Genomic DNA, 144179 nt, shown 5'->3' with positions numbered 1-144179 from the left:
TCATTGAACAGGTGTTGTTATTTCCTGAGCTGTACTTCAGTGTTTCACCTCCACGCTTATCATGGAGCCTGGTGGTGTAGCCAAGGATGCTAGGGGGTGTGGGTATGTGTGTGAGGTAGAGAGAAATAGTAATACCATCTCTTTCTTTCTCTCTCTCTCTCCTTCTCTCTCTGTCTCCTTCTCTCTCTCTCTGCCTCTTTCTCTCTCTCTCTCTCTCTCTGCCTCTGTCTCCCTCTCTCTCTCTCCTTCTCTCTCTGTCTCCTTCTCTCTCTCTCTGCCTCACTCTCCTGCCTCTCTCTCGTCTCTCTCTCTGCCTCTCTCTCTCTGCCTTTCTCTCTCTCTCTCTCTCTCTCTCTGTCTCCTTCTCTCTCTCTCTCTCTCTCTCTCTGCCTCGCTCTCTCTCTGCCTCTCTCTCTCTCCGCTCTCTCCTCTCTATCTCTCTGCCTCTCTCCACTCTCTCTCCTCTCTCTCTCTGCCTCTCTCTCATCTCTCTCTCTGCCTCTCTCTCTCTCTCTGCCTCTGTCTCTCTCCTCTCTCTCCTCTCTCTTTGCCTCTGTCTCTCCTCTCTCTCCTTCTTTCTCTCCTTCTCTCCTCTCTCTCTGCCTCTGCCTCTCTCCTCTCTCTCCTTCTCTCTCTCTTCTCTCCCTCCTCTCTCTCCTTCTCTCTCCTCCTCTCACTCCACTCTCTCCTCTCTCTCATCTCTCTCCTATCTCTCTCTCTCCTCCTATCTCTCCGTCTCTCTCCTCCTCTCTCTCCTTCTCTCCTCTCTCTCCTTCTCTCTCTCCTCCTCTCTCTCCTTCTCTCCTCTCTTTCCTTCTCTCCTCCTATCTCCTCCTCTCTCCTCCTCTCTCCTCTCTCTCATTCTCTCTTCTCCTCTCTCTCCTTCTCTATCCAACTCTCTCCTCCTCTCTCGCCTCTCTCTCATTCTCTCTCTCCTACTCTCCTCCTCTCTCTCCTCTCTCTCCTTCTCGCTCTCTCCTTCTCTCCTCCTATCTCCTCCTCTCTCCTCCTCTCCTCTCTCTCATTCTCTCTCCTCCTCTCTCCTTCTCTATCCAACTCTCTCCTCCTCTCTCTCCTCTCTCATTCTCTCTCTCCTCTCTCTCCTTCTCTCTCTCTCCTCTCTCTCCTTCTCTCCTCCTCTCTCTCCTCTCTCTCCTTCTCTCTCCTCCTCTCTCTCCTCTCTCATTCTCTCTCTCCTCTCTCTCCTCCTCTCTCTCCTCTCTCTCCTCTCTCTCCTCTCTCTCTCTCTCTCCTTCTCTCTCTCCTCTCTCTCCTCCTCTCTCTCCTTCTTTACTCCTCTCTCCTCCTCTCTCTCCTCTCTCTCATTCTCTCTCCTCTATCCAACTATCTCCTCCTCTCTCCTTCTCTCTCTCTCCTTCTCTCTCTCCTCTCTCTCCTCTCTCTCCTCTCTCTCCTTCTCTCTCCTTCTCTCCTCCTCTCTCTCCTCATCTCTCTCCTTCTCCTCCTCTCTCTCCTTCTCTCTCTCCTCTCTCTCCTTCTCTCTCTCCTCTCTCTCCTCTCTCTCCTCCTCTCTCTCCTTCTTTCTCTCCTCTCTCTCCTTCTCTCCTCCTCTCTCTCCCTCTCTCTGTCTTCTCACTCCTTCTCTCCTTCGCTCTCTCCTTCTCTCTCATTTTCTCTCCCCTCTCTCCTCCTCTCTCTCCTCCTCTCTCGCCTCATCTCTCTCCTCATCTCTCTCCTTCTCTCTCTCCTCTCTCTCCTCTCTCCTCCTCTCTCTCCTTCTCTCGCTCCCCTCTCCCCTCTCTCTCCCTTTCTCTCTCCTCTCTCTCCTTCTCTCTCCTCCTCTCCAGCCCCACTATGATGTTGTTGTCCTGCTCACTATAGTCCTTGCTATTCTGGCCATCGTTTCAATCTTTGCTTTCCGGTACCGAAGCAAGTCCAACAGAACCTGGGTGAGTCAGTCAACAACACAAGTCTCAATACTGAAGCCTTTATCTCTGCAAAATACAGCCATCTTAAAGTGTTTTAGCGCAAGGCCTGTCCTCAAACTGTAGACCAAAACACAAAAAATAGTGGCCACTGAAACATACACCAGAAAACCCTCGAAAATCTCCCCGGAATTTGAACTTTGACACATCTCAGTCCATTCTGAGGTTCAGTTCTCTAACCTCCGTCCCACACGGCCTCATCCTCTATGACCACAGGACTCAGTCCACCAGCAGACGATGCGAGCCATCAGTCGTCTAGAGACGCGGACATACAGCTCTCAGGGCTGCGGGGGTTCACAGCGCCACCGTGGGGGCCGGGGGTCAAATAGCAGCTCCAACTCCAACCCCGTTTGTGCCATCTGTCTGGAGGAGTTCCTGGAGGGACAGGACCTGAGGATCGTCTCGTGTGCTCATGAGTTCCATAAGGAGTGTGTGGACCCCTGGCTGCTGCAACACCGTACCTGTCCCCTCTGCATGCACAACATCATGGGTAAGGACATGACATGACCACTACAGGAGCTCTACAATGGGCCTCAGAGGGGAAGCACACAAAAAAAAACACTCCTTTACCCACTCTTCTGCACAAGTGAATTATCCGGTAAAAATCCAGTTTTACACACTGTGTCTGTGAGTGTGTTGCCTGTCTGTCTCTGTGTGTGATTGTGTAGCACAGGAGGTTGGTGGCACCTTAATTTGGGAGGAGGGGCTCGTGGTAATGACTGGAGCGGAATGAGATCAAGTACAACAAACACATGGTTTGATGCCATTCCATCTGCTCCGTTCCAGACATTATTGTGAGCTGTCCTCCCCTCAGCAGCCTCCACTGATGTGTAGCCTGTCTGCCTGACTGTATTGTGTTCCAATGCTCCACAGGTTCAGAGCTGTCTCGTCAGCCACGGAGGAGCAGACTGCAGCAGACCCCCGAGCACAGCCAGGGTTTTCTGCACCCCCACCCCTACCCCCACGCCTTCCCACAGCACCAAATCCCCTTCTCCATGAGGCCTCACTACCCCCACGGCCCCTCCGGTCCCTACCCCTCCTTGGGCCACTATAGCGGCTCCCCGCCTCTGGACCCCCAGACCCTCCGCTTCCTCCCTAGCCGGCCCCTGGGCTCTGGCTGCGGATACCTCCACCCTGCAGAGGGCCCCGGAAGGCCCCACAGAGCCGGGGGCAGCTGCAGGACAGCAGGCCACCCTATGGGGTCCCACTACGGCCCCGGGCCCCGCCGCTCCTGCCACACCTACCGCTCCGGCTGCCCCGCCCAGCGCAGCGCCTCCAGTTCCAGGCTCCACCCCTCCTCTGATCCCCAGGCCCGCGCCTCCGCAGGTGGGGTCCACAGCCGGGGGGACGAGGGGGGCAGCTGCTCTGGGGGGAGCTACCGGACAGAGCGCAGTGGCTACCTGGCTGACGGGCCGGCCAGTGACTCCAGCTCTGGGCCCTGTCACGGCTCCTCCAGTGACTCGGTGCTCAACTGTACCGACGTGTCCCTGCAGGGTGTCTACGGCAGCTGGTCCACGTTCCGCAGCTCCCTGAGCAGTGACTATGACCCGTTAGTGTACTACGGGCCGGGGCCGGGGCCGGGGCGGACAGGCCACAGGGACAGCATGGAGGCAGGGGTCCAGAGACCCAAGTCCCTGGACTCAGTGATGAACAGAGACAGAGGAGGAAGAGGAGGAGGAGGGTGCTCTGAGGAGCAACAGCAGGCTGTGTTTAGCCACGTCCACTACCACCGCCACCGCCACCACCACTACCGAGAGGATGGGGAGCGGGAGCATGCCCAGGGACAGGGCCAGGGGCCAGGCATGGGGTCAGACGAGGAGCTGGGGGCTGCTGCTGCTGCTATTGGCCCTGTGTCAGGTTCTCCCCCGGCTCTGGACAAAGATTACCCAGTGTGCCCTCTGAAAGACAGCCCCTGTCAGTGTCCTAAGGCAGACCACACAGACTGTAGAGGGGCCCATGGCCACGGGACCGAGGGTCAGGACCATGAGTTCAGTCCCCCCTCAGGCCCCCCTCCCGTCCTGGTACCTCCAGCCCCCTTACCACCCCCACCCCCCTGCTGCCACCAGGGCCAGAGCCACGGAGGCCACCCCCACCAGAGGGCAGGCCGGCTGGGCGGCTGCGTGCTCGACGGCCCCTCAGTGCGTTTCCACCAGAGCCTGGACCTGCAGGACGACTGTAGCATTCACATCCACTACGGCCAGGGCTACTGCTGCCCCCCGCCCGACCTGCCCCCCGGTCTGCTCCCCATGCCTGTGCCCCTCATCCTGGACTCTGGAGGAATGGGGCCCCTGGGGGGCTTAGAGGACTGGCCCTGCTGTGGAGGGCCCCACCATGTGGTGTGGCAGAAGCGGGTGCAGCAGGCCCACTCTGAGCCCCAGCTGCTGGGGCCCGGGCTGGGGGCCCCTATGGACAGAACACCGCCCCCATGCAGCAGGCGTCACCACGGTCACCAAAGCCCAGCGCACGACCGCAACACAGACTTTTGTTTATACTGTCAAACATTACACAACAATCAGGGTGGGTGTTCAATCCTTAACTTTTCTTATAGCTACATGTGATGTGAACAACTGCTCTCTTGTTCATAGTTTCCCCATAGGCATGGTATTCTCTAAGGTAAATATTTTATGGCTCTAGCGCAATTGGTCTTTCCATGCTTCTTCGCATCCTATCTCCTCACCTCAATTCACCTCAATCTAATTTGTAGGGAAGTTGAATGAATTGCATTTTGGGAAAGAAGGCGAGGCGAGACGAATTGAGAAAGAGCCCCATGGTTGTGTCATGTCTGTCGGTGTGTTGGAGGTAAATAAACCTGTCGTCTTTTTCTCCACATCCAGGATCAGAGGAGGAGTCCGGCGTGTGAGGACTCGCTTAGGCGCATCCCCAACGTCACGCTGCTACGTACACAGGAGCCGGAACGGACAAATCGGCGGCCATCTTTCTCAAGTCTTCCAAATAATTCCACATGAAATAGCTGCATTCAGACTACGTTTCCCAGAATCCCCCAGTCAGTGCTCAGAGTTCCGTCTGTCCAAAAAATATAAAAATGAGTCTATGAGATTATGATTGTTTTGAACATTTATTTATTTTGACCATCAATTCAAACAATAAGCACAAGTCATGTATGGACCTCAAATTGCTCTAATTCATTGTTGAATTCCAGTATGTCAATGTGTTTGATTTGGAGTTTTGTTGTTGCCAAGTGGTTATGTGTTTCAAGATGGAGACTGACTGGGAATGTTTTTATTTAGTTTTTCGTCTAGTTTTTTTATTTTGTTTTGTAAATTACAGGAAGAACTCAATACCAACAAGTTGCCTTAGTGACCACAAGGAATGATCACTGCTCAGGGCTTGAGTCTCGATTCACATCACGAAACTCTCCTACTGTCTCCCTCAGTAGAAATCACATGCACATATTGGATATCTAATTCCCTTGAGTGGTTGATTGAGTACTTAATCGATTATACTATGAGGTACTACTCAGTAATACTTGATTTTCCCCTCACATCCTTAATGTCCTTAAACTCCTTCATTTGTGTAGATACAATATGTAGACAACCATTGGATCATGTATTACCCCCATACATGCTCAGTTGGAGGTTTCTTGCTCTTTCCAGCCTAACTCAAATCAGATTCAGAAATGTTTCCCGTCGGCGTGGGTTTCGCAAAGGTACTCAGAGTTACAGAAAAGAGCCAAGAAGCTTATCATTGAAGGAAAACAGTTATTTTCTTAGCTGGCCCTACAAGCAGTGAGCATCCTGAGAGGTCATCCTGAGAGGTCATTAGGGGCTAGCATGGGGACTTGTGTTGGTTTATTCAATAACGGCAGCTGTTTTCATCACATTTTGTTTGTTTTGTGGTTCGGTAAAAAAAGAACATCTGTAATTTTGTTTTTCATCGTTAAAAGACTGTACGATGTTATTATTACAAGCTATTTTAGTTTTACTCATGTAATTTCTCATGTTGCCAGTGGTTACGTAGTATGTTTGACCTGATTGCTGATTTGGTGGCCAGTGAAGGGGGGAGGGGCCCTCCAGACAGACCTGGGTTCAAACTGTATTTGACATATTTCAAATACTGAAGCTGTGCTTGATTCAGCTTGCCTGGCTCCAATGTAATAGTCCCAAAAGAAAAACCCTGCCCATCAGGCTAAAGTATGCAAATGCTCAAAAGTATGTGAAATATTTACAGTTATATTTGAACCCATGTAGGTCTGCCTCCAGAACAGCAGTGTGAGTGGAGCTTCGCTCGGCTCAGCAAGGACATGTGCCATGTCGTCTGCTCTTCACCCCTGACCCCTGACCTTTAACCCCATGACCTATTACACAACCCTATCAATGTTCACCAGCAAGGATATTCTCTCCTTTCCATTTCTCATCTATCAGCTGCTGTAGCTCACCAAGGGTGCCCTTATCTTGACCATTGTAGCAAAATATTATATACATAATTACTATGTAATAACTGGAGGAAAGCCATGATAATTCATAATTCATTCAACTTTGGGAACATACATTTTTCACAACCAAACATTGACCAAACAAACCTGTGGCCTTAAATAGAAGCCTGGTGTCGCTCGGTCAGTCAAGCCCTTTCCCTGAATGTCTCACTGGGATCCAACATCCCAGGAGATTAGAAACACCAGAGCAAAGAAAAATCATATTAAATGTGCGTAGTTAAATATATCCCCCAATATATATTTAGTGCTTACTGTATATGGAGGCTCAGTGGACATGTGAAAGGAGACTGCATTGCATCCGAGACAGACGGTAAACATTGAATTGAATAAACCTATTGATCCCCAGAGTATTTTCTAAATAGTTGGAAGCACTTAAAACAACCTTTAAATGTCCTGTGGCTGATCTACGGTAGTAACACTCTGAACCAGTTATGAAATGATTCATTCTCTACCTCCTATTGATCGGTTGAACTTTATTATTATCTGAGATCATCAAATAACCGAATACATTAAAGCTTGTGTTATTTTACCAAAGAAACCCCTTTTGGATGCCTTCTATTTCACCTCCATCAATCTAAACCCAATTAGCTGTGTTTTGCCTAACAAGAAAAATACGAAAAATGGTATCGCATGCAGCCAAAATCCCGGACAATCATAGATTACAGCCCCAATATTTACCGATACCTCATTTTCTAATGTTTTTTGCAGACAGCTTCTCTAGCTAATACTTCAGGTTGTGTCTGTTATATATTTGTGTAGAGAACGGTCCCCTATAGCCTGGTTAAACCAGACCAAACACTGCTCCCACAAATGTTTCCCTTTAAAACAACAGTAAAACATTGTGAAATCTTTCTGCATTCCTGGCTACAGTCCCCTAGTCTGAGCTGAAAATGACTCAATCACAACCAACCAGCACTTTGGCTTCTAAACTATTTAAAAAAAAAATAGATTTAACAGGAAAAACTCAATGAAAAGTAAACAAAGCATTATAACTACGCCAATGACCAGTACAAGGAAATATAACACTTAAAAATCTATGAAACATCCCTGAAACATTTTGGGGGCGATTTTATTAGCCATTTCAGGGTCATTTTCTCTTCGTGTTCATTGTTTTGTTTTTCGAATGCATAATGAGCTGAAACTGCCTTTTTTCTAGTAGAACACAATCCCTATAGAAACGGAAGGGATCTATCAGTATATTTTGGATACTTTGAGTATAAAAAGAGAAAGACAAAAACAGAAATGAAATAAAGTGTTGTATTTTATATATAATAGAACATTTCAATATGGTGATATGTCACTAATATATTTATTTACTAATATATTTATCCATTTTTGTCCAGGTTTTGAAAAATAAGACATGCTTTCTGTATAGAAACGATATCTATATGAAACTATGTGCCACAACAGATGTATCAACCTGGCTTCATTCCAATTATATGCAAATAAATTATTTTGAAATAAAAACCTCTGGTGCTGTATATGCTCTAAATTGTATTTTAAATTAACCTTTTTTTTTTTTTTTTGTATTTATCTGACAAATCCCATTGTAAAACTAGGTCATTCAATTAATGTACATTTTCAGTCAAATATCATTTGTATCAGAATTATCATCATGTTGTCACTGGCGAGACATATGCTGGCTCTTACCTTACAAAGGTAAAAGATGGAAAGCTGGTGCATGTTATCGCAGTGATCGTAGAACAGGGAAATTTCACAGATTTGTTTTGTAATTGCTTTCAACATCTTGTCCCATACATTTATCAAAATAGGTGCTAAATCTCCGTTCTAAATATCTTTAAGCAAAGCCATACAACATTGAACATTTCAGTACAACACATTAACTTGGCTTCATTGGTGCAGCCATACAACAATGGTGTGATATTAGTTATAAACGGTGAGGTTGCCCCTGGCATCCTGGTCCTTCTCAATGGCCTCGAACAGAGACTTGAAGTTTCCTGCCCCGAAGCCCTGTGGTGAGATAAAAAAGCAGGGGTCCATCTCAGTCAATCAATCAAATGTATTTATTAAAGCTCTGTTTTTTTACATTAGCTCGGAGATCTTATTCCCGCCTCATTCTGTGTTATTTGTAATGGCTGAAGGGATGAACTCACTGACAGCTTTTGGTTATTGTAAAGGATGAAGGTCTGTGATTCGGCTTTAATGTCTTTGGTGTTGACTTCCTGAGACCGAGGCTAAACACTTAAACACCGCCCCCCCAGAGATTTATGTTCAAACGCCAGCTCGTCTCAGAACGGTACATTTAATTTATGATCTCCAAGAAAATCATGTCGATATCTTTAAAGTGTAATAAAAAAGACAAAGACGGTAAAGACCAAGAAAGTGTTGGTGGTTTCTCCCACAGTTCCTTTGGTGGTAGTGTAGCTAAATGTTTTGAGTTTCAGGCATAACCAATCCTGTCCACATCACTAGACTGTGAAACGCCAACGCCTTGATGGAGCCTGTTCTAACAGGTAGTGAGTCGGGGGGGCTTGGTTAGAAACCAAACAAAGTGCCACAGGGTGAAACCCAATCCACAACTCTAGCTCAGTTCCAGCTCTCTCTCTGCTACAGTTGGTCTTTAATCTGCATCTGTGATAGATTGACTGATCCTTTATAGCTGTGTTGTGTTTGTGCCCTGGGTGGGAGCCGTAAACAGGTGTTAAAACGCGCGCACATGTACACACGTGTTGCCGGTTTTATAGACTTACAATCCCCCTATAAAGGGCTAGTATTAGATACGTATACAAGTGAAACCGGGCCACTTTTATAGGTAGTTTTAAATCTGGCATCTGTGGTTTTTTAAATGAAAAGTATTTGGGGATCCCTCATAATCAGAGGAAAAGCTAATTGACCTCTGGTCTCCAAATATCTGATATACTTACAAAGTGGTTGTGACGCTGAATGACTTCCAGAAAAAGGGTTGGTCGGTCCTGCACAGGTTTGGTGAAGATTTGAAGCAGGTAGCCCTTGTCATCGAAGTCGACTAAGATTTTCAGTTCCTTGACTCAGCCAAGACAGACAGAGATAATTAATAAGGAGATCAGGACACTGAGCAAAAAAGTATCAGCTCTGATTTAGATCACACACGGGCTCTTCCTCAAGTTGTCTGTCCTCGATACCTTGCGGCCTGCTTCTTAAAACGAGGAGAAGGTCAGAGGGGTAGGAACCAAGGACTTTTGAGAAGGAAGCGAGAAGAGAGGATGTGAGGAATCGAATGAAAAGACGAATTGAGAAAGAGCCCCCCAGTACGTGATTAAAGACATGACGCTCTATTCACCTGTAGCCTCTTGAGGTCCTCCTTCACCTTGATCTTGGATGTCTTGAGGTTCTTCCTCAGGCTCTCATAGTAAGCGTCAGGGGCCGCCAGGAAGTCCATCCCCCGGGCTCGGAGGTTCACGATCTGTTTAAAGACGGGGTTCAATTATCTTAAGCCTGTCACTACATGCTTAGCTCAAGAGAAGACGAAATGGATGAAGCTGATGGGTTCTGCAGTATTTCCAATGCCTTGCCTTTCCCTGAGACATAGCTGTATGGAGTATACAGCCTTGCCTGTGCTTACTTAGAATGTCTCCGTTAAAGCAATGGATCTGTATGGATTGTAAATATTCAACTGATATACAGGGCCTTTAGAAAGTATTCACACCCCTTGACTTTTTCCACATTGTGTTGTGTTACAGCCTGCATTTAAAATTGATTATATTGAGATTGTTGGGTAACACACAATAACCCATAATGTCAAAGTGGAATTATTTTTTAAAAATGTTTACAAATTAATACAAAATAAAAAGTTGAAATGTCTTGAGTCAATAAGTATTCAACCCCTTTATGGCAAGCCTAAATAAGTTCAGGAGTAAACATGTGTTTAACAAGTCACATAATAAGTTGCATGTAACAACAAAATGTGGAATAAGGGGTATGAATACTTTCTGAAGGCACAGTAACATTGTATTTCTTTCCTCTTCAGAAAATATGTGATTGACTTACGGCTTGAATGATGTCTGATGTGTTCAGGGCGATGTGCTGGACACCAGGCCCTCCATTGTAGTCGCAATACTCCTGTTGAAATCAAGTTAAATCAAGTTAAAATACTCACACACACTCATACACCACAGGCGGAGAGTTAGAGCTGGTGCACAAAATCTAATATAAAGGAAGTCTCGAGGATTTGCTCGCCTGAGGTAGAATATCTCATGATAAGCTGTAGACCACACTATTTACCAAGAGAGGTTTCATCTATATTTTTCGTAGCCGTCTATTTACCACCACAAACTGATGCTGGCACTAAGACTCAACACCATAGCGTCATTCAAGCTCATCACTAAACTAAGGACCCTGGGATTAAACAGCTCCCTCTGCAACTGGATCCTAGATTTACTGTCAGGCCGCCCCCAGGTGGTAAGGGTAGGCAACAACACATTTGACCCTCAACACCGTGGGGCCCCTCAGGGGTGTGTGCTTAGTCCCCTCCTGTACTCCCTGTTCACCCACGACTGCGTGGCCAAGCACGACTCCAACACCATCATTACGTTTGCCGACGACAACGGTGGTAGGTCTGATCACCGACGATGATGAGACAGCCTATAAGGAGGAGGTCAGAGACCTGGCAGTGTGGTACCAGGACAACAACCTCTCCCTCAGCATCAGCAAGACAAAGGAGCTGATCGTGGACAACAGGAAATGGAGGGCCGAGCACGCCCCCATCCACATTGACAGGGCTGAAGTGGAGCAGGTCGAGAGCTTCAAGTTCCTCTGTGTCCACATCACTAATGAATGATCATGGTCCACACACACCAACACAGTCGTGAAGAGGGCACGACAACGCCTCTTCCCCCCCAGGAGGCTGAAAAGATTCAGCATGGGCCCTCAGATCCTCAAAACGTTATACAGCTGCACCATTGAGAGCATCTTGACTGACTGCATCCCCTGCTTAGTATGGCAACTGCTTGGCATCCGACCGCAAGGCGCTACAGGGGGTGCTGCGGACAGCCCAGTACATCACTGGGGCCGAGCTCCCTGCCATCCAGGACCTCTATACCAGGCGGTGTCAGAGGAATGTCTGAAAAATTGCCAAAGACTCCAGCCACCCAAGTCATAGACTGTTCCAAAAGGTACCGGAGCGTCCGCCTCAAACCTCAAGCCACCAGACTGCTAAATAGTCAATTAATGGTACCCAAACTATCTGCACTGACTCTATCTTGGACTGACCCTACACACACACTCACTAGACTATATATACTGTACACACATTACACTGACACTCCCCACACAAAACCAACACACAATCACATACGCTTCATACGCCCAAACACACGTAACACACACAAGCAGACCAACACAACACAAACACACCTACATATACATCACACACACACACACACACACACACACACACACACACACACACACACACACACACACACACACACACACACACACACACACACTTTTACACTCATCATATGCTGCTGCTACTCTGTTCTTCATTTCACTCTTATTATTATCTATCCTGATGCCTAGTCACTTTACCCTGCCTTCATGTACATATATCTACCTCAAATACCTTATTATTATCTATCCTGATGCCTAGTCACTTTACCCTGCCTTCATGTACATATCTACCTCAAATACCTTATTATTATCTATCCTGATGCCTAGTCACTTTACCCTGCCTTCATGTACATATCTACCTCAAATACCTCATATCTTTGCACATTGATTTGGTGGTACTCCCTGTATATAGCTGCACATTGATCTGGTACTGGTACTCCCTGTATATAGCTCCACATTGATCTGGTACTGGTACTCCCTGTATATAGCTCCATATTGATCTGGTACTGGTACTTCCTGTATATAGCTCCATATTGATCTGGTACTGGTACTCCCTGTATATAGCTCCACATTGATCTGGTACTGGTACTTCCTGTATATAGCTCCATATTGATCTGGTACTGGTACTTCCTGTATATAGCTCCACATTGGTCTGGTACTGGTACTTCCTGTATATAGCTCCATATTGATCTGGTACTGGTACTTCCTGTATATAGCTCCATATTGATCTGGTACTGGTACTCCCTGTATATAGCTCCACATTGATCTGGTACTGGTACTTCCTGTATATAGCTCCACATTGATCTGGTACTGGACTTCCTGTATATAGCTCCACATTGATCTGGTACTGGTACTTCCTGTATATAGCTCCACATTGATCCTGGTACTTCCTGTATATAGCTCCACATTGATCTGGACTGGTACTTCCTGTATATAGCTCCACATTGATCTGGTACTGGTACTTCCTGTATATAGCTCCACATTGATCTGGTACTTCCTGTATATAGCTCCACATTGATCTGGTACTGGTACTTCCTGTATATAGCTCCACATTGATCTGGTACTTCCTGTATATAGCTCCACATTGATCTGGTACTTCCTGTATATAGCTCCACATTGATCTGGTACTGGTACTTCCTGTATATAGCTCCACATTGATCTGGTACTTCCTGTATATAGCTCCACATTGATCGGCTGGTACTTCCTGTATATAGCTCCACATTGATGGCTGGTACTTCCTGTATATAGCTCCACATTGATCTGGTACTTCCTGTATATAGCTCCACATTGATCTGGTACTGGTACTTCCTGTATATAGCTCCACATTGATCTGGTACTTCCTGTATATAGCTCCACATTGATCTGGTACTTCCTGTATATAGCTCCACATTGATCTGGTACTGGTACTCCCTGTATATAGCTCCACATTGATCTGGTACTTCCTGTATATAGCTCCACATTGATCTGGTACTGGTACTTCCTGTATATAGCTCCACATTGATCTGGTACTGGTACTTCCTGTATATAGCTCCATATTGATCTGGTACTGGTACTTCCTGTATATAGCTCCACATTGATTTGGACTCCCTCTATATAGCTGCATTCTTGTGTATTTTATAATTAAAAATCCATTACACTAACTTATACCCTAGCTTCTCACCCGCACGTCCAGTTCCTTATATAATTCAGTGTTCCCATATCACACTAAATTTCCCTTTCCTCTCCTGTAATTTCGCTATCATTGATTCATAAGATGCGGTCTCCACCATGAGTTTGTTGATTTCGGACTATCTGCGCTCTCTTCCAGTTACGTAGTATGAGTCTAGCCGCAGTAAGAAAACCCACTGAGGCAAGACCACACTCTTCTTTGCTAATACCTGGTGGTAAAATAGATATATCCCCTAATAAGCAGAGCAGTGGGGACTCTGGGATAGGCTGTCCCACCCATTCTTCAAGCTTATTAAGAACCTCCTTCCAGAAAGGGAGCACCATGTGACATTCCCATATAGCATGCAAAAAGGTACCTACTTCACCCTTGCATTTCCAGCATAAATTATTTAGCAATAAACCCATTTTATGTAATCTAGTTGGGGTGCAGTAATATCTATGAACAATCTTATAATGTGTAGATTTACCCCTTGTTTCCCTGGTACACCTCCCTACATTGGAAACAATATTTTTCCATACATCCACAATGTCACAATTAAGATCCCTCTGCCAAATCAACCTTAAATTCTCACAGTTTCCATATTGTGCATATGAGACTCTTTTATAAAAACACTGAAGGGGAGTGTGATATTTCTGGTAACATGAAATATTGTTGTAACAAGTTTTCATCTCTCTGGAGGTTAATACTCATAAGAGACCCCATGCAGCTCCTTAGTTGTAAGTATTTCCAGAGATCTCCCTTATCTGGATAATTAAATGTCTCCTTCAGGTCCTGATAGGACATAAGCACTCCTTTCTCATATAGATCCCCTAGTGCATGCAGGCCTTGTCGAAGCCATACCTCCCAGATAAATGAATGTTTTCCTACGTAAACTGATGGGTTGTGCCATATGGAAGAATATTTTTGTTTATACTGGGAAATTCCAAGTATTTTATGAATCTTAACCAATACCTCTCGGGAATGTTGTAGGATTGGGTTAGCCTCTTCAGTTGGCGGTCTCTGAATATAATTTTTTGTGATAAGGCCTCAATAAGCTTAAACGGGGCCGTGATCGACCTCTCAATCTGAGTCCATCCCAAATGGGAATCATAATTGCCCAAGTGTCTGGCCAATTTGGCTACTTCAAATGTTATGTTGTATAGTTCTACATTGGGTACTGCTAGTCCTCCTCTATCCCTTGGAGCATATAACTTGTTCACATTTATTCTGGGGGTTTTCCCATCCCAAAAATAATCCTTAATCATTTGATTGTACTGCTTAAATAGTAAGGGAGAAATGGTCACAGGGAGCATCATGGACACAATTTAAATGTGGTGCCACAACCATTTTAACAGTATTTATTTTGACCCATAAAGTAAGATAAAGCAACCTATATTTATCAAGATTATTCTTTTTTTTGTAGTAGTAGTGGCATCATATTCATTTGCATGATATTCTGTAGTTCGTTACTCAGTCTTATACCCAGGTATATCATCCCTGATGGCACCCATTTTAACTGTAATGAAGTAATTGCAACAGGAGGACAGGCCTCTGACTTCTGCCAATTAATCTTATAACCAGATATCTGTGAGAACATGTCAATTGTGTTAAAAACCAACGGGATTGATGTGACCTGTTCCCTAATAAGTAACAATATGTCGTCAGCGTATAAAAACAGCTTATGCTCTCTGGCACCTCCCATCACTCCTTTGATTCCTGAATCAGCTCTGGTTGCTGCTGCCAAGGGCTCCATAAATAGAGTAAAGAGGAGAGGTGAGAGAGGACTTCCCTGCTGGGTTCAACCTCGACAAATTAAAAAAGGAAGAGATCATACCATTTGTGAGGATTGCTGCTCTTGGATTGGAGTATAATACCTTAACTCACTTGATAAATCCAGGGGCCAAAGCCAAACTTTTCAAGGGTATATGTCAAAAAAGAACCCCACTCCAACCTATCGAATGCCTTCTCCGCTTCTAGGGAAAGGGGCTGCCACTTCAGTACGTCTTCTATGAACCCATTTCAAATCAGATCAATTAAAATAAATACAGTACTTTTAATTTATTAATCTATTAACATTCAACCTTATGTTACCTTCCTATTTTCCTTTCAGGCCGTTGGTTCCATCTACTTAATTAACCGCAATCTTTGCTTAGGGGTCGTTTTTTGACCAGGCAACTGAGTAGCCAACCGGCTAAACCTCCAGTGACAAAAATAGCATTGTAGCTATACAGTCTGAAATAGTGGTACTGTAGCTATTAGTCTGCCGAATTGTCTTTGAGATAGTGTGCCACATAAACACTGTCCCATATAGGACTCACCCGCCAATATGACTTCGCCATCCATGCCCTGATTTCTGGTCCTCTTGAGTTTTTCTTGAGGAATTCCATCGCCTTGCGATAGTCATTGGCGCTCTGTCTCTCCCCCTTCCATGTAAAGCGTAGCACAGCTGGGTAGGCGAGTGTGAAACGTACATCCAACTCATGCAGCCTCTTCCTTGTTGCGGTAAAAAAGCCTCCTTTTATCCACCAGCTCCTTGGTCATATCGGGAAAGAACGATATCTTGCAGCCTGTGAAAATCCTCATACAGTTTGGCATTCTCGGCTTTCTTGATCAGTTGGTTGTCCTCCAGTGTTGATATCCGACCCGCTGTCTCATCTAGCCTCTGTAATATGACTGATACATCTTCTTGCATATCCATCTGAGATTTCTTGACCTGAGAGACATCCGATTCAAGAGATTCAAGAATGGTGCTGACTCTACCCATTTCTTCCATGGCCTTCTGTAGGGATGATTGCAAGGCCGACAACGAGCTGGGTTCTATGTTCTGCCGTTTCAACGTCACGCTTGCTGAAGCGCTAGCAACAGAGCTAGCCCTGTTAGCCGCTGCGCTAGCGATCGTGCTACGTGTATGCGTTGAAGCTGAATTCAACGCATACATTGTTGAAAAACTTTGATAAAACAAATAAAAGTAAATTACCCCTCAAAAAACAATTATACTAAATTCTATCGAACTTTGTGGAAATTTGGGAGCGTTTTATGGCTCCTTTCAGACAACCACCCTCCTTCGCAGCATCACGACTCCTACTTTTCTATTATTTATATTTTTTCTCTCTGAATTGTTGGGAAGGGCCGTAAGTAAGCTGTTGGTCTACACCTGTTGTTTACTAAGCATGTGACAAATAAAATTGGATTTGATTTGATTTAGTTGAGACCTAATCAAGGGACAGGCTCATAGTAATTGCTGGAACAGAATCAATGGAATGGTATGAAACACTTAAAACACGTGGTTTCCATGGTTTCCATGGTGTTTGATACCACTCCATTTACTCCATTCCAGCCATTATTATGAGCCGTCCTCCCCTCAGCAGCCTCCTGTGACACACACACACGCACACACACACACACACACAGAGGTTAAAGGTCAGGGGTCAGACCTGGATTTGCGACTTCTTCTTGCCAGGGGCAGGTTCGTTGATTGGCATCTTGATGGTCTCCTCATAGTTGGTCACTACGATGGACCTCAGGGCGCTGTACTGCGTGTGGATCTGTTTGTCATCTATCGACCAGAACCGGTGGAACATCAAGCAGTTCTGATACCTGGAGACAGTGGATGGTGAGTGTGGTTCATTAACTATCAGTGTATCTCTCAACCTATGGGTCTCAATAGCCTTAACACACAGGATAGGGTTAGGGTCATCGTGTTCGCGAGAGTCTCATCTTTCCACAGAGTGGTTATATGAGTTTTTTTTAGGCCAAGCCATTTGGACGCTACAGATGTTTTCGTGAGAAGACCGATTTTCGGGATGTCTCATGGTCTGACAAACACCGCTGTGGCTCGGCCACCTTCCATCGCAGATGCGGAGGGGCTGATGCCGTGAATTGAGACGCAGCCCAGGCAAAAAACAGATATCTCTAGCTTAAACTGACAGATTTTGATGGGGATTTAAAAAAATATGTTTCTTACATTGACGCACGGGTGCGTCATAGACTCTTAAGGATTTAAATGTCTTCCTCTTCCTTATCTTGACTGCTTTTATTTTCTCACATAAGAGTAAACCTAACCCCAGTGCTTCCTGTGCTGGATTTCTGTGAACCTGCAGCGTGTTTATGAAAGGCACAGCGGCCCTAGACGTTTCTCTTCCCCCTTTCTCCTCTGTCTCGATGCGCTGCCAGCTGTGTATGTGCGAGCACAGCGGCCCTAGACGTTTCTCTTCCCCCTTTCTCCTCTGTCTCGATGCGCTGCCAGCTGTGTATGTGCGAGCACAGCGGCCCTAGACGTTTCTCTTCCCCCGTTCTCCTCTGTCTCGATGCGCTGCCAGCTGTGTATGTGCGAGCACAGCGGCCCTAGACGTTTCTCTTCCCCCGTTCTCCTCTGTCTCGATGCGCTGCCAGCTGTGTATGTGCGACCTGTAGGGAACCTCACCAGTCTGACACGGGCACCATTGCATCGTCTGGCTGGTTTCCCACAATGTGATCGATGAAGTTCAGAAGCCCTGGCGGCCTGGAGAGAGATAGTTGGGGTGAGTATGTCTTACTGTGACTGTTGCGTACGAGATCTGGCTGAGCTGTCAAAAGCATACAAAAAACAACCAGTGACTTGAGGCTATACAACTGTTACCGGTTTGTGTTGAATTATGATGAGAGAAAATTGAAACACTGCTTTTAGAAATCATCATGTGTGATTGAAACTCACAGTGTGGGTAGCAGGCAGTCCTTTACCATAGGTGTGTTGTATCCGGGCAGAAACAAACCTTTGTAGGGTCCCATGTACTCAATGAGAGTGTGTGTTGTATCCCCATACTAGGGGAAGATGGGTAAGGCAAGCTGTTCATTATGAATTACAGTACCTCAACTGCATCAGGTCAAACGTATTTACAGTATGTGACAGAGAGAGACTAGGTTGAAGAGAGAGAGAGAGAGAGAGAGAGAGAGAGAGAGAGAGAGAGAGAGAGAGAGAGAGAGAGAGAGAGAGAGAGAGAGAGAGAGAGAGAGAGAGAGAGAGAGAGAGAGAGAGAGAGAGAGAGAGAGAGAGAGAGAGAGAGAGAGAGAGAGAGAGAGAACTCACCGTCTGAATGACAGCGTACTTGACTTTGCCGTGGCTATCTTGGTCAATCCAAGGCTCCTTGACCACCACCGCCCCTCGCTCTTTAGCTTTCTGCAAACAGTTCAGAACTCAGTTACAGGACAAATACCCAGGACACGTTACCAAGAAAGCACCTAACTTGTTATCACTCCACCACACAGATCCAGACACTTTGACTAGACACACTGCAGCTGCTTTCCCCTTTTGGTTATAGGTAGAAATACCTCTTTGTTAAATTATCAGCTTTCCCTTGGGGAATTGGACCCAGAGCAGAGTTCATTCAAACCCTCTGTTTAACCTAGAAGAGGGACAGACAGGGTACCAGGTTCATCTGTGGCATTCAGTCCTGCCCAGCGGTTAAAAGCGTTGGGCCAGTAACCGAAAGGTCACCCTTCACCCTCTACCCTCTACCCTCCACCCTCCACCCTCCACCCTCCACCCTCCACCCTTCACCCTCCACCCTCCACCCTCCACCCTCCACCCTCTACCCTCCACCCTCTACCCTCCACCCTCCACCCTCCACCCTCCACCCTCCACCCTCCACCCTCCACCTCCACCCTCTACCCACCACCCTCCACCCTCTACCCACCACCCACCACCCTCCACCCTCTACCCTCCACCCTCCACCCTCCACCCTCTACCCTCCACCCTCCACCCTCCACCCTCCACCCTCCACCCTCCACCCTCCACCCTCCACCCTCTACCCTCCACCCTCCACCCTCCACCCTCCACCCTCTACCCTCCACCCTCCACCCTCCACCCTCCACCCTCCACCCTCCACCCTCCACCCTCCACCTCCACCCTCTACCCACCACCCTCTACCCACCACCCTCCACCCTCCACCCTCCACCCTCCACCCTCCACCCTCCACCCTCCACCCTCCACCCTCCACCCTCCACCCTCCACCCTCCACCCTCTACCCACCACCCTCCACCCTCCACCCTCTACCCACCACCCTCTACCCTCCACCCTCCACCCTCCACCCTCCACCCTCTACCCACCACCCTCCACCCTCCACCCTCCACCCCTACACCACCACCCTCCACCCTCTACCCACCACCCTCTACCCTCTACCCTACTACCCTCCACCCACCACCCTCCACCCTCTACCCTCCACCCTCCACCCTCTACCCTCCACCCTCTACCCTCTACCCTCTACCCTCTACCCTCCACCCACCACCCACCACCCTCCACCCACCACCCTCTACCTCACCCTCTACCCCACCACCCTCTACCCTCCACCCTCACCCCACCACCCACCACCCCTAACCCCACCACCTCACCCTCCACCCTCCACCCTCTACCCCACCACCCTCCACCCACCACCCTCTACCCTCTACCCCACCACCCCACCTCCACCCTCCATCCACCCTCTACCCCACCACCCACCACCCTCACCCCACCCTCTACCCCACCACCCTCCACCCTCCACCCACCACCCTCCACCCACCACCCTCTACCCTCCACCCTCTACCCACCACCCTCCACTCTACCCACCATTTTTTTACATTTCCATTTTAGTCATTTAGCAGACGCTCTTATCCAGAGCGACTTACAGTTAGTGAGTGCATACATATTTCATACTTACTTACTTATACATTTAATGAAAAGAATGGGATGAACTCCATGGCAAGTAGATTATAACCAGGACTGGTTTCATTTTCTTTGAGTTATATTAGAATAGTGTGTTGTTTACTTTGTTTTTGAGGACTGAGATTAGCCTCTACCCACCACCCTTGAAACTAACAGATAAAAGGTTGAATAAGGTTACTTTAGGTCTTCAAGTACTTTTTTACTTACCTTGATTAAGAATTCAAGGTCCTCCACTTGGAAAGCAATGTCTTTGACCCCATCCCCATGCTTCATCAAGTGTTCTCCCATTTCTGAGAGAAAATAAAACTATTTTGAAACATAAACTTATATGACTGACTGGTGGTCTCTATATCAGAAATGTAGCCTTTTAAAGATGTCGACTTTGAGAAGAAAACCTGCCTTCATTTCCTGGATTCAGAGCAGATTCGAAGACAAAAAATATCTGTGTGAGGAATAAAGAACAACCTGGTCAATACTTCATCTGATGAAGGTGTTAAAGTCAGTCAAGGTTGGAGTGTTAAAAGCTCGAGACCAACCATGGGCCAGTTTCCCAGACACAGCCTTGCCTAGTCATGGACTAAGAAGACTTTCAATGGATATTTATTTTTAGTCTAGGATTAGGCTTAATATGGGTCAGAGAAACCGGCTCTATGTGTCCAGAAGTGGGTATGAGATGGCGTGTGCTACCTTATCCTGTTTGATGACATGAGACACCACCTCTCGGCTGCCGGTCTCCAGACCCTTGTAGGCCACTGGCTCAAAGCCCATCTTGTCACAGTAGAACACAGCCGCCTGCACAGAGAATACATAAGGATTTCATAACACATTAATAACCCATACATAACACATTCATAACCCATACATAACACATTAATAACCCATACATAACACATTCATAACCCATACATAACACATTCATAACCCATACATAACACATTCATAACCCATAGATAACACATTCATAACCCATACATAACACATTCATAACCCATACATAACACATTCATAACCCATAGATAACACATTCATAACCCATACATAACACATTCATAACCCATAGATAACACATTCATAACCCATACATAACACATTCATAACCCATAGATAACACATTCATAACCCATACATAACACATTCATAACCCATACATAACACATTCATAACCCATAGATAACACATTCATAACACATACATAACACATTCATAACCCATACATAACACATTCATAACCCATACACAACACATTAATAGCCCATACACAACACATTCATAAACAGAAAATATGTGTTATGAAGTTCTTATGTAGGTACCCATCAAATAAAGTTTTACGAACATTTGGAAAATTGACTTACACAAGATGTTGACCCTGGGATTACACTGTGCGTGATTGCTCAACCCTGTGCGTAGCATGTGACCCGTATGCTTTCGTAGTATGGTTGAATGAACTTTTACATTAACTTTTAAGCCTTTGAAGTTGCCAACTTTTGTTTAACCAGTAAACACCCTCCTGTTGCCTCTCTGGGTCCGCAAAGATTAAGTCAACTATTACAGATATGATACATGGTTGTCAACAGGGTTGGGGTCAGTTCTAATTGAAGTCAGTCAATTCAGGAAAAAAAACTGAAATTCCCATTCAATCATTGGAAAAAATGTCATATATTTTCAATAACTTCTCAAAAACCGAAAAGGAGAAGCAGTTTTTTTTTTTTTTTAATCAATTTTTGAATTTTAAATTCAAATCACTTCCTGTATTGACTGATTTAAATTATAAATGACCCAACCCTGGTTGTTACTACAGTAGTCCATTTGTCAGTTCAGTATATGGCTGTAAAAGGCTTGTAAGTTCAGGAACATGTTTTCAGTTCTGGACCGTTACCTCAGTTAGTTTCACAGAGAAAGGCCAATGTCAACTAGCATAAGAGCAATGACCTAAATGTGAGTCTCCCTTTAGAAAGCAAGGTCCATTCAGGACAACATGTTATCCTGCTGTGCATGTTGTCGAGCTCTCATACGTGCTTCAGTATCGCTCATTGTGAGGCTGAGAATGTGATATTACCTCTAATAAGTTGTCATGCCATGTCAAAAGCATACAGCATATGATGAGATATTGTGGATGTGATCAGATATGATGGATAACTTGACAAGTCTCCGTTTAGCTTCGGGGAGGACCTGTGTTTAAAGACTCACCTGTTTGGCATTGCCCACCCAGAAGGTAACATGGTGGAACTTTACAAATTTTCCCTTCTCGGGCTAAAGGTGAAAAGGATAAACAAATATTGTATCAAAAATAGTATATTCGCAAAATCCCCTCCATATGGAGGGTTAGTCATTTTGTTGTTCATTTCTCATTAAAACAGAAGTTGTAACCCAAGGAGCCAGAGAACGTCCTATTTCTCCCCATTTCATCATCAACTCAAGATCCTTTTACATTTTGTTTCCTTTCAAAACGACTAAAGTGTTTTGTAGAAATGATGATGATGATGGACTTACCTTCTCCCCTTTATCTGTGTAGGTAGTCTGCAGATAAATATGAAAATAAATCATCTTTGACGCATGTGAACATGTTTCCCCCTCAATATCAGAAACCTTTGATTGTGATATTCCTTACTACATTTGTGGCCCATGTTACATGTGAGGTGTACAACAGCAAATCCCCAACAGGCCCACACAGCTACAGTATATAATTCCAAATCAGAGTTCACACAATACAATACAATACAATACAATACAATACAATACAATACAATACAATACAATACACGTATGAATTAATAAACCCGTATACAATCATGACACAACACCTCTGGAACCACATGATACTTACCTATTGCTGGTGGGTAGTATACTCCCCTCACAATTCTGTCAATTATTTCACCCCTGTACAGTTGTAAAATGACTCATCGTCTCTGAAACCCCATATACACCCATCATGGGAGGCAGCGGACTCACTCACCATGGTCTGGTTCTGGGCAGGCAGCGATGACTGATCAACAGGAGAGAAGAGAGAAGTTTACGGGCTAGAGCGCTGGCTGCCCCCCAGGCCTGCAGATAAGTACTAGCCAGAGGGCCCGTTGTGATTGGTTTCTCTGGGGTCAACACCCCCCCTGGGGTCTGCCTCCAACCGGCCTTGCCTCCCTCACCTGACGAGCACAAGGACCCAGAGGCTGTGGCGCTGGCTGTCCCAATCCTTCAGTGTTTGCCAGGTGTTGTCATCATGTCTCCAGTACAATATCGATCTCCTTCTGGAAGCCTCTTCTGCCTTGTTAGGGAGGACAGTGTTCAGTCCTCGTAGGCTGCATTCTCGTGCACCATGAACCAGGCTACTTCCCCAAGATTGGAAGCTGTGTGCAGTAGCCTGGGGACGAGGTTACACATGACTGGGATACAGTTCACATGACTGGGATACAGTTCACATGACTGGGGATACAGTTCACATGACTGGGAATACAGATATGCATCTGATGGTCACAGATACCTTAAAAAAAAAAAAGGGTCACTGTATTTCTGTGCATTCAAATTGCCATCGATAAAATTAAATTGTGTATGTTGTCCATACCTTATGCCTGACCATACCATAACCCCACCGCCACCATGGGGCACTCTGTTCACAACGTTGACATCAGCAAACCGCTCACCCACACAAAGCCATACACGTGGTCTGCGGTTACGAGGCCAGTTGGACGTACTGACAAATTCTCTATAACGACGTTGAAGGGGGCTTATGGTAGAAAAATTTACATTAAATTCTCTGGCAACAGCTCTAATGGACATTCCTGCAGTTAGCATGCCAATTGCATGGTCCCTCAAAACTTGAGACATTTGTGGCATTGTGTTGTGTGACAAAACTGCAAATTTTAGAGTGGCCTTTTATTGTCCCCAGCACAAGGTGCACCTGTGTAATGATCATGCTGTTTAATCAGCTTCTTGATATGCCACACCTGTCAGGTGGATTGATTATCTTGGCAAAGGAGAAATGCTCACTAACAGGGATTTAAACACATTTCAGCTCATGAAACATGGGACCAACACTTTACATGTTGCGTTTATATTTTTGTTCAGTGTAAATAAATAAATAGTGATTGGAGCGTATTGATCAGATCAACAAACTTGCATGTTAGCGCAAGGTGTAAACAAGGCTTGTTGTTCATCATCTGATAGATGAACCCTTGCTTGGGTGAGGTTTCATCTGAGAAGCTTCCTTGTATGACCCATCTCACCTCTAGATGGCGCTGTAGTCCAATCTTCACGCTCACATCTGAGTGAACACAGAGAACCTTCTAGTCCTTTACAAATATTCTATGAAGAAATCTTAAACGTATCTTTGATTTCATAACTGCCTGTGACACTAAGAACATTTGTATAGGCTTTCATTGTCACTTTCTCTCAAACACTGAGTGAAAGGTTGCTTCAAAACAGGCCAGAGTGATATTGTCTTACCATTTTTATGGGACGCACTTCACTTTTAACACTCAATGAAGATGAATAGATCTCACTTAAAATGCTCAGTAAACGGCCTTCTACCCCTGCTGGAACAATGAAACAGAAAGACAAAAGTATGTGGACACCTGCTCGTCGAACATCTCATTCCAAAATCATTGGCATTAATATGCAGTTGGTCCCCCCTTTGCTGCTATAACAGCCCCCACTCTTCTGGGAAGGCTTTCCACTAGATGTTGGAACATTGCTGCTGAGACTTGCGTCCATTCAGCCACAAGAGCATTAGTGAGATCTCAACAAACCATTTCTGTATGGACCTCGCTTTGTGCACGGGTGCATTGTTATGCTAAAACAGGAAAGGACCTTCCCCAAACTGTTGCCACAAAGTTGGAAGAACAGAATCGTCTAGACTGTCCGTTTGGTTTATTTAAATAAGAATCAGAGGGTAAAGTCCCTAACATACAGGTGACATATGACATGATTGTGTGTGATCGTGTGCATGTGTGTGTGTGTGTGTGTGTGTGTTTTTCCTCTTATATTAAAAGGTCCAATTCAGCTGTTTTTATCTCAATATCAAATAATTTCTGGGTAACAATTAAGTACCATACTGTGATTGTTTTCAAATAAATGTTAAAAAATAAACAGAAATAGCTTCTTAGCAAAGACCAATATGTCAAGCAAGAATATTGCTTTCTGGGAGTGGTCTGAGTGGGGAGGTGAAAACTGAAAACTAGCTGTTATTGGGAGAGAGGTTTGGAACTCTTTCTTATTGGTCTGAACTGTGATGGAGTTTTGGCGGTAAATCAGTATTTACCAAAACAGGCTGACATGTCAGGAGGTCTTTTCAAACAGCTCTTACACTAAAAGGGCGTTATCATCATTTTCACTATTTAACAGTATTATTCCAACCTCATAGTGGGAAAATATACTGAACAAAAATATAAATACAACATGCAACAATTTCAAAGATTTTACTGAGTTACAGTTCATATAAGGAAATCAGTCAATTGAACTAAATTCATTAGGCCCTAATCTGTGGATTTCACATGACTGGAAATACAGATATGCATCTGTTGGTCACAGATACCTTAAAAAAAAGGTAGGGGCATGGATCAGAAAACCAGTCAGTATCTAGCCTGGCGGTAGGAGCGTTGGGTCAGTAACCGAAAGGTTGCTGGATTGAATCCCCGAGCTGACAAGGTAAAAATATGTTGTTCTGCCCCTGAGCAAGGCAGTTAACCTACTGTTCCCCGGACGCCGATGATATGGATGTTGATTAAGGCAGCCCCCCGCACCTCTCTAATTCAGAAGGGTTAGGTTAAATACGGAAGACACATTTCAGTTGTACATCTGACTAGGTATTCCATTTTCCCTATCTGGTGTGACCACCATTTGCCTCATACAGCGCGACACATCTCCTCCGCATAGAGTTGATCAGGCTGTTGATTGTGGCCTGTTGAATGTTGTCCAACTCCTCTTCAATGCATGTGCGAAGTTGCTGGATATTGGCGGGAACTGGAACATGCTGTGGTACACGTCGATCCAGAGCATCCCAAACATGTCTGGTGAGTATGCAGGCCATGGGAGAACACATTTTCAGCTTCCAGAAATTGTGTACAGATCCTTGCGACATGCGGCCATGCATTATCATGCTGAAACATGAGGCGATGGAGATGGATGAATGGCACAACAATGGCCTCAGGATCTCGTCATGGTAGCTCTGTGCATTCAAATTGCCATGGATAAAATGTAATTGTGTTCGTTATCCGAAGCTTATGTCTGCCCATACCATAACCCCACTGCCACCATTGGGCACTCTGTTCACAACGTTGACATCAGCAAACCGCTCGCCCACACGACGCCATACACGTGGTCTGCGGTTGTGAGGCCGGTTGGACATACTGCCAAATTCTCGAAAATGATGTTGGAGGCGGCTTATGGTAGAGAAATTAACATTACATTCTCTGGCAACAGCTCTGGGGGACATTCCTGCAGTCAGCATGCCAATTGCACGGTCCCTCAAAACTTGAGACATTTGTGGCATTGTGTTGTGTGACAAAACTGCACATTTTAGAGTGGCCTTTTATTGTCCCCAGCGCAAGGTGCACCTGTGTAATGATTTACATTTACGTCATTTAGCAGACGCTCTTATCCAGAGCGACTTACAGTTAGTGAGTGCATACATTATAAATTGTGTTTTTGTTTGTTTTTTATAGTTTTATTTTCATACTAGCCCCCCGTGGGAATCGAACCCACAACCCTGCCGTTGCAAACGCCATGCTCTACCAACTGAGCTACATCCCTTCATGATCATGCTGTTTAATCAGCTTCTTGATATGCCACACCTGTCAGGTGGATGGATTATCTTGGCAACGGAGAAATGCTCACTAACAAGGACGTAAACACATTTGTGCACAACATGTGGTCCTCTGTAGCTCAGCTGGTAGAGCACGGCGCTTGTAACGCCAAGGTAGTGGGTTCGATCCCCGGGACCACCCATACACAAAAAAAATTATGCACGCATGACTGTAAGTCGCTTTGGATAAAAGCGTCTGCTAAATGGCATATTATTATTTATTATTATTATTATAACATTTTGATGAGAAATAAGCTTTTTGTGCATTTGGAAAATGTCTGGGATCTTTTATTTCAGCTCATGAAACATGGGACCAAAACTTTACATGTTGCATTTATATTTTTGTTCAGTGTGTATATATAAAACATTGGAAAATCACATTTTTGTCTGCACTGGGCCTTTAATGATTGATTTGTTGTAATTTCTCTCTCTCTCTCTCTCTGATGTTCCTCTTTTGTTTTCGCATATGACCTTGATCTCAACGATTTAGAAAATCAAAATGAGAGCTTTAGATAGGAATCGAAAATAGCCAAATTAACAATATAGGTGTCATCCCCATATGGGGGCACAGGGGCACTAGCCCCCTCAGAAGTCCTTTTTAAAAAGTTTTGGGTTGTTTCTCTGTAATACCATTAGCCTCCTAGCAATTTTATAAAGTTGGCTTTAGCTAGTCCAGACAGGTTTCCAATCTTCCAGCCTCAAAACTACCTACCAAGAAGCAATTTCAGGCTATCAGTCAAGTTAGAGTAGCTAGCTTGTCTTACTATCTCAGCTGGCATGCCTGCTGGCCAGGTTGGTAGACTTTAAAAAAGCAAGCGATAACTAAATGTACTGAATAACACTCACATTCCTTTCGATATTCTACCCAGATTTTAGCAGAGAAGCATATTTAGTTTCTTTAAAAATAAAACAAAGAACCACCAGCCAGGAGGATACATACAGCTCAAGAGGTATGCTTAGATATACCAACAAAAATACATTATATATTTTTTTAACATATAATTAAGCGTTAAGATTATAGCTCTAGATTGCAGGAAAAAGCTGTTTCAGGACAATTCTCCAACTTGTGCTTTGTGCTTCCCTTAGATTTTGGGGGCTCACGACGCACCTGGAAATTACTATACTCAGCAGGAATTTCACGAACATTAGACGCAATAGATATCAATTGAGTCACGACCGCTTTAACAAAGCTCCGCCATGATGCGCTCTAGCATGTGATCAGTTTGTGCCGCGCTGTGATTTTCTATTGGCCCCTCATTTCACTAGAATGCCGCCCACAGTCGTTGCCGCCTCTAATGCCGCGCGATTTCCAGCAACATTGAGGGAATTCGATTAATTTGGCCCGCGCGCCCGGGTTGACTTGTTTTGCACCAGGTGAAAAAGTTCAATGCATTCGTTTTGGAATCGGGCTGACTCCCGGGCGTGAGCCAGGTGCCCCGTTCAACGCCCACGGTGAAGTCTGCTCAAAACAAAAGTGATGTAATTAAGCACACGGAGTAATGAGTAGGATTCTGTGTTTTCACATGCAAAAGTGATTGCTTTTGATAAAAAACGCTTTATCTGCCGTCCCAATGAAAAATACTTTGAAAATTAGAACATATGTTTTATGGAAAAGAGATGTGTGTTTCTGGGCGATGCACCATGCTGGCTTGTTGACTCATGACCAATCGGCGCAGATTGCTGTTCGATTTGAGAATTGCACTCCTCCCTCATCACCGCTTTCGCCCGTTCATATCACGGGCCATTGCATAATCGAATCCACCCATTCTAGAGGCACCGATCTGTCTTGATTGGCTTTGGTGTGGGTGTGTGCGCGCCATTGACGCGGCTACACAACCGCGCTTTTACCTGTCGTAAGCTTTCATTGGCTATTCCGGAGTTATTGGTATGGATTCTCTCTGACCATTGGTTAAAATGTATGCTTTACTTTTGCAGATTGGTCGAAGCATAGGTCATCGCTCGTGAATGCGGAAGTCGTGTAGTCTACTGAGTCACCGTTGTATCAGCTGATTCTTTCTGAGTGAGTAGCTAACCCGACTGTATTTCTTTCTTTCAAAAATAAATCAACATGTACATTTTTTAAATGGTGTGTATTATGTTGCACGGCTGCTGCGAGATATGCTGCTCGTTACCAATATTTTGACATTTGTCAGTGTGTTTAGCTAGACCAGTCCACTTGGTACGTTAGACTTCGAGCTAGCAGGAGGAGCCGCCTCCCTCTCCTAGCAGCCGGTGTGTTTGATGGGTCATCACCACTACTAACGTTAGCTCGTCTACCTCGGCTAAGGAAAGCCAGCTGCTAGTTTTCATATAACGCCATTTCCGCCTTGTTGCACCTGTTTGGTTATCTACATTACTTTGTTTTCAAATACATGCAAAACCATGTGGCCAGTGAGCTAGGTATTTAGCTGTCAAACGGTACTGTTTACAGTTGAGCGTGTTTTTTTTATATGCTTCGTAGTATCTAGCTTCTCTGATCGTATCTAAGGGTGGGTTCGTAAATTGCCTCCAGTGTGTCTGGGTCGCTCGTTAATTCAGTGTTGTCAAATGGTCTTAAATTCAGACCGTCTCGGAGCGTACACTAGACGCTCTGGCGGAACGAAACGGGGAGGGACCTACCCAATGTTCCCCTTAAATGTTTTCAGTCACTGAGCAAATTTCAGGTCTGCTGAGGCCAAACTTGAACATTGTGAAAATTCTGTGCAACTTCCGGCGCGCGTTTACTGTGAACACTGAGGCTGCACCCGCTTTAAGTTCGTTTTAAGTGGTCAAGTAGGCTACTGTGGCTATTTGATCATAAACAATGGAGAAAATGCATCCCATAACATTTTAACATGGAGATAGCTATTATATAGTTCAGCCTACAGTAGCAGCTAATATGTGGTGTTCAATGTAGGCCTATGTTCCATGAGACTTTTGAAAAAAATCATGCAGGGCTTGACATTAACCTGTTTATCCACTTGTCCTTCAGACAAGGTGGTGGCTGAAAATGTTGTTTGATGCAAGAAACCACTTTTCAAAATAAAATTCATCATTATTCCCATACCATTTTTTAGAGAATCAGACAAATTATGCTACCCTCTGCCCATTGACTACTTAGCTTATTTAATACAACACTGCCCATTTTAAGATGTCAAAAGGCTATATAACTGGGCTAATAACGTTTTGTTTTGGTATGTTTAATTGAAAGTGGTTAATATTGTGTTGATTCAATCACAATTCCCACAGTAAAGGGAAATGTTGATATTGTTAACTAACGGGGAAAACTCTAGAGAGTTGAGTGGAGTTCAATCTCCTGCTTCTCTGCATGCGCTGATATTTCTTATAATAATAATAATAATAATAATATGCCATTTAGCAGACGCTTTTATCCAAAGCGACTTACAGTCATGCGTGCATAAATTTTTGTGTATGGGTGGTCCCGGGGATTGAACCCACTACCTTGGCGTTACAAGCGCCGTGCTCTACCAGCTGAGCTACAGTCCAATAGAAACTCTCATTTTGCTTCCATTTGGGTCTTAAATGGTAAACGGTTTCTGTAAAGAATACACCCCAGGTAACTGCAAAAAATAATGGAAACACTTCAGTAAATGAGGGATACAAAGAATATGGAAAGCAAGCGCTTCAGGTAGCGCTTGCTGTGGTTTAATTAGGCAATTAACATCCCATCATGCTTAGGGTCATGTATAAAAATGCTGGGCAGGCCATTATTTTGGTACCATGGCTATGCCCCCATAAGGTGACAATGCCCCCGTCCACAGGACACAAGTGGTCACTGAATGGTTTGAGCATGAAAAATGATGTATGCCATGGCCGTCTGTCACCAGATCTCAAACCACTTGAACACTTATGGGAGATTCTGGAGCGGCGCCTGAGACTGTGTTTTCCACCACTGTCAACAAAACGACAAATTATGGAATTGTTTGTGGAAGAATGGTGTCACATCCCTCAAAATAGAGGTCCAGGCACTTGTTGAATCTATGCCCAAGGGGTATGTTCTGGCTCGTGGTCGCCCAACGCCCTACTAAGACTATTTAGGTTGGTGTTTCCTATATATGCTCGTGCCATACGTGCCATACGTGCGAGTCGTGCCCACTTCTCCACCTCCATGTGTAGCCTCGGGCCTCTTTCCCTCGTGAGGTATACAACATGCCATACCTGCGGTGTCATGTGATGCTTTATTGATGGCTCTGATCACGTTACAGGTCAGACTACTCTTTGAATAGCCCATAGGCGTGTTCGAAGCTATTTACGTCGGCTAGACTAAAATTGTTGAGAGAACGAAAATCTAATTTTCTATAATAGCCACCCACCCACCTCTCGTCATGGCAACAGTCAAGAGAGCTGTCAAGAGAATGTTAGAGTTCACATGTGACAATCAGTTGTGTGAATGTATGAGACTGAAGTGCAGCTATAATAATGTTATCGATTAACATTGGCGTGGGAGAAGAGAACAGTAGGTTCAGTAATTGTTTTACTACCCCTTTATCACTGTGTTGTGGCAGGTAGCTTAGTGGTTAAGAGCGTTGTGCCAGTAACCGAAAGGTCGCTGGTTCTAATCCCCGAGCCGACTTGGTGAAAAATCTGTCAATGTGCCCTTGAGCAAGGCACTTATCCAGAGCGACTTACAGGAGCAATTAGGGTGTAAGAGCGTCTGCTGAATGACTAAAATGTAAAAAGTTGTTAATATTTCCCCCTTCACTCTGCCCTCCACTCTGCCCTCCACTCTGCCCTCCACTCTGCCCCTCAACACACACATTTGTTTGGGCTCTGAGAGATTCCATTCCTCCCTCCGGCCCATATCTCGTGCTGGACAGGACTGAACTAGCAACATCATTTTCTCAAAAACGTTGGAATTTCTGACCGTTATCAGTGCTTGGTGAACTTTGACCTGTGTGTTGATGTGTGAAGACAGCAGAGTGCTGTGTGTGACTGGACTGGAGATACTGTTTATGTTAAATACAGTTGGTTTGGCCACTTGAAGGACTGAGCATTTTCCAAGAATAATATGGATGAAGAATATAGTGAAAAGGTTAGGCCTATTTACAGATGCCTACTTGTGATTAGAAATGAAACTGACTTGGTATGCTTTCCTGTAAATGAACAAATGAAAGTGTTAGTCTGACCCAAGGAACAGTCTAATATAGAAAGTAGTATTGAAAGCAAGTAGGTTAGTGTTGTGTCTTCTCCATTCTGTGAAGTTGCTCAGTACTTGTTGCAGTGTAGCATACATTTCCAGCTGTCACACGATAACAATATATACTTTTTTTTATTTTGTCACATTGTCTATGGTGGTACCAAAATTGTTGCTACTGTTGGTTCAGATGGATTATGTGACCGATTTTTATCAATGGAACCTTTGTAAGCCCCCCAGTCCGATGCTCCCCTCGGACTATTTTGGTGAGCCACCGGCCCACTGCATTGATGCTTCTGGGAAATTCCCACAGCTCGCTGTGGAAAAGAAAAACAACACGTTTTGTGTAGATTTCTTGGGGTCGGGATGCTTGTTCGCATTAAAAGATGAAGACAAGTTGGCGCTACAGTAACCCAATCCCCCTTCCTTTCTGTTCATCAAATAGAATCACATTTTATTTGTCACATGCACGTGTTTAGCAGATGTTTATAGCGGGTGTAGCGAAATGCTCGTGCTTCTAACTCCGACAGTGCAGTAGTATCTTAACAATTTCACAACATATACCCAGTTACACACAAAACTGGTAAGGAATGGGATTTAAGAATGTATACATATATGGACAAGCAATGACAGAGCGGCATGGACTAAGATACAGTAGAATATTATAGAATATAATGCAGTATATACATATGAGATGAGTAGTGTTGACAGTATAGGCCCTGGGCTCTTGTTTTTGGAGTAGGCCGGGGGTTGCCAGCCAGGTCATTTCAGTGGCATTTTTAACCCTTTACAATCCAAGGCTAGTTGGGCTTTTCATATAGATGTGTGGCCGTATAAGGATGGGAGAGTTGCGTCAATGTTTTACTGCATTATAGGCCTATAGGCTAGCAGGAGCCTATAGTCTGTCTGTCCGTGGATAGAGGTTTCATCAGGCCCTGTCTAGAGTGTACTGTAATGCTGGCGTCAATGTTTCCTGGCAAGTATGGGATGATGCATGCGTTCTGCTTTTCAGTTTGATATAAATTAAGACATTCCTTGTCTTTTTTTATTGCCGCTGTTATGGTTCACATTCTTTATTTGCCCTTTTCTGCTTTGCGTTGATGATAACCCAGCAGAGTTGTTTTACTATGACCACTCTTTTAAACTGGGAGTTTCCCAGCAAGGCTAATGGTCATTTGTGCGATTTGTTGTCCTGTCAGTCCAATTTATAAAAGTAGGAGTTTACCATGCAGTAGGATGAGTAAAACCTATGTTAGTAATGATTGGTTGTCGTCATGTTGGCTGTTGGAATGCTCAGTGTGTGTGTGTGTGTGTGTGTGTGTGTGTGTGAAGAATAGTACTGTATTGTCACTGCAGTCAAAGGACGTCTGACATGCAGCTACTTGCTGAGAGAGGAGAGAGAGAGAGCAACTTCAGCAGAGATTGTTAGTACTTGAGTAAGCGTAAACCTTGTAAATCAATATGCCACAGAGCTTTCATAAACTGTTGAGTCATGTTTAGGAATTCCATGACTCCATTTTCAATATCTGTGGATGAAAGGCACACTACCGCCTGTGACCCACATTTTGACCCACATTTTAACTCACTAGTCGGTGAATTACTTTCTTGTTTTTTTTTTTTTAAATCGAAGTTTAGGCGATCCTGTTGGCCTAAGGTTACTTGAAAGGTCCTGTTGTTGGGTTACTTTCTTAGATTAGGGTTTTTATAGCAAGGAGACCCTGTATAGGCTCCTGGGTTTGTTTAGTTGAGAAGCAGCCTGAGCGGCGGAGCTGAGGGGTGGTACAGTTGGTGAAACAGAGAAACAGCACTTTTATCTACCTCCCACTTTTATTTTATAGGGCCCTACCTGTAGAAAAGATCCCTTCACACTGGGCACACTGTCAGAATGAGATGAGATGAGAGCGAGAGAGAGAGAGAGAGAGAGGGGGTAGGAGAAAGAGAGAGGAGCACGTAGAGAGGGAAAGAGGGTGTGAGAGAGGGAGGGACGTCATGCTACTGATTTACAACCAGAGTGTGTTGTGGAGACGGAGCGCTTCTTACTACTGCTTTCACTTCCAACTTTACATTGGGGGGGGAAAAAAGAGAACCATTTTTTTTCTGTTTTGTTTTTAACAAAGGAATCTTTTTTTTTTTTTAAACAAAGCACTACTAATCAGCTTCACTCGGGTAAGTAATGCTGGATTTAGAACAATGATTTTGTAGTAAAAAACACAGGGTTTTCTGTTCGTTTTTTTTGAAGAGTTGGTGTGCAGAAGGGGGTGTGTCAGTCCGATACAGGAGCGTGTGCACTGCTCGGTGTGAAGCAGTAGGAAGCCTTAGACTAATAATAAGGAGATTAGATTAGTGGGCCTAATAATAGTGTTACCGAGTAGACTAATTACTACTATAGACAGATGGGGGAAACCACGCTGCTGTTAAAGGTGCACAAATTGTAGAGAATCATTGTACCATATAAATCGCTGTGAAATATATTTTCAATAACCACAAATATTGTATTTTTATCTGTTTTTGAAGCTGGTGTAGAAAACCGAATGTAAAAGACGCAAAAAACGAAACTTTAAGAACGGGAAGCATAGAAATAGCGCACATAGAACAGATCTACCTGCTTCTTAGAGAATGACAAATCTATAACTCACACTTCTATGTGAATTTGGTTGGGTCGCCCCAAAAATGTACATATTGCAGCTTTAATGTTATACTTGGTGCCTGTTATGATTTAACACTGTTTCTTGCACAACGTCTTTCAAAAAATAATTTGAAGTCGGAGTGCTGTGTGTAAGCTTACACCCCACCCCTCACGGCCAACCCTGTGTGCGTGTAGTAGCCGAATACAGGGTTTGCCACAATGGCGTGGTTATTTCTGTGTTTTAATTGAAGATTTCTTATTAAGGTCTTCACTAGTTACTACAGCCACAAAGTCATAAACGCCGCCAATCTCTAACCTTAACCACACTGCTAACCCTATGCCTTACTCTATGCTAACCCTATGCCTTACGCTATGCTAACCTTGTGCCTTACTCTATGCTAACCCTATGCCTTACTCTATGCTAACCCTATGCCTTACTCTATGCTAACCCTATGCCTTACTCTATGCTAACCCTATGCCTTACTCTATGCTAACCCTATGCCTTACTCTATGCTAACCCTATGCCTTACTCTATGCTAACCCTATGCCTTACTCTATGCTAACCCTATGCCTTACGCTATGCTAACCCTGTGCCTTACTCTATGCTAACCCTATGCCTTACTCTATGCTAACCCTATGCCTTACTCTATGCTAACCCTATGCCTTACTCTATGCTAACCCTATGCCTTACACTATGCTAACCCTATGCCTTACTCTATGCTAACCCTATGCCTTACGCTATGCTAACCCTATGCCTTACGCTATGCTAACCCTATGCCTTACGCTATGCTAACCCTATGCCTTACTCTATGCTAACCCTATGCCTTACTCTATGCTAACCCTATGCCTTACGCTATGCTAACCCTGTGCCTTACGCTATGCTAACCTTGTGCCATACGCTATGCTAACCTTGTGCCATACGCTATGCTAACCCTATGCCTTACTCTATGCTAACCCTATGCCTTACTCTATGCTAACCCTATGCCTTACTCATACATTAAAGACCAAAAAGCCAAATATTTGTACAATAAAGCCAATGTTGACTTTGTGGCTGTGGTAACTAGTGGAAACCATTTTATTAACCTTACTTGAAGCAATTACATGCTTTTTATTACCATATTATTGACATTCTGTGATAGATGATGCATGTCCAGTTGGAATGCTAATGACTTGCTCTACACGTGGGCTATTGTATGTTCTGCCCAACTCCATGTAGTGAGCAGGCGTAAATGAATTAGGCTAATAGAATTAACTATTAGTACTCACTCATTCATGGCCTCTCAGGGAGAGTAGAGAGGCCATGTACTATCTTCTGATCAATCAATCTAATAAATCATATCAATGCCAAGTATTGAAGTGCCTTGGTCCTTGTCACTGGAACCCAGGCATCTACTACTATGTGTAGGTTAATAGTTGACGTTATCCCCAACCAGAACACCCACTGTGGGGAGTATTGTTGGGCGTGGTCTTTGGATCAGTCCGGTTGTGGAATTCATTTTCCCCTCTGCCTCCTGTGTCAACTGTATTTATGTTTTTCAATAAACATTGGAGACCCCCCGTCGGTTTTGTTAGCTAAACAACCAACCCGTCTACGGGCCTGGTCAGAAGTAGTGCACTATATTGGGAATAGGGTGCCATTTTGGGACGCACCCTGTGGGTTTTGTACGGCCTGTCGTGGATCAAGGTTCCCAGGAACGACTCTTGAGCAACGTTGAGTTTCCCTTTTCCTGTAAATCATTGCTCATCCTATTAGAAGGCTTGTCAACTTGGATCAAGGTCTGTGTGGCGGGAGAGCAGGCTCAGCCTCAGAAACGCGTGTCTGCATGTGTCTAATAGTCGAGTCTAGTCTGGACTTTTAAATGAACGCTGACTGACTTGAGGACTGACTGAGGAGACGGTGCAACCCTCTCAGTCTCAGTCAAAGCTACTATCTATGGCAGCCAGCTTAACCGGTATCTCCTCTGTATGAGTGGGTTCTTGCAGGTAGGGTCTAGGCCTATCCATAGGTAAAACTAACGTAGCAGCCTGAAACTAGATAAAATAATAAATAATATGCAATTTAGCAGACGCTTTTATCCAAAGCGACTTACAGTCATGCGTGCATACATTTTTGTGTATGGGTGGTCCCGGGGATCGAACCCACTACCTTGGCGTTACAAGCGTCGTGCTCTACCAGCTGAGCTACAGAGGACCACTTAATTGTTACCCAGAAATGACTTTATATCGAGATAAAAAAGGCTGCATTGGACCTAAATCAATGAAACACTGTACATCTACAGCTTTGTACAATAAGAACTTTAAATCTACTCTTGAGGTCATGACAGACCGTGATGCGTCCTTCACCTGCGTCATCATTAGTCGGTCATATGTAATGTGTGAAATACACTTCCTAATATTGAGTTAATGTTTTGTGCACTCGTGACATCAAGACATACTGTTGGGAGAGGTTCTCTTCTGCTCTATTCAACCAATCCAGTAAATGTGGAGGGAGGAGTAAGATGGTATTGTCCAAAAGTGTCTTTCCATTTCACCTGAAAACCGGAACAACTGGTTGTTGGCGACTCTACAGTGGTTAATCTCTAGGCTATGTAATGGGTAAAGTTTTTTTTTTTTTTTTTCTGGATTAAAAAGGGGCTTAGGTGGTGGGCGTGTTGGGGGGTGTGGGAATGGGCGTTGTTAGCCCATTGGCGCAACTGAATTCGTTCTGGGCCCTGGGCAAGACAATTTGAGGCCACCATCTTGGCAGTGGAGATAATTAGTTTTAAAGGCAATTTCGTGCAATTCTACGCATTTTTCCATGGCTAATGCTTTGTTCGTATGCTGAAACGGAACAATCAATACTCCTGAATTGTTTTTGTGTAGCTTTTATTTGAATGATTGTTAGTTATAAAATATTATTATAAGAAATTATATAGTGCTTTCGGAAAGTATTCAGACCCCTTGACTTTTTCCACATTTTGTTACGTTGCAGCCTTACTCTAAAATGGATTAAATGTTCCTCATCAATCTACACACAATACCCCATAATGACAAAGCGAAAACAGGTTTTAAGATTGTTTTGCAAATGTATTAAAATTTTAAAAACAGAACTTATTTACATAAGTATTCAGACCCTTTGCTTTGAGACTCGAAATTGAGCTCAGGTGCATCCTGTTTCCATTGATCATCCTTGATGTTTCTACAACTTGATTGGAGTCCACCTGTGGTAAATTCAATTGATTTGGAAATGATTTGGAAAGGCACACACCTGTCTATATAAGGTCCCAGAGTTGACAGTGCATGTCAGAGCAAACACCAAGCCATGAGGTCGAAGGAATTGTCCGTAGAGCTCAGAGACAGGATTGTGTCGAGGCCCAGATCTGGGGAAGGGTACCAAAAAATGTCTGCAGCATTGAAGGTCCCCAAGAACACAGTGGCCTCCATCGTTCTTAAATGGAAGAAGTTTGGAACCACCAAGACTCTTCCTAGAGTTGCCCGGCCAAACTGAGCAATCGGGGGGCCTTGGTCAGGGAGGGTACCAAGAACTCGATGGTCACTCTGACAGAGCTCTAGAGTTCCTCTGTGGAGATGGGAGAACCTTCCAGAAGGACAACTATCTCTGCAGCACTCCACCAATCAGGCCTTTATGTTAGAGTGGCTAGACGGAAGCTTATCCTCAGTAAAAGGCACATGACAGCCCGCTTGGAGTTTGCCAAAAGGCACCTAAAGGACTCTCAGATCATGAGAAACAAGATTCTCTGATCTGATGAAACCAAGATTGAACTCTTTGGCCTGAATGCCATGCGTCACGTCTGGACGAAACCTGGCACCATCCCTACGGTGAAGCGTGGTGGTGGCAGCATCATGCTCTGGGGATGTTTTTCAGTTGCAGGGACTTGGGAGACTAGTCAGGGTTGAGGGAAAGATGAACAGAGCACAGTACAGAAAGATCCTTGATGAAAACCTGCTCCAGAGCGCTCAGGACCTCAGACTGGGGCGAAGGTTCACCTTCCAACAGAACAACAACCCTAAGCACACAGCCAAGACAACGCAGGAGAAGCTTCGGGACAAGTCTCTGAATGTCCTTGAGTGGCCCAGCCAGAGCCCGGACTTGAACCCGATTTGAACATCTCTAGCGAGACCTAAAAATAGCTATGCAGCGACGCTCCCCATCCAACCTGACAGAGCTTGAGAGGATCTGCAGAGAAGAATGGGAGAAACTCCCCAAATACAGGTGTGCCAAGCTTGTAGTGTCATACCCAAGAAGATTTGAGGCTGTAATCGCTGCCAAAGGTGCTTAAAAAAAAGTACTGAGGTTTAATACTTATGTAAATGTTAAATTTCAGTTTATTTTGATATATTTTCAAAAATTTCTAAACCTGTTTTTGCTTTGTCATTATGGGGTATTGTGTGTAGATTGAGGGGGGGAAAAAAACAAAATTTTCCACATGGTTACGTTACAGCTTTATTATAAAATGGATGAAATGTCAAGGGGTCTGAATACTTTCTGAATGCACTGTAGGTCAATTTTATATTTTCGACACACTTTATATCTGGTTTTTAAACTGAAAGCGTTTTTTTCCATCCTGAAAAATTTATTTTAAAAACACATAGGCGGCCCGCCCAATACTTTTATTTTTTCTATGCAGAAAACTCCCTGGGGTGTTGATCCTGTTCTTCCATTTTAGCCAGCTCTGTTTGTCTTGAGCACTTAAGGCCATTCCTCAAGGCCAGTGAAGTATAAACTTACTAAATACTAAATATCATAGCTGAGTCCTGAGCACTTAAAGGTGCAATATGAAGAAATCACCATTTCCTGTTTGCAAAAATTAACCAAACATTTGGTATTTTCTGCTGTTTGAAGCAGGTGTACAAAACCAAAAGTAAAAAGACACAAAAATGAAGCATAGAAATAGCGCACATAGACCAGATCTACCGCTTCTTAGACTTGCTTTCAATTAGAATGACTGATCTATAACTCACATTTCTGTGTGAATTTGGTCGGGTTGCCTAAAAAGTGACGTATTGCAGGTGGACGTTCTCTAGTCTACTTCCTCTAAAATTAGTCAGGATTCTTTACCACCTTCACCACGTTTTGTCCAAATGTTCATTTTCACTCTCGCATACACAGCTGTTACTGACTTTAATGATGGGTTGTGCAGTGCCTCTCTCTACCCAGTCTGTGGCTCACACTCTCACACCTCCAAAGTTTTTCCCCCTAGCAATGTCTTAACACTGTGGGTGTGTGTGTGTGTGTGTTGGCAGGAGACGTCGCTGACACAGCAGAGCCTGGTAGAGGGGAGGAGAGACTGAGGGAGCCGGAGAGGAGAACCCAGTATGAATGGTGCAGAAAAACAGACTGACAGCATGGTGAGCCAATCAGACAGCACCATGGGAGGGAGAGGGGCTTATTCTTCTTCCTGTGACGTTTCTCACACAACTGCAACACATTTTGACTACCATCCTTCAGTACTGAACGGTAGTGCTGAAAATTGATTGACAAAATAACTTTTATTGATTTGAAATCTTAGTTGCGTGATGGAATGGCTTCTCAGTATGTCATTGTGTTTTATATAGTATCTGACAATCCTCACCAATAGTCTCCATCTAGACTTTTTTTTTTTAAAACATTGCAGCCGTTTTCACATGCCTAAACCACGTGGAGGATGTTCTTCAAATGTTTCAAATTAACTTCTCACTGAAACGTGCCGTGTTGGGAAGACAATAGCGTGGCGGTCTTAGAATTGTCCCTGAAGGCTCGCTTCATCACGGCGTGAACATTTTACATTTTAAATTGTTTAGTCATTTAGCAGACGCTCTTATCCAGAGCGACTTACAGGAGCAATTAGGGTTAAGTGCCTTGCTCAAGGGCACGTCGACAGATTTTTTCACCTAGTCGGCTCGGGGATTAGAACCAGCGACCTTTCGGTTACTGGCACAACGCTCTTAACCACTAGCCCCACACCCCCTCTAGACAGACACACAGAACTGAATGAATTCACATGTTCTACATCGCCCTCACAATCATAAACACCTGAGGACGGAGTAGCAGCGGAACGTGTGTTCTGAGCCCCAGACATGACTGTGGTAACGTGTGGTCTGAGCCCCAGACATGACTGTGGTATATCACAACTATAAAGTCTAGGGGGTGTGTTCACTAGAAACCAAAAAAAACAGACGCAAACAGAACGAAACGAGGAGGCACCTGCCTGAATTTGTCCAATAGAAACTTTTAGCTTTCGTGGCAAAATGTTGCAGGAATGAATGCACCCTATGCCTCATGGGTCATAAGAACTGAGCAGAAGCATGGCTGTGACTTTCCAACATGCCTGTTTTTTTTTTTTTTTTTTCATTCTCTCTGCACATGACACATAGTGGACCACACGGAGGTGGGTGTGGCAGTCTTAACCTGAGCCCGTTGGCACCCATTGAGACTAGTCAAAACACAAGCTATCGGTTAGGTGGTGAAACGGGCGGTGTGCAACTCTGCGTTAGTCCATGTTTGTCCACACTCCAAACATCTCTGGGCTGTTCGAGGATTCTCTACTCCCCTGTATCCACACATATCAGCAAGTTTAACACGTTTTATCAGCAGAATCTTAGAAAGGCATCTTGTGGGTGATCATTTCAAAAGCAGTCACCTTTTGGTACTTACTGCTCAAAACATGTCTTCCATCTAGTCTAGACTATTCAAACATACAGACTACGGTCTGACAATAACCAAAGGAGGAAATGTGAAATAGGTTGGGTTGTTTGCAGATTTGAAACGTTGTCAATACTTCTCTATAGAGCTGTTTCGTATGGAGACATCACCAAACTACCCTCGCTCCTCAGAGGACTCCAAGTAGGAATGTATTGAGGTATTGAGTCATCGTGGCCCATTTGTTTACCTCAAGCAGATCCCCACTCCCCTTTAATGTCCATGTCCTGACTCTGCTGAAGTTATGTAACTGCGCAGGAGTTTTGTAACAAGAACCCTCCTCCACCTGCTTGATAGGGATACCCCCCACGCGCACACACACACACACACCTACTATTACCGACAGTTAGACATAAGAGACAATGATAATATCATATCAGCCTGGTAACTGTCAACAGCTACACATACAGGCCCTGTGGTTGGGTGAGTGGATGGATGGATGGGTGGCCTCCTTTCCTAAAATAACACTGTGGAGACACAGGATACAGGAGGCCATATCTGGAGCTCACTGACTGACTGACTGACTGACTTCTCTGGCTGGGCCGAGGGAGGGACACTAAGCCACAGTGTGGAGACGGTCAGTCGGTCACACCACCAGACGGTCACACCACCAGTCGGTCACACCACCAGACGGTCAGACGGTCACACAACCAGACGGTCAGACCACCAGACGGTCAGACGGTCACACCACCAGACGGTCAGACGGTCACACCACCAGTCGGTCACACCACCAGACGTTACAGCCTTATTCTAAAATGGATTAAATTGTTAACCCCCCCATCAATCTACACACAATACCCCATAATGACATTTAGAAATGTTAGCAAATTTATTACAATAAAAAAACTGAAATACCCATTTTACATAAGTATTCAGACCCTTTACACAGGACTTTGAAGCCCCTTTGGCAGCGATTACAGCCTCCAGCCTTCTGTATGATGCTACAAGCTTGCTGCACCTGTATTTGGGGAGTTTCTCCCATTCTTCTCTGCAAATCCTCTCAAGCTCTGTCAGGTTGGATGGGGAGCGTTGCTGCACAGCTATTTTCAGGTCTCTCCAGAGATGTTCGATCGGGTTCAAGTCCGGGCTCTGGCTGGGCCACTCAAGGACATTCAGAGACTTGTCCCGAAGCCACTCTTGCGTTGTCTTGGCTGTGTGCTTAGGGTCGTTGTCCTGTTGGAAGGTGAACCTTTACCCCAGTCTGAGGTCCTGAGTACTCTGGAGCAGGTTTTCATCAAGGATCTCTCTGTACTTTGTGCCGTTCATATTTCCCTCGATACTGACTAGTCTCCCTGTCGCTGAAAAACATCCCCACAGCATGATGCTGCCACCACCATGCTTCACCGTAGGGATGGTATTGGCCAGGTGATGAGCGGTGCCTGGTTTCGTCCAGACGTGACACTTGGCATTCATGCCAAAGAGTTCAATCTTGGTTTCATCAGACCAGAGAATCTTGTTTCTCGTGGTCTGAGAGTCCTTTAGGTGCCTTTTTGGCAAACTCCAAGCGGGCTGTCATGTGCCTTTTTACTGAGGTGTTGGTTCCGTCTGGTCACTCTACCAAAGGGTCTGAATACTTATGCAAATAAGGTAAAACTTGTTTTCACTTTGTCATTATGGGGTATCCACTACATTGAGGAAAATATTTAATTTAATCAATTTTAGAACAAGGTTGTAATGTAACAATGTGGGAAAAGTGAAGGGGTCTGAATACTTTCCGAATTCAGACCCCTTGACTTATTCCATATTTTGTTACGTTACAGCCTTATTCTAAAATGGATTTAAAAATAATCTTAATCAATCTACGCACAATAACCATAATGACAAAGTGGAAAAACAGGTTTTAGAAATGTTTGCAAATGTATTGAAAATAAAAAACAGAAATACCTTAATTACATAAGTATTCAGACCCTTTGCTATGAGACTAAAAATTGTTTCCATTGATCATCCTTGAGATGTTTCTACAACTTGATTGGAGTCCACCTGTGGTAAATTGATTGGACATGATTTGGAAAGGCACACACCTGTCCATATAAATCGCATTTTATTTGTCACATGCGCCGAATGCAACCGGTGTAGACCTTACTGTGAAATGCTTACAAGTCTCTGTAGCTCAATTGGTAGAGCATGGCGCTTGTAACGCCAGGGTAGTGGGTTCGATCCCCGGGACCACCCATACGTAAAAATGTATGCACACATGACTGTAAGTCGCTTTGGATAAAAGCGTCTGCTAAATGGCATATAATGTTATATTATTATAAGTCCTTAACCAACAATGCAGTTCAAGAAATAGAGTTCCGAAAATATTTATGAAATAAACTAAAGTAAAAAATAAAAAGTAACACTAAAATAACAATAGCGAGGGGGTCGAGGTCATTCGTACATGTAGGTAGGGGCCTTTTGGACCTAGACTTGGCGCTCCGGTACCGCTTGCCGTGCAGTAGCAAGAGAACAGTCTATGACTAGGGTGGCGGGAGTCTGACAATTATTAGGGCCTTCCTCTGACACCACCTGGTATAGAGGTCCTGGATGGCAGGAAGCTTGGCCCCAGTGATGTACTGGGCCGTACGCACTACCCTCTGTAGCGCCTTACGGTCGGATGCCGAGCAGTTGCCATACCAGGCGGTGATGTAACCGGTCAGGATGCTCTCGATGGTGCAGCTGTAGAACTTTGAGGATCTGAGGACCCATGCCAAATCTTTTCAGTCTCCTGAGGGGGGAAAAGGCTTTGTCGTGCCCTCTTCACGATAGTCTCGGTGTGTTTGGACCATGATAGTTTGTTGGCGATGTGGACACCAAGAAACTTGAATCTCTCGACCCGCTCCACTACAACCCCGTCGATGTTAATGGGGGCGTGTTCGGCCCTCCTTTTCATGTAGTCCACAATCAGCTCTTTTCTCTTGCTGACGTTGAGGGAGAGGTTGTTGTCCTGGCACCACACTGCCAGGTCTCTGACCTCCTCCCTATAGGCTATCTCATCGTTGTCGGTGATCAGGCCTACCACTGTTGTGTCATCAGAAAACGTAATGATGGTGTTGGAGTCGTGCTTGGTCACGCAGTCATGAGTGAACAGGGAGTACAGGAGGGGACTAAGCACGCAGCCCTGAGGGGCCCCCGTGTTGAGGATCAGCGTGGCAGATTTGTTGCCTACCCTTACCAGCTGGGGGGCAGCCCGTCAGGAAGTCCAGGATTCAGTTGCAGAGGGAGGTGTTTAGTCCCAGGGTCCTTAGCTTAGTGATGAGCTTTGTGGGCACTACAGTGTTGAACGCTGAGCTGGTCAAGGAAAAGCATTCTCACATAGGTGTTCCTATTGTCCAGGTGGGAAAGGGCAGTGTGGAGTGTGATTGAGATTGCATAATCTGTGGATCTGTTGGGGCGATATGCGAATTGGAGTGGGTCTAGGTTTTTCTGCGATGATTGTGTTGATGTGAGCCATGACAATCCTTTCATAGCACTTCATGGCTACAGACGTGAGTGCTACGGGTCGGTAGTCATTTAGGCAGGTTACCTTCCCTTTCTTGGGCACAGGGACTATGGTGGTCTGCTTGAAACGTGTAGGTATTACAGTTCCCATAGTTGACACTGCATGTCAGAGCAAAAACCAAAACCATGATGGTAACATAAAATGTCTGCAGCATTGAAGGTCCAAGAACAGTGGCCTCCATCATTCTTAAATGGAAGAAGTTTGGAACCACCAAGACTCTTCCTAGAGCTGGCCGCCCAAGGTCGCTGCCAAAGGTGCTTCAACAAAGTACTGAGTAAAGGGTCTGAATACTTATGTAAATATGAAATGTGAGTTTTTTTATTTTATTTTATTTTTTATACACATTTGCAAACATTTCTGAACCTGTTTTTGCTTTGTCATTATGGGGTATTGTGTGTAGATTGAGAGGGGGAAAAAACAATTTAATCCATTTTAGAATAAGGCTGTAACGTAACAATGTGGAAAAAGTGAAGGGGTCTGAATACTTTCCGAATGCACTGTGTGTGTATACATCTCTCTCCAAGGGAACGTTCAAGGTGGCAGAAGCCAACCATCTAACCCCATGATGTATCCAGGGATGCGGTGAAAAGGCACTTACTTTAGCTTAATCTGTCCCCTCTCTGTTTGACGTACATTGCGGCTGTAGTCGTTCCATATAGCACATTAAGATAATGAAATGACGTCATGCACCAGAAGCCATCCATATCCACCCCCTTTTGCCCCTCCCTCTACCTGGGTGTTCTGAGGTTCTCCTCTCTTGTTAGCCAGTCACGATCCACCGCTACAGGCTTCTGGAGCTCTATTGGCTGCCATGGGCCGTCACTCGCAGCCACTCAGCAGTCAGGGTCCCCTCCAGTCTATTTTTAAGTCGGAGAGAGGACACAGCGTCCAGCCAGAGCCCAGGGTTCTGTTTTGTGTAGAACAAATATGATTGTCTGGCCACAAGAATGGGGGGGTAATTTCAGTTCTATACATGGCCAAGTCTATGTTCTGAATACACCACAGGCCATTGTGAAAATGTGTATTGCCTGCACTACTGTCTATGGTCAATGAGGCATGCTGAAATGTACTTCTATTAGGGCAGTGTATTTTATCAATACACTGTAAAATAATACACTGACCGCAGTGTTGCATCTTGGTTAGTGAACTGATGACCTGTTGAAATGCAGTTAGTTACGCTGTTCAGTGTCTTTTCTGCAGTGTTGCTTTGATTTTTTATTTAATTTAAAAATGTTATTTAACCTTTATTTAATTAGGCAAGTCAGTTAAGAACACATTCTTATTTACAATAACGGCCAAACCCAGACAACACTGGGCCAATTGTGCGCCGCCCTATGGGACTCCCAATCACGGCCGGTTGTGATACAGCCTGGAATCGAACCAGGGGGTCTGTAGTGACGCCTCAAGCACTGAGACGCAGTGCCTTAGACCACTGCGTCACTCGGGAGCCCCAAGTGGATGATGAAAGAGAACGTAGAAAATGTCACGACTCGACCGCGGTCGAGTAGGAGGAGTGGCGAGGGGAGGATGGGCTGTGTGTGTGTTCCCCTGGGTCGAGTAGGAGGAGTGGCGAGGGGAGGATGGGCTGTGTGTGTGTTCCCCTGGGTCGAGTAGGAGGGGTGGCGAGGGGAGGATGGGCTGTGTGTGTGTTCCCCTGGGTCGAGTAGGAGTAGTGGCGAGGGGAGGATGGGCTGTGTTCCCCTGGCTTAAGGCGTCCACATACTAGGTTCTGTTTGCTCCTAGCAGAAGAAGCTGCTCGCGTACTCCCTAAAAGACCTTCACTTGCAAAACGAGAAACTGCAGGATTACATTTTAAATCTTTTTTTATTATAATTTTATTTATATTTATTTGTTTAGTCATTTAGCAGACGCTCTTATCCAGAGCGACTTACAGGAGCAATTAGGGTTAAGTGCCTTGCTCAAGGGCACATCGACAGATTTTTCACCTAGTCGGCTAGGGGATTAGAACCAGCGAACTTTCGGTTACTGGCACAACGCTCTTAACCACTAAGCTACCTGCCGCCCCTCATGGGACACCATAGCAACAACATAGCCGGTACACTTCCTCAAAATAGTCCAAATTGATGGAAGATGAATCAAGAAATCTGTGTAATACATTTTTAGGTTTTTGCAGAGGAAGTCGCGCAATTTACATCTAGCTAAGATGTTTGGTGTAGTATTCCTCAAGTGAAAAATGTGCATGAAAACTAGTTGTCTCTCCTTGAATGACAACAAACAGTTCATTCAAGAATCCCGTCCATAGTTCCCACTCCTACTAGGAGTAGTACTGTTGACCAATCTCCGAAGGGGCATAGACTTCGGCTACCGAACTTCCACTTGCTTCAGCTGTCCAGTGCACGATCAGCTGGAAAATTAAATAAATGCAGAACACTTAAAACAAACGTCACAATTTCATAATATGCGCGCACCGGCACGCCACGTTTCGACTGGATAGCATGCGATAGGCTTTAGGGGACACTGTATTTCACGTAGTGTACCCCCCTTCCCCGTGCAGCTGTATCTGGGGACAGTGCAGTGGTGTACTGCAGCTCACTTGGGAAGGACGAGCTAGGGTGAAAGGAGGGGGCAGTGCTGCTGTAGAATGCTGTGTCACTGGCGCTCTCTGCAAAGGCTTCCCCCTCTCCTCCTCCTCTCCTCCCTCCATTCTCTGATCCCTCCCTTCCCTACCGTACTCAGTCGATCGCTGCCAACGGGGAAGCTTGAAGATACTGTTTCTGTTTCTGTCTTTTTTCCCGATGCAGATGTGTCAATTTGTAGGAAACAAACCCTTGTGAAAACAACATGTTCTGATCGTTTATCCGCGTGTGTGCGTCTACCCCTGCGTGATGCAGCGCTGCGGTGTGGTGCATGATGGGTGTCGCGCTGGCTGTAGCATCCTTGGGCTCTGTGCTACAGACTGCTGCTCTGACACGTTGCTGAGGAAGCTGCCTGCCTGCGACGAGATGTATCTCGGTGAAGGGTGAACAGCGACGGATTGGGGGGAGGGAGGATGTGATAGAGGGGGGGCGGGAGCACATGATTGGGTGAGAGGTAGGAGATGCGCATGGTGATGGGTGGAGCTTATGCATCAGGCTCTTTCTCCGTCTCTCCTTCTCTCTCACGCTGCGTCCTCATTCTTCCTCTCACGTCCGCCTGCTTCCCTCTTTCTTTTCCTTCCTCCTCCTCCTCTCCTCTCTCAGAGGACTCTGTCCTTCTTATGGACTATCCACTTCCTCCCGACTTAGTCTGAGCAACAGCGGGGGTCTTTCCGGGCACCTGAGCTCCCTCGCTCTGTTTTCATCCACCTCTCTCTGGGGAGGTGAGGAGGACTGAGGGTGGGGGGTGTGTCGCACCTCCTGGGGCCCGGGAAGCGAGGAGGATCCCGTGGAGCTCCCTTCGTCCTGCTGGTACTGCGTCTGGAGACAGCCCTGCCTCTCATCATGAGCTTGGCAGCCAGGGTCTCCTGCTCTATGCTCAACTGCTTTGTAAGTGGCTCTATGGCTCTTTTTTTTTCAGATTCTCGTGTGTGCGCGTGCAAGTTTTCTATCAGTTTCGTGTGTGTTTTGAACGTGGCGTGCTACTCCCCCCTCCTGTGCAGCGTGTTTGTGGGCGCGCCTGTGGGTTCTGTGAGTCTGTCGGTTCCCTCTTCTCTGTTCTAATGGAGGACATGGAGCCATGTCAGGGGGGTAGAGCTCCGATAGAGATGTGAATGTGCTAGCCTAGCCTACATAGCCTCTCCAGTAGAGAATAGAGTGACTGTCCTAGCCTAACCTGCCTCTCCAGTAGAGAATAGAGTGACTGTCCTAGCCTAACCTGCCTCTCCAGTAGAGAATAGAGTGACTGTCCTAGCCTAACCTGCCTCTCCAGTAGAGAATAGTGACTGTGCTAGCCTAACCTGCCTCTCCAGTAGAGAATAGAGTGACTGTGCTAGCCTACCTATCCTCTCCAGTAGAGAATAGAGTGACTGTGCTAGCCTACCTAGCCTCTCCAGTAGAGAATAGAGTGACTGTGCTAGCCTACCTAGCCTCTCCAGTAGAGAATAGAGCGACTGTGCTAGCCTACCTAGCCTCTCCAGTAAAGAATAGAGCGACTGTGCTAGCCTACCTAGCCTCTCCAGTAGAGAATAGAGCGACTGTGCTAGCCTACCTAGCCTCTCCAGTAGAGAATAGAGTGACTGTCCTAGCCTAACCTGCCTCTCCAGTAGAGAATATAGTGACTGTCCTAGCCTAACCTGCCTCTCCAGTAGAGAATAGAGTGACTGTGCTAGCCTAACCTGCCTCTCCAGTAGAGAATAGAGTGACTGTGCTAGCCTACCTAGCCTCTCCAGTAGAGAATAGAGTGACTGTGCTAGCCTACCTAGCCTCTCCAGTAAAGAATAGAGCGACTGTGCTAGCCTACCTAGCCTCTCCAGTAAAGAATAGAGCGACTGTGCTAGCCTACCTAGCCTCTCCAGTAGAGAATAGAGTGACTGTGCTAGCCTACCTAGCCTCTCCAGTAGAGAATAGAGTGACTGTGCTAGCCTACCTAGCCTCTCCAGTAAAGAATAGAGCGACTGTGCTAGCCTACCTAGCCTCTCCAGTAAAGAATAGAGCGACTGTGCTAGCCTACCTAGCCTCTCCTGTAAAGAATAGAGCGACTGTGCTAGCCTACCTAGCCTCTCCAGTAGAGAATAGAGTGACTGTGCTAGCCTAGTAGCCAGCCTCCGAGCGGTAGCTTAGACCTGAGCCGTGCTATCGGGATGTAGCGCTATCGGGATGTAGCGCTATCGGGATGTAGCGTGTGAGGGATATAAATAATGAATGACTAATGTTACAGCAGCGGCAGGCAGGTGGTGGGGTTGGAGGGTACTGTTCTCTGATGCTGATGTGCACTGTCTGCAGTTTCTCTGCTCTAGCACGTAGGGGAGTGGAGTGGAGGGGGAGAAGTGGTTGTTCTTCTTCGCGATCAGTCTCCATAGTGAGCCAGAGTCTCTGTCTCAATTGCTTAAAAGACTTGACAGGTCTTGAAAACAATATGGTAGAAGCACCTCATCAGGCTGGCTTTTACCTGGTCTTTTACCTGTTGTGAATTCTGTAATGAATGTATTGTAATGTTTTTTTTACATTGTTTAACTGCTTTCATTTTGCCGGACCCCAGGAAGAGTAGCTTCTGCCTTGGCAGCAGCTAATGGGGGGATCCATAATAAATACAAATACTCATCATCAGGCTGGCTTTTACCTGATCACTTATCATCAGGCTGGCTTTTACCTGATCACTTATCATCAGGCTGGCTTTTACCTGATCACTTATCATCAGGCTGGCTTTTACCTGATCACTTATCATCAGGCTGGCTTTTACCTGATCACTCATCATCAGGCTGGCTTTTACCTGATCACTTATCATCAGGCTGGCTTTTACCTGATCACTTATCATCAGGCTGGCTTTTACCTGATCACTTATCAGGCTGGCTTATACCTGGTCACTTCTCCTCATCATGCTGGCTGTTACCTGGTCACTTCTCCTCATCATGCTGGCTGTTACCTGGTCAATTCTTTCAGATCAGTGCAATGAAGGAGAGAAGACGAGGACAGATTTTTTTTTGGGTGGGGAGGGGGGAGGGGGGGCAATTGAGACCGAGCCCAGTTCAGCCCAAGGTCTTTAGGTTAACCTCATCTAGGCTCTCCAACCCCCCCCCCAACCAAAACCATTCACAAGCCCATAGTGCGCTCTGATTGATTGGTTAAGGCGCTGCATTATGAAACTGAAAGTCTTTGGTTTCATAATGTCCCAAGCTCGCACCAGTACTTGAGCCACAGATAGAACAATGAGACAGATATTTCACCAGATGTATAAATGTGAAGAATTCGCTTGGCTTTTCCACTCACTACCAAATATGGTGGTGAGTGGAAGCCCAGTGGCCGGCAGTGGGAGAAGATGGAATTAGATGGATTTTGGTCTCTACAAGTTTATGTTCCCAAAACTAGAATCTGTTACGAACAGAGTCGACTAACTATTGTGGACTTTACCCTTGCCAAAGTTTTCAAAAATGTTGTTGTTTAGGAGTGCAAGGGTGAATTGAGTTATTGCATACGCACACTTCACAGAGTAGGTGTTCCCTAATGGAAATATGCAAATACATGCTAGGGAACGCGCCAATAGGATCTCGCTAGCTCGTGCTTGGCTCTGCCCCCCCCCCCTTGCTTGTTCTGCCCACTATGACTAATTTGTTCCAATTGGAAACGACAGGCTGCGGTCTATCTTGGGTTAGTTAAACATCTTTGCCTGAGCCTTGAAGAGCTAGTATGAAACTGAAAGTCTTTTGGTTTCATAATGTCCCAAGCTCGCACCAGTGCCTGAGCTTTTGCTTTTGGTATTGCCAACTAAAATTATTTCCAGAGTTACGTTTCTAGCACTCATCTGCTAGCTTGCATCTGACATTTTTATTTTGGCTAACCGGAAAATGAATTCATTTTGGGTAGTGTTCAGTTCTCGTGCTCTCTCCCTCACTCACACACACACACACACACACACACACACACACACCCTCCCATTTAACGGTTCAAAGCTAGGAATTTGGAATTAATGGTAGCAGTACAAAGTTCACAATGAAATAATTGAATTTAGACTACTCAGTGAACACACAGCATAACTACTTCACTGTCATTCTGTTCATTTAGATGTTTTATCTACAGCCCACTTCATTCATGGCTTTCCTGACCTCTGGTCACGCGTTTCACTGCTAATCCTGTTAGAATCAGCCACGGTGCTGGTCCAACGAATGTGTTTATTTTCAAACACTTCCGCACGTTGTCTCAACCTTCCCATCTTCAAAGGCACTTTTAGGCTACCTCAGTTTGCCCCGGTTGTTTGTGCACTTTCTGTTCCAGCTCGTAAAAGGACACCCCGAGGTCACGGCAAAAATTACGTTCCGTGTCCAAGGGGTGCGACCATTACGCCGACTCTGTTGCACAATGTTTAATCTGTTTCAAAACGTTTTTGCAACAAACCGTTTACTCCAAACGGAAAACGCAAATGAGAGTTTCTGTTTGACAAATTCAGATCAGTCCCTGTTCTGTTGGCTTCCGTTTGATTGTTAAACGGTAGTCAGTTTTCATAATGAATACACCGCAGGCATTGTCCCTGTCGTTGATCCGTGATGCCACAGGTAGCAGAACCAAGGCATTCGCTCCGAGGTCCTCTGCGTTGTTCCTGTTGTTAATCTGATGGATGGATTATCCACTGATGCAGAGCCCTGTGACCTTAACAAATACATATTATGTATTTTTCTCCCCAATTTCGATCTTGACTCATCGCTGCAACTCCCCAACGGGCACGCGAGGCGAAGGTCGAGTCATGCGTCCTCCGAAACGTGACCCGCCAAACCACGCTTCTTAACACCCGCCCGCTTAACCCGGAAGCCAGCCGCACCAATGTGTCGGAGGAAACAACTGGCGACCGAGGTCAGCCTGCAGGCACCCGGCCCGCCACAAGGAGTCGCTAGAGCGCGATGAGCCAAGTAAAGCCCCCCCCCGGCCAAACCCTCCCCTAACCCGGACGACGCTGGGCCAATTGTGCGCCGCCCTATGGGACTCCCGATCACGGCCGGTTGTGATACAGTCCGGGATCGAACCTGGGTCTGTAGTGACGCCTCTAGCACTGCGATGCAGTGCCTTAGACCACTGCCCCAACCATAACAGGGTTTTAACACAATAACACATAATCACTGCACATTCCTGTGTATGTGTCCGTGTGTATGAATCAACAAAAGAGCTGAGGCTTTGCTCACAGCCAGGGGAGGAGCTCTTCCTGTGCTTATAGACCAATCAGCTATGCCAGCCCAACCCAACCCATGAAGTAGCTACATCTGTCTGGTGAAGCCTCTTTAGAACACACTGGTCTATGAAATATTTACAACCTTGGAGGAGGAGATGAGCGGAGGGGTAGGACTAGGTGAGTGGGTAGGATTCATCAGCCGCTACTGTTATCGGTCCCTAAACTGGGCCTCCCACTAGTCTGCCCACTGTTGTGGTCGCTGGGACAGTCCCCCTGAGCACTTTCTCTGGCCCTGGGACTCCCTCTTCTCTCTTTGCTCCATCTTTCTCTGTTGCTTTCTTGCCATCTCTATCAGTCTGAATCTCACCCACTTCTCTCCGTCTCTTGTCTGTCCCACTCTCTGTTTTTGCCTCGGTGCGTGTGAGCAGAGCACTCCTGTTTCACTGGAACAGGCTGGACGGGCCTGTACTGTAGTCACTTGTCATATAACCTTCAAACCCCAGAGATGTCATCTCCTAGAGGCACGGATATTTTCTCGCTCTCTCGCTCTCTCTCTCTGAGAAATACAATACTAATACAGGGGTTGTGGAATAATCCAGGGAATTCCAATTCAGCCACAAAGCCCTTTTTATTAAATAAAAAGCACCAGTCTCCCGATGAGTATCGACACGGCTACACATTGTTTCCAAGGAAGAATTGGGTGAGAAACTAGGAAGAGGAAGCAATTATCTCAGAAAAAAAATGAAGATTTTTGTTTCCATAGCAACCACTCATTCAGACTTATTCATGATGGCGGCACATGTTCATACGCCTTTGCTTTGTCTGTCTGTGCCTGAGTACCTGTCTGTGCCTGAGTACCTGTCTGTGCCTGAGTACCTCCACAGTCCTGCAGCTTTTATTTTAATGTTCTCTCTCTTTTTCTCTTTCAGCAGCCTCTCTGTCGCTCTCTGTCTCTGTCTGTCGCTCTCTCTGTCTGTCGCTCTCTCTGTCTGTCGCTCTCTCTGTCTGTCGCTCTCTGTCTCTCTCTGTCGCTCTCTCTCTGTCTGTCGCTCTCTGTCTCTCTGTCACTCTCTCTGTCTGTCGCGTTTGGGGCCCGCGCGCTCTCTCTGTCTGTCGCTCTCTCTGTCTGTCTCTCTTTCTGTCTGTGTGTGTGTGTGTACTGTAATCCCTGTAAAGGGAGTCTCAGTCACTCAAAGGGATTTGAATGCAATTGTTTTAAAGAGCAGTAGGTACAACCCCATTGACCTCTAGTGGCATTAATCTGTACTGAGGCTGATCCCTTTCAGAAGAACAGATGTACAGTATCAACCTATCACATTAGCTGAGGTAATTGTTATTTTATTCCCAGATTTGATGTTGGGACTGAGGAGGATGAAGGGGAGGAGCTGAATGGAGAAAAAGGGAGAGCTAGGATGTTTGGCTGCAGCGTGTTCTATAGGTCCAGTGGGCCAGGCTTTCAGAACAGCAGTGACGAAGCAAAAATGCGTTGTTGGCTCGTCGGTCACAGCAGCACAGCATACGCTGTTCTTCCTGGCTTTGCCTGCTGGGACAGAGGCCGAGCATTTCTCTCCCTGCCTCACTCTCTCCCTGCCTCACTCTCTCCCTGCCTCACTCTCTCTCTGTCTGTGTCTCTCTCCCCCTCTCCCTGCCTCACTTTCTCCCTGCCTCACTCTGTCCCTGCCTCACTCTGTCCCTGCCTCACTCTGTCCCTGCCTCACTCTGTCCCTGCCTCACTCTGTCCCTGCCTCACTCTCTCCCTGCCTCACTCTCTCTCTGCCTCACTCTCTCTCTGTCTGTCTCTCTCCCCCTCTCCCTGCCTCACTCTCTCCCTGCCTCACTCTCTCTCTGTCTGTCTCTCTCCCCCTCTCCCTGCCTCACTCTCTCCCTGCCTCACTCTCTCTCTTCTTCAATCTAACCTGATTGTATGTGGAAGTGGACAGCATCATCATCCGATAGGGAGAGACTAATAACAAATGCATTGGCAGACTTTTGTTTACCTCTTGTTTCTGGCTGCCCAGGGTTTTGTTTACCTCGTGTCTGGCTGCCCAGGGTTTTGTTTACCTCGTGTCTGGCTGCCCAGGGTTTTGTTTACCTCGTGTCTGGCTGCCCAGGGTTTTGTTTACCTCTTGTGTCTGGCATCCCAGGGTTTTGTTTACCTCTTGTGTCTGGCTGCCCAGGGTTTTGTTTACCTCTTGTGTCTGGCTGCCCAGGGTTTTGTTTACCTCGTGTCTGGCTGCCCAGGGTTTTGTTTACCTCGTGTCTGGCTGCCCAGGGTTTTGTTTACCTCTTGTGTCTGGCTGCCCAGGGTTTTGTTTACCTCGTGTCTGGCTGCCCAGGGTTTTGTTTACCTCGTGTCTGGCTGCCCAGGGTTTTGTTTACCTCTTGTGTCTGGCTGCCCAGGGTTTTGTTTACCTCTTGTGTCTGGCTGCCCAGGGTTTTGTTTACCTCTTGTGTCTGGCATCCCAGGGTTTTGTTTACCTCGTGTCTGGCTGCCCAGGGTTTTGTTTACCTCGTGTCTGGCTGCCCAGGGTTTTGTTTACCTCTTGTGTCTGGCATCCCAGGGTTTTGTTTACCTCGTGTCTGGCTGGGTTTTGTTTAGGCCGTGTCTGGGGTCAGCCCAGGACTGTTTTGTTTAATCCCGTCTGACGCCCGATGGCTTTCTGTTCCCTCTTCTGCTAGACCTGGTTCTGTTTACCCTCGGGTCTGCACCAGGGTGTCTGTTTACCTCTTCTGCTAGAGCTGGTCCCAACCTGTTCACTCTTGTGTCTGGCTGCCCGGTTCTGTTTACTCTGTCCCTGGTCCCACCATGGCTTTCTGTTCCCTCTTCTGCTAGACCTGGTCCCGAACCCCACCGCGGTCCCACCATGGCTGTCTGTTCCCTCTTCTGCTAGACCTGGTCCCCAACCCCACCGCTGGTCCCACCATGGCTGTCTGTTACCTCTTCTGCTAGACCTGGTCCGCCCAACCCTTTGCTTTGGTCCCACAGGCTGTCTGTTTCCCTCTTCTGCTGACCTGGTCCGCCATGGCTTTCTGTTCCTCTTCTGTAGCCTGGGCTAGCCCACCATGGCTGTCTGTTCCCTCTTCTGCTAGACCTGGTCCCCAACCCCACCGTGTCCCGCCATGGCTGTCTGTTCCCCGCTTCTGCTAGACCTGGTCCCGAGCCACCGCGGTCCCACCATGGCTGTCTGTTCCCTCTTCTGCTAGACCTGGTCCCCAACCCCACCGCGGTCCCACCATGGCTGTCTGTTCCCTCTTCTGCTAGACCTGGTCCCCAACCCCACCGCGGTCCCACCATGGCTGTCTGTTCCCTCTTCTGCTAGACCTGGTCCCCAACCCCACCGCGGTCCCACCATGGCTGTCTGTTCCCTCTTCTACTAGACCTGGTCCCGCCATGGCTTTCTGTTCCCTCTTCTGCTAGACCTGGTCCCCAACCCCACCGCGGTCCCACCATGGCTGTCTGTTCCCTCTTCTGCTAGACCTGGTCCCCAACGGTCCCGCCATGGCTGTCTGTTCCCTCTTCTGCTAGACCTGGTCCCCAACCCCACCGCGGTCCCACCATGGCTGTCTGTTCCCTCTTCTGCTAGACCTGGTCCCCAACCCCACCGCGGTCCCACCATGGCTGTCTGTTCCCTCTTCTACTAGACCTGGTCCCGCCATGGCTTTCTGTTCCCTCTTCTGCTAGACCTGGTCCCCAACCCCACCGCGGTCCCACCATGGCTGTCTGTTCCCTCTTCTGCTAGACCTGGTCCCCAACCCCACCGCGGTCCCACCATGGCTGTCTGTTCCCTCTGATGCTAGACCTGGTCCCCAACCCCACCGCGGTCCCACCATGTTATTTTAGGCGAATGTGACGCAGCCCATTTGCCAGCCGTGGTCCCAGTGTGCCCTGTAGGCGATATCAAAATGCACAAAAAATAGCCTAAAGAAATGGGTTAAATGACCATATATTCTCACATAGCCTAATATAAAACGGGCCATCGGTGATACTGGGCTGTATCAGCCAATAGGCTAGACGTACTGTAGTGTGAAGAGAGCAGAGCTGGAGAGACTTTCACTTTCTCTTGAGCTACGTTTTTATAGCCTACCTTTTTTTTTTTGGAGTGGGATGATTTTCAGACTGAGACAAAATATGAGTGATCAATATTTATTTCTAGGCAATATAGTAAACTATAGCCTGATCCTAGTTCTGAAGTACATTTTTCATGGAAAGATAACGGCCCCGTGCTTTTCCGCCCATGCAGCTATAGCCTACACTATTTTAATTGGACCACACACATACACACACCTGTTCTAGCACTTATGGCTACTGAATTTGAAGCGGTAGCAAGAATGACACTAACTTTCTCTTGAGCTACGTTTTGCATATAGGATATAGCCTACCTTTTTTTTTTTTTATGAGGAACGATTTGCAGGCAGAGACACATTTAAAAAAAATGGGTAATCAATATTGATTGAAAATGAGAATGAGCAACTCTCTCACCATGGTAACCTACGCGCCTGTTCCTTTTTCAATGACGATCAAATTTTTTTTTGATTGCACTCTAAACATGTTGTATTACATAATGAAAAAAGATTGACTGCAGAATTTGTTATGAAGCGTTGATGAAATTACTCTGTCGGTCTGATCGAGCCGTGATTCTGTTATGCTCTGTGATGAGTTTATAGTGCAGTATTAATGGGACGGGAGCCTGCGCCCGCCGCCTCTGGTTGGCCCATTTGCCGTGAAAGTACACTGTGTTCTGGGAAGACTTGACTGACTGTGGAGTGCTGAGCAGAGCAGGACCGATCCAGCTATTAAATATTGGCAGTTCATCCACTACAGAGTGAGTTGTGCAGGAAGAAGAAAAATAAACACGAGAGAGACTGATGTCCCTGCCTGCGTCGGTGCGCGCATGTTGGCTTGTTGATGCCCCCTCCTTGAGCCTGCATTACATCTCTGTGAGAGGGTGCTCTGTAGCCATTCCTTATACAGTCATTTATGGCTCTGGTCTGGCACATCTCTGTAAGCCTTACCCCCCCCGAATGATGGCCACTGTCACCATGACACTGCACAGAGACTTGTGCGGGTTAACACACAGTCACAGCCGTGGAGGTTGATTGATGATCAGACAGCTGCATCATCATGCTGGCATGTGCAGTAGTCTGATATGCTCATAGGAAAGGCCACAGGGTCGTTCTAGTTGGATTCAACAAGGGAGGTTGGCTGGCTGGCTGAGAGAGAGAGAGAGAGAGAGAGAGAGGGTCACTCACTCACTCACATCTTCTTCTTCTTCCCCTTGAGAAAAAGGGCACTTTTGATGTCCAGTCTGATGGACGGCTAAGGGAGATCGTGAGGGCAAGATGTTAGTGAGCTTTGATGCTGTCTTTCAAGGCCACTTGAAATATCAACTGTCTTCTGCACTTTTCATTTCTCTTTGTTTTTTTAGATTGAATGTGTTAGAATGAACCCTCTTCACACCTCGGGACCTGCCAGTTGGACCTGGAAACACTGCATTAGTTAATGGAGCCTTTGGCCAGAAGGAAAGGATGGTATTTTCTGAGTGATGATTATGGTTCTGCCTATGGAACGAATGGAATTAAAGAAAGAGTTGATTGGTGGCACTCGACTCTTGTGTCAGTGACGCCGTGCGTCTCAGATAAATTTCTATATTGACGCTCACCACTTGCTTTTCAATGAGAATGACAGATCTATAAAATAAAAAGTGATGTATGGCCTCTTTTTTTTAATGCCGTCAACGCCGCGTCAAATTAGGATTGATGGTGTTGAATTGGCAGGTAGACTGGCTCTAAATGTAGCAGCTAATCACATTAACCTCACACACCATGACGTCCTTGATTGGTAAACTGAAAGAAGTGTAAGACAGCTGAAACTGGTAGGAAGACAACTGCTCCAAGACCCATTCTCCATCATCTCCCTTTCTCACCAACTCCCAATAACCCATTTCACTTCCATCCTCAGTCTATCCACCCCCCCTCCCCCCACTTCTTGGAACTGCCTGTGTTCTTGTGTCTGGCTGTTGCAAGGAACCGATGGAATCTCCAGATAGAAAAACCACCAGGGAAATGGCAACTTCTCTAGGCCTATCTCTCTCTCTCTCTTTATGCCTTTAGGCAAAATGAAACATTTCAGATAATGAGATGCAGCCAATGTGCAACTGAAACGGGTGTTGTGAGTCGGACTGTAGTTTTACTAGGCTATTGCTAGAGAATGACTGAGCCAAGGTGGTCAAGAGATGCAGTCACGCCTTGAGACTCTTTTGAGGATCTGTGCTGACTCTGGGCCTTTTGAGGATCTGTGCTGACTCTGGGCCTTTTGAGGATCTGTGCTGACTCTGGGCCTTTTGACGATCTGTGCGGACTCTGGGCCTTTTGAGGATCTGTGCGGACTCTGGGCCTTTTGAGGATCTGTGCTGACTCTGGGCCTTTTGAGGATCTGTGCTGACTCTGGGCCTTTTGAGGATCTGTGCTGACTCTGGGCCTTTTGAGGATCTGTGCTGACTCTGGGCCTTTTGAGGATCTGTGCAGACTCTGGGCCTTTTGAGGATCTGTGCAGACTCTGGGCCTTTTGAGGATCTGTGCGGACTCTGGGCCTTTTGAGGATCTGTGCTGACTCTGGGCCTTTTGAGGATCTGTGCTGACTCTGGGCCTTTTGAGGATCTGTGCTGACGCTGGTCCTATGGTCCGAGGTTGTGGAACAGGTATGACGTGTTAATGCTCACACTTCATCTGCTGCACCCCACATCCCTGTACCATCCGTAACCCAAAGCCAAGGGAGAGACCATTCCCCCCCATGTCTACATGTCATATCAGGTACTGCATTCACTCTTGTCCCCTCTGGCTCTTGTGGTTCTTTTGAAGTGGACCTGTTCAGTTTGGTGGCACAGGGGAGGAGAAGGTTTTAGTACAGGCACAGTCTGTTCCGTTTTATAACCAGCCTGACCAGTGGGCTATGGTTGGAGGTTCTGTGTTGGGTTGGTGGCAGGAATGGCAGATGTCCCCCCTCAGTGAGAGCGTTAGGGTTCGCATGGCAGGATGCAGGAGGACGTCTGTATGAAAAGCCATCACTTTCACATGGCTGATAATGATGTAGGCTTTGTGGGCATGTACCAGGTGATGAAGCCCCATGACCGTACTGCCATTTTGATTCTTGTCTGATATGAGGCACTTGCCGGTATGCAGAACATTGAGCAAAGATCCTCATGTTGCTGTGTCTGGTCTGGCTGTGGTGCGGACTCTGCAGAGGGCCCTCTCGTCTAGTCCCCAGTGTGTCTGAGCCAAGGCAGTGATGGATGGATGGATGGAGAGATGGATGGATGGAGAGATGGATGGATGGAGAGATGGATGGATGGAGAGATGGAGAGATGGATGGATGGAGAGATGGATGGATGGAGAGATGGATGGATGGAGAGATGGAGAGATGGATGGATGGATGGAGAGATGGATGGATGATGGATGGATGGATGGAGAGATGGAGATATGATGGATGGATGGATGGATGGAGAGATGATGGATGGAGAGATGATGGATGGAGAGATGATGGATGGATGGATGGAGAGAGAGATGGATGGAGGGAGGGAGAGATGGATGGATGGATGGATGATGGATGGATTATATCTCTTTCCTCCTGCTGCTTCCAGTTTTCCCTCTGTGGATATTCAGGGACAGTCCCTGATTTTTGGCGGCCTGTCCCCGATTAGCCCTCAGAAAGAGAGAACCAACTATGGAGTTAAATTTAGTCTGACATTTCAATAATCAAACGCTGTATCTAATCAGATTTGCATGAATAAATATTTTCTGTCCCTGTACCAAACTCGTTTGCTCCCGCGGCTTCGCCACAAAAGTTTGATCAGGGATACGTTGTAACCACCGCATGAACAACCCAATGCCCATTGGCCAGAAAGTGTTTGCATGGAACAGCATCGGCTACCAAACTAAATTCTAAAATTACTAGATAGACTAGGAGGGGTAATCCCCCCCCAAAAAATGTGTGTAGCTACACCCCTGGTCACCTTTAAAAACGAATGCTTACCTTAAAGAAAAAACAGGCAACCTTTTGGGTTGGCTGGTGGAGACATGAAGAGCAGTACAATCCTCTGACTGATTTTTGTTATGAAGAACTTGAGGATCCTCATTCTCCTCCAACATGCTCATTGATGAAGAGCTGAAGGGTGTGTTGGTGGTGCCAGCTCCCCTTTAGGTGAGCTGAAGAGCTGTTGGTGGTGCCAGCTCCCCTGTAGGTGAGCTGAAGAGCTGTTGGTGGTGCCAGCTCCCCTGTAGGTGAGCTGAAGAGCTGTTGGTGGTGTACTGACCGTAGCCCAGCAGTGGCCAATCATGTCCTTCATTCCTCTGTTTGCCGAAGACTGTGGCTCCCTGCGTCAAAAGATTGCAGACGCTGGCTGGCATCGTGCTGAGTAAATGTTTGACGTTCGACCGTAACGGATGCCAAGTTCCAAAGCCACTCACTCGATTGTAATTGAGGGACTAACTTCAAAAAGATATTGCTGCTTTACTGCCCACCTTCCTAACCAAACAATAGCCCTTCCTCTAATATTATGACCCAGAACAGGGAAGGCATTATGTTTTGAGGGGTTACGGAGTTGAAAAATGTGCCTGGCCTGCACCACACCACATCTCTCCTTCTGTTGTCTGCCAATTCACCCTCCACCACTACCACCAAATGGCACCCTATTATCTATTTAGTGCACTACTTTCTACCCCTATAGGCCCTGGTCAAAAGTAGTGCACTAAATAGGTAAAACGGTGCCATTTGGGACTCGCTCTATCTGAAGTGGAGGTCTTTCACCTAATTTACTGAGGTTGATCACGGTCAATGTTTCATCTGCTACGTGACGCCTGAGAACACGCTTCCTCCGCTGCGATGGCAGATTACCCCACACATACACACAACCCATGACACACTTGCGCACACAGATGCTTGCTCGCGCAGGACCTGGAAAGGGACTCCTGTGAAGGGAGTTGATTTTATTGCCTTTTTCCTGGGCGAGTGATGATTGGTTACAGCCCCTGTTCTAGTGCTCTACTGTTACTATGTGCTAAGAGCTGAGATGTCTGACCTGCCTGTGTTCCTGTCTTCCAGGGCGAAGAGGGACCCCCCAGTCTGGAGTACATCCAAGCCAAGGACCTGTTCCCCCCGAAGGAGCTGGTCAGGGAGGACGACGACCTCCAGGTGGGTGACTGGGTGCACACAGGACACACACACACACACACAGGACACACACACAGGACACGCACACAGGACACGCACACAGGACACGCACACAGGACACGCACACAGGACACGCACACAGGACACACACACACACATATACAGTGAGGGGGAAAAAAGTATTTGATCCCCTGCTGATTTTGTACGTTTGCCCACTGACAAAGACATGATCAGTCTATAATTTTAATGGTAGGTTTATTTGAACAGTGAGAGACAGAATAACAACAACAAAATCCAGAAAAACGCATGTCAAAAATGATATAAATTGATTTGCATTTTAATGAGGGAAATAAATATTTGACCCCCTCTGCAAAACATGACTTAGTGCTTGTTGGCAATCACAGAGGTCAGACGTTTCTTGTAGTTGGCCACCAGGTTTGCACACATCTCAGGAGGGATTTTGTTCCACTCCTCTTTGCAGATCTTCTCCAAGTCATTAAGGTTTCGAGGCTGACGTTTGGCAACTCGAACCTTCAGCTCCCTCCACAGATTTTCTATGGGATTAAGGTCTGGAGACTGGCTAGGCCACTCCAGGACCTTAATGTGCTTCTTCTTGAGCCATTCCTTTGTTGCCTTGGCCGTATGTTTTGGGTCATTGTCATGCTGGAATACCTATCCATGACCCATTTTCAATGCCCTGGCTGAGGGAAGGAGGTTCTCACCCAAGATTTGACGGTACATGGCCCCGTCCATCGTCCCTTTGATGCGGTGAAGTTGTCCTGTCCCCTTAGCAGAAAAACACCCCCAAAGAATAATGTTTCCACCTCCATGTTTGACGGTGGGGATGGTGTTCTTGGGGTCATAGGCAGCATTCCTTCTCCTCCTCCAAATGGAATCTGATTGATTGATTGCTTCTGTGGACAGGTGTCTTTTATACAGGATACAAGCTGAGATTAGGAGCACTCCCTTTAAGAGTGTGCTCCTAATCTCAGCTCGTTACCTGTCTTTGCTCCTAATCTCAGCTCGTTACCTGTATAAAAGACACCTGGGAGCCAGAAATCTTTCTGATTGAGAGGGGGTCAAATACTTATTTCCCTCATTAAAATGCAAATCAATTTATAACATTTTTGACATGTGTTTTTCTGGATTTTGTTGTTGTTATTCTGTCTCTCACTGTTCAAATAAACCTACCATTAAAATTATAGACTGATCATGTCTTTGTCAGTGGGCAAACGTACAAAATCAGCAGGGGATCAAATACTTTTTTCCCTCACTGTGTACACACACACACACATATACATACACACACACACACACACATATCTACACACACACAAAGGATAGTATTCGAAACAGCTCATCTCTGCAGTAAGCTCTTTCTCTAGAGAGATATTCCTATGGGAATCTGCTGAGCGTGAGATGAGGCTGTTGTTCTGTAGGAACTCAGCCTGGTCATACTGGAAGGCATTTTGTAAAATAACAAGTCAACAGGAAGGGTTGTACTACACTAATTTACTGTTCTCAGCGTTCATGCTTGTTCTAGAGTGGAGAGGTGTGGTCCTCATATTGATGCCGATTTTATAAAAAATAAAAAAATAAAAATCAACCAGAACAATTCCATTCAGGTAAAATTCAACAGTATTTCAACTATGAATGGCAACCACATTGAATACTACTAAAGGGGATATAAATGGAATGGATCTAACCTCCCCCCTCAGAGCAGTCATCCACAGTTACCTGCAGGCCTCACGTTCACGCCAGAGAAAAGGCTTTAGATCTCAGTCAATTAGACTGGGTTTGGATTAGGCTAGGCAGGTGGCCACGACATGAGGTCTGGCTGGGTGAGAGACGGCTAGCAGCGGTGGCAGTGGGCCAGTCTATGAGCTCATCTGTAATCCTGTTGGGCATTCCAGAGCAGCTCCCTGGAGAACTGGAAGACGCTGCCATTGTTAAGGTGATACTGCAGGAAAAAGCTGTCTGGGCTCAGCACATTATATAACACGGACCGTGGGAGAAGGGTAGAGGAGAGGATCAAATCAAACTTTTTTTATTTAAAGCATTTAAAAATCGCAACACACTTTACATTTAAAATGAAGAAAGTGAAAGGAGGGTGGGGGAGGTTTGAGGTGTGAGCTAAAAATATTTTGCGGTCATCCATCCTGGTCCTGCCAACAGATTAACCTTTGAAAAGGTAAAAGATTATTTGGATGCTGCCTAACACAGGTTCAAAACACACAATGAGTTTAAATGCACACTAAAAAACATTTTAAATGCACACAAAAAAATATTTTCAATGCACACTAATAAACGTTTAAATGCACACTAATAAACGTTTAAATGCACACTAATAAACGTTTAAATGCACACTAAAAAACGTTTAAATGCACACTAAAAAACGTTTAAATGCACACTAATAAACGTTTAAATGCACACTAAAAAACGTTTAAATGCACACTAAAAAACGTTTAAATGCACACTAATAAACGTTTAAATGCACACAAAAAAACGTTTAAATGCACACTAAAAAACGTTTAAATGACAGACAAATTGAGAAAAGAAATTCCAGAAAATCACATTGTAGGATTTTTAATGAATTTATTTGCAAATTATGGTGGAAAATAAGTATTTGGTCACCTACAAACAAGCAAGATTTCTGGCTCTCACAGACCTGTAACCTCTTCTTTAAGAGGCTCCTCTGTCCTCCACTCGTTACCTGTATTAAAGGCACCTGTTTGAACTTGTTATCAGTATAAAAGACACCTGTCCACAACCTCAAACAGTCACACTCCAAACTCCACTATGGCCAAGACCAAAGAGCTGTCAAAGGACACCAGAAATAAAATTGTAGACCTGCACCAGGCTGGGAAGACTGAATCTGCAATAGGTAAGCAGCTTGGTTTGAAGAAATCAACTGTGGGAGCAATTATTAGGAAATGGAAGACATACAAGACCACTGATAATCTCCCTCGATCTGGGGCTCCACGCAAGATCTCACCCCGTGGGGTCAAAATTATCACAAGAACGGTGAGCAAAAAACCCAGAACCACACGGGGGGACCTAGTGAATGACCTGCAGAGCGCTGGGACCAAAGTAACAAAGCCTACCATCAGTAACACACTACGCCGCCAGGGACTCAAATCCTGCAGTGCCAGACGTGTCCCCCTGCTTAAGCCAGTACATGTCCAGGCCCGTCTGGAGTTTGCTAGAGTGCATTTGAGTGGGGCGGCGCACAATTGGCCCAGCGTCGTCCAGGGTAGGGGAGGGAATGGCCGGCATGGATGTAGCTCAGTTGATAGAGCATGGCGTTTGCAACGCCAGGGTTGTGGGTTCGATTCCCACGGGGGGCCAGTATAATTTTTGTTTTTTATTCACTAACTAAGTCGCTCTGGATAAGAGCGTCTGCTAAATGACTAAAATGTAAATGTAAAAATGATTGGGAGAATGTCAGATGAAACCAAAATATAACTTTTTGGTAAAAACTCAACTCGTCGTGTTTGGAGGACAAAGAATGCTGAGTTGCATCCAAAGAACACCATACCTACTGTGAAGCATGGGGGTGGAAACATCATGCTTTGGGGCTGTTTTTCTGCAAAGGGACCAGGACGACTGATCTGTGTAAAGGAAAGAATGAATGGGGCCATGTATCGTGAGATTTTGAGTGAAAACCTCCTTCCATCAGCAAGGGCATTGAATATGAAACGTGGCTGGGTCTTTTCAGCATGACAATGATCCCAAACACACTGCCCGGGCAACGAAGGAGTGGCTTCGTAAGAAGCATTTCAAGGTCCTGGAGTGGCCTAGCCAGTCTCCAATCTTTGGAGGGAGTTGAAAGTCCGTGTTGCCCAGCGACAGCCCCAAAACATCACTGCTCTAGAGGAGATCTGCATGGAGGAATGGGCCAAAATACCAGCAACAGTGTGTGAAAACCTTGTGAAGACTTACAGAAAACGTATATAACAAAGGGTATATAACAAAGTATTGAGAAACTTTTGTTATTGACCAAATACTTATTTTCCACCATAATTTGCAAATAAATTCATTAAAAATCCTACAATGTGATTTTTCTCATTTTGTCTGTCATAGTTGACGTGTACCTATGATGAAAATTACAGGCCTCTCTCATCTTTTTAAGTGGGAGAACTTGCACAATTGGTGGCTGACTAAATACTTTTTTCCCCCACTGTATACACACACACACACACACACACACACCCCATACTATGAGGTTGGAAAAATACTGTGACAATGATGATATCCCCTGTTAGTGCAAGAGCTGAATGAAATGTCAGCCTGTTTTGGTGGGATGGAGTTTTGTCCTGTCTGGTGACATCACCAGTTCTAAACCTCTCTGCCAATAACAGCTAGTTTTCAGTTTTCCCCTTCCCACTCAGCCCACAGTCCTAACAAAATTGTTGCTAAGAAGCAATTTTGTTTTCTTTTTGACCAATTTTTAATTTAAAACAATCACAGTAAAGTACTTCATTGTTACCCAGAAATGATTTGATATTGAGATAAAAAAAAATAATTTCTGATTTTAATTGCCATAATGTCTCACTATCCCTTGAAATATATCAGTCTGCGTAAGCATAACAGTTATAACATATTTCATTAATTTTTCTAATACATTTGATGATTCACTTATTTTATACAATCTATGTGATTTACCAAAACCTGAGATTCATATGGGCATATTAAATACTTTTTGGGGGGATCCTGTACTGTCACAAGATCAAGGAGTGGTGGTTTCCCAGGGACCACCTTGGGAGTCGATTACCATTAAAACTCCTTCCCCAACAGACATTTATTTGACTTTAATACTTCTTTCTGCTGAGCAATCTCCAGTCAACCATGTCTGTTTTCTCCCTAGATGTTTATTTTCTTACAGACAGACAGAGGCGGTGTTATAAAGTAATTCGTGTAATTATTGCAATCAAGAGACTCCACTACTTTTAAATGTGTGCAGAATTTGATTGTTAATTGTTCGGTTAGCCTCAGAGAACCTTGTCCATTCTAGAGTGTTACACAAAACACATTCTAGCATGTACAGTGGGGAGAACAAGTATTTGTTCTCCCCACTGTATGTTATTGTTCATGTCCCATATGATATGAAAAAAAAAAAACGTTTTACCCATCAGCATTTTAATGATGGTCTCCTGTTTCACCTTGAAATGATATGACCTCTTTCACCTTGAAATGATATGACCTCTTTCACCTTGAAATGATATGACCTCTTTCACCTTGAAATGATATGACCTCTTTCACCTTGAAATGATATGACCTCTTTCACCTTGAAATGATATGACCTCTTTCACCTTGAAATGATATGACCTCTTTCACCTTGAAATGATATGACCTGTTTCTTTGGCTGCTTTGGAGTGGATTTATAGCTTTTATATAATGTTCGTAGAATTAAACAATCACTCTTTTTGGATCGTGTCATAACACGCAGCATTAGTGACCGTGGCGCAGTGGTCTAAGGCACTGCATCGCAGTGCTAACTGTGCCACTAGAGATACTGGTTCGAATCCAGGCTCTGTCGCAGCCGGCCGCGACCGAGAGACTCATGGGCGGCGCACAATTGGCCCAGCGTCGTCCAGGGTAGGGGAGGGAATGGCCGGCAGGGATGTAGCTCAGTTGATAGAGCATGGCGTTTGCAACGCCAGGGTTGTGGGTTTGATTCACTAACTGTAAGTCGCTCTGGATAAGAGCGTCTGCTAAATGACTAAAATGTAAATGTAAATGTAATAAAATGCACGGTACTGTGTAATTTTGAAGTGTTCTCAGGTGCTCGCTCACTGTAAAAGTTATTTATTCTGTCACGTCTCCGTAATGACCTGTCGATTCAGAATAGGCAGACTAGGCCTTTGTGGTGTACACTCATTGGCTGCTACTATCTGGATGCACTTTACCCTCGCTTCATGTACATGCAGTATCTACCTCGGGTACGTCTGCACCTTGATCTGGTACTCCCTGTATATAGCTCCACATTGATCTGGTACTGGTACTCCCTGTATATAGCTCCACATTGATCTGGTACTGGTACTCCCTGTATATAGCTCCACATTGATCTGGTACTGGTACTCCCTGTATATAGCTCCACATTGATCTGGTACTCCCTATATATAGCTCCACATTGATGTGGTACTGGTACTCCCTGTATATAGCTCCACATTGATCTGGTACTCCCTGTATATAGCTCCACATTGATCTGGTACTCCCTATATATAGCTCCACATTGATCTGGTACTGGTACTCCCTGTATATAGCTCCACATTGATCTGGTACTGGTACTCCCTGTATATAGCAGCACATTGATCTGGTACTGGTACTCCCTGTATATAGCTCCACATTGATCTGGTACTGGTACTCCCTGTATATAGCAGCACATTGATCTGGTACTGGTACTCCCTGTATATAGCTGCACATTGATCTGGTACTGGTACTCCCTGTATATAGCAGCACATTGATCTGGTACTGGTACTCCCTGTATATAGCTGCACATTGATCTGGTACTGGTACTCCCTGTATATAGCTCCACATTGATCTGGTACTGGTACTTCCTGTATATAGCTGCACATTGATCTGGTACTGGTACTCCCTGTATATAGCTCCACATTGATCTGGTACTGGTACTCCCTGTATATAGCTGCACATTGATCTGGTACTGGTACTCCCTGTATATAGCTCCACATTGATCTGGTACTCCCTGTATATAGCTCCACATTGATCTGGTACTGGTACTCCCTGTATATAGCTCCACATTGATATGGTACTGGTACTCCCTGTACATAGCTCCACATTGGTCTGGTACTGGTACTCCCTGTATATAGCTCCATTCTTGTGTATTTTATTTTATTTGATTCCTCGTGTTAGTTACTATTTAATTTTGTATTATGTTTAAATTCTGCATCGTTTGGAAAGGTTCGTAAGCAAGCATTTCACTGTAAAATCAACTTCACCAGTTGTATTTGGCGCATGGGATAAATAACATTTGATTTGAAGGGTTACTTCTAGAGGCCTCCCTGCCTCGGCGCTGACCAGAATTAAAAAAACACTACACCCTACCCTCTAGTCACACTGCCAATCTGCATCCCAATGTACCCTATTCCCTAAGTAGTGCACTACATAGGGAATAGGGTGTCATTTGGGACTCTGCCTCTGTCTGGGTAAGGGAAGTCTCCAGGCTCTAGCCTGCCTTGCTGACTTTGATCCTGTCTTCTTTGATGGCTCTCCTGCATGGCAGCGCAGGCCTCCCTGGTTGGAGCTGCAGCCCCATGAAAAATGCATGTTCTCTAGGGGTATGGCATTACCTTCAGAGCTGCTGAAATCTACTAGGAGGGACGCACTGTAGCTTCTAATAGACAAAGAGCGCCCCGGCTATAGAATGAATAGATGCTTTTACTGCTCTGTGGTGCAGTGGGTCTGTCTAACTGCTCTGTGGTTGGTTGAGAAAATGGATGTGTGTCCGTGTGTCATCAATATTGACTGTAGACAGACAGACACGGGGAGCCGGACATTGGGAGCCGGACATTGGGAGCCAGACACAGGGAGCCGGGGAGCCGGACATTGGGAGCCGGACACAGGGAGCCAGGGAGCCGGACATTGGGAGCCAGACACAGGGAGCCAGGGAGCCGGACACGGGGAGCCGGACACGGGGAGCCAGACACAGGGAGCCAGGATCATTTACCTCAGAAAAGCACAGACTCTGTTAGCAGGCAGACAAATAGGCTTCCTAATAAAGTGGTTTATGAGCCGTTTGTGTCCGTCTGCCACATGCTCTTCCAAGTGTGTCTGTCTCCCCACAGCTGTCACACCAGAGGATCCTCAGAGCCATTTTGTTTTATTCAAGTCACCCTCCCTCCTTTTGGGCATCAGTTTAGTCATTCCCTCCCTCTGTCCTCCTCGTCTCTTGTCTCTCGGTCTCTTTTTCTCTTTGCCTCTCCATTTCTCTCTGTTTCAGACAGTCATTCCCATGATGGTACCACACTGCCAGTCTTTAAAGGCACAGGCAGAACAGTAGGATTGCCGGCCGAGAGTACTTAGCCGAACCGATTCTACATGTAGAAATGGGCGAAAATTACGAAATTCCGTCCGTCAGTCGGCCACCGGGAAGCGGTTCCCTATAACATACCGCGCCGACGGCAAGTGAACAGACGGCCCCCTTAACTGGGGCTTACTGCAGGCAAATGACAGACTAGCTACACTCAGCCACCGTAGTGTCACATGTCCAGTGCATTTGGAAAGTATTCAGACCCCTTGATTTTTTACACATTTTGTTACGTTACAGCCGTATTCTAAAATTGATTAAATTATTTTTTTCCCCTCATCATTCTACACACAATATCCCATAATGACGAAGTGAAAACAGATTTTTAGAAATGTTTGTATTCAAACCCTTTGTTATGACACTGGAAATTGAGCTCAGGTGCATCCTGCTTCCATTGATCATCCTTGATGTTTCTACAACTTGATTGGAGTCCACCTGTGTTCAATTCAATTGATTGGACATGATTTGGAAAGGCACACACCTGTCTACATAAGGTCCCACAGTTGACAGTTCATGTCAGAGCAAAAACCAAGCCAAGAGGTCGATTTAATTGTCCGTAGAGCGCCGAGACAGGATTGTGTCGAGGCACAGATCTGGGGAAGGTTACCAACACATTTCTGCAGCATTGAAGGTCCCCAAGAAAACAGTGGCCTCCATCATTCTTAAATGGAAGAAGTTTGGAACCACCAATACTCTTCCTAGAGCTGGCCGCCCAAACTGAGCAATCGGGGGAGAAGGGCCTTGGTCAGGGAGGTGACCAAGAACCCGATGGTCACTCTGACAGAGCTCCAGAGTTCCTCTGTGGAGATGGGAGAACCTTCCAGAAGGACAACCATCTCTGCAGCACTCCACCAATCAGGCCTTTATGGTAGAGTGGCCAGACGGAAGCCACTCCTCAGTAAAAGGCGCATGACAGCCCGCTTGGAGTTTGCCCAAATCAAATCAAATTTTATTGGTCACATGCGCCGAATACAACAGGTGCAGACATTACAGTGAAATGCTTACTTACAGCCCTTAACCAACAGTGCATTTATTTTAAACAAAAAAGTAAGAATAAAACATCAACAAAAAAAGTGTTGAGAAAAAAGGAGCAGAAGTAAAATAAAGTGACAGTAGGGAGGCTATATATACAGGGGGGTACCGTTGCAGAGTCAATGTGCGGGGGCACCGGCTAGTTGAGGTAATATGTACATGTGGGTAGAGTTAAAGTGACTATGCATAAATACTTAACAGAGTAGCAGCAGCGTAAAAAGGATGGGGTGGGGGGGCAGTGCAAATAGTCCGGGTAGCCATGATTAGCTGTTCAGGAGTCTTATGGCTTGGGGGTAGAAGCTGTTGAGAAGTCTTTTGGACCTAGACTTGGCACTCCGGTACCGCTTGCAGGCGGTAGCAGAGAGAACAGTCTATGACTAGGGTGGCTGGAGTCTTTGACAATTTTGAGGGCCTTCCTCTGACACTGCCTGGTATAGAGGTCCTGGATGGCAGGGAGCTTTGCCCCAGTGATGTACTGGGCCGTGACGCACTACCCTCTGTAGTGCCTTGCGGTCAGAGGCCAAGCAGTTGCCATACCAGGCGGTGATGCAACCAGTCAGGATGCTCTCGATGGTGCAGCTGTAGAATTTTTTGAGGATCTGAGGACCCATGCCAAATCTTTTTAGTCTCCTGAGGGGGAATAGGCTTTGTCGTGCCCTCTTCACGACTGTCTTGGTGTGTTTGGACCATGATAGTTCGTTGGTGATGTGGACACCAAGGAACTTGAAGCTCTCAACCTGTTCCACTACAGCCCCGTCGATGAGAATGGGGGGCGTGCTCAGTCCTCTTTTTTTTCCTGTAGTCCACAATCATCTCCTTTGTCTTGGTCACGTTGAGGGAGAGGTTGTTGTCCTGGCACCACAAGGCCAGATCTCTGACCTCCTCCCTATAGGCTGTCTCATCGTTGTCGGTGATCAGGCCTACCACTGTTGTGTCGTCGGCAAACTTAATGATGGTGTTGGAGTCGTGCCTGGCCATGCAGTCATGGGTGAACAGAGAGTACAGGAGGGGACTGAGCACGCACCCTGAGGGGGCCCCCGTGTTGAGGATCAGTGTGGCAGATGTGTTGTTACCTACCCTTACCACCTGGGGGCGGCCCATCAGGAAGTCCAGGATCCAGTTGCAGAGGGAGGTGTTTAGTCCCAGGATCCTTAGCTTAGTGATGAGCTTAGAGGGCACTATGGTGTTGAATGCTGAGCTGTAGTCAATGAATAGCATTCTCACGTAGGTGTTCCTCTTGTCCAGGTGGGAAAGGGCAGTGTGGAGTGCGATAGAGATTGCATCATCTGTGGATCTGTTGGGGCGGTATGCAAATTGGAGTGGGTCTAGGGTTTCTGGGATTATGCTGTTGATGTGAGCCATGACCAGTCTTTCAAAGCACTTCATGGCTACAGACGTCAGTGCTAGGGTCGGTAGTCATTTAGGCAGGTTATCTTAGAGTCCTTGGGCACGGGGACTATGGTGGTCTGCTTGAAACATGTTGGTATTACAGACTCAGTCAGGGACATGTTGAAAATGTCAGTGAAGACACTTGCCAGTTGGTCAGCACATGCTCGGAGTACACGTCCTGGTAATCCGTCTGGCCCTGCGGCCTTGTGAATGTTTGTTGACCTGCTTAAAAGTCTTACTCACATCGGCTACGGAGAGCGTGATCACATAGTCATCCGGAACAGCTGGTGCTCTCATGCATGCTTCAGTGTTGCTTGCCTCAAGCGAGCATAGAAGTGGTTTAGCCGCCTGGTAGGCTTGTGTCACTGGGCAGCTCGCGGCTGTGCTTCCCTTTGTAGTCTGTAATAGTTTTCAAGCCCTGCCACATCCGACGAGCGTCAGAGCCAGTGTAGTATGATTCAATCTTAGACCTGTATTGACTCTTTGCCTGTTTGATGGTTCGGTCGGAGGTCATAGCCGGATTTCTTATAAGCGTCCGGGTTAGAGTCCCGTCTTGAAAGCGGCAGCTCTACCCTTTAGCTCAGTGCGGATGTTTCCCTGTAATCCATGGCTTCTGGTTGGGGTATGTACGTACGGTCACTGTGGGGACTGACATCATCGATGCACTTATTGATGAAGCCAGTGACTGATGTGGTGTACTCCTCAATGCTGTCTGAAGAATCCCGAACATGTTCCAGTCTGTGCTAGCAAAACAGTCCTGTAGCTTAGCATCTGCGTCATCTGACCACTTTTTTATTAACCGAATCACTGGTGCTTCCTGCTTCAGTTTTTGCTTATAAGCAGGAATCAGGAGGATAGAGTTATGGTCAGATTTGCCAAATGGAGGGCGAGGGAGAGCTTTGTATGCGTCTCTGTGTGTGGAGTAAAGGTGGTCTAGAGTTTTTTTCCCTCTGGTTGCACATTTAACATGCTGGTAGAAATTAGGTAGAACGGATTTAAGTTTCCTGCATTAAAGTCCCCGGCCACTAGGAGCGCTGCATCTGGATGAGCGTTTCCTGTTGATTAATGGCCTTGTACAACTCATTCAGTGCAATCTTAATGCCAGCATTGGTTTGTGGTGGTAAATAGACAGCTATGAAAAATATAGATGAAAACTCTCTTGGTAAATAGTGTGGTCTACAGCTTATCATAAGATACTCTACCTCAGGCGAGCAAAACCTCGAGACTTCCTTAGTATTTGATTTTGTGCACCAGCTGTTGTTTACAAATATACAGAGACCGCCACCCCTTGTCTTACCAGAGTCAGACGTTCTGTCCTGCCGATGTAGCGTATAGCCTGCTAGCTGAATGTTATCATTGTTGTCGTTCAGCCACGACTCCGTGAAACATAAGATATTACAGTTTTTAATGTCCCGTTGGTAGGATAACCGTAATCTTAAATCGTCCATTTTATTCTCAAAAGCTTGAACGTTGGCTAATAGGATTGATGGAAGAGGCAGTTTACTCGCCGCCGTCGGATCCTTACAAGGCACCCGGATCTGCGTCCGCGATATCTCCGTCTCTTCCTCACGCGAATGACGGGGATCTGGGCCTTGTCGGGTGTCTGTAGGATATCCTTCGCGGCCGCCTCGTTGAAGAAAAAATCTTCGTCCAATGCGAGGTGAGTAATCACTGTCCTGATATCCAGAAGCTCTTTTTGGTTATAAGAGACGATGGCAGAAACATTATGTACAAAATAAATTACAAATAACGCGGAAAAACACACATAATAGTACAATTGGTTAGAGGGCTGTAAAACGGCAGCCATCTTCTCCGGCGCTGTTCAAGAACAAAAGGCAAAAGAACAAAAGGCAAAAGGCACCTAAAGGACTCTCTGACCATGAGAAACAAGATGATCTGGACTGATGAAACCAAGATTGAACTCTTTGGCCTGAATGCCAAGCGTCACGTCTGGAGGAAACCTGGCACCATCCCTACGGTGAAGCATGGTGGTGGCAGCATCATGCTGTGGGGATGTTTTTCAGCGGCAGGGACTGGGAGTCTAGTCAGGATCGAGGGAAATATGAACTGAGCAAAGTACAGAGATACTTGATGAAAACCTGCTCCACAGTGCTCAAGACCTAAGACTGGGGCGATGGTTCACCTTCAAACAGGACAACGACCCTAAGCACACAACCAAGACAACGCAGGAGTGGCTTCAGGACACATCTCTGGCTGGGCCACTCAAGAACATTCAAAGCCCGGACTTGAGCTCGATCGAACATCTCTGGAGAGACCTGAAAATAGCTGTGCAGCGATCCTCCCCATCCAACCTGACAGAGCTTGAGAGGATCTGCAGAGAAGAATGGGAGAAACTCCCCAAATACAGGTGTGCCAAGCTTGTAGCGTCATACCCAAGAAGACTCGAGGCTGTAATCGCTGCCAAAGGCGCTTCAACAAAGTACTGAGTAAAGGGTCTGAATACTTATGTAAATGTGATATTTAAATTTTTTATAAATGTCCAAACATTTCTAAAACGGTTTTTGCTTTGTCATTACGGGGTATTGTGTGTGTGTGTGTGTGTGTAGGTTGATAGTGGCAAAATTTTTTATATTAATCCATTTTAGAACAAGGCTGTAACTTAACAAAATGTGGAAGAGTGAAGGGGTCTGAATACTTTCCGAATGCACTGTATGTAAAATGCATAATACACAGGAAAATCTAATTTCTGATTGCACTGGGGCTTTAACACCGTCACGGCCTCTATCCATCCCGAAACCCTGAAAAAATTCAATTCAATTGGAACCTCATCTCTCCTTGCTGTGACCCATTTCTCTGATCTTTCATTTAATTTCATTAGAGAGAAGGGAGCTTATGACAATCCTAATGAATAGCCTATATTATGAAATAACAGTGCAGACGTACAGTATTTATGTTGCAGTCTCCAGGACCGGTCACATGCGCCTGTTGCTCAGTCGTTTTTCTATACTGTACACTCTAGGCTGCAGCTTTCCCAGCCCCGTGTTGGCTAATGATGTTGTTTCATGTCTGCCTGCTCTTCAGACATCTCCCCTGCCTGCCGTGTATTTCCAAGCCCCAGTAAGTCCTGCTTTTACAGTGACTCAGCACATACTGGCTGTAATGAGGCAATGCAGTATTATGGTGGTCTCTAGGCAAGAACACAGTGTTTTTATGATGTGTTTCTAAAATAGAATAATTATAGATTTTAGATGTAGTCTCTCTAATGAATTCTCACAACATAAGAACAACAAACCACATGCCAAGAAGGTCCTGGTATACAACTTCACAAAAGACACAAGGTCCTGGTACACAACTTCACAAAAGACACAAGGTCCTGGTACACAACTTCACAAAAGACACAAGGTCCTGGTACACAACTTCACAAAAGACACAAGGTCCTGGTACACAACTTCACAAAAGACACAAGGTCCTGGTACACAACTTCACAAAAGACACAAGGTCCTGGTACACAACTTCACAAAAGACACAAGGTCCTGGTACACAACTTCACAAAAGACACAAGGTCCTGGTACACAACTTCACAAAAGACAAGGTCCTGGTACACAACTTCACAAAAGACACAAGGTCCTGGTACACAACTTCACAAAAGACACAAGGTCCTGGTACACAACTTCACAAAAGACAAGGTCCTGGTACACAACTTCACAAAAGACACAAGGTCCTGGTACACAACTTCACAAAAGACACAAGGTCCTGGTACACAACTTCACAAAAGACACAAGGTCCTGGTACACAACTTCACAAAAGACACAAGGTCCTGGTACACAACTTCACAAAAGACACAAGGTCCTGGTACACAACTTCACAAAAGACACAAGGTCCTGGTACACAACTTCACAAAAGACACAAGGTCCTGGTACACAACTTCACAAAAGACAAGGTCCTGGTACACAACTTCACAAAAGACACAAGGTCCTGGTACACAACTTCACAAAAGACAAGGTCCTGGTACACAACTTCACAAAAGACACAAGGTCCTGGTACACAACTTCACAAAAGACACAAGGTCCTGGTACACAACTTCACAAAAGACACAAGGTCCTGGTACACAACTTCACAAAAGACACAAGGTCCTGGTACACAACCTCACAAAAGACACAAGGTCCTGGTACACAACTTCACAAAAGACACAAGGTCCTGGTACACAACTTCACAAAAGACACAAGGTCCTGGTACACAACTTCACAAAAGACACAAGGTCCTGGTACACAACTTCACAAAGACACAAGGTCCTGGTACACAACTTCACAAAAGACACAAGGTCCTGGTACACAACTTCACAAAAGACACAAGGTCCTGGTACACAACTTCACAAAAGACACAAGGTCCTGGTACACAACTTCACAAAAGACACAAGGTCCTGGTACACAACTTCACAAAAGACACAAGGTCCTGGTACACAACTTCACAAAAGACACAAGGTCCTGGTACACAACTTCACAAAAGACACAAGGTCCTGGTACACAACTTACAAAAGACACAAGGTCCTGGTACACAACTTCACAAAAGACACAAGGTCCTGGTACACAACTCACAAAAGACACAAGGTCCTGGTACACAACTTCACAAAAGACACAAGGTCCTGGTACACAACTTCACAAAAGACACAAGGTCCTGGTACACAACTTCACAAAAGACACAAGGTCCTGGTACACAACTCACAAAAGACACAAGGTCCTGGTACACAACTACAAAAGACACAAGGTCCTGGTACACAACTTCACAAAAGACACAAGGTCCTGGTACACAACTTCACAAAAGACACAAGGTCCTGGTACACAACTTCACAAAGACACAAGGTCCTGGTACACAACTTCACAAAAGACACAAGGTCCTGGTACACAACTTCACAAAAGACACAAGGTCCTGGTACACAACTTCACAAAAGACACAAGGTCCTGGTACACAACTTCACAAAAGACACAAGGTCCTGGTACACAACTTCACAAAAGACACAAGGTCCTGGTACACAACTTCACAAAAAGACACAAGGTCCTGGTACACAACTTCACAAAAGACACAAGGTCCTGGTACACAACTTCACAAAAGACACAAGGTCCTGGTACACAACTTCACAAAAGACACAAGGTCCTGGTACACAACTTCACAAAAGACACAAGGTCCTGGTACACAACTTCACAAAAGACACAAGGTCCTGGTACACAACTTCACAAAGACACAAGGTCCTGGTACACAACTTCACAAAAGACACAAGGTCCTGGTACACAACTTCACAAAAGACACAAGGTCCTGGTACACAACTTCACAAAAGACACAAGGTCCTGGTACACAACTTCACAAATACTTGAGTGGAAGAGAAGAAAAAAAAAAGTGTTGGTTAGAGATGTTTTTTCAATTCACCAGAAATGCACAGACACACACACACACACACACAGACACACACACAGACACACACAGTAATAATACCTCTCCCACTTTGCATCACAGACCTGATAGTGACGCCAGCGAACAAGACCAGAGCTTTGTTCCAGGCAGAGGAACATTTGATCTCTATAGACGATTTCATCTCATTTAGACGTCACTGTAAAAACCACTGCTCACAGCTATGATGTTTCTCAGCTGTCGCCACGCGCCAGTTTTAATGAAAACGCGAACATGGGCATAATTTGTCACCGTCGCTATTAAATCATTCTCAGTAAAGTGCGATTAAATGTTGAATTGAGGCAGAGATTAACCCGGGTTGGAGTAAACACTGAGAACACAGTGATCGTAAATAGTTTTTGGGCTGCACCTCCATTAATGGGCTTCCTGTTTTAGAACAGCGTTTCCCTAACTCTGTCCTGGGCCCCCCCGGGGGCACAGTTTGGTTTTTGCCCTAGCACTACACAGCTGATTCAAATAATCAAAGTTTGATGATGATGTTGAATATATGAATCAGCTGTGTAGTGATAAAACAGGGTGCTAAAACTGTTTTGGGAAACCCTGTTTTTAGACGACGTGAGCCATCAATTTGAGTTTGACAGTCAGCTCCCTCTGTTTAGTCTCCCCCCTCTCTCTCTCCCTCCCCCCTCCCTCTCTCCACCTTGTTGGGTTTTTAAGCAGCTAAATGGCTGCTGCTGAAGGAAATGAAGAATGTGTTCTATTATCTTGTGATGGGAACCAATTATCTTAATGCAGGGTTCCTGTCCCTCCCATGTGCCCCAAATTGCACTCTATTCCCTAAATGGTGCAGTACTTTTGACCAGAGCCCTATGAGGAATGGGTTGCTATTTGGGATGTGACCCACCGGAGTCTGGGCTGAGGGCCGGGTCTGGGCTGAGGGCCGGGTCTGGGCTGAGGGCCGGGTCTGGGCTGAGGGCCGTGTCTGGGCTGAGGGCCGGGTCTGGGCTGAGGGCCGGGTCTGGGCTGAGGGCCGGGTCTGGGCTGAGGGCCGGGTCTGGGCTGAGGGCCGGGTCTGGGCTGAGGGCCGGGTCTGGGCTGAGGGCCGGGTCTGGGCTGAGGGCCGGGTCTGGGGGAACTAAAACAATGGCCACATAGCTGGAATGTTAATAGACGGTTTGAGAGCCATCACGAACACAGTACCATCATCAGCCATGTACGCACACACACACACACACACACACACACAGACACAGACACAGACACAGACACAGACACAGACACAGACACACACACACACACACACACACTCCCTTCAACCTCCCTGCCATCCTCTTTAGCCTGTTGGACTGCTCACTCAGGCTCAAAGACCAACCCACATGCTGTCCTCTCACAGAGGTCCTTTTATGCTAGTATGTCTATGTGCTAATTGGGACTGCCACAAGTACATTTTATTTTCCACAAACTGTCCCATGTTCCACCCTCTAGTACACAGTGTTTGGAGGGGTATGCCAGCTTGGAATTAAAATATGAAGCGGCACTGTGTCTGGCTGCTGTATAGAGGTGGTGCTCAGTGGGTTTCTGTTTGTAGTGAGCTTTTACATCCCATGGGATCCCTCCCTCCCTCCCCCTCCTCCCCCTCCCTCCCCTCCCTCCCCCTCTCCCCTCTCTCCTCCTCTCTCCCTCTCTCCTCTCTCCCCCTCCCTCCCCCTCTCTCCCCTCCTCCCCTCTCCCTCCCTCCCCTCCCTCCCCCTCTCTCTCCCTCTCTCCCTCTCTCTCTCCTCTCTCCTCCCTCCCCCTCCTCCCTCCCCCTCCCTCTCTCCCCCTCCCCTCCTCCCTCCCTCCCCTCTCCTCCCTCCCTCCCCCCTCTCTCTCCCCTCCTCCCCTCTCCCCTCCCTCTCTCCCCTCTCTCCCCTCTCTCCCCTCCTCCTCTCCCCTCCCTCCCCCTCCCCTCCCTCCCCTCCCCCCCCCTCCCTCTCTCCCTCTCTCCTCTCTCCTCCTCTCTCTCCCTCCTCCTCTCCCCCTCCCTCTCTCCCTCTCTCCCTCTCTCCTCCTCCCTCTCTCCCTCCCTCCCCCTCCCTCCCCCTCTCTCTCTCCCTCTTCCCTCCCTCCCCCTCCCTCCCCCTCCCTCTCCCCTCTCTCCCTCTCTCCCTCCCTCCTCCCCCTCTCTCCCTCCCCCCCTCTCTCTCTCCTCCCTCCTCTCCCCCTCCTCTCTCCCTCTCTCTCTCTCCTCCTCCTCTCTCCCTCCCTCCCCCTCTCTCCCTCCCTCCCCCTCTCTCTCCCCTCTCTCCCCCTCTCTCTCTCCCTCCCCCCCCTCTCTCTCCCCTCCCTCCCCCTCTCTCTCCCCTCTCTCCCCTCTCTCCCTCCTCCCCTCCCTCTCGCTCTCTCCCTCCTCCTCTCTCCTCCATGTGGTCCTATTTACCATTTAGAAATATAATCTAGCCGTTCTATTTCTATGCTGTTTACCAAAGCAGACCTCCAACCACTGGCAGTACAAGCAGCTGGAGAACCAGCCAATCATACTCCTACACCACTGGGCTGGAGAACCAAAGGGCTTTTCACACTACCGAGACGAATCAAGCCGAGCCGAACCAAGCTGCACTGAGCTGGCCTGGTTAAAAGAATGGCCAAGCCCCATTCATCCTAGGAGAGTAGCTGCTGCCTTGGCAGGAGCTAATGGGGATCCCTAATAAAAACAAATACACCATCCTTACCATACTAGTGGTACAGACTGGTGTTAATATAGGGTCAATGGGTAACATAGTGTAGTGATAACCATTTCCCAGTCAAGCTGTAGGTTCAGTGATAACCATTGCCCAGTCAAGCTGTAGGTTCAGTGATAACCATTTCCCAGTCAAGCTGTAGGTTCAGTGATAACCATTGCCCAGTCAAGCTGTAGGTTCAGTGATAACCATTGCCCAGTCAAGCTGTAGGTTCAGTGATAACCATTGCCCAGTCAAGCTGTAGGTTCAGTGAGTATAAGCTAAAGCAGCCGAGTTTGTGGTCTCTCTTCAGAAGACTGAATCCAGCTTAGATCATAGTAAAAGTCTGTCCTCAGAAATAGCCCTGAAAACACTGGGCTTGAGGGTAACAACATGTCATTGTACTGTATTAAATATAGTGTAATTACTGGTGGAGACACAAGCGTTTTTAAAAGGACCACGAGCAGGTGTGGAGAACAGCGTAGCTAGTGTTGGTTTTTCCATTGGACCCCATTCATTTTGTACAGGTTTGATGTGTGTGGCTGTGCACCCCTAGTGCAAGGTTGACAGAGTACAATAGGATTCATAGGAAGATTAATGTTTATTTTAATTTTATTTTTAGTCATTTAGCAGACGCTCTTATCCAGAGCGACTTACAGGAGCAATTAGGGTTAAGTGCCTTGCTCAAGGGCACATCGACAGATTTTTCACCTAGTCGGCTCGGGGATTAGAACCAGCGACCTTTCGGTTACTGGCACAACGCTCTTACCCACTAAGCTACCTGCCGCCCCAGGTCTGAAGTGGATGTAACACTGCAGTGTGTTTTTAATGTTGTGTTGACGTTTTTGTTTCCCCGATTTTTCTGTTGTCCTTATGACAAACATTGATCTGGTGTTGTGTTTTTTAAATGTTATGTCGATGTTGTCTTAACGTTGTATTGACGTTTGCGTCCCCTCCAGGTGCCGTTCCCAGCTCTTCCTGGGGAAGGGGTGGAGTATCTGGGCCGAGCCGATGACGCCATCATCGCCATCTCCAACTACAGGCTCCACATCAAGTTCAAGGACTCCATCATCAATGTAAGACATGATGCACCCCTGGTTTGCTACCAAATGGTACCTTTATAGCCTATGTAGTACACTACGTTTGATCAGGGCCCATAGTGCTTGGTCCCCTCCCCACCCCCTGGTGCTTGGTCCCCTCCTCCCCTCCCCACCCCCTGGTGCTTGGTCCCCTCCTCCCCTCCCCACCCCCTGGTGCTTGGTCCCCTCCTCCCCTCCCCACCCCCTGGTGCTTGGTCCCCTCCTCCCCTCCCCACCCCCTGGTGCTTGGTCCCCTCCTCCTCCTCCCCACCCCTGGTGCTTGGTCCCCTCCTCACCCCCTGGTGATTGGTCCCCTCCTCACCCCCTGGTGATTGGTCCCCTCCTCACCCCCTGGTGATTGGTCCCCCTCCTCACCCCCTGGTGATTGGTCCCCTCCTCACCCCCTGGTGCTTGGTCCCCCCTCCTGACCCCCTGGTGATTGGTCCCCCTCCTCACCCCCTGGTGATTGGTCCCCTCCTCACCCCCTGGTGATTGGTCCCCCTCCTCACCCCCTGGTGATTGGTCCCCTCCTCACCCCCTGGTGCTTGGTCCCCCTCCTGACCCCCTGGTGATTGGTCCCCCTCCTCACCCCCTGGTGATTGGTCCCCTCCTCACCCCCTGGTGATTGGTCCCCTCCTCACCCCCTGGTGATTGGTCCCCCTCCTCACCCCCTGGTGATTGGTCCCCTCCTCACCCCCTGGTGCTTGGTCCCCTCCTCACCCCCTGGTGATTGGTCCCCCTCCTCACCCCTGGTGATTGGTCCCCTCCTCACCCCCTGGTGCTTGGTCCCCCTCCTGACCCCTGGTGATTGGTCCCCCTCCTCACCCCCCTGGTGATTGGTCCCCTCCTCACCCCCTGGTGATTGGTCCCCCTCCTCACCCCCTGGTGATTGGTCCTCTCCTCACCCCCTGGTGATTGGTCCTCTCCTCACCCCCCTGGTGATTGGTCCTCTCCTCACCCCCTGGTGCTTGGTCCCCCTCCTCACCCCCTGGTGCTTGGTCCTCTCCTCACCCCCTGGTGATTGGTCCTCTCCTCACCCCCTGGTGATTGGTCCTCTCCTCACCCCCTGGTGATTGGTCCTCTCCTCACCCCCTGGTGCTTGGTCCCCCTCCTCACCCCCCTGGTGCTTGGTCCCCTCCTCACCCCTGGTGCTTGGTCCCCCCTCCTCACCCCCTGGTGCTTGGTCCCCTCCCCACCCCTGGTGCTTGGTCCCCCTCCTGACCCCCTGGTGATTGGTCCCCTCCTCACCCCCTGGTGCTTGGTCCCCCTCCTCACCCCCTGGTGCTTGGTCCCCTCCTCACCCCCTGGTGCTTGGTCCCCCTCCTCACCCCCTGGTGCTTGGTCCCCCTCCTCACCCCCTGGTGCTTGGTCCCCCTCCTCACCCCCTGGTGCTTGGTCCTCTCCTCACCCCCTGGTGCTTGGTCCTCTCCTCACCCCCTGGTGATTGGTCCTCTCCTCACCCCCTGGTGATTGGTCCTCTCCTCACCCCCTGGTGATTGGTCCTCTCCTCACCCCCTGGTGATTGGTCCTCTCCTCACCCCCTGGTGATTGGTCCTCTCCTCACCCCCTGGTGCTTGGTCCCCCTCCTCACCCCCTGGTGCTTGGTCCTCTCCTCACCCCCTGGTGATTGGTCCTCTCCTCACCCCCTGGTGATTGGTCCCCTCCTCACCCCCTGGTGCTTGGTCCCCTCCTCACCCCCTGGTGCTTGGCAGTGTGCTGGACACCACAGGAGCGGTGCATTGAGCAGTGTCTCTGATCTCACCAGCCAGGACTGTTGACGTTGCCTCTGGGGTTTTGGGAAGCCGGGCCAACGCTTCCCTACGTGCATAGTCACACACACACACACACACACACACACACACACACACACACACACTTTCTAACGTTGTCATCCAGCAGTCCTCTTCTACTGACATCAGCCCCTGCTGTAACACAAACAGCCTGGTTGTTTTCATTCAGTGGCCTGGCAGAGAGATTCCTCCTCCCTCGATCCGTAACGCCAGTCAGCTTGCAGAGTACATGTAGCAGGACTGTTTAAAAAAAAAATAAAAAAAACCCACGTAGATCTGCTCTGTCAGATTACCAGCCTTTTCCCTTTACTCTCTGTTTGTTCAAAAGGACTGGGTAATATGTAGGGTTTAGCAACGTTTAGTAGTAGGTCCCTGTGTAGCTCAGGTGGTAGAGCGCGGCGCTTTGCAACGCCAGGGTTGTGGGTTCGTTTCCCACGGGGGGGGGCCAGTATGAAAATGTATGCACTCACTTATACTGTAAGTCGCTCTGGATAAGAGCGTCTGCTAAATGACTAAACTGTAGTAAAGATTGAGGAACGTTCAGAAAAGCGCCATGCCGTACGGTAGGATTGGCGTTCTACCAAGTTCAAGAGGTTTTCTCTCAGGGGGTCTGTCCGGTAGGAAGGATTAAGCAACATTTGGAAGAAGAGACGTGAAGGATTGGCGTTTTGCAGTGCCAGCAGAGTCCTGCACTGAACCTAGTCAGTCAGTGGCACAGATGAACTGTAGTTACCTTTAGCCAACCAGCTCTCTTCTCATCCTTTTGCGCCCATTTAGTTTTTTTTTCTTCCATTTTCTTCTTCTCCTTTTGGAGCTTGGTTGTGGTCAGCTGATGTCACTCTTTCTGCCTTGAGTTTGTTCTCTGCTCCAGTTTATTATCTCCCATCTTTAGCTCTGTCTTTATCTTTTGCCCTCCATTTAACCTCCACTTCCTTCCTGTTTTATCTCTTTAGTTTCATCATTTTTCCATTTCCTCTCCTGCTCCCTGTCTTGATACCACTCTTCTGTCTCTCTCCGCTTCTTCCTCTCTCTTCTCTCTCTCGCTCTCTCCTCTCTCTCTTCTCTCCTCTCTCTCTCTCCCTCTCTTCTCTCCCTCGCTCTCTCTCTCCTCTCCCTCTCGCTCTCTCTCTTCTCTCTCTCTCTCTCTCCCTCTCTCTCTCGCTCTCTCTCTCTCGCTCTCTCTTCTCTCTCTCTCGCTCTCTCTCTCGCTCTCTCTCTCTCTCTCGCTCTCTCTCTCGCTCTCTCTCTCGCTCTCGCTCTCTCTCTCGCTCTCTCTCTCGCTCTCTCTCTCTCGCTCGCTCGCTCTCTCCCTCTCTCTCTCTCTCTCTCTCGCCTCTCCCTCACTCTCTCTCTCTTCTCCCTCCCTGTTCCTGGTGCCTGTTACTGTGTTGTAGACCTATCCAGGTGTGGACAATCACATTTCTGTGAGTACATTGTGTCAATAGCAACTTTTGGCTTCCCCCCTCCTCCCTCACAGTCTAGACTAGTCTGCTCTGTCATTAACTCTCTGTTCAGTTTAGACTAGTCTGCTCTGTCATTAACTCTCTGTTCAGTTTAGACTGACTGCTGCTGAAGGAATGTGCACCCTAAAAGAATAAAATGTCATTTAACTTTTCAATTGGAAGCAATCTAAACCCCCCCTATCAGCGTCAATGTTAATTGGTCAGCCCTAATCAAAGGTCAAGCCTCATTGGGTAATTGTATAACTGTTGAGTTTGGAGTGACAGCATTAACACCTCTGACCTGAGGTCCAATAACAGAGCTGTGGTACGGAACACTGCAGGCTCAGCATGACCTCTGACCTGAGGACCAATAACAGAGCTGTGGTACGGAACACTGCAGGCTCAGCATGACCTCTGACCTGAGGACCAATAACAGAGCTGTGGTACGGAACACTGCAGGCTCAGCATGACCTCTGACCTGAGGACCAATAACAGAGCTGTGGTACGGAACACTGCAGGCTCAGCATGACCTCTGACCTGAGGACCAATAACAGAGCTGTGGTACGGAACACTGCAGGCTCAGCATGACCTCTGACCTGAGGACCAATAACAGAGCTGTGGTACGGAACACTGCAGGCTCAGCATGACCTCTGACCTGAGGACCAATAACAGAGCTGTGGTACGGAACACTGCAGGCTCAGCATGACCTCTGACCTGAGGTCCAATAACAGAGCTGTGGTACGGAACACTACAGGCTCAGCATGACCTCTGACCTGAGGACCAATAACAGAGCTGTGGTACGGAACACTGCAGGCTCAGCATGACCTCTGACCTGAGGACCAATAACAGAGCTGTGGTACGGAACACTACAGGCTCAGCATGACCTCTGACCTGAGGACTAATAACAGCTGTGGTACGGAACACTGCAGGCTCAGCATGACCTCTGACCTGAGGACCAATAACAGAGCTGTGGTACGGAACACTGCAGGCTCAGCATGACCTCTGACCTGAGGACTAATAACAGAGCTGTGGTACGGAACACTGCAGGCTCAGCATGACAGAATGACTGAGTGAACACTCTAGAATAGATTGCACTTCTGCAGACTCCAGAGCTTGGCCTAAAATGATGATATGGTTGTATAATGGTTGTATAATGGTTGTATAATGGTTGTTGTTTTATATGAATGAGATTTTACTGTGTGGCAACTATGACAAGTGTAAATACCTTGAGATATAAACGTTCTAGTTTATGGAAGCTGAATTGACAACGTAATAACCTGTAATGTGGAAAATCACGTGATGCTGCTGTTGATGAGGCTAGATATTGGTGTGGCCATAGAAACATTATTGTAGTGTCTGTTTTAGGCCTATACCTAACAGTGGCTTGACTGAATTTACATAACCAATGGGGAAAGTAAGTCTACCACAAATGTCATCTTCGGATCCCCGGTGAAGTGTCTCCTCTGCTGTGTGAAAAATGTCTGGCTACCTCCTTGGACTTACAGCCTGCTACTCTACAATAGGTACCTTTTTTAAACTAGCCGTGACGTTAGATGTGTTGTCTATCCCGAGTAATGTGGCTGTCCTCTCTCTGGCTCCCCCTACAGGTGCCTCTGATGCTGATAGAGAGTGTGGAGAGCAGAGACATGTTCCAACTGCACATCATCTGCAAGGACTCCAAAGTCGTCAGGTAAAGAGAAACTCCTATCTAGGACACCTACACTGGCCAGGACACCTACACTGGCCAGGACACCTACACTGGCCAGGACACCTACACTGGCCAGAGACCACTGTCAACTACTATCAGGACGTACAGACAGACACATGGATACCATGTGCCCCACCAATCAGCGTTTTTTTTTTTGCCAGACCAAAAATAGGAATTGTATTCATAATAGTATTCCTTTTTGTTTTACGTTTGATTGACATATTAAGCACAACATTATATTTTAATGCATGTATAGGCTTAGAGACTTGGCAATAGTCTCTTCTATTTTGGATTTACCGCAATATTTCTACTACTGAGAACTGTTGCGAAAATAGCTCATTTGTTATTGCTCGGAGTTGGAAAAGAGATGTCATGAAGTTTGCTTAAGAACTGGTTTGGCTCAAAAACACTTGGATGCTTATTATTTAATTTTTTTGAAAGACTTGAGTTTTCAACTGAACAAAGAGCCCACTTCTCTCTCAGAAAGCCCTGCCTCAGACAGAGACATCATAAGTGTTCCTATGTCTTTGATTGGCCTTGTGTCCTACCTGAGAAGCAGATGTGATGTGGAAGGGCCCTGGGAAACACTGTTCTGTTCTCCATGAATACTCACCATATTGAAGAACCCTCTGAACACTCATTAGAATAGAGAACTATAGAATAATATCCGTATTAAAGAGCATTAATTATGACCCTGCTTGTGTGCTGGAAGAGAGCATATTATACAGTAGCCCTACAGTGCTGTATATCTAAATCACTAAAAATACACTCGCCATCCCCCCTCCCCTTATTCTGTCCAATTTAAGATGACTGTATGATCATGTAGGCCACACATGATTATGAAGTGTCTTTGGGTCCTTGAAAAGCACTAAATAAAACCTGGGTATTAGTATTCTTAGGCAAAACATGATAATATGGAAAAACCAAGATAATATGGTGAAACCAAGATAATATGGTGAAACCATGATAAAAATAAAATCAAAGTTTATTGGTACACAGATTTCCAGATGTTATCGCAGGTACAGGGCAGTAATGCTTGTGTTTCTAGCTCCAACAGTACAGTAATGATTGTGTTTCTAGCTCCAACAGTACAGTAATGCTTGTGTTTCTAGCTCCAACAGTACAGTAATGATTGTGTTTCTAGCTCCAACAGTACAGTAATGCTTGTGTTTCTAGCTCCAACAGTACAGTAATGATTGTGTTTCTAGCTCCAACAGTACAGTAATGCTTGTGTTTCTAGCTCCAACAGTACAGTAATGATTGTGTTTCTAGCTCCAACAGTACAGTAATGATTGTGTTTCTAGCTCCAACAGTACAGTAATGATTGTGTTTCTAGCTCCAACAGTACAGGTGTTTGTAGCTCCAACAGTACAGGTGTTTGTAGCTCCAACAGTACAGTAATGCTTGTGTTTCTTGCTCCAACAGTACAGGTGTTTGTAGCTCCAACAGTACAGGTGTTTGTAGCTCCAACAGTACAGGTGTTTGTAGCTCCAACAGTACAGGTGTTTGTAGCTCCAACAGTACAGGTGTTTGTAGCTCCAACAGTACAGGTGTTTGTAGCTCCAACAGTACAGGTGTTTGTAGCTCCAACAGTACAGTAATGCTTGTGTTTCTAGCTCCAATAGTACAGGTGTTTGTAGCTCCAACAGTACAGTAATGCTTGTGTTTCTTGCTCCAACAGTACAGGTGTTTCTCGCTCCAACAGTACAGGTGTTTCTCGCTCCAACAGTACAGGTGTTTCTCGCTCCAACAGTACAGGTGTTTGTAGCTCCAACAGTACAGGTGTTTGTAGCTCCAACAGTACAGGTGTTTGTAGCTCCAACAGTACAGGTGTTTGTAGCTCCAACAGTACAGGTGTTTGTAGCTCCAACAGTACAGGTGTTTGTCGCTCCAACAGTACAGGTGTTTGTCGCTCCAACAGTACAGGTGTTTGTAGCTCCAACAGTACAGGTGTTTGTAGCTCCAACAGTACAGGTGTTTGTAGCTCCAACAGTGCAGTAATGCTTGTGGTTCTCCCTCCAACAGTACAGGTGTTTCTAGCTCCAACAGTACAGTAATGATTGTGTTTCTTGCTCCAACAGTACAGTAATGCTTGTGTTTGTAGCTCCAACAGTACAGGTGTTTGTAGCTTCAACAGTACAGGTGTTTGTAGCTCCAACAGTACAGGTGTTTGTATCTCCAACAGTACAGGTGTTTGTATCTCCAACAGTACAGGTGTTTGTAGCTCCAACAGTACAGGTGTTTGTAGCTCCAACAGTACAGTAATGCTTGTGTTTCTTTAAGAAGTAATGCTTGTGTTTGAGCTCCAACAGTACAGTGTAGCTCCAACAGTACAGGTGTTTCTTGCTCCAACAGTACAGGTGTTTCTAGCTCCAACAGTACAAGTGTTTCTTGCTCCAACAGTACAGGTGTTTCTAGCTCCAACAATACAGGTGTTTGTAGCTCCAACAGTACAGTAATGCTTGTGTTTCTTGCTCCAACAGTACAGGTGTTTGTCGCTCCAACAGTGCAGGTGTTTGTAGCTCCAACAGTACAGGTGTTTCTAGCTCCAACAGTACAGTAATGCTTGTGTTTCTTGCTCCAACAGTACAGGTGTTTCTAGCTCCAACAGTACAGGTGTTTCTAGCTCCAACAGTACAGGTGTTTGTAGCTCCAACAGTACAGTAATGCTTGTGGTTCTCGCTCCAACAGTACAGGTGTTTGTAGCTCCAACAGTACAGGTGTTTGTAGCTCCAACAGTGCAGTAATGCTTGTGGTTCTCGCTCCAACAGTACAGGTGTTTCTAGCTCCAACAGTGCGGTAATGATTGTGTTTCTTGCTCCAACAGTACAGTAATGCTTGTGTTTGTAGCTCCAACAGTACAGTAATGCTTGTGTTTGTAGCTCCAACAGTACAGGTGTTTCTAGCTCCAACAGTACAGGTGTTTCTAGCTCCAACAGTACAGGTGTTTGTAGCTCCAACAGTACAGGTGTTTGTAGCTCCAACAGTACAGGTGTTTGTAGCTCCAACAGTACAGGTGTTTGTAGCTCCAACAGTACAGGTGTTTGTAGCTCCAACAGTACAGGTGTTTGTAGCTCCAACAGTACAGGTGTTTGTAGCTCCAACAGTACAGGTGTTTGTAGCTCCAACAGTGCAGGTGTTTGTAGCTCCAACAGTGCAGGTGTTTGTTGCTCCAACAGTACAGGTGTTTGTAGCTCCAACAGTACAGGTGTTTGTAGCTCCAACAGTACAGGTGTTTCTCGCTCCAACAGTACAGGTGTTTCTCGCTCCAACAGTACAGGTGTTTCTCGCTCCAACAGTACAGGTGTTTCTCGCTCCAACAGTACAGGTGTTTGTAGCTCCAACAGTACAGTAATGCTTGTGTTTCTTGCTCCAACAGTACAGTAATGCTTGTGTTTCTAGCTCCAACAGTACAGGTGTTTCTTGCTCCAACAGTACAGGTGTTTATAGCTCCAACAGTACAGGTGTTTGTAGCTCCAACAGTACAGGTGTTTCTCGCTCCAACAGTACAGGTGTTTGTAGCACCAACAGTACAGGTGTTTGTAGCTCCAACAGTACAGGTGTTTGTAGCTCCAACAGTACAGGTGTTTGTAGCTCCAACAGTACAGGTGTTTGTAGCTCCAACAGTACAGGTGTTTGTAGCTCCAACAGTACAGGTGTTTGTAGCTCCAACAGTGCAGGTGTTTGTAGCTCCAACAGTGCAGGTGTTTGTAGCTCCAACAGTGCAGGTGTTTGTAGCTCCAACAGTGCAGGTGTTTGTAGCTCCAACAGTGCAGGTGTTTGTAGCTCCAACAGTACAGGTGTTTGTAGCTCCAACAGTGCAGGTGTTTGTAGCTCCAACAGTGCAGGTGTTTGTAGCTCCAACAGTACAGGTGTTTGTAGCTCCAACAGTGCAGGTGTTTGTAGCTCCAACAGTACAGGTGTTTGTAGCTCCAACAGTGCAGTAATGCTTGTGGTTCTCGCTCCAACAGTACAGGTGTTTGTAGCTCCAACAGTACAGGTGTTTGTAGCTCCAACAGTACAGGTGTTTGTAGCTCCAACAGTACAGGTGTTTGTAGCTCCAACAGTGCAGGTGTTTGTAGCTCCAACAGTGCAGGTGTTTGTAGCTCCAACAGTGCAGGTGTTTGTAGCTCCAACAGTGCAGGTGTTTGTAGCTCCAACAGTACAGGTGTTTGTAGCTCCAACAGTGCAGTAATGCTTGTGGTTCTCGCTCCAACAGTACAGGTGTTTGTAGCTCCAACAGTACAGGTGTTTGTAGCTCCAACAGTACAGGTGTTTGTAGCTCCAACAGTACAGGTGTTTGTAGCTCCAACAGTACAGGTGTTTGTAGCTCCAACAGTGCAGGTGTATGTAGCTCCAACAGTGCAGGTGTTTGTAGCTCCAACAGTACAAATAAACAATACACATATAATCCCCAGAAAACTAATAAGTTATATTGGATGAGCCCTGACTACAATACAGTATCTACACTACTGGTCAAAGGTTTTACAACACCTACTCATTCAAGGGTTTTTCTTAATTTTTTACTATTTACTACATTGTAGAATAATAGTGAAGACATCAAAACTATGAAATAACACATATGGAATCATGTAGTAACCAAAAAAGTGTTTAAACAAATCAAAATATATTTCATGTTTGAGATTCTTCAAATAGCCACTCTTTGCCTTGATGACAGCTTTGCACACTCTTGGCATTCTCTCAACCAGCTTCACCTGGAATGCTTTTCTAACAGTCTTGAAGGAGTTCCCACATATGCTGTTCTGCCTTGTTAGCTAGCAAATATATCCAAGTTGGCTGAACTTGAAATATTAAGATTAACTGACTACTCACAAGCACGTGGGCTTGTGCTTGAGAGATTGTTTACGAGACCTGTGTTCATTTTCTATAATACCTGCTACCAGAAGTTGGTCGTTATTAGTTCATGTACATTATTCATGGTTCTGGTTAAATTTGTAACAAAAATGGCCTTTTCATTGACTGACTTGAAAGCCAGATCTGTGATTATTGCAAAAAAGCAGCTATTTTAAATCATTAGTGGGTCCTATGGTTGTGGAAGGATTATATTTAGCTCAGGTGTAATTTCACAAGCCCTAAATGAATTAGTTTATTGCTGACTGTTTGAAATGCAGTGTATTTTACCTTTTAGTTGTACAGCAACATTTATTTTGAGAAAACATTTAAAAAATCAAGATATACAGTGGGGAGAACAAGTATTTGATACACTGCCGATTTTGCAGGTTTTCCTACTTACAAAGCATGTAGAGGTCTGTAATTTTTATCATAGGTACACGTCAACTGTGAGAGACAATCTAAAACAAAAATCCAGAAAATCACATTGTATGATTTTTAAGTAATTCATTTGCACTTTATTGCATGACATAAGTATTTGATACATCAGAAAAGCAGAACTTAATATTTGGTACAGAAACCTTTGTTTGCAATTACAGAGATCATACGTTTCCTGTAGGTCTTGACCAGGTTTGCACACACTGCAGCAGGGATTTTGGCCCACTCCTCCATACAGACCTTCTCCAGATCCTTCAGGTTTCGGGGCTGTCGCTGGGCAATACGGACTTTCTGCTCCCTCCAAAGATTTTCTATTGGGTTCAGGTCTGGAGACTGGCTAGGCCACTTCAGGACCTTGAGATGCTTCTTACGGAGCCACTCCTTAGTTGCCCTGGCTGTGTGTTTCGGGTCGTTGTCATGCTGGAAGACCCAGCCACGACCCATCTTCAATGCTCTTACTGAGGGAAGGAGGTTGTTGGCCAAGATCTCGCGATACATGGCCCCATCCATCCTCCCCTCAATACGGTGCAGTCATCCTGTCCCCTTTGCAGAAAAGCATCCCCAAAGAATGATGTTTCCACCTCCATGCTTCACGGTTGGGATGGTGTTCTTGGGGTTGTACTCATCCTTCTTCTTCCTCCAAACATGGCGAGTGGAGTTTAGACCAAAAAGCTCTATTTTTGTCTCATCAGACCACATGACCTTCTCCCATTCCTCATCTGGATCATCCAGATGGTCATTGGCAAACTTCAGACGGGCCTGGACATGCGCTGGCTTGAGCAGGGGGACCTTGCGTGCGCTGCAGGGTTTTAATCCATAACGGCGTAGTGTGTTACTAATGGTTTTCTTTGAGACTGTGGTCCCAGCTCTCTTCAGGTCATTGACCAGGTCCTGCCGTGTAGTTCTGGGCTGATCCCTCACCTTCCTCATGATCATTGATGCCTCACGAGGTGAGATCTTGCATGGAGCCCCAGACCGAGGGTGATTGACCGTCATCTTGAACTTCTTCCATTTTCTAATAATTGCGCCAACAGTTGTTGCCTTCTCACCAAGCTGCTTGCCTATTGTCCTGTAGCCCATCCCAGCCTTGTGCAGGTCTACAATTTTATCCCTGATGTCCTTACACAGCTCTCTGGTCTTGGCCATTGTGGAGAGGTTGGAGTCTGTTTGATTGAGTGTGTGTTGAGTGTCTTTTATACAGGTAACGAGTTCAAACAGGTACAGTTAATACAGGTAATGAGTGGAGAACAGGAGGGCTTCTTAAAGAAAAACTAACAGGTCTGTGAGAGCCGGAATTCTTACTGGTTGGTAGGTGATCAAATACTTATGTCATGCAATAAAATGCAAATGTATTACTTAAAAATCATACAATGTGATTTTCTGGATTTTTGTTTTAGATTCCGTCTCTCACAGTTGAAGTGTACCTATGATAAAAATTACAGACCTCTACATGCTTTGTAAGTAGGAAAACCTGCAAAATCGGCAGTGTATCAAATACTTGTTCTCCCCACTGTATATATATACAGTGAGGGGAAAAAAGTATTTGATCCCCTGCTGATTTTGTACGTTTGCCCACTGACAAAGACATGATCAGTCTATAATTTTAATGGTAGGTTTATTTGAACAGTGAGAGACAGAATAACAACAAAAAAATCCAGAAAAACGCATGTCAAAAATGTTATGAATTGATTTGCATTTTAATTAGGGAAATAAGTATTTGACCCCTCTGTAAAACATGACTTAGTACTTGGTGCCAAAACCTTTGTTGGCAATCACAGAGGTCAGACGTTTCTTGTAGTTGGCCACCATGTTTGCACACATCTAAGGAGGGATTTTGTCCCACTCCTCTTTGCAGATCTTCTCCAAGTCATTAAGGTTTCGAGGCTGACGTTTGGCAACTCGAACCTTCAGCTCCCACCACAGATTTTGTATGGGATTAAGGTCTGGAGACTGGCTAGGCCACTCCAGGACCTTAATGTGCTTCTTCTTGAGCCACTCCTTTGTTGCCTTGGCCGTGTGTTTTGGGTTATTGTCATGCTGGAATACCCATCTACGACCCATTTTCAATGCCCTGGCTGAGGGAAGGAGGTTCTCACCCAAGATTTGACAGTACATGGCCCCGTCCATCGTCCCTTTCATGCGGTGAAGTTGTCCTGTCCCCTTAGCAGAAAAACACCCCCAAAGCATAATATTTCCACCTCCATGTTTGACGGTGGGGATGGTGTTCTTGGGGTCATAGGCAGCATTCCTCCTCCTCCAAACACGGCGAGTTGAGTTGATGCCAAAGAGCTCGATTTTGGTCTCATCTGACCACAACACTTTCACCCAGTTCTCCTCTGAATCATTCAGATGTTCATTGGCAAACTTCAGACGGGCCTGTATATGTGCTTTCTTGAGCAGGGGGACCTTGCGGGCGCTGCAGGATTTCAGTCCTTCACGGCGTAGTGTGTTACCAATTGTTTTCTTGGTGACTATGGTCCCAGCTGCCTTAAGATCATTGACAAGATCCTCCCGTGTAGTTCTGGGCTGATTCCTCACTGTTCTCATGATCATTGCAACTCCACGAGGTGAGATCTTGCATGGAGCCCCAGGCCGAGGGAGATTGACAGTTCTTTTTGTTTCTTCCATTTGCGAATAATCGCACCAACTGTTGTCACCTTCTCACCAAGCTGCTTGGCGATGGTCTTGTAACCCATTCCAGCCTTGTGTAGGTCTACAATCTTGTCCCTGACATCCTTGGAGAGCTCTTTGGTCTTGGCCATGGTGGAGAGTTTGGAATCTGATTGAATGATTGCTTCTGTGGACAGGTGTCTTTTATACAGGTAACAAGCTGAGATTAGGAGCACTCCCTTTAAGAGTGTGCTCCTATTCTCAGCTCGATAGCTGTATAAAAGACACCTGGGAGCCAGAAATCTTTCTGATTGAGAGGGGGTCAAATACTAATTTCCCTCATTAAAATGCAAATCAATTTATAACATTTTTGACATGCGTTTTACTGAATTTTTTTGTTGTTATTCTGTCTCTCACTGTTCAAATAAACCTACCATTAAAATTATAGACTGATACGTTCTTTGTCAGTGGGCAAACTTACAAAATCAGCAGGGGATCAAATACTTTTTCCCTCACTGTATGTATATATATATATATATTGTGAATCGTCCATAAATGTGAAAAAAATCGCGAGAGTATTTTTAGGCCATATTGCCCAGCCTTAAACTAGCCTCTCAAAGCACTTCATGATGACAGAAGGGAGCGCTACTTGCCGATAGTCATTTAGTTAATTTACATTCGCTTTCTTGGGTACAGGAACAATGGTGGACATCTTGAAGCAAGTGGGGACAACCGACTGGGATATGGAGAGATTGAATATCCTGAGTGGCGCAGTGCATCGCAGTGCTAACTGTGCCACTAGAGATCCTGGTTCGAATCCAGGCTCTGTCGCAGCCGGCCGCGACCGGGAGACTCATGGGCGGTGCACAATTGGCCCAGCGTCGTCCAGGGTAGGGGAGGGAATGGCCGGCAGGGATGTAGCTCAGTTGATAGAGCATGACGTTTGCAACGCCAAGGTTGTGGGTTCGATTCCCACGGGGGGCCAGTATAAAAAAATATGTATTCACTAACTGTAAGTCGCTCTGGATAAGAGCGTCTGCTAAATGACTAAAATGTAAATGTAATATGTTCGTAAAACACTCCAGCCAGCTGATTTGCACATGTCCTGAGAAAGCGGCTTGCGATGCCATCTGGGCCGGCAGCCTTGCGAGGGTTAACACGCTTAAATGACTGACTTGCGTCGGTCACGGAGAACGAGAACACACAGTCCTCTTGAGCGTCGGAGGCTCTGTTGTTTTCCTCGAAGCTGGCGAAGAAGGTTTTTAGCTCGTCCGGGAGCGAGGCATCGGTGTCAGCGATGTGGCTGGCTTTCCTTTTATAACCCGTGATTGTCTGGAGTCCCTGCCACAAGTCTTGTGTCTGAGCTGTTGAATTGAGACTCCACTTTGTCCCTGTACTGTAGTTTAGCCTGTTTGATCGCCTTACGGAGGTCATAGCTGGTCTGTTCCCAGTCACCTTGCAGCGGTTAAATGCGGTGGTTCGCGCTTTCAGTTTTGCGCGAATGCTGCCATCTATACACGTTTTTTGGTTTGGATAAGTTCTTATCGTCACAGTGGGAACAACACCCTCTATGCACTTCCTGATGAACCCAGTCACCGAGTCTGTGTATACGTCGATACTATTCTCAGAGGCGACCTGGAACATTTTCCAGTCCGCGTGATCAAAACAATCTTGAAGCATAGATTCTGATTGGTCAGACCAACGTTGAACAGTCCTTACCACTGAAGCTTCCTGTTTTAAGTTTCTGCCTATAGGTGGGGATGAGTAGACTGGAGGTGTGATCTGATTTGCCAAAGGGAAGTTGGGGGAGGGCCTTGTAGCTGTCCCGGAAGGGAGAGTAGCAATGATCCAGGGTCTGTGTTGCGCGTGTAGCAGAGGAGATGTGTTGATAGAATTTCGGTAGCGTTTTCCTCAGATATCCTTTATTAAAATCCCCCAGCTACAATAAATGCGGCCTCAGGGTATGCGGTTTCCAGTTTGCACTTAGTCCGTTGTAGTTCCTTGAGAGCCGTGTCGGCTTGGGGGGGGGAATATACACGGCAGTGACGATGACCGAAGAAAATTCTCGGGATGTAATGCGGTCGCCATTCGATGGTGAAGTATTCCAGATGGGGAGAACAAAAGGACTTGAGTTCCTGGACATTACAATCACACCATGAGTTGGACGTTCCTGGACGTTACAATCACACCATGAGTTGGACGTTCCTGGACGTTACAATCACACCATGAGTTGGACGTTCCTGGACGTTACAATCACACCTGAGTTGGCGGCGAATCACACCATGAGTTGGACGTTCCTGGACGTTACAATCACACCATGAGTTGGACGTTCCTGGACGTTACAATCACACCATGAGTTGGACGTTCCTGGACGTTACAATCACACCATGAGTTGGACGTTCCTGGACGTTACAATCACACCATGAGTTGTTCATCGTCAAACAAACCCCTTCTGCCTTTCTTTCTCCCGGAGAGTTCTTTCTCCCTGTCCGCGCGATGGTTGATAATATCGTGAAACCGTAATATGGACAAAGAGTGATAATATGGTGAAACCGTGATGTTTTCTTGAAGGTCCTGGCCGTCCTCTGACGTCCCGCCCTGATGTGTTTTTGTTCTGTTATCTCCTCAGATGCCGCTTCTCCACGTTCAAGCAGTGCCAGGAGTGGCTGAAGCGTCTGACCCGGGCCATAGCCCGCCCTGGCAGGCTGGAGGATCTGTTTGCCCTGGCCTATCACGCCTGGTGCCTGGGGGGCAGCACTGACGATGAGGACCAGCACCTACACCTCTGCAGACCAGGTCAGAGACACACACACTCACACACATACACACACACACACACACACACACACACACACACAGAGAGAGAGAGAGATACCTACAGGAAATACGTATTTGAGCTGACGGCTCAGAGAACTGGGATTTCTTTATAGCCTTTATCACTTCACTCCCAACAGACGGACTGATATATTCTCTGTGCACGTGGATATATATTCTCTGTGCACGTGGATATATATTGTCTGTGCACGTGGATATATATTCTCTGTGCACGTGGATATATATTCTCTGTGCACGTGGATATATATTCTCTGTGCACGTGGATATATATTCTCTGTGCACGTGGATATATATTCTCTGTGCACGTGGATATATATTCTCTGTGCACGTGGATATATATTGTCTGTGCACGTGGATATATATTCTCTGTGCACGTGGATGCACAGAGAATATACTGATTTTGAGCTGAATAATTAAAATCTTCAGGGAACTGAGGGTTCGGGTTCCCTCATTGTAGCCATTTTGTTCATATCAAATCATCCCTTTCTCTTTGACATCACTCAATCCATCTCCCCCTTTACGCTCTTCATCACTCAATCTATCTCCCCCTTTACGCTCTTCATCACTCAATCCATCTCCCCCTTTACGCTCTTCATCACTCAATCCATCTCCCCCTTTACGCTCTTCATCACTCAATCTATCTCCCCCTTTACGCTCTTCATCACTCAATCTATCTCCCCCTTTACGCTCTTCATCACTCAATCCATCTCCCCCTTTACGCTCTTCATCACTCAATCTATCTCCCCCTTTACGCTCTTCATCACTCAATCCATCTCCCCCTTTACGCTCTTCATCATCTCAATCTATCTCCCCTTTACGCTCTTCATCATCTCAATCCATCTCCCCCTTTACGCTCTTCATCATCTCAATCCATCTCCCCCTTTACGCTCTTCATCATCTCAATCTATCTCCCCCTTTACGCTCTTCATCATCTCAATCTATCTCCCCCTTTACGCTCTTCATCATCTCAATCTATCTCCCCCCTTTACGCTCTTCATCATCTCAATCTATCTCCCCCTTTACGCTCTTCATCACTCAATCCATCTCCCCCTTTACGCTCTTCATCATCTCAATCCATCTCCCCCTTTACGCTCTTCATCACTCAATCTATCTCCCCCTTTACGCTCTTCATCACTCAATCCATCTCCCCCTTTACGCTCTTCATCATCTCAATCCATCTCCCCCTTTACGCTCTTCATCACTCAATCTATCTCCCCCTTTACGCTCTTCATCACTCAATCCATCTCCCCCTTTACGCTCTTCATCACTCAATCTATCTCCCCCTTTACGCTCTTCATCACTCAATCCATCTCCCCCTTTACGCTCTTCATCATCTCAATCCATCTCCCCCTTTACGCTCTTCATCACTCAATCCATCTCCCCCTTTACGCTCTTCATCATCTCAATCTATCTCCCCCTTTACGCTCTTCATCATCTCAATCCATCTCCCCCTTTACGCTCTTCATCATCTCAATCCATCTCCCCCTTTACGCTCTTCATCATCTCAATCTATCTCCCCCTTTACGCTCTTCATCATCTCAATCTATCTCCCCCTTTACGCTCTTCATCATCTCAATCTATCTCCCCCTTTACGCTCTTCATCATCTCAATCCATCTCCCCCTTTACGCTCTTCATCACTCAATCCATCTCCCCCTTTACGCTCTTCATCATCTCAATCCATCTCCCCCTTTACGCTCTTCATCATCTCAATCCATCTCCCCCTTTACGCTCTTCATCATCTCAATCTATCTCCCCCTTTACGCTCTTCATCATCTCAATCCATCTCCCCCTTTACGCTCTTCATCATCTCAATCCATCTCCCCCTTTACGCTCTTCATCATCTCAATCTATCTCCCCCTTTACACTCTTCATCATCTCAATCCATCTCCCCCTTTACGCTCTTCATCACTCAATCTATCTCCCCCTTTACGCTCTTCATCACTCAATCTATCTCCCCCTTTACGCCCTTTCCCTGTGTTTGTAGGTGACCATGTCCTCTTTCTCTGTGTGTTTGTAGGTGACCATGTCCTCTTTCTCTGTGTGTTTGTAGGTGACCATGTCCTCTTTCTCTGTGTGTTTGTAGGTGACCATGTCCTCTTTCTCTGTGTGTCTGTAGGTGATCATGTCCTCTTTCTCTGTGTGTCTGTAGGTGACCATGTCCTCTTTCTCTGTGTGTCTGTAGGTGATCATGTCCGTCAGAGGCTGCAGATGGAGGTGAAGAGGATGGGCTTCGACATGCAGAACGCCTGGAGAGTGTCCGACATCAACCTCAACTACAAGTACGACACACACAGACACAACGCAGAGCAGGAAGATTTATGATCAAACTGCTGCCTCATCAAGTTGACGCGCACACACACACACACACACCACCCCCTTAATTAGCCAGCCCACTCTCTCCTAAGCAGGCACGTCTGTCTGTGCTGTCAAATGGTCCCAGGCTAGCTAGCGGAACAGACTGGATGGGGAGAGTGACTCAGCATTTCAAAGTGCCTTTTCTGTGCCAGTCAGTGTTTGAACTTTCTCTCTCTGTCGTTACTTGGCTCTTGATCATCTGTGTGACAGCTCTGAAGGAGAGGACAGACAGACGGACAGTAGGGAGAATGGACAGACACTAGGGAGTGTGGGAGGTAGAGAAAGGAGGATTAGTGGGAGGGAGAGTGGGAGGGAGAGAAAGAAGCATTAGTGGGAGGGAGAGTGGGAGGTAGAGAAAGAAGGATTAGACAGAGGAGTAGAGTAGGAGTCACTGTCATCCCTGTGACAGACTGAGCTCTCTCTCTCTAAAGGACAGTCAGGCCGTGAGGCCCATACAGACTGGTAGTATACTGTTAGGAGGACTCTGTCTAACCTTCAGAAGTATTCAGACCCTTTGCTATGAGATTTGAAATTGAGCTCAGGTGCATCCATTGATCATCCTTGAGATGTTTCTACAACTTGACTGGAGTCCACCTGTGGTAAATTCAATTGATTGGACATGATTTGGAAAGGCACACACCTGTCTGTATAAGGTCCCACAGTTGACAGTGCATGTCAGAGCAAACACCAAGCCATGAGGTTGAAGGAATTGTCCGTAAAGCTCAGAGACAGGATTGTGTCGAGGCACAGATTTGGGGAAGGGTACCAAAACATTTCTGCAGCATTGAAGGTCCCCAAGAACACAGTGGCCTCCATCATTCTTAAATGGAAGAAAGTTTGGAACCACCAATACTCTTCCTAGAGCTGGCCGCCCAAACTGAGCAATCAGGGGAGAAGGGGTGTGTGTGTGTGAGAGAGAGAGCGGTGACCAAGAACCTGATGTTCACTCTGACAGAGCTCCAGGGTTCCACTGTGAAGATGGGAGAACCTTCCAGAAAGACAACCATCTCTGCAGCACTCCACCAATCAGGCCTTTATGGTAGAGTGGTCAGACGGAAGCCACTCCTCAGTAAAAGGCACATGACAGCCCATTTGGAGTTTGCCAAAAGGCACCTAAAGGACTTTCAGATTCTCTGGTTTGATGAAACCAAGATTGAACTCTTTGGCCTGAATGCCAAGCGTCACGTCTGGAGGAAACCTGGCATCATCCCTACGGTGAAGCATGTTGGTGGCAGCATCATGCTGTGGGGATGTTTTTCAGCGGCAGGGACTGGGAGTCTAGTCAGGATCAAGGGAAATATGAACGGAGCAAAGTACAGAGAGATCCATGATGAAAACCTCCAGAGCACTCAGGACCTCAGACTGGGGCGAAGGTTCACCTTCCAACAGGACAACAACCCTAAGCACACAGCCAAGACAGCGCAGGAGTGGCTTTGTGACAAGTCTCTGAATGTCCTTGAGTGGCCCAGCCAGAGCCCGGACTTGAACCCGATTGAACATCTCTGGAGAGACCTGAAAATAGCTGTGCTGCGACGTTCCCCATCCAACCTGACAGAGCTTGAGAGGATCTGCAGAGAAGAATGGGAGAATTATTGTGTGTAGATTGCTGAGGATTTGTATTTATTTTAATCCATTTAGAATAAGGCTGTAACGTTAACAACATGTGGTTAAAGTCAAGGGGTCTGAATACCTTCTGAATGCACGGTGTAGAGGAGGCATGGAGATGGTGTACGTGCTGGAGTGTCAGAATAGGTTATAGAATAGATTATAGTAAGAATAGATTATAGTAAGAATAGATTATAGAATAGATTATAGTAAGAATAGATTATAGAATAGATTATAGTAAGAATAGATTATAGAATAGGTTATAGTAAGAATAGATTATAGAATAGATTATAGTAAGAATAGATTATAGTAAGAATAGATTATAGAATAGGTTATAGAATAGGTTATAGTAAGAATAGATTATAGAATAGATTATAGTAAGAATAGATTATAGAATAGATTATAGTAAGAATAGATTATAGAATAGGTTATAGTAAGAATAGATTATAGAATAGATTATAGTAAGAATAGATTATAGAATAGATTATAGTAAGAATAGATTATAGAATAGATTATAGTAAGAATAGATTATAGAATAGATTATAGTAAGAATAGATTATAGAATAGGTTATAGTAAGAATAGATTATAGAATAGATTATAGTAAGAATAGATTATAGAATAGGTTATAGAATAGATTATAGTTAGAATAGATTATAGAATAGATTATAGAAACATATTTAAAGGATAGTGAGCTATAGGGATAACCTCCTGAATATCTCAGTTTAAGCATTGCTTGGAGAAATCAATCTCACTTTGGATGTTTTATCTGAGAATTAAAAGCCCCCTCTCTAACAGTCTTGGTGCACTACCTTGGTAATTACCCTGCTCTGCTGTGTGCTTTTATATGTCCCAGGGCTTTTATATGTCCCAGGGCTTTTATATGTCCCAGGGCTTTTATATGTCCCAGGGCTTTTAGAGTCAGGTTCGTCAGTAGTGATACATGTACATTCCTATACGTATCAAGCTACATGCGTTTTATGCAGATGGACCTTATTGCTTAGTGCATATGTAATGAAGGTGATTTGATAAACTATACGCGCTTGACGAGTAACCTTGCCTTTTGAGCTAAAGACTTCAGCTAGCTGCCTAGGGTTTATCTCAGCGGTCTAATGCAGTATTGTGGCTCGCAGGACACATGGGTTCCAATCCAGTCGACTGTATGATCTGTATATAATCCTAACCCCTCTCCCCCCTCCCCCCCCTCGTCTCCCTCGTCCCTCTCCCCTCTCTCCCCTCGTCTCCCCTCCTGCCAGGCTGTGCTCCAGCTACCCCCAGAAGCTGCTGGTGCCAGTGTGGATTACAGACAAGGAGTTGGAGAGTGTGGGCTCCTTCAGATCCTCCAAGAGAATCCCTGTGGTGGTCTATAGGTAGGTACACACACACACACACACACACACACACACACACACACACACACACACACACACACTCGCCATACTATACACACACACACACACACACACACACACTCGCCATACTATACACACACACACACACACACACACTCGCCATACTATACACACACACTCGCCATACTATACACACACACACACACACACACACTCGCCATACTATACACACACACACACACACACTCGCCATACTATACACACACACACACACACACACACACACACACACACTCGCCATACTATACACACACACACACACACACACACTCGCCATACTATACACACACACACACACACACACACACTCGCCATACTATACACACACACACACACACACACACACTCGCCATAATATACACAAGCACATTTTTGTCATTTAGCAGACACTCTTATCCAGAACGATTTACAGTTAGTGTGTTCACTTTTAAGGTAGCTAGTTTAGACAACCACATCACAATGTTTTTTTTTATTTTCTTCTCAATAGAGCAGCCATCAGCAAAGTCAGCACTAGTAAGAAAAGAAAAGACGAGTGTGAGTGTGAGAAAGGCAAGGGTGTTTGTTTTTTGGTCAGGGAATAGGTAGTTTTTCAGGTGTTGTCGGAAGGTGGGCAGGGACTCGGCTGTCCTGATTTTAGGATTTTATGAAGCTCCCCATTAGCTGTTGCAAAAGCAGCAGCTACTGTTCCCGGGTTCTGATATTAGGGGGGAGCTTGTGCCAGGACAGAGAAGAGCTTAGACTGGGATGAGCCGGCCCCTCGTAGGGGTGGGAGGGCCAAGAGACCAGAGGTGGCAGAACGCAGTGCTCGGGTTAGGGTGTAGGGTTTGAGCAAGGACTCTGGTTGGGGTGTAGGGTTTGAGCATAGCCTGAAGGTAAGGAGGGACAGTCCCCCTTGCTACTCCGTAGACAAGCACCAGGGTCTTGAAGATGATGCAAGCTTCAACTGGAAGCCAGTGGACGGTGCGGAGGAACGGGGAGACGTGGGAGAACTTGGGAATGTTGAACACCAGGCGTGCTGTGGAGTTGCAGGGGTTTGATTGCACAAGCAGGGAGCTTGCGGTAGTCCAGTCGTACTCTACTGATGTTGTTGCAGGGATCGGCAACAAGCAGAGGGATTTTTTTGGGCCCCCCAAAGTTTTTAGGATTTTTATGTAAAATCACCAGCAATTCAGCTGAAAATTAGTTCAATTTAGGAAATCTGTTTCCAAGTATTCCCACGAATAAAAAAGAGACATACTGTATATGATCGTGTCTCAATGTAATCAAGGTATGAAATTATTATTTTCAAATACAATCTCTTTTTGGGCTTAGTTGTGTTCAATTTGCTGTGTCGTCCCATGGCTGAATTTAGTTGCTTACTTCTGTTGTAGAGCCTGAATCTGCAGGAGCGAGTCACTGCTTTGATGTTTGCACTTAACGACAGGGTGTTGTCCAGGATCACGCTGCGGTTATTTGCACTCTGGGAGAGGGACACTGAGTTGTCAACCGTGATGGACAGGTCTTGGAGAGGGCAGGCCTTCCCCGGGAGGAAGAGCAGCTCTGTCTTGTCGAGGTTGAGCTTGAGGTGGTGGGCTGTCATCCAAGCTGAAATGTCGGCCAGGCACGCAGAGATACGTGTCACCACCTGGTTGTCTGAAGGAGGAAGAACACACACTGAAACATACACACGGACACACACACTGAAACATACACACGGACACACACACTGAAACATACACACGGACACACTCACTGAAACATACACACGGACACACACACTGAAACATACACACGGACACACACACTGAAACATACACACGGACACACACACTGAAACATACACACGGACACACACACACTGAAACATACACACGGACACACACACACTGAAACAGACACGGACACACACGCACTGAAACGGACACGGACACACACACACACACACTGAAACGGACACGGACACACACACACTGAAACGGACACACACACACTGAAACGGACACACACACACTGAAACGGACACGGACACACACACACACTGAAACGGACACACACACACTGACACGGACACGGACACACTGAAACAGACACGGACACGGACACACTGAAACAGACACGGACACACACACACTGAAACAGACACGGACACACACACACTGAAACAGACACGGACACACACACACACGGACACACACTATGAAACAGACACGGACACACACACTGGCACATTCCAAATATCCTCACCATACCCAGCCTATGGACCAACACATTCCAAACACATGGCTAATGTTTTGACCTGCTCTGGTTTTGTAATGTATTGTTTACTGATGGATAGTCCCCCTATCCTGCCGTCCCACCAGGCACCAGAGGAACGGGGCAGTGATCGCCCGCTGCAGCCAGCCAGAGATCAGCTGGTGGGGCTGGAGGAACACAGAGGATGAGTACCTGGTAACATCCATCTCTAAGGCCTGTCTGATGGACCCCGGGGCCAGATTCACCTGTGGGGCCCCAGCCTGCAGCCAGCCCCGAGGGGAGGGCCCAGACAGCTCTGACAGCGACTTTGGTAAGGATGTGATCTGGGTTTAGTCTTATTTATTGACCTTAGGTAAGTAACACTGCTCAATGCATTGTAACTGCATCGTCGTGCATTATACCTGCAGGCTTTAAGTTAGGTGTTACCAGCCTTCACTTTACAAGACAAGTTGACCGACGGAGAAGACATTCTCATCAACAGCAATAACCTGGGGTGGGTAGGAGGAGGGGGAGAGGGGAGAGGAGAGGGTGGGGTAGGAGGAGAGGGGTGGGTGGAGGAGAGGGGTGGGTAGGAGGAGAGGGAGGGTAGGGGGGAGGAGGAGGGGGTGGAGGAGGGGGATGGGTAGGAGGGAGGGGGGTGGGTAGGAGGGGAGAGGAGAGGGTAGGAGAGGAGGGAGGGTGGAGGAGAGGAGAGGGTAGGAGGGGTGGGTAGGAGGAGAGGGGTGGGTAGGAGGAGAGGGAGGGAGGGGGAGGGGGTGGGTGGGAGGAGGGAGGGGGTGGGTGGGAGGAGGAGAGGGGAGGGGTGGGAGGAGGAGAGGGAGAGGGGTGGGTAGGAGGGAGGAGAGGGGAGAGGGGTGGGTAGGAGGAGGGGAGAGGGAGGAGGAGAGGGGTGGGTAGGAGGAGAGGGGAGGGTAGGAGGAGGAGAGGGGAGAGAAGGAAGGAGAGAGGGGGGAGGGGAGGATGTCTTCTTAACAGCAATAACCTGGGGAAGAGTGGAGCGGAGTTCAGGATTACGCCGAGGTATTCGCACTCTGGGAGAGGGACACAGAGTTGTCAACCGTGATGGACAGGTCTTGGAATGGGCAGGCCTTCCCCGGGAGGAAGAGCAGCTCTGTCTTGTCGAGGTTGAGGTGGTGGGCTGTCATCCAAGCTGAAATGTCGGCCAGGCACGCAGAGATACGTGTCACCACCTGGTTGTCAGAAGGAGGAAGAACACACACTGAAACATACACGGACACACGCACTGAAACAGACACGGACACACGCACTGAAACAGACACGGACACACACACTGAAACATACGCGGACACACTGAAACAGACACGCACTGAAACAGACATGGACACACGCACTGAAACAGACACGGACACACGCACTGAAACAGACACGGACACACGCACTGAAACAGACACGGACACACACACTGAAACATACGCGGACACACTGAAACAGACACGCACTGAAACAGACATGGACACACGCACTGAAACAGACACGGACACACGCACTGAAACAGACACACGCACTGAAACAGACACGGACACACGCACTGAAACAGACACGGACACACGCACTGAAACAGACACGGACACACGCACTGAAACAGACACGGACACACGCACTGAAACAGACACGGACACACACACTGAAACATACGCGGACACACTGAAACAGACACGGACACACGCACTGAAACAGACACGGACACACGCACTGAAACAGACACGGACACACGCACTGAAACAGACACACGCACTGAAACAGACACGGACACACGCACTGAAACATACACGGACACACGCACTGAAACATACACGGACACACTGAAACAGACACGCACTGAAACAGACACGGACACACGCGCTGAAACAGACACGGACACACGCACTGAAACGGACACACACACTGAAACAGACACAGACACACACACTGAAACAGACACGGACACACACACTGAAACATACACGGTCACACACACTGAAACATACACGGACAAACTGAAACAGACACGCACTGAAACAGACACGGACACACGCACTGAAACATACACGGACACACTGAAACAGACACGCACTGAAACAGACACGGACACACGCACTGAAACAGACACGGACACACGCACTGAAACAGACACGGACACACGCACTGAAAGAGACACGGACACGCACTGAAACAGACACGGACACACACACTGAAACAGACACGCACTGAAACAGACACGGACACACGCACTGAAACAGACACGGACACACGCACTGAAACAGACACGGACACACGCACTGAAACAGACACGGACACACGCACTGAAACAGACACGGACACACGCACTGAAACAGACACGGACACACGCACTGAAACAGACACGGACACACGCACTGAAACAGACACGGACGGACACGCACTGAAACGCACTGAAACAGACACGGTCACACACACTGAAACAGACACGGACACACACACTGAAACATACACGGTCACACACACTGAAACAGACACGGACACACTGAAACGGACTCGCACTGAAACAGACACGGACACACGCACTGAAACCGACACGGACACACGCACTGAAACAGACACGCACTGAAACAGACACGGACACACGCACTGAAACATACACGGACACACGCACTGAAACATACACGGACACACGCACTGAAACATACACGGACACACGCACTGAAACAGACACGGACACACACACTGAAACATACACGGACACACTGAAACAGACACGCACTGAAACAGACACGGACACACGCACTGAAACAGACACGGACACGCACTGAAACAGACACGGACACACGCACTGAAACAGACACACTCACTGAAACAGACACGGACACACGCACTGAAACAGACACGGACACACACTGAAACAGACACGGACACACACACTGAAACAGACACGGACACACGCACTGAAACAGACAAGGACACACGCACTGAAACAGACACGGACACACGCACTGAAACAGACACGGACACACGCACTGAAACAGACACGGACACACGCACTGAAACAGACACGGACACACACACTGAAACAGACACGGACACACAAACTGAAACATACACGGTCACACACACTGAAACAGACACGGACGGACACGCACTGAAACGGACACGCACTGAAACGGACACACACACTGAAACAGACACGGACACACACACTGAAACAGACACGGACACACACACTGAAACATACACGGACACACACACTGAAACAGACATGGACACACACACTGAAACAGACACGGACACACACACTAAAACAAACACGGACGGACACGCACTGAAACACACACACTGAAACAGACACGGACACACACACTGAAACAGACACGGACACACACACTGAAACAGACACGGACACACACACTGAAACAGACACGGACACACACACTGAAACATACACGGACACACGCACTGAAACAGACACGGACACACGCACTGAAACAGACACGGACACACACACTGAAACATACACGGACACACTGAAACAGACACGCACTGAAACAGACACGGACACACGCACTGAAACAGACACGGACACGCACTGAAACAGACACGGACACACGCACTGAAACAGACACACTCACTGAAACAGACACGGACACACGCACTGAAACAGACACGGACACACACACTGAAACAGACACGGACACACACACTGAAACAGACACGGACACACGCACTGAAACAGACACGGACACACGCACTGAAACAGACACGGACACACGCACTGAAACAGATACGGACACACGCACTGAAACAGACACGGACACACGCACTGAAACAGACACGGACACACACACTGAAACAGACACGGACACACAAACTGAAACATACACGGTCACACACACTGAAACAGACACGGACGGACACGCACTGAAACGGACACGCACTGAAACGGACACACACACTGAAACAGACACGGACACACACACTGAAACAGACACGGACACACACACTGAAACAGACACGGACACACACACTGAAACATACACGGACACACACACTGAAACAGACATGGACACACACACTGAAACAGACACGGACACACACACTGAAACAAACACGGACGGACACGCACTGAAACACACACACTGAAACAGACACGGACACACACACTGAAACAGACACGGACACACACACTGAAACAGACACGGACACACACACTGAAACAGACACGGACACACACACTGAAACATACACGGACACACACACTGAAACATACACGGACACACACACTGAAACAGACACGGACACACACACTGAAACAGACACGGACACACACACTGAAACAAACACGGACGGACACACTGAAACAGACACGGACACACGCACTGAAACAGACACGGACACACGCACTGAAACAGACACGGACACACGCACTGAAACAGACACGGACACACGCACTGAAACAGACACGGACACACGCACTGAAACAGACACGGACACACGCACTGAAACAGACACAGACACACACTGAAACAGACATGGACACACACACTGAAACAGACATGGACACACACACTGAAACAGACACGGACACACACACTGAAACATACACGGACACACACACTGAAACATACACGGACACACACACTGAAACAGACACTGAAACAGACACGGACACACACACTGAAACAGACACACTCACTGAAACAGACACGGACACACGCACTGAAACAGACACGGACACACGCACTGAAACAGACACGGACACACGCACTGAAACAGACACGGACACACACACTGAAACAAACACGGACGGACACGCACTGAAACGGACACACACACTGAAACAGACACAGACACACACACTGAAACAGACACGGACACACACACTGAAACAGACACGGACACACACACTGAAACAGACACGGACACACACACTGAAACAGACACGGACACACACACTGAAACAGACACGGACACACACACACTGAAACATACACGGACACACACACTGAAACATACACGGACACACACACTGAAACAGACACGGACACACGCACTGAAACAGACACGGACGGACACACGCACTGAAATTGACACGCACACTGAAATGGACACACACACATACTGACACGGACACACACACTGAAACATTGTAAATATCCTGGACCAACACATTCCAAACACATGGCTAATGTGTTGACCTGCTCTGGTTTTGTAATGTATGTTTACTGACGGTTAGTGGAGTGGAGTTCCAGGATCATGCTGAGGTTATTTGCACTCTGGGAGAGGGACACTGAGAGGAGTGGAGTTCCAGGATCATGCTGAGGTTATTTGCACTCTGGGAGAGGGACACTGAGAGGAGTGGAGTTCACTTTACAATTGAAATACTGTAAATCTCACAGCACTGTCTTTAGCACTTCTTCTTCCCAGTCTGTTGACCCCAGTGGGGAATGAGAGACAGGACATGTGGAACTAACTGCAGCAGATTCAGCTCACTCATTTTTCTCTGACCCAAAAACAACCCCAATTAGATTGATGAGAACTAGCTGCCCTAACAGACAATGAAGACATGCCTGGGATGTGCCATTCTCAATTAACACATTCACATTGGTTCACGAACACAGACACACACACACACACACACACACACACACATAAATTGTGGCTGGACAGAGGATAAATTGTCACCAGTCAGGACCGGATGCGTTGGGCTAAAAGGACCATGACTCTTTTGTTTGGTACCTTGTTTATGTGTTGGTGGCCAGGAGTGTGGAGCCCGTTTTGGGAGTGACTGGTCCCCTACCGTCCGTCTCGCTCCCTCCCTCGCTCTCTCAAATCAAATTGTATTTGTCACATGCGCCGAATACAACCGGTGTAGACCTTTACTGTGAAATGCTTACTTACAAAACCCTTAACCAACAATGCAATGAGTTTAAAAAGAAAAGTACGAATTTGCTAAATAAACTAAAGGAAAAATAGTAACACAATAAAATAACAATAACGAGGCTATATACAGGGGGACCGGGACCGAGTCAATGTGCGGGGGTACAGGTTAGTCTAGGTAATAACGAGGCTATATACAGGGGGACCGGGACCGAGTCAATGTGCGGGGTACAGGTTAGTCTAGGTAATAACGAGGCTATATACAGGGGGACCGGTACCGAGTCAATGTGCTGGGGGTACGAGGTAATTGAGGTAATATGTAGGTAGAGGTGACTATGAAGAGAGTAGTACCAGCACTGTGTGTGTGTGTGTGTGTGTGTGTGTGTGTGTGTGTGTGTGTGTGTGTGTGTGTGTGTGTGTGTGTGTGTGTGTGTGTGTGTGTGTGTGTGTGTGTGTGTGTGTGTGTGTGTGTGTGTGTGTGTGTGTGTGTGTGTGTGTGTGTGTGTGTGTGTGTGTGTGTGTGTGTGTGTGTGTGGCGTTAATATGCATGTTTGTGTTGGAGTGTCAGTGTAGTATGTGTGTGTGTGTTGGAGTGTCAGTGTAGTATGTGTGTGTGTGTGTGTGTGTGTGTTGGAGTGTCAGGGTAGTATGTGTGTGTGTGTGTGTGTGTTGGAGTGTCAGGGTAGTGTGTGTGTGTGTGTGTTGGAGTGTCAGTGTAGTATGTGTGAGTGTGTGTTGGAGTGTCAGTGTATGTGTGTGTGTGTGTGTGTGTGTTGGAGTGTCAGTGTAGTATGTGTGTGTGTGTGTGTGTGTGTTGGAGTGTCAGTGTAGTGTGTGTGTGTGTGTGTGTGTTGGAGTGTCAGTGTAGTATGTGTGAGTGTGAGTGGTTATAGTCCAGTGAGTCTACATCGAGCCTGTGTAAGAGAGTCAGTAGAATAAAAACAGGGGGTGAATGCAGATAGTCAGGGTAGCCATTTTGATGAACTGTCCAGAAGTCTTATGGCTTGGGGGTAGAAGCTGTTCAGTGTCCTGTTGCTTCCAGACTTGGTGCGTCAGTACCGCTCGCCGTGCAGTAGCTGAGAGAACGATCTATGACATGGGTGACTGGAGTCTTTGACAATTTTCTGGGCCTTCCTCTGACACCGCCTGGTATATAGGTCCTGGATGGCAGGGGGTTTGGCCCCAGTGATGCACTGGGCCGTACGCACTACCCTCTAGCGCCTTTGCGATCGGACGCCGAGCAGTTGACATACCAAGCGGTGATGCAACCAGTCAGGATGCTCTCGATGGTGCAGCTGTATAACTTTTTGAGGATCCGAGGACCCATGCTAAATCTTTTCAGCCTCCTGATGGGCAATAGGCGTTGTGGTGGGCTCTTCACGACTGTCTTGGTGTGTTTGGACCATGATAGTTCCTTTAGTGATGTGGATGACCACCAAGGATCTTGAAGCTCTCAAACCGCTCCACTACTCTCACTGTCTCTCTCTCTCTCTCTCTCCCGTTCTCTCTGTGTGTAAATGACTGTGACATGAATGCAGATGGGAGAACAAATTGCATGTATTATTGTTATTATACATTAAGATGGCTTCTCCACAAACCGTAGGAGTCGGAGCCTGTGGGAAAGGGACTGTCTTTTCAGAGAGCACCCACCGTCTATGTCCATGACTTTCCTGTGTTGAGGTGTGACGTTGACTCTGAGTGGCTCGACATTGATTGAGTCGAGTGGGAGAGGGATAGCCTGGTACCAGACCTGTTTGTGCTGTATAGCGGACTATAGGAGTTAGTTGACCATAGCGGTTGGCCACACAGCACAAACAGGTCTGGGACCAGGCTAGACAGACAGAGAATGTTGTCCAACTCTAAATGGCAGGCCGCCGATTGAGGGAGTGGATGAGAAATGTAGGTTAGTAGCCCCGGACCTGGTTTCCCAAAAGCATCTTAAGGCTAAGTTCATCGTTAGGATCCTATTGTTCTAAGGTGAACATAGCCTTAAGATGCTTTTGGGAAAACCGGGCCCTTGTCTATCTGTGAGTAATGACTATCTGAGATGTTTCTGCGTGATGAGGCTCTGCCCCACCTACCGATCACAGACCCCTAGCAATGTTGTTTTCGCCTGTCGCTGTGGTAGCTGTTACTAAGCAGTGCTGCAGTGGTCATCATCAGGAGGAGATATTGATTTTCTCCAGGGGTCGAGCTGAGCCAGCACTATCGATCATCACGCCCCTGTCCCTAACCCTCCTCTCTCCGTTTTAACCCTCCTCTCTCCCGCTCTCTCCTACGCCATCCCTCAATCTCTCATTCTCTCTACCTGTCCCCTATCCACACCACTCTCTCCCAACTCGCCATCTCTCATTCTCTCTACCTGTCCCCTATCCACACCACTCTCTCCCAACTCGCCATCTCTCATTCTCTCTACCTGTCCCCTATCCACACCACTCTCTCCCAACTCGCCATCTCTCATTCTCTTTACCTGTCCCCCCACACCACACCACTAAATCTAAAACTGAAATCTAAATCCTCCCTCCCTCAGACTCCTCTCTGACAGGATGCCCAGGCCCTGATGCCAACACTGCGCCACAAAAGCTTCTCATCCTCGATGCCCGCTCCTATACCGCTGCAGTGGCCAACCGCGCCAAGGGAGGTGGCTGTGAGTGTGAAGGTCGGTGAACACACATTTATTCCTCTCTTCTGTAGCTACTGTCATGAGCCAGTCACATGTCTTGTTGACATTCAAACCCGTCAGCCTGACAGACTTGTGTGTTCTGAGCTGGAATCAATCAGGTTATCTAGCAGGTTAAGAGCGTTGGGCCAGTAACCGAAAGGCCGCTGGATCGATTCCCCCGAGCCGACTAGGTGAAAAATCTGTCTGTGCCCTTGAGCCCTTAATCCTAAATGCTCCTGTAAGTCTCTCTGGATAAGAGCGTCTGCTAAATGACAACAATGTAGACGTAAATGTTGAGAGTCCCTAAGCAGTAGAGAGAAATCGTACTTTGTGTCTGTTTACTTCTGACTGATGACATTCTTGTCTCTGTGTGTGTCTGCAGAGTATTAATACCCCATGTGACTGATGCTATTGTGTGTTTCAGAGTACTACCCTAACTGTAGTCTGTTTCAGAGTACTACCCTAACTGTAGTCTGTTTCAGAGTACTACCCTAACTGTAGTCTGTTTCAGAGTACTACCCTAACTGTAGTCTTATGTTTCAGAGTACTACCCTAACTGTAGTCTTATGTTTCAGAGGACTACCCTAACTGTAGTCTTATGTTTCAGAGTACTACCCTAGCTGTAGTCTTATGTTTCAGAGTACTACCCTAACTGTAGTCTTATGTTTCAGAGTACTACCCTAACTGTAGTCTTATGTTTCAGAGTACTACCCTAACTGTAGTCTGTTTCAGAGTACTACCCTAACTGTAGTCTGTTTCAGAGTACTACCCTAACTGTAGTCTGTTTCAGAGTACTACCCTAACTGTAGTCTTATGTTTCAGAGTACTACCCTAACTGTAGTCTATGTTTCAGAGTACTACCCTAACTGTAGTATTATGTTTCAGAGTACTACCCTAACTGTAGTCTTATGTTTCAGAGTACTACCCTAACTGTAGTCTTATGTTTCAGAGTACTACCCTAACTGTAGTATATGTTTCAGAGTACTACCCTAACTGTAGTCTATGTTTCAGAGTACTACCCTAACTGTAGTCTTATGTTTCAGAGTACTACCCTAACTGTAGTCTATGTTTCAGAGTACTACCCTAACTGTAGTATGTTTATGTTTCAGATTACTACCCTAACTGTAGTCTGTTTCAGAGTACTACCCTAACTGTAGTCTGTTTCAGAGTACTACCCTAACTGTAGTCTTATGTTTCAGAGTACTACCCTAACTGTAGTCTGTTTCAGAGTACTACCCTAACTGTAGTCTGTTTATGTTTCAGATTACTACCCTAACTGTAGTCTGTTTCAGAGTACTACCCTAACTGTAGTCTGTTTCAGAGTACTACCCTAACTGTAGTCTTATGTTTCAGAGTACTACCCTAACTGTAGTCTGTTTCAGAGTACTACCCTAACTGTAGTCTGTTTCAGAGTACTACCCTAACTGTAGTCTTATGTTTCAGAGTACTACCCTAACTGTAGTCTTATGTTTCAGAGTACTACCCTAACTGTAGTATGTTTATGTTTCAGATTACTACCCTAACTGTAGTCTATGTTTCAGAGTACTACCCTAACTGTAGTCTATGTTTCAGAGTACTACCCTAACTGTAGTCTATGTTTCAGAGTACTACCCTAACTGTAGTCTATGTTTCAGAGTACTACCCTAACTGTAGTCTTATGTTTCAGAGTACTACCCTAACTGTAGTCTTATGTTTCAGAGTACTACCCTAACTGTAGTCTTATGTTTCAGAGTACTACCCTAACTGTAGTCATATGTTTCAGAGTACTACCCTAACTGTAGTCTATGTTTCAGATTACTACCCTAACTGTAGTATGTTTATGTTTCAGAGTACTACCCTAACTGTAGTCTGTTTATGTTTCAGAGTACTACCCTAACTGTAGTCTATGTTTCAGAGTACTACCCTAACTGTAGTATGTTTCAGATTACTACCCTAACTGTAGTATGTTTATGTTTCAGAGTACTACCCTAACTGTAGTCTGTTTATGTTTCAGATTACTACCCTAACTGTAGTCTGTTTATGTTTCAGAGTACTACCCTAACTGTAGTCTGTTTATGTTTCAGATTACTACCCTAACTGTAGTATGTTTATGTTTCAGAGTACTACCCTAACTGTAGTATGTTTATGTTTCAGAGTACTACCCTAACTGTAGTATGTTTATGTTTCAGATTACTACCCTAACTGTGAGGTGATGTTCATGGGCATGGCCAACATCCACTCCATTAGGAACAGCTTCCAGTCCCTCCGAGCCGTCTGCAGCCAGATCCCCGACCCTGGGAAGTAAGTGGATCCCTCTGACATCTCTCCTATCATCCCTCCATTCCCTTCTCCAGGCCTCAGTAAGTTTACACCACAGGGAGGGAGGGAATGCAGTCAGCTACAATCCAGCCTCATTCCTGCTGGGCAGGCCAGCTGTGTGTCTCTAAAGTGTGTTTGTGGTGTTTATGTATTTGCGTGTGTGCTGTGTCAGACCTGGGTTCAAATAGTATTTGAAATAATTTCAAATATTTAAGCTGTGCTTTTATTGAACTTGCCTGTCACACACTAGAGAAGCAATAGAAAAGTCCCAAGAGGGCAAATCCCGCCCACCTGGGACTCCAGGCTGGCTAAAGCAAACGCTCAAAGTACCTGAAAGATTTCAAATAGTATTTTAACCCACGTCTTGTATGTGTCTCCTTGCATGTGGACAGTGCATGCCCCAACTGCCCAACTGGAATCAGTGATGCACGCAGAGGGTTATTCTAGTGGTAGACTTCCTGGTATTCTAAAAGAGGTGCTGTAGTGAGTGACCCTCTTTAAAATGACAGAGCCCATTACTTACAGAGCTAGGTCAGGGGATCCCCTCCCTCTTCCCCCTGCCTCTCCCTGGTGTCCAGGTTATCCCCGGTTACTCAACCCAGCAGTGTTTATTTACCTTCAGAAGCCTGGGGCTCCCTCGGAATACATTCTGGAACCTCTAGACCTGTTCTCATTGGTCGCCCCTCGGTTTGTGCATTCACAGCTGGCTGTCTGCTCTGGAGAGCACCCGTTGGCTGCAGCACCTGTCCGTCATGCTGAAGGCAGCCACTCTGGTGTGCTCTGCGGTGGAAAGGGAGGGACGTCCAGTTCTGGTGCATTGTTCAGACGGGTGGGACCGCACCCCCCAGATTGTGGCGCTCGCCAAGATCCTGCTGGACCCATTCTATAGGACACTAGAGGTAGACACTCACACTGGCCCTTAGGATACTGTGGTGCAATGATGAAAACAGTGTGCTTCTTTTATACGGACACTTAACACTGATGCAGCAAATATCCGGTTTTATGTTCTGATAGTACGTTGATGGTACGACCAGTTGTGTCACACATCCTATTGAATTTACAACAACACACACACCTTTTATACAGTGATAGGTTTTATTTACACATACGTGTCACAAGGGAGCCCTTTGTCAGTTTACAATAAAGAGAACTGAATTGCAGTGATGTGAGAGATGACTGGATCTGACTTGGCCTCGCCGTCCACAGGGTTTCCAGGTGCTGGTGGAGACGGAGTGGTTGGACTACGGTCATAAGTTTGGCGACCGCTGCGGTCACCAGGAGAATGCCGATGACGTGAGTGAGCAGTGCCCCGTCTTCCTCCAGTGGCTGGACTGTGTTCATCAGTTGCTCAAACAGTTCCCCTGCCTCTTCGAGTTCAACGAAGCCTTCCTGGTACGTCCACTGCACCTCGCCTTCCCACAGCTTCTTCTCTTTCTCTCTGTTCTACACCCATACATTGTCTCTCTCACTTGCTTTCTTTCTCTTTACCTCTCCTTATTTCTCAATCTCCCTTTCTCTCTTTTCATTCGTTCTCTTGGCTCTTACCTGGTCTCCCTTTCTCTCTTTTCATTCATTCTCTTGGCTCTTACCTGGTCTCCCTTTCTCTCTTTTCATTCGTTCTCTTGGCTCTTACCTGGTCTCTCTTTCTCTCTTTTCATTCGTTCTCTTTGAAGAGTAAGGCATGTTACTAATATTCTGTTGGTAAAATACCTTTCTTAAAGATCATTTAAAGTTTCTACATGAAATAGATATCAGAGTGTAACCTTTGAGCAACAGTGTTATGTGTGTTGTATGTAAGGACTTAACCGTATATGACTGTACTCTGTTTAGTTCTGTTTAGGAGTGTAGTGTTACTGAATGTGTATTGGCATAACCGTGCATGTTGTGTTCCTCTCCTCTCAGGTCAAGCTGGTTCAGCACACATACTCCTGCCTTTACGGGACGTTCCTGTGTAACAACGGGCGGGAGAGAGAGTCCCGCAACATCTACAAACGCACCTGCTCCGTCTGGTCTCTGCTCCGCACCGGCAACAAGAACTTCCAGAACTTCCTCTTTATCCCCAGTCATGATATGGTAACCGCTACTGTCCCCGCTTCTCTCCGCTTCTTATCTCTTCTCCTCTCCTGGTTATTAACAGAGGGATCTGGTGTGCTTCAGACAGTAGCAAAATGTCAGAAGGGCAGAAAATAGTTTTTGGGGCCAGATATACTGAGGGTTTTTCCATTTTCACATTGACACAGTGTATCGATTTCTTTCCCTGTCCAATACACTTCTGAGGATGCCGAGGCTCAGAGTGTGTCTATACAATGACTGGAGCTATTTGGTACTTTTGTTGACCTTTTAACCTCCTAGAGTCGATGGCAGAAATCTAATTAGCATTTTAAAAAATCCCCATAAAAATCTGTCAGTTTAAGCTAGAGATATGTTGTTTTTTTTGCATGGGCTGCGTCTCAATCCACCGCATGGGCTGCGTCTCAATCCACCGCACCCGCCGATGTTGCACTTCCGCATCCTGCGGTGAAAGGTGACAGAGCTAGAGCGGTGTCAGACCGTGAGACGTCTCGAAAATCGGTCTTCTCACAAAATGGTCTGTAGCGTCCGAACGGTTTGGCCTACACACTGATATGACCTCTCTGTGGAAAGGTGAGACTCTCACCAACACGTTTTTGCTCTTGGACGCCTAACAGGCCTCACAAGACTTATCTGAAGGTCCTCCCCCAACGGTACCAGTTGAAAATATGAATGGAAGTGCACTACCGGTCAAAGGTTTTAGAACACCTACTCATTCAAGGGGGTTTTCTTTATTTGTAATATTTTCTACATTGTAGAATAATAGTGAAGACATCAAAACTATGAAATAACACACATGGAATCATGTAGTAACCAAAAAAGTGTTAAACAAATCAAAATATATGTTATATTTGAGATTCTACAAAGTAGCCACCCTTTGCCTTGATGACAGCGTTGCACACTCTTGGCATTAGCAAGTATGTGGACACCTGCTTGTCGAACATCTGATTCCAAAATCATGGGCATTAATATGGAGTTGGTCCCCCCTTTGCTGCTATAACAGCCTCCACTCTTCTGGGAAGGCTTTCCACTAGATGTTGGAACATTGCTACGGGGACTTGCTTCCATTCAGCCACAAGAGCATTAGTGAGGTTGGGCACTGGTGTTGGGAGATTAGGCCTGGCTCGCAGTCTGCGTTCCAATTCATCCCAAAGGTGTTCGATGGGGTTGAGGTCGGGGCTCTGTGCAGGCCAGTCAAGTTCTTCCACACTGATCTCGACAAACCATTTCTGTATGGACCTCGCTTTGTACACGGGGGCATTGTCATGCTGAAACAGGAAAGGGCCTTTCCCAAACTGCTGCCACAAAGTTGGAAGCACAGAATGTCATTGTATGCTGTAGCGTTAAGATTTCCCTTCACTGGAGCTAAGGGGCTTAGCGCGAACCATGAAAAACAGCCCCAGACTATTATTCCTCCTCCACCAAACTTTACAGTTGGCACTATGCATTGGGGCAGGTAGCATTCCCCTGGCATCCGCTAAACTCAGATTCGTCCGTCGGACTGCCAGATGGTGAAGCGTGATTCATCACTCCAGAGAACGCGTTTCCACTGTTCCAGAGTCCAATGGCGGCGAGCTTTACACCACTGCGGCCGACGCTTGGCATTGCGCATGGTGATCTTAGGGTTGTGTGATGCTGCTCTGCTATGGAAACTAATTTCATGAAGCTCCCAATGAACAGTTATTGTGCTGATGTTGCTTCCAGAGGCAGTTTGGAACTCGGTAGTGAATGTTGCAACTGAAGACAGACGATTTTTACACGCTACGCGCTTCAGCACTCGGCGGTCCCGTTCTGTGAGCTTGTGTGGCCTACCACTTAGCGGCTGAGCCGTTGTTGCTCCTAGACGTTTCCACTTCACAATAACAGCACTTACAGTTGACCGGGGCAGCTCTAGCAAGGCAGAAATTTTACAAACTGACTAGGTAGAAAGGTGGCATCCTATGACGGTGCCACGTTGGAAGTCACTGAGCTCTTCAGTACCGGCCATTTCTACTGCCAATGTTTGTCTATGGAGATTGCATGGTTGTGTGTTCGATTTTATACACCTGTCAGCAACGGGTGTGGCTGAAATAGCCGAATCCACTAATTTGAAGGCGTGTCCACATACTTTTAAATGGCTTTACTGAGATCATTTTTTTGTGTTCGTCTATTATTGACCTCTGCTCCTAACCCTCCCTGTCCCTTGTGTCCAGGTGCTGCAGCCGGTGTGCCACACCCGGGCCCTGCAGCTGTGGACGGCCGTCTACCTGCCCACCTCCTCACCCTGCACCTCTGCCGAGGACGCCATGGACCTCTACCTGTCCCCCGGCCTACAGGGAGACGAGCTCACCTCACGGTCCCTGGACAGGTAGGGGCTTTCCACTCACTCCAGTCTTCTGTCTCTTAGTGCATTTGTAAAACCATTGACTTAATTCTATCTCCTTGTATCTCTGAGCTCTCTGTGTTTTCAAGGGCTTATTTTCCGGGATTGTTTTTAAGGATTTACTCACGGTGGGGTAAATCATGATGAACAGGCTCATGGGCTCAGTGTATCTACAGCTCTAGTGTTTAGATCCTGCCTGCCCTCTAGTGGTACAGAAGGGAAGCTCACAGATGAGGGAAGCTCCACCACTTTCATTAACTTGAGATTTGTATTTATTCCCCTCTGTGCAGGCTTCCTAAGACTCGCTCCATGGACAACCTGGTGTCTGCCTGTGAGAACGGGGTGGCCCTCACCCGCACCTCCAGCGACCCCAACCTCAATAAGCATTGTCAGGAGGGCCGCACGGGCCTTGGCCTGGAGCCTATGGCTGCTATAGGAGGAGGGGCCGCACCCGACAGCCCAGAGGACGTCAGCCCTGACACGGGATTGGAAAGCGATGACTCTGAGGTGGAGCCCGTCACTCAAATCCCTCCTACCACACCCCTGGAGATGGAGCCGAGGGAAGAGGGCTTTGAGGAGGAGGAGGAGTTGAGAGAGGAGATCTGTCTCACCACCCAGCCCCTGCCCTCCCTGCCCCTCTCCCCCATCGCTCTGGAGCAGGGCCTCGCCCACCTCCCCTCTCTCCCCCCGCCCACACCAATCCTCCATCAGACCCTCTCCCAGACCACCAGCCCCCCAGTTCCTCCCCCTCGACTGCCACACCAGATGGCTGACAGTCACTCCAGGACTGCCTTGGTCACTACCCGTCCTGCCTGCATACCATCACCACCTGCCTGGAAGGGCCCACTACCGGCAGCCGTTCTGAACAGGCCTATCACCAATGGCCTCCAGATCGGACGCTCCACTTCCTCAGAGCTGCTGGCCCCTGAGCAGCTAGTTCCCATACTTCCTACGGCCATGGAGGACTCCACCGAGACGCTCACAGACGAAACAGAGGCCCCACCAACGCTACCCCCTAGCAGGAGAGAAAGTCTAGGCCAGGCCCAGGCCCCAGAGTGGGCCTTACCCCAGGCCCAGGGAGAGGAGGGAGAGGGGAAGAGGACAGAGGGTGTGAGTGGCAGAGACCTGGTGCCTCTGAGAGGACGTGTGATAGCAGTACCAACGTCAAAGGTAGCAGCGTCCTTCGCCTCCACAGTGCCCCCTGTTGACAACAGCCAGGCGGTGGAGGTGCGACGCCGGGTCTCTCAGAGCCAACTGCGTGTCAGTGAGGAGCTGTCTCTGCTGGGCTCTCGCTGGGAGAGTGTCCAGGGCCTGGTCCAGTCTGCCTGCAGCACTGCAGCCAGCCACTCTGGACTCTCAGCCAACCTCTCGTCAGGCTTCTGTCGAGCCCTTCAGCCCACTGCCTACCAGAGTCGACGCCTGGCTGGCAAGCTGCTGCGCGCCCAGGGCATGGCCGTGCCTAACGGAGGTTCGCAGTACGGCCGAAGGGAGAGGGAGGACAGGGTGCGCTCCTCGGCTCCAGCCCCAGCCAGCTCCAGCCCTGTCAAGTCCGGGTCAGGCTGGCTCTCTGCAGTCAGAAGCAGCCCGGGCTACGCTGCCATCATGTGCCCAACCACCACCAGCGCTCCACCCACCTTTTCAATCCGCCAGCTCCTCCCAGCCTCTCCCTGCTCCTCGGCCTCCCCCCCGCCCTCCCAGCCCCCCCCGGCCTACCTGGATGATGACGGGCTGCCGGTGCCCGTGGACGCGGTGCAGCAGCGCCTCAGGCAGATGGAGGCGGGGTATAAACAGGAAGTGGAGGTGCTGAGATGCCAGGTGCGCCAGCTGCAGATGAGGCTGGAGAGGAAACAGTACGGCACGCCGCCCTCCGAGCCTGACGTCGACTACGAGGACGACATTGTGAGTAGATCTCCTACTTGGACTTTGAACCCCAGTGTATTATTACTGTGATGTGAAAGGATATACATGTAGGACATTACTAAATACTTCATAATTACAACCCAAATGTTAACTTTGGTGGAATTGCCCTTTAATAGAGAGCCAATCCCTCAATGGCCAGTAAACGAAAAGTTGCTGGTTCGTATTCCCGAGCCGACTAGGTGAAAAAATCTACCGATGTGCCCTTAAGCAAGGCATTTAACCCTAATTGCTCCTCTAAGTGTCTTTGGATAAGAGCGTCTGCTAAATGACATGTAGATGTGCTAGTGGGGTTAGTTGTAATAGTTGTCTCTGTAGAAAAAAAGAAAGGAAAGTTTGGAACTGTCTCTCTCGCTCTCTCTCATCATGTCACCCTCCCTCTCATTTTCACCTGTCTGTCCCCTTGTCTGTCCTCTCCGTCTCCAGACGTGTCTGCGTGAGTCAGACGACAGTGATAAGGAGGACAGTCTATCGGACCACAGCGAGGACCGTTTCTCCGAGGGCAGCTGGGACAGAGTGGAGCAGAAGGAGACAGAGGTCAGCGTCCCTCATAGTCTCCTATCCCTAACCCTGCCCCCTAACCCTAACCCTATAGTCTACTGCCCCTAACCCCTAACCCTATAGTCTACTGCCCCCTAACCCCTAACCTCATAGTCTACTGCCCCTCTAACCCTAACCCTCATAGTCTACTGGCTCCCCTAACCCCTAACCCTCATAGTCTACTGCCTCTAACCCCTAACCCCTCATAGTCTACCTTTACCCTAACCTCATAGTCTACTGCCCCTAACCCCTAACCCTCATAGTCTACTGCCCCCTAACCCTCTAACCCTCATAGTCTACTGCCCCCTAACCCCTAACCCTCATAGTCTACTGCCCCCTAACTCCTCATAGTCTACCCTCACCCAGCCTCATAGTCTGCCCCCTAACCCTAACCCTCATAGTCTACCTTTCACCCCTAACCTCATAGTCTACTGCCCCCTAACCCCTAACCCTCATAGTCTACTGCCCCCTAACCCTAACCCTCATAGTCTACTGCCCCCTAACCTAACCCTCATAGTCTACTGCCCCTCAACCCCTAACCCTCATAGTCTACTGCCCCCTAACCCTAACCCTCATAGTCTACTGCCCCCTAACCCCTAACCCTCATAGTCTACTGCCCCCTAACCCCTAACCTCATAGTCTACTGCCCCTAACCCCTAACCCTCATAGTCTACTGCCCCCTAACCCCTAACCTCATAGTCTACTGCCCCTCTAACCCCTAACCCCTAACCTCATAGTCTACTGCCCCTAACCCCTAACCTAGTCTACTGCCAACCCCTAACCCTCGTAGTCTACTGCCCCCTAACCCCTAACCCTCATAGTCTACTGCCCTCCAACCCCTAACCTCATAGTCTACTGCCTCTAACCCCTAACCCTCAAGTCTACTGCCCCTAACCCCTAACCTCATAGTCTACGCCCCCTTTCAACTCTAACCTCATAGTCTACTGCCCCTCAACCCTAACCTCATAGTCTACTGCCCCCTAACCCTAACCCTCATAGTCTACTGCCCCCTAACCCCTAACCCTCATAGTCTACCTGCCCTCTAGTCTAACCCCTAACCCTCATAGTCTACTGCCCCCTAACCCTAACCCTCATAGTCTACTGCCCCTCTAACCCCTAACCCTCATAGTCTACTGCCCCTAACCCCTAACCCTCATAGTCTACTGCCCCCTAACCCCTAACCCTCATAGTCTACTGCCCCCTAACCCCTAACCCTCAGTCTACTGCCCCCTAACCCCTAACCCTCATAGTCTCACCTTTCTCTAACCCTCATAGTCTACTGCCCCCTAACCCTAACCCTCATAGTCTACCTCTAACCCCTAACCTCAAGTCATGCCTCTAACCCCTAACCTCATAGTCTACTGCCCCCTAACCTCATAGTCTACCCCTAACCTCATGGTCTGCCCTCTAACCCCTAACCTCATAGTCTACTGCCCCTAACCCCTAACCTCATAGTCTGCTGCCCCCTAACCCCTAACCCTCATAGTCTACCTTGCCCTTCAACCCCTAACCCTCATAGTCTACCCTTTCCCCTAACCCTCATAGTCTACCCCCTAACCCCTTACCCTCATAGTCTACTGCCCTTTACCCTAACCCTCATAGTCTACTGCCCCTAACCCTAACCTCATAGTCTACTGCCCCTTAACCCCTAACCCTCATAGTCTACTGCCCCCTAACCCCTAACCCTCATAGTCTACTGCCCCCCTAACCCCTAACCCTCATAGTCTACTGCCCCCTAACCCCTAACCCTCATAGTCTACTGCCCCTAACCCAACCTCATAGTCTACTGCCCCTAACCCCTAACCCTCATAGTCTACTGCCCCTAACCCCTAACCCTCATAGTCTACTGCCCCTAACCCCTAACCCTCATAGTCTACTGCCCTCTAACCCCTAACCTCATAGTCTACTGCCCCCTAACCCCTAACCCTCATAGTCTACTGCCCCCTAACCCCTAACCTCATAGTCTACTGCCCCCTAACCCTAACCCTCATAGTCTACCTTTACTTCTAACCCTCATAGTCTACTGCCCCCTAACCCCTAACCCTCATAGTCTACTGCCCCCTAACCCCTAACCCTCATAGTCTACTGCCCCTCCTAACCCTAACCCTCATAGTCTACTGCCCCTAACCCTAACCCTCATAGTCTACTGCCCCTAACCCTAACCCTCATAGTCTACTGCCCCCTAACCCCTAACCCTCATAGTCTACTGCCCCCTAACCCCTAACCCCTAACCCTCATAGTCTACTGCCCCCTAACCCCTAACCCTCATAGTCTACTGCCCCCTAACCCTAACCCTCATAGTCTACTGCCCCCTAACCCCTAACCCTCATAGTCTACTGCCCCCTAACCCCTAACCCTCATAGTCTACTGCCCTCTAACCCTAACCTCATAGTCTACTGCCCCTAACCCCTAACCCTCATAGTCTACTGCCCCTAACCCCTAACCCTCATAGTCTACTGCCCCTAACCCCTAACCCTCATAGTCTACTGCCCCCTAAACCCCTAACCCTCATAGTCTACTGCCCCCCTAACCCCTAACCCTCATAGTCTACTGCCCTCTAACCCCTAACCCTCATAGTCTACTGCCCCCCTAACCCCTAACCCTCATAGTCTACTGCCCCTCTAACCCCTAACCCTCATAGTCTACTGCCCCCTAACCCCTAACCCTCATAGTCTACTGCCCCCTAACCCTAACCCTCATAGTCTACTGCCCCCTAACCCCTAACCCTCATAGTCTACTGCCCACCCTAACCCCTAACCTCATAGTCTACTGCCCCCTAACCCCTAACCCTCATAGTCTACTGCCCCCTAACCCCCTAACCCTCATAGTCTACTGCCCCCTAACCCCTAACCTCATAGTCTACTGCCCCTAACCCTAACCCCTAACCCTCATAGTCTACTGCCCCCCTAACCCTAACCCTCATAGTCTACTGCCCTCCCTAACCCCTAACCCTCATAGTCTACTGCCCCTAACCCCTAACCCTCATAGTCTGCCCCTAACCCTACTCATAGTCTACTGCCCCCTCTCTAACCCCTAACCCTCATAGTCTACTGCCCCTAACCCTAACCCTCATAGTCTACTGCCCCCTAACCCCTAACCCTCATAGTCTACTGCCCCCTAACCCCTAACCCTCATAGTCTACTGCCCCCTAACCCCTAACCCTCATAGTCTACTGCCCCCTAACCCCTAACCCTCATAGTCTACGCCCTCTAACCCTAACCCTCATAGTCTACTGCCCCCCTAACCCCTAACCCTCATAGTCTACTGCCCTCTAACCCTAACCCTCATAGTCTACTGCCCCCTAACCCTAACCCTCATAGTCTACCTTCCCCTAACCCTCATAGTCTACTGCCCCCTAACCCTAACCCTCATAGTCTACTGCCCCTAACCCCTAACCCTCATAGTCTACTGCCCCCTAACCCTAACCCTCATAGTCTACTGCCCTCTAACCCCTAACCCTCATAGTCTACTGCCCTCTAACCCCTAACCTCATAGTCTACTGCCCCCCTAACCCCTAACCCTCATAGTCTACTGCCCCCTAACCCCTAACCCTCATAGTCTACTGCCCCCTAACCCCTAACCCTCATAGTCTACTGCCCCCTAACCCCTAACCCTCATAGTCTACTGCCCCTCTAACCCCTAACCTCATAGTCTACTGCCCTCTAACCCCTAACCCTCATAGTCTACTGCCCCCTAACCCCTAACCCTCATAGTCTACTGCCCCACCTAACCCCTAACCCTCATAGTCTACTGCCCCCTAACCCTAACCCTCATAGTCTACTGCCCTTCTAACCCTAACCTCATAGTCTACTGCCCCTAACCCTAACCTAACCCTCATAGTCTACTGCCCCCTAACCCCTAACCTCATAGTCTACTGCCCCCTAACCCCCATAGTCTACGCCTCTAACCCCATAGTCTACTGCCCCCTAACCCCTAACCTCATAGTCTACTGCCCCCTAACCCTAACCCTCATAGTCTACTGCCCCTAACCCCTAACCTCATAGTCTACCCCTTTCAACCCTAACCCTCATAGTCTACCCCTAACCCCTAACCCTCATAGTCTACTGCCCCCTAACCCCTAACCCTCATAGTCTACTGCCCCTAACCCTAACCCTCATAGTCTACTGCCCCCTAACCCCTAACCCTCATAGTCTACTGCCCCCTAACCCCTAACCCTCATAGTCTACTGCCCCTACCTAACCCAGACTGCCTCTATAGTCTAACCCCTACTCCCCTAACCCCTAAACCCTAACCCTCATAGTCTACTGCCCCCTAACCCTAACCCTCATAGTCTACTGCCCTCTAACCCTCATAGTCTACTGCCCCTAACCCCTCATAGTCTACTGCCCCCTAACCCCTAACCCTCATAGTCTACTGCCCTCTAACCCCTAACCCTCATAGTCTACTGCCCCTAACCCCTAACCCTCATAGTCTACTGCCCCTAACCCCTAACCCTCATAGTCTACCTTTGCCCCTAACCCTAACCCTCATAGTCTACTGCCCCCTAACCCTAACCCTCATAGTCTACTGCCCCCTAACCCTAACCCTCATAGTCTACTGCCCCTAACCCCTAACCCTCATAGTCTACTGCCCCCTAACCCCTAACCCTCATAGTCTACTGCCTCTAACCCCTAACCCTCATAGTCTACTGCCCCCTAACCCCTAACCCTCATAGTCTACTGCCCCCTAACCCTAACCCTCATAGTCTACTGCCCCTAACCCCTAACCCTCATAGTCTACTGCTTCCCTAACCCCTAACCCTCATAGTCTACTGCCCCCTAACCCCTAACCCTCATAGTCTACTGCCCCCCTAACCCCTAACCCTCATAGTCTACTGCCCCCCTAACCCCTAACCCTCATAGTCTACTGCCCCCTAACCCCTAACCCTCATAGTCTACTGCCCCCTAACCCCTAACCCTCATAGTCTACTGCCCCCTAACCCCTAACCCTCATAGTCTACTGCCCCTCTAACCCCTAACCCTCATAGTCTACTGCCCCCTAACCCCTAACCCTCATAGTCTACTGCCCCCTAACCCCTAACCCTCATAGTCTACTGCCCCTCTAACCCCTAACCCTCATAGTCTACTGCCCCTAACCCCTAACCCTCATAGTCTACTGCCCCCTAACCCTAACCCCTAACCCTCATAGTCTACTGCCCTCTAACCCTAACCCTCATAGTCTACTGCCCCCTAACCCTAACCCTCATAGTCTACTGCCCCCTAACCCCTAACCCTCATAGTCTACTGCCCTCTAACCCCCTAACCCTCATAGTCTACTGCCCCCCTAACCCCTAACTTCCTCATAGTCTACTGCCCCTAACCCCTAACCCTCATAGTCTACTGCCCCCTAACCCCTAACCCTCATAGTCTACTGCCCCTAACCCCTAACCCTCATAGTCTACTGCCCCTAACCCTAACCCTCATAGTCTACTGCCCCCTAACCCTCATAACGCCCCTAACCCTCATAGTCTACTGCCCCCTAACCCCTAACCCTCATAGTCTACTGCCCCTCTAACCCCTAACCCTCATAGTCTACTGCCCCCTAACCCCTAACCCTCATAGTCTACTGCCCCCTAACCCTAACCCTCATAGTCTACTGCCCCCTAACCCCTAACCCTCATAGTCTACTGCCCCCTAACCCCTAACCCTCATAGTCTACGCCTCTACCCTAACCCTCATAGTCTACCCCTAACCCCTAACCTCATAGTCTACTGCCCCCTAACCCCTAACCCTCATAGTCTACTGCCCCTCTAACCCCTAACCCTCATAGTCTACTGCCCCCTAACTCTAACCCTCATAGTCTACTGCCCACCCTAACCCCTCTAACCTCATAGTCTACTGCCCCCTAACCCCTAACCCTCATAGTCTACTGCCCCTAACCCCTAACCCTCATAGTCTACTGCCCCTAACCCCTAACCCTCATAGTCTACTGCCCCCTAACCCCTAACCCTCATAGTCTACTGCCCCTCTAACCCCTAACCCTCATAGTCTACTGCCCCCTAACCCCTAACCCCTAACCCTCATAGTCTACTGCCCCTAACCCTAACCCTCATAGTCTACTGCCCCCTAACCCTAACCTCATAGTCTACTGCCCCTAACCCCTAACCCTCATAGTCTACTGCCCTCTAACCCCTAACCCTCATAGTCTACTGCCCCTAACCCCTAACCCTCATAGTCTACTGCCCCTTAACCCCTAACCCTCATAGTCTACTGCCCCCTAACCCCTAACCCTCATAGTCTACTGCCCCCTAACCCTAACCCTCATAGTCTACTGCCCCCTAACCCCTAACCCTCATAGTCTACTGCCCCTAACCCCTAACCCTCATAGTCTACTGCCCCCTAACCCCTAACCTCATAGTCTACTGCCCCTAACCCCTAACCTCATAGTCTACTGCCCCCTAACCCCTAACCCTCATAGTCTACTGCCCCCTAACCCTAACCCCTAACCCTCATAGTCTACTGCCCCCTAACCCCTAACCCTCATAGTCTACTGCCCCCTAACCCCTAACCCTCATAGTCTACTGCCCCCTAACCCTCATAGTCTACTGCCCCCTAACCCCTAACCCTCATAGTCTACTGCCCCCTAACCCTAACCCTCATAGTCTACTGCCCCCTAACCCTAACCCTCATAGTCTACTGCCCCCTAACCCCTAACCCTCATAGTCTACTGCCCCCTAACCCTAACCCTCATAGTCTACTGCCCCCTAACCCCTAACCCTCATAGTCTACTGCCCCCCTAACCCCTAACCCTCATAGTCTACTGCCCCCTAACCCCTAACCCTCATAGTCTACTGCCCCCTAACCCTAACCCTCATAGTCTACTGCCCCCTAACCCCTAACCCTCATAGTCTACTGCCCCCTAACCCCTAACCCTCATAGTCTACTGCCCCCCTAACCCCTAACCCTCATAGTCTACTGCCCCCTAACCCCTAACCCTCATAGTCTACTGCCCCCTAACCCCTAACCCTCATAGTCTACTGCCCCCTAACCCCTAACCCTCATAGTCTACTGCCCCCTAACCCCTAACCCTCATAGTCTACTGCCCCCCTAACCCCCTAACCCTCATAGTCTACTGCCCCCTAACCCCTAACCCTCATAGTCTACTGCCCCCTAACCCCTAACCCTCATAGTCTACTGCCCCCTAACCCTAACCCTCATAGTCTACTGCCCCCTAACCCTAACCCTCATAGTCTACTGCCCCCTAACCCCTAACCCTATAGTCTACTGCCCCTAACCCTAACCCTCATAGTCTACTGCCCCCTAACCCCTAACCCTCATAGTCTACTGCCCCCTAACCCTAACCCTCATAGTCTACTGCCCCTAACCCCTAACCCTCATAGTCTACTGCCCCCTACCCTAACCCCTAACCCTCATAGTCTACTGCCCCCTAACCCCTAACCTCATAGTCTACTGCCCCTAACCCCTAACCCTCATAGTCTACTGCCCTTTCCTCTAACCTCATAGTCTACTGCCCCTCTAACCCCTAACCCTCATAGTCTACTGCCCCCTAACCCCTAACCCTCATAGTCTACTGCCCCTAACCCCCTAACCCTCATAGTCTACTGCCCCTAACCCCTAACCCTCATAGTCTACTGCCCCCTAACCCCTAACCCTCATAGTCTACTGCCCCCTAACCCCTAACCCTCATAGTCTACTGCCCCCTAACCCTAACCCTCATAGTCTACTGCCCCCTAACCCCTAACCCTCATAGTCTACTGCCCCCTAACCCCTAACCCTCATAGTCTACTGCCCCCTAACCCCTAACCCTCATAGTCTACTGCCCCCTAACCCCTAACCCTCATAGTCTACTGCCCCCTAACCCTAACCCCTAACCCTCATAGTCTACTGCCCCCTAACCCCTAACCCTCATAGTCTACTGCCCCTAACCCCTAACCCTCATAGTCTACTGCCCCCTAACCCTAACCCTCATAGTCTACTGCCCCCTAACCCCTAACCCTCATAGTCTACTGCCCCCTAACCCCTAACCCTCATAGTCTACTGCCCCCTAACCCCTAACCCTCATAGTCTACTGCCCCCTAACCCCTAACCCTCATAGTCTACTGCCCCCTAACCCCTAACCCTCATAGTCTACTGCCCCCTAACCCTCATAGTCTACTGCCCCCTAACCCCTAACCCTCATAGTCTACTGCCCCTAACCCCTAACCCTCATAGTCTACTGCCCCCTAACCCTAACCCTCATAGTCTACTGCCCCCTAACCCCTAACCCTCATAGTCTACTGCCCCCTAACCCCTAACCCTCATAGTCTACTGCCCCCTAACCCCTAACCCTCATAGTCTACTGCCCCCTAACCCCTAACCCCTAACCCTCATAGTCTACTGCCCCCCTAACCCCTAACCCTCATAGTCTACTGCCCCCTAACCCCTAACCCCTAACCCCTAACCCCTAACCCCCCTAACTTTATACTCCATTGTACACTACAGCCCCTCCCACTCACCTTTTACCTTTCTGCCCCAGATACCTATGTGCCACACACTGTTCTAATAGGTGTGTCTGTCTGTCTGTCTGCAGGTCACAAGATGGGTCCCCGATCACATGGCCTCCCATTGTTTCAACTGCGACTGTGAGTTCTGGATGGCCAAGAGACGTCATCACTGCAGGTTTGTTAAGCTTTACCTTTGATCACTAATGGAAGCATTAATCAAGATGTCCCTAGATAAGATATCATAAGTAAGCTCCTGTAAAGTGTAGGATAATGAACATTAGTCTATACCTTCAACGCTCAGCAGATTTTATACCACACCTACTAGGGATTTGAGATTTTAAAAACGACAGCTCCTGTTTTGCAAAAAGTTTTACTTTTACTTAAAGTTTTATATTTGGGTTAGGGTTTGTCTTACCGACCTTAGTTGAATGCACTCTCTGGATAAGAGCGTCTGCTGAGTGACTGAAATGTGAATCTAGTTGACTCTGTCTCTGTCTCCTCAGGAACTGTGGCAATGTGTTCTGTAAAGACTGCTGCCACCTGAAGCTGCCCATCCCAGACCAGCAGCTGTATGACCCTGTCTTGGTGTGTAACGTCTGCTATGACCTGCTGCTGGAGGCCAGGAACAGAGAGATCCGCAGCCAGCAGCTCAAGAAGCCCATCGCCACAGCCTCCAGCTGAGAGACAGGAGAGAGAGAGAGAGCCCTTTTTTACTGAATGGCCCAGTCCTGGCTCAGTCTGGCCTGGCTTGGCTCGGTTCAGTTTGGCCCAGTTAGGAACTGGATCAGCACCATCTTGGATCAGCTTTGGACAGATATGAGCCAAGTGCCCCATTCACACTACCCTAACATGGTCTGGTCTTGGCTGGGGGGTGAGCAGGTCTTGTTGCTCTGTGGGAGGGAGGGAGAGTCTTGTTGCTCTGTGGGAGGGAGGGAGAGTCTTGTTGCTCTGTGGGAGGGAGGGAGAGTCTTGTTGCTCTGTGGGAGGGAGGCCACTGACTGCTGTGGATGAGAGAGACTGACAGGAGTAGAGGAGCGGATGGCAGTGAATGAACTGGAGGAGGAGGAAGAGGAGCGGATGGTATGGAGGCTATCCCACTGAGTTGAACCCCTTTTGGTCGAACACGTTTCCAGCTTGGAAGGAAGGCTGCAGCGTCCTGCTGCCCTGCCCTGCCCTGCCCTGCCCTGCCCTGCCCTGCCCTGCCCTGCCCTGCTCTGCCCTGCCCTGCCCTGCCCTGCTCTGCCCTGCCCTGCCCTGCCCTGCCCTGGGGCTGTTGTCCTCTAGTGGTGCCTCAGATACCCCCCCCCCAACCCCCCGATGCCCCATATCGCCCCCCTGCTCCTGTAACCTACTGGGAGGTGTTCCATCATCTCAAACCTACCTGACTGCCCCCCCACACACACACACTCTAGTGCATCCCTGTCACACACCAACCAACCACCCTATGATGTACCTCCCCCCCAAACACACACACCTACTCGCCTCAGAGGACAATCTCTCACCCTCCTAAAGTACGGGGGACTCCAAAGCCTTTACCTGTTCTACTGGTGGCTGACGAGAACTTTAAAAAGCAAAATGCTGCTACAGTATCTAAAAAGTCTAATTTTGTATTATTATTATTTTGTGCACTACAAGCTCTTTGTCTATTTCAGCGAATTTGAGACCAAACTCGAGCGAAAGGGAGAAAATCTGCTGTTTACTTGCGGTCGTATCTTTTTTGTGGAGTTTGAATGTAAACGTTTTGAAATGAAATGGACAAGTGTTGGAGTAACTGGAAGACTGGTGATATTAGGTCGGTTGTGTACTTGTTCATTCCTTCAATGTTATTTCAAAAAAAAAAAGAAAGATATGCACAGTCAATGTGGTTCTGTCTTTGTCAAGTCAAGTGTAGCCCTGACAACATGTAGACCATCTGAGGTATCCCACTATCTGTGTGGACAAAGGTTCATTAGAACAGATCAATAAATGTCATTCGGATATGCACCTGATCAGAGGAGTCTCTTCAAAAAGAAACATTTGAATGGAACGGCTAAGCATCCAGACGAGACAAGCTGTTGCCATGTTTCCAAATAGAGGGTTTTTCTGCAATGTTGTCGTACAGTATGACTTACAATGAAAGGTCACTGGAAAGTACTTGATGGTCGTTAGCTGATGGGAGGGAGGGAGGGGTTTTGAATAATGGAGTATACTTCTACACTGATGTGTGAGAGAGGCTTGATGTTGATGTGTACAGTAGCATGGTTCCGCTTTGACTGCTCAAACCCTCCTCTTTTAATCAACCCTTCTCGTCAGGTTCCTGTCCCAGAATGTTAATGCCTGGCGTTTTAAAAAGACTGGAGAACGTACTAAAGTGCTATGAATTTCTTTCTTTTTTTCCTCTGTACGGTAGGGGGAGTTTGGCTAGCCTTGTATCTGAACTGAATTTGCCATGTCACCAAACGCAAGTGAAACTGTTGTGGAACGTAGTGAAATCAGTTTGGATGCCATGCTAGAGTTTGGCTGTGGTTTCTACAAATTGTCCTATGGCAAAAAGGTCTGTTTTTTTGTTCCTTGTTCGTTGAGACAGAAGTGCCATATTTTCTTTATTTTTGTCTTTGTTTTTGAAAGCCTTTTTCTCATGGAGACGACAGCAGGTAACTAAACTGAACTGGCCAATACTTGGTTTGCTTTAATGGTAGCTGCTTAACAACATGAAAAATAATTTAAAGATCAGAACAGGGAAATGTCCATTAGATAAAGAGGTAAAGAGAATGATTTGTTAATAAATGTATGAACTGAAGATTTAAATGAGATAGTGATGAGCCTGTATGGTTGTCATGGTTATCCATTGCCTAATAACATTTGGGGCCTTTCACGCGGTGTTGATGGCAAAATCTGAACGAGGAGGAAGTGGAACCCCGATATGTAATATAATATATAGTTATCTGATTCAGTACTAGTGGCTAAAACCTGTCACTTAGTGAATAATTGTGTAAAGAACTCAAATGCACTGTAAAAGAGATCCTATGGGTTAAAATAAAAAATATTCTCTATATCAAGTATGTGCTTAATCTCCATTCTGTTTTATGTTATTATGGTGTAATAATGGCATTGTGCAACCATGGACTGTTTTTATCTTCAAAGCTTTTTCAGTGCACAATTGGGAGTTTTGGGGTATTTTAACAAAGAAGAGTCAATCATGCACAAAACAGGCTTTGAGTTAATACTACTACCACCTGTCCCTTTTACTTATCCAGGTCCAGGACAGGAAGCTTGGCTGTACACCAATCACAGGACAGGGGGCTTGGCTGTACACCAATCACACTGAGACACCCCCACACCCTTCCCTCTACGTGCCAACCCAGGAAGTAGAGCAGGTGGATTGGAGAGCTCCTGGCAATGCCATCCCTCTAAAGCAGGGATGGACAACCAGCGACCTCAGCTCAATTTCAGCAAGTTATAATAGTAGAATACACAAGGTGTAATTTCAAAATTTGTTTGTGCGTCTGCAATTTTTCTTTTATGTCAGTCACTGATAGTCACTCAATTAGCTCATGTCAGCAAACAAATTTTTAACTGGTAAGTTAGTCTAGCGGCCAGCTATCTAAACTTAGTAAAATCACCGGCCTGGGGGCCCTCATTTGATTTTGTTAGTCACCTCACTCAGATATAATATTAACTGTAAACATTTCTCTCGATCCTAAATGTGTACATGTGGTTACGCTAACCTGTGAACAGCTGCGGTCGTGATGAGTTCAGATTTTTTGTGGCCCCCACCCCTATCAAAGTGGCCCCCACCCCTATCAAAGTGGCCCATCCCTGCTCTACAGGTTACTATATCAAGGACATGATCATTCCTCGTCATCATTCATTGTGTTATGTTATGTTTCTTCCAGAGAGTTAGCTAGCTAGTTAACCTCATATTGCACGTTGTAGGTGGTGAGGTTTTGTACCTGCTTTAGCCTCGGACGCTGGCAAGATGGTCTGACGGAGGGAATCGGATGGGATACATCATTTTGGGCTGATGTCAGTTGAGGTAATATGCCATTAGTAACAGAACAATAGATCATAGAGATATTGGCAGTGTACAGTTGATTTAATTATGACCCTCTGGTAATGGTTATTCATTTCACATGGATGCTGTGCCCCTGATGGACGTCCCCTGGCGGGACTCCCTACAAACACGTCACTTCAATACAGCTACGACCAGAAGTGACTTCCTAGCAGGTTAGGAGAGCATTTTTGCTAACTCTTTTCCTAACCTTAACCTAATTATCCTAACCAGCTATGTTAATTATCCTAACCTCCTGCGTAAGTTTTCCTAACCTGCTATGTTAATTCTCCTAACCTCCTGTGTAAATTCTCCTAACCTCTTGCATAAGTTATCCTAACCTGCTACGTTAATTCTCCTAACCTCCGTAAGTTCTCCTAACCTGCTACGTTAATTCTCCTAACCTCCTACATAAGTTCTCCTAACCTGCTACGTTAATTCTCCTAACCTCTGTAAGTTCTCCTAACTTGCTACGTTAATTCTCCTAACCTCCGTAAGTTCTCCTAACCTGCTACGTTAATTATCCTAACCTCCTGTGTACGTTCTCCTAACCTCTGTAAGTTCTCCTAACTTGCTACGTTAATTCTCCTAACCTCCGTAAGTTCTCCTAACCTGCTACGTTAATTCTCCTAACCTCCGTAAGTTCTCCTAACCTGCTATGTTAATACTCCTAACCTGCTACATTAGTTATCCTAACCTGCTACGAAAAAGGCACTTCTGATTGTAGCTGTTTCGAGGTGGCGTGTTTTTAGGGAATCTCGTCCCCCATGGCATATCCTAGTGAGAAATAACTTCCTGTATTTTCAAAATTGACCACAAGGTGGTAGTGTTCTGAAGTGAATACAGTTCATTTAATTCTGTATGCCACAGTTTTAATATTGACACAGTACAGTAATAAAGCACCTCTATGCAGGCTGTGCTTCATGCCATTTTCTGACTGTGTGTTGGAGGTAGGGGACATTGACATTCATACATTGCATTCAACTCCAGTATGACTTCTCACCTCTAAAATCGCATGTCCATATACGCCTCTCTCTGTGTATGTGTGTGTCTCTCTCTATCTCTCTCTGTGTCTGTACAGCCATACAGGATGACCACAGTTTAATCTTGACAGCAATAAACAAAGCTGCCTCCCCTCTATGACCAGGAGGTGAAAGGCTCTGTGTAGCCGGGGTAGACAGACAGGCCGGGGTAGACAGACAGGCCAAGGTAGACAGACAGGCCAAGGTAGACAGACAGGCCAGGGTAGACAGACAGGCCAAGGTAGACAGACAGACAGGCCAGGGTAGACAGACAGGCCAAGGTAGACAGACAGGCCGGGGTAGACAGACAGGCCAGGGTAGACAGACAGGCCAGGGTAGACAGACAGGCCAAGGTAGACAGACAGGCCGGGGTAGACAGACAGGCCGGGGTAGACAGACAGGCCAGGGTAGACAGACAGGCCAGGGTAGACAGACAGGCCGGGGTAGACAGACAGGCCAGGGTAGACAGACATGTCAGGAGGGGCAACATAATATAGAGATGGGGAGAACAGGAGAAAGTGTAATCCTTTGTAATGTTCTGATTGTTCCATGTTGTTGCTGTGGGACTCCCTACTGGTACTGAGGGAGACAGTATTATGGAAACCCTACTGGTACGGAGGGAGACAGTATTATGGAAACCCTAGTGGTACGGAGGGAGACAGTATTATGGAAACCCTAGTGGTACGGAGGGAGACAGTATTATGGAAACCCTAATGGTACGGAGGGAGACAGTATTATGGAAACCCTAATGGTACGGGGGAGACAGTAACATGGAAACCCTACTGGTACTGAGGGAGACAGTATTATGGAAACCCTAATGGTACGGAGGGAGACAGTATTATGGAAACCCTACTGGTACTGAGGGAGACAGTATTATGGAAACCCTAATGGTACGGAGGGAGACAGTATTATGGAAACCCTAGTGGTACGGAGGGAGACAGTATTATGGAAACCCTAGTGGTACGGAGGGAGACAGTATTATGGAAACCCTAGTGGTACGGGGGAGACAGTAACATGGAAACCCTAGTGGTACGGAGGGAGACAGTATTATGGAAACCCTAGTGGTACGAAGGGAGACAGTATTATGGAAACCCTAATGGTACGGAGGGAGACAGTAACATGGAAACCCTAGTGGTACGGAGGGAGACAGTATTATGGAAACCCTAGTGGTACGGAGGGAGACAGTAACATGGAAACCCTAGTGGTACGGAGGGAGACAGTATTATGGAAACCCTAGTGGTACTGAGGGAGACAGTATTATGGAAACCCTAATGGTACGGAGGGAGACAGTAACATGGAAACCCTAGTGGTACGGAGGGAGACAGTATTATGGAAACCCTAGTGGTACGGAGGGAGACAGTAACATGGAAACCCTAGTGGTACGGAGGGAGACAGTATTATGGAAACCCTAGTGGTACGGAGGGAGACAGTATTATGGAAACCCTAGTGGTACGGAGGGAGACAGTATTATGGAAACCCTAATGGTACGGAGGGGGAAAATAACATGGAAACCTTAGTGGTACAGAGGGAGACAGTAACATGGAAACCCTAGTGGTACGGAGGGAGACAGTATTATGGAAACCCTAATGGTACGGAGGGAGACAGTATTATGGAAACCCTAGTGGTACGGAGGGAGACAGTATTATGGAAACCCTAATGGTACGGAGGGGGAAAATAACATGGAAACCTTAGTGGTACAGAGGGAGACAGTAACATGGAAACCCTAGTGGTACGGAGGGAGACAGTATTATGGAAACCCTAATGGTACGGAGGGAGACAGTATTATGGAAACCCTAGTGGTACGGAGGGAGACAGTATTATGGAAACCCTAGTGGTACGGAGGGAGACAGTATTATGGAAACCCTAGTGGTACGGAGGGAGACAGTATTATGGAAACCCTAGTGAGTACGGAGGGAGACAGTATTATGGAAACCCTAGTGGTACGGAGGGAGACAGTATTATGGAAACCCTAGTGGTACGGAGGGGGAAAATAACATGGAAACCTTAGTGGTACAGAGGGAGACAGTAACATGGAAACCTTAGTGGTACAGAGGGAGACAGTATTATGGAAACCCTAATGGTACGGAGGGGGAAAATAACATGGAAACCTTAGTGGTACAGAGGGAGACAGTAACATGGAAACCCTAGTGGTACGGAGGGAGACAGTATTATGGAAACCCTAATGGTACGGAGGGAGACAGTATTATGGAAACCCTAGTGGTACGGAGGGAGACAGTATTATGGAAACCCTAGTGGTACGGAGGGAGACAGTATTATGGAAACCCTAGTGGTACGGAGGGAGACAGTATTATGGAAACCCTAGTGGTACGGAGGGAGAGAGTATTATGGAAACCCTAGTGGTACGGAGGGAGACAGTATTATGGAAACCCTAGTGGTACGGAGGGGGAAAATAACATGGAAACCTTAGTGGTACAGAGGGAGACAGTAACATGGAAACCCTAGTGGTACGGAAGGGAGACAGTATTATGGAAACCCTAATGGTACGGAGGGGGAAAATAACATGGAAACCTTAGTGGTACAGAGGGAGACAGTAACATGGAAACCCTAGTGGTACGGAGGGAGACAGTATTATGGAAACCCTAATGGTACGGAGGGAGACAGTATTATGGAAACCCTAGTGGTACGGAGGGAGACAGTATTATGGAAACCCTAGTGGTACGGAGGGAGACAGTATTATGGAAACCCTAGTGGTACGGAGGGAGACAGTATTATGGAAACCCTAGTGGTACGGAGGGAGACAGTATTATGGAAACCCTAGTGGTACGGAGGGAGACAGTATTATGGAAACCCTAGTGGTACGGAGGGGGAAAATAACATGGAAACCTTAGTGGTACAGAGGGAGACAGTAACATGGAAACCCTAGTGGTACGGAGGGAGACAGTATTATGGAAACCCTAATGGTACGGAGGGAGACAGTATTATGGAAACCCTAGTGGTACGGAGGGAGACAGTATTATGGAAACCCTAGTGGTACGGAGGGAGACAGTATTATGGAAACCCTAGTGGTACGGAGGGAGACAGTATTATGGAAACCCTAGTGGTACGAAGGGAGACAGTATTATGGAAACCCTAGTGGTACGGAGGGGGAAAATAACATGGAAACCTTAGTGGTACAGAGGGAGACAGTAACATGGAAACCCTAGTGGTACTGAGGGAGACAGTATTATGGAAACCCTAGTGGTACGGAGGGGGAAAATAACATGGAAACCTTAGTGGTACAGAGGGAGACAGTAACATGGAAACCCTAGTGGTACGGAGGGAGACAGTATTATGGAAACCCTAATGGTACGAAGGGAGACAGTATTATGGAAACCCTAGTGGTACGGAGGGGGAAAATAACATGGAAACCTTAGTGGTACAGAGGGAGACAGTAACATGGAAACCCTAGTGGTACGGAGGGAGACAGTATTATGGAAACCCTAGTGGTACGGAGGGAGACAGTATTATGGAAACCCTAATTGTACGAAGGGAGACAGTATTATTGAAACCCTAGTGGTACGGAGGGAGACAGTATTATTGAAACCCTAAAGGTACGGAGGGAGACAGTAACATGGAAACCCTAGTGGTACGGGGGAGACAGTAACATGGAAACCCTAGTGGTACGGAGGGAGACAGTATTATGGAAACCCTAATTGTACGAAGGGAGACAGTATTATGGAAACCCTGGTGGTACGGAGGGAGACAGTATTATGGAAACCCTAGTGGTACGGAGGGAGACAGTATTATGGAAACCCTAGTGGTACGAAGGGAGACAGTATTATGGAAACCCTAGTGGTACGGAGGGGGAAAATAACATGGAAACCTTAGTGGTACAGAGGGAGACAGTAACATGGAAACCCTAGTGGTACTGAGGGAGACAGTAACATGGAAACCCTACTGGTACGGAGGGAGACAGTATTATGGAAACCCTAGTGGTACGAAGGGAGACAGTATTATGGAAACCCTAGTGGTACGAAGGGAGACAGTATTATGGAAACCCTAGTGGTACGGAGGGGGAAAATAACATGGAAACCTTAGTGGTACAGAGGGAGACAGTAACATGGAAACCCTAGTGGTACTGAGGGAGACAGTATTATGGAAACCCTAGTGGTACGGAGGGGGAAAATAACATGGAAACCTTAGTGGTACAGAGGGAGACAGTAACATGGAAACCCTAGTGGTACGGAGGGAGACAGTATTATGGAAACCCTAATGGTACGAAGGGAGACAGTATTATGGAAACCCTAGTGGTACGGAGGGGGAAAATAACATGGAAACCTTAGTGGTACAGAGGGAGACAGTAACATGGAAACCCTAGTGGTACGGAGGGAGACAGTATTATGGAAACCCTAGTGGTACGGAGGGAGACAGTATTATGGAAACCGTAATTGTACGAAGGGAGACAGTATTATTGAAACCCTAGTGGTACGGAGGGAGACAGTATTATTGAAACCCTAGTGGTACGGAGGGAGACAGTAACATGGAAACCCTAGTGGTACGGGGGAGACAGTAACATGGAAACCCTAGTGGTACGGAGGGAGACAGTATTATGGAAACCCTAATTGTACGAAGGGAGACAGTATTATGGAAACCCTGGTGGTACGGAGGGAGACAGTATTATGGAAACCCTAGTGGTACGGAGGGAGACAGTATTATTGAAACCCTAGTGGTACGGAGGGAGACAGTAACATGGAAACCCTAGTGGTACGGGGGAGACAGTAACATGGAAACCCTAGTGGTACGGAGGGAGACAGTAACATGGAAACCCTGGTGGTACGGAGGGAGACAATATTATGGAAACCCTAGTGGTACGGAGGGAGACATTATTATGGAAACCCTGGTGGTACTGAGGGAGACAGTAACATGGAAACCCTAGTGGTACGGAGGGATACAGTTTTATGGAAACCCTAGTGGTACGGCGGGAGACAGTATTATGGAAACCCTAGTGTTACGGAGGGAGACAGTAACATGGAAACCCTAGTGGTACGGAGGGGGAAAATAACATGGAAACCTTAGTGGTACGGAGGGAGACAGTAACATGGAAACCCTAGTGGTACAGAGAGAGACAGTATTATGGAAACCCTAGTGGTACGGAGGGAAACAGAAACATGGAAACCCTAGTGGTACTGAGGGAAACAGTAACATGGAAACCCTAGTGGTACGGAGGGGGACAGTAACATGGAAACCCTAGTGGTACGGAGGGAGAAAGTATTATGGAAACCCTAGTGGTACGGAGGGAGACAGTATTATTGAAACCCTAGTGGTATGGAGGGAGACAGTAACATGGAAAATGACTAAAATGTAAAATGTAATGGAAACCCTAGTGGTACGGAGAAAGACAGTAACATGGAAACCCTAGTGGTACGGAGGGAGACAGTAACATGGAAACCCTAGTGGTACGGAGGGAGAAAGTAACATGGAAACCTTAGTGGTACGGAGGGAGACAGTATTATTGAAACCCTAGTGGTACGGAGGGAGACAGTAACATGGAAACCCTAGTGGTACGGGGGAGACAGTAACATGGAAACCCTAGTGGTACGGAGGGAGACAGTAACATGGAAACCCTGGTGGTACGGAGGCAGACAGTATTATGGAAACCCTAGTGGTACGGGGGAGACAGTAACATGGAAACCCTAGTGGTACGGAGGGAGACAGTAACATGGAAACCCTGGTGGTACGGAGGCAGACAGTATTATGGAAACCCTAGTGGTACAGAGGGATACAGTATTATGGAAACCCTAGTGGTACGGAGGGAGACAGTAACATGGAAACCCTAGTGGTACTGAGGGAGACAGTATTATGGAATCCCTAGTGGTACGGATGGAGCCAGTATTATGGAAACCCTAGTGGTACGGAGGGAAACAGAAACATGGAAACCCTAGTGGTACGGAGGGAGACAGTAACATGGAAACCCTAGTGGTACGGAGGGAGACAGTAACATGGAAACCCTAGTGGTACGGACGGGGAAAGTAACATGGAAATCCTAGTGGTATGGAGGGGGACAGTAACATGGAAACCCTAGTGGTACGGAGGGAGACAGTATTATGGAAACCCTAGTGGTACGGAGGGAGACAGTATTATGGAAACCCTAGTGGTACTGAGGGGGACAGTAACATGGAAACCCTAGTGGTACGGAGGGGGACAGTATCATGGAAACCCTAGTGGTACGGAGGGAGACAGTAACATGGAAACCTTAGTGGTACGGAGGGAGACAGTATTATTGAAACCCTAGTGGTACGGGGTAGACAGTTTTATGGAAACCCTAGTGGTACGGAGGGATACAGTTTTATGGAAACCCTAGTGGTACGGAGGGATACAGTATTATGGAAACCCTAGTGGTACGGAGGGAGACAGTAACATGGAAACCCTAGTGGTTCGGAGGGAGACAGTAACATGGAAACCCTAGTGGTACGGAGGGAGACAGTATTATTGAAACCCTAGTGGTACGGAGGGAGACAGTAACATGGAAACCCTAGTGGTTCGGAGGGATACAGTAACATGGAAACCCTTGTGGCACGGAGGGGGACAGTAACATGGAAACCTTAGTGGTACGGAGGGAGACAGTATTATTGAAACCCTAGTGGTACGGAGGGAGACAGTAACATGGAAACCCTAGTGGTACGGGGGAGACAGTAACATGGAAACCCTAGTGGTACGGAGGGAGACAGTAACATGGAAACCCTGGTGGTACGGAGGCAGACAGTATTATGGAAACCCTAGTGGTACAGAGGGAGACAGTATTATGGAAACCCTAGTGGTACTGTGGGAGACAGTAACATGGAAACCCTAGTGGTACGGAGGGATACAGTTTTATGGAAACCCTAGTGGTACAGAGGGATACAGTATTATGGAAACCCTAGTGGTACGGAGGGAGACAGTAACATGGAAACCCTAGTGGTACTGAGGGAGACAGTTTTATGGAATCCCTAGTGGTACGGATGGAGCCAGTATTATGGAAACCCTAGTGGTACGGAGGGAAACAGAAACATGGAAACCCTAGTGGTACGGAGGGAGACAGTAACATGGAAACCCTAGTGGTACGGACGGGGAAAGTAACATGGAAATCCTAGTGGTACGGACGGGGAAAGTAACATGGAAATCCTAGTGGTACGGAGGGAGACAGTATTATGGAAACCCTTGTGGTTCGGAGGGGGACAGTAACATGGAAACCCTAGTGGTACGGAGGGAGACAGTAACATGGAAACCCTAGTGGTACGGAGGAGACAGTATTATGGAAACCCTAGTGGTACGGAGGGGGACAGTAACGTGGAGACCCTAGTGGTACGGAGGGAGACAGTATTACGGAAACCCTTGTGGTTCGGAGGGAGACAGTATTATGGAAACCCTAGTGGTACGGAGGGAGACAGTAACATGGAAACCCTAGTGGTACGGAGGGAGACAGTATTATGGAAACCCTAGTGTTATGGAGGGAGACAGTATTATGGAAACCCTAGTGGTACGGAGCGAGACAGTAACATGGAAACCCTAGTGGTACTGAGGGAGACAGTATTATGGAAACCCTAGTGGTACGGCGGGAGACAGTAACATGGAAACCCTAGTGGTACGGAGGGAAACAGTAACATTCAAACCCTAGTTGTACTGAGGGAGACAGTATTATGGAAACCCTAATTGTACGAAGGGAGACAGTATTATGGAAACCCTAGTGGTATGGCGGGAGACAGTAACATGGAAACCCTAGTGGTACGGAGGGAGACAGTATTATGGAAACCCTAGTGGTACGGAGGGAGATAGTATTATGGAAACCCTAGTGGTACGGAGGGGGACAGTATTATGGAAACCCTAGTGGTACGGAGGGGGACAGTATTATGGAAACCCTAGTGGTACGGAGGGAGACAGTATTATGGAAACCCTAGTGGTACGGAGGAGACATTATTATGGAAACCCTAGTGGTACTGAGGGGGACAGTAACATGGAAACCCTAGTGGTACGGAGGGGGACAGTAACATGGAAACCCTAGTGGTACGGAGGGGGACAGTAACATGGAAACCCTAGTGGTACGGAGGGGGACAGTAACGTGGGAGACCCTAGTGGTACGGAGGGAGACAGTATTACGGAAACCCTTGTGGTTCGGAGGGAGACAGTATTATGGAAACCCTTGTGAGTACGGAGGGAGACAGTAACATGGAAACCCTAGTGGTACGGAGGGAGACAGTATTATGGAAACCCTAGTGTTACGGAGGGAGACAGTATTATGGAAACCCTAGTGGTACGGAGCGAGACAGTAACATGGAAACCCTAGTGGTACTGAGGGAGACAGTATTATGGAAACCCTAGTGGTACGGCGGGAGACAGTAACATGGAAACCCTAGTGGTACGGAGGGAATCAGTAACATGGAAACCCTAGTGGCACGGAGGGGGACAGTAACATGGAAACCTTAGTGGTACGGAGGGA

General features: G+C 47.2%; 3 protein-coding genes across 6 annotated transcripts in view; 2 read left to right on the top strand and 1 right to left on the bottom strand.

The window, feature by feature from the left end:
• The window catches only part of LOC121579137 (E3 ubiquitin-protein ligase RNF43), a 199904-nt gene extending 191913 nt beyond the window's left edge, over positions 1 to 7991 (top strand). Inside the window, exons 5-8 of the mRNA XM_041893458.2 lie at positions 1809 to 1910; positions 2163 to 2436; positions 2820 to 4463; positions 4781 to 7991. Of these exons, the coding sequence (XP_041749392.2) occupies positions 1809 to 1910; positions 2163 to 2436; positions 2820 to 4463; positions 4781 to 4806 (2046 nt within the window). The 3' untranslated portion in view covers positions 4807 to 7991. The remainder of the gene's footprint in view (positions 1 to 1808; positions 1911 to 2162; positions 2437 to 2819; positions 4464 to 4780) is intronic.
• On the bottom strand, positions 7643 to 23096 carry hpda (4-hydroxyphenylpyruvate dioxygenase a). The gene is made up of 14 exons (XM_041893457.2): positions 23008 to 23096; positions 22545 to 22571; positions 22242 to 22304; positions 20742 to 20846; positions 20454 to 20496; positions 20262 to 20344; positions 18444 to 18533; positions 18072 to 18178; positions 17802 to 17879; positions 16813 to 16975; positions 10387 to 10458; positions 9680 to 9802; positions 9285 to 9401; positions 7643 to 8370 (listed from the first exon to the last, which is right to left on the bottom strand). Exons 1-14 carry the CDS (start codon positions 23008 to 23010, stop codon positions 8284 to 8286), a joined length of 1161 nt encoding a protein of 386 aa, XP_041749391.1. The 5' UTR covers positions 23011 to 23096; the 3' UTR covers positions 7643 to 8283.
• A 5672-nt stretch (positions 23097 to 28768) lies between these two features.
• On the top strand, positions 28769 to 131580 carry mtmr4 (myotubularin related protein 4). Of its 4 annotated transcripts, none has more exons than XM_045224223.1 (20): positions 28769 to 28867; positions 39852 to 39956; positions 61617 to 61706; positions 81176 to 81292; positions 84480 to 84509; positions 86135 to 86217; positions 96764 to 96930; positions 99153 to 99249; positions 102185 to 102298; positions 104680 to 104882; positions 112953 to 113081; positions 115253 to 115364; positions 116086 to 116281; positions 116589 to 116774; positions 117285 to 117455; positions 119645 to 119799; positions 120105 to 121713; positions 122158 to 122268; positions 130801 to 130889; positions 131218 to 131580. In XM_045224223.1, the coding sequence occupies exons 2-20, from the start codon at positions 39924 to 39926 to the stop codon at positions 131393 to 131395; spliced, it is 3870 nt and encodes a 1289-aa protein (XP_045080158.1). In that variant the 5' UTR covers positions 28769 to 28867; positions 39852 to 39923; the 3' UTR covers positions 131396 to 131580. The 4 variants fall into 4 exon arrangements, with proteins under 4 accessions (XP_045080158.1, XP_045080157.1, XP_045080156.1 ...); XM_045224222.1 differs by lacking the exon at positions 28769 to 28867 and adding an exon at positions 33948 to 34147; XM_045224221.1 differs by lacking the exons at positions 28769 to 28867; positions 39852 to 39956 and adding an exon at positions 47824 to 48252.
• The last annotated feature ends 12599 nt before the right edge of the window (positions 131581 to 144179 follow it).

This window comes from Coregonus clupeaformis, chromosome 13 (genome assembly GCF_020615455.1).
Source record: "Coregonus clupeaformis isolate EN_2021a chromosome 13, ASM2061545v1, whole genome shotgun sequence".
Lineage (NCBI taxonomy): Eukaryota > Metazoa > Chordata > Actinopteri > Salmoniformes > Salmonidae > Coregonus > Coregonus clupeaformis.
Note: the sequence above shows the minus strand (reverse complement) of the source record. Positions and strands in the feature narration are given on the sequence as shown.

What these genes read in the sequence shown, in the direction of transcription:
- hpda (XM_041893457.2), bottom strand. An exon ending in CATCAGACATCATTCAAGCC is followed by an intron (nt 9,803 to 10,386) that starts GTAAGTCAATCA and finishes GTCTTTAAACAG; the next exon opens with ATCGTGAACCTCCGAGCCCG. An exon ending in TTCAGCGTCACAACCACTTT is followed by an intron (nt 8,371 to 9,284) that starts GTAAGTATATCA and finishes ATCTCACCACAG; the next exon opens with GGCTTCGGGGCAGGAAACTT.
- mtmr4 (XM_045224221.1), top strand. Translation starts at nt 48,208, where the DNA reads ATGAGCTTGGCAGCCAGGGTCTCCTGCTCTATGCTCAACTGCTTT. An exon ending in TCAAGGACTCCATCATCAAT is followed by an intron (nt 81,293 to 84,479) that starts GTAAGACATGAT and finishes ACTGTGTTGTAG; the next exon opens with ACCTATCCAGGTGTGGACAA. An exon ending in TCGACTACGAGGACGACATT is followed by an intron (nt 121,714 to 122,157) that starts GTGAGTAGATCT and finishes CTCCGTCTCCAG; the next exon opens with ACGTGTCTGCGTGAGTCAGA.